At 48.3% G+C, this 144,179-nt stretch overlaps 1 protein-coding gene across 1 annotated transcript; it reads right to left on the minus strand.

Annotated features, from left to right (window-relative positions):
• Positions 1-32,269: 32,269 nt before the first annotated feature.
• Positions 32,270-117,260, minus strand: LPCAT1 (lysophosphatidylcholine acyltransferase 1). Its single transcript, XM_066579206.1, has 14 exons — positions 116,900-117,260; positions 79,592-79,734; positions 70,112-70,326; positions 68,129-68,241; positions 65,900-65,960; positions 59,109-59,167; positions 53,550-53,584; positions 53,241-53,295; positions 51,682-51,764; positions 45,570-45,695; positions 39,609-39,762; positions 38,295-38,393; positions 35,365-35,506; positions 32,270-33,919 (listed from the first exon to the last, which is right to left on the minus strand). Exons 1-14 carry the CDS (start codon positions 117,008-117,010, stop codon positions 33,738-33,740), a joined length of 1,578 nt encoding a protein of 525 aa, XP_066435303.1. The 5' UTR covers positions 117,011-117,260; the 3' UTR covers positions 32,270-33,737.
• Positions 117,261-144,179: the final 26,919 nt, after the last annotated feature.

Below are 144,179 nucleotides of genomic sequence, written 5' to 3' on the forward strand. Positions count from 1 at the left end.
ACCTCTGCCATAATTTTGGTAAAAATTCTGGGTGCTGAGGAGATCCCGAAAGGCAGGCATCTGAATTGGTGGTGCTCTATTCCTTTGCCCATATCCACTGCGAACCTTAGGTATCTTTGGGACCCCTCGTGGACCGGTACGTGGAAATAAGCGTCCTTCAGATCGATGGATGCCATGTAGGCCCCTTTGGGAATCAACTTTATCGTTGAAGAGATGGACTCCATTTTGAATTTTCTGTACTTGACACAGGTGTTAAAAGGCTTCAGATTCACTATCATCCGCTGTTTCCCGCAGGGTTTTCTTACTAGGAAGAGCCTGGAATAATGGCCCTGAGTTTCCTCGTTTTGTGGTACGGGGGATATTGCGTTTAGATGTTGCAGGTCGCAAACGCTCTGCCTTAGTAAGTGTAACTGTTGCCCTGAGCCTCCTGTGATAATGAATTTCCTTCTGGGGAGGGACACCAGTTCTATCCGGTATCCCTGCTGTAGGATCTTTGGGATCCATGGGCCTTCGCAAATTGCGGTCCATTGGTCCACAAAGTTCCCCAGCCTTGCCCCTACGGAGCTGGCGTCAGGGTCTCTGCTTGGGCTCCCCCTGGTGGGGATTAAAGAGGGTATTTCTCCCTCTGCCCCCCTTGGGGTAACTCCAGCGGCCTGTCTTGCCCTTGCCTCGGTAGGCCTCGGGCTGTTGCCCTGGGGTTCGAAAGAAGGTCTTCCCTCTCTGCGGCTTTTCTTCCGGGAATCCCTTTTTTTTGTCGGCCGCCTTCTCCAGGATTTTGTCTAGGTCTGGTCCGAACAAAAACTGACCGTAGAACGGGAGGGTGCATAGTTTATTTTTTGAGGCTAGGTCGCCTGACCACGATTTCAGCCATAGTACTCTTCTGGCTGAGTTAGATCGGGCTGTAGCTTTTGCCGAGAGTTTAACCGTTTCGGCCGCGGCATCCGCTAGGAAATTTGTTGCCATACACAGGATAGGTAGGGAATTTAGGATCTGTTCCCTTGGCTTTTTATTGGTTAAGTGTAGCTCCAGCTGTTCTAGCCTTACCCCCCAGAGTGCGCGCCACGCAAGTGGCTGCGATCCCTGGCCTAAGTATGTTTGCCGCTGCCGCCCATGATTTTTTTAGAAGGCCTTCAGCTTTGCGATCCATAGGATCTTTTAATTGTGCGGCGTCCTTAAAGGGCAGGCTCGTCCTCGTAGCTACTTTGGCCACTGGGACGTCTACCTTGGGTATGTCTTCCCAGCTTGCGCAAACTTCCTCCTCGGATGGGTACCTTCTTTTTACCCCTCTAGCGGAGAAGGAACCTGCGTCTGGTTTCTTCCACTCCTTTTGGATAATTTTAATGATATTTTTGTGGACAGGGAAGGTATGTTTACGCCTCTCCCCTAGTCCCCCAAATATCTCATCTTGCAGGGTGCGTGGTTCTCTGGGCTCTTCCATTTTTAATGTAGCCCTGACTGACTTAATCAATTCTGTTAAGTCGTCCTGATGGAAAAGGTATCTTTGGTGGTCCTCATCGTCTGAGGACTCCTCGGCCGCCTGTTCCTCTTGCTCCGATCCGATAGAACTCTCAGAGTCGGAAGGCTCGTCGGGAACATACGCCTTTTTCTGGCGTTTCGCTGGCGGCGCTAACTGTGACGTTAGGGCTGATCGAACCTCCTCTTTCACCAGCTTCCTAACGTCATCCATGAATCCCCCCGATTCCTCTTTGACTAGCCTAGCTTCGCATGCCTTGCATAGAGGCCTCTGGTACGTAGCTGGCAGTCTCGTCCCACACTCCACGCATTTTTTGGGTTTTGTTCTGGGGGGGATGTCTTTTTTATCCCCCTGACGAAAAAAAAAGGGGGAAAGTATTTTTTGCGGGTAAATATGCAATTTTTCCATATACAATACATTGGATTTTGCATTTTGTATTTTTTGCCGCACTGGCTACTTACGGCCGCTGAGGCTGAGGTTTCAGCTGTCTCTGGGGCTGGAGCACTCATTACTATACCGATGCTGCAGACACCCTGTGACCTGTAGTGCTGGTCCACCTTCTGGCTTCTCTCAGGTTCCTTATTTTGAATTTTCGCGCTCCTGCGCTAAGCCCCGCCCCCTCCGTGCGGCTCCTGATGCGAGCGTCATGACGTCACCACGCTGGACACGTGACGCGACGCCCCGCCCCCCGCTGTCAAAGGGCTTCCTGGAGCACCGCACTGCGACTATACGAGGAGGAGGAGGAGGACTGAGGCTCCCGCTTTGAACCCCCCATGGGCCGCCGCGGGAGGAACCTGGCCCGGGGGTTACCACCCCATGTGGCGTCCCGGGAGTCGTCTGGCTGGGAAGGGAGGACAGGCTGACCCACTGCCCTCCGATCCGCCCGTGAGTATGCTTTGGCTGGCTTCTCCACCAGCCCCTCTCAGAGATCCTGCCTCCTGGCAGGACAGGAAGACACTGAGGAAAGTGTGGAAGGGGGGGAGCTTTTAACCTCTCAGTATGTTCCTGTCCTATCAGGAGGAGGCAATCTCAATTGGTGCTGTCGAGGAGACGACTAGGTGAAATTCCTGATTGGTGGAGGGGGAGGAGTTGAGGCAAGCCCGGAAAAATCAGCAGGGCGAGGCAGGAAGTGAGTCAGAAAAGGAGAGAAAAGTATAGGAAAGACTACAGTAAGTGAAGGAGGATTCAGGGAGGTGGTGGTATGGATGTGATCGGTAGAGGAGGTAGTCTGCAGAGCTGCAGAAGACCCTTACCTTAACGGAGGTTAAAAGCAGGAGGAAAACACCAGGAGCAAGACACAGTAAGCGGAAACAGAGACTAAACAAAGTCTTCCCAACTGTGAGTGTAACTTACCCCTTACATTAGCAAGAGGAAGTTCAGTTTCAGTCGGCCTGCTTTAGTTGCCCCATACTTCTACAAATAACTCCCTGAAAGAAACCCTCAGATAACTGACACTGGCACGCTCATGACTGCTAACAGTGAGAGGGAGAGTAAAAGGAAGTTTGTGTGATATTCTTACCCCCAGAATTACTGTGAAAATTAATGCCTAAATGTGCAATGTGTGAACTGTGTATTGTACTTCCGTTACAAGTGTTGAGTAAACTGTGTATCTTCGGTTTACCACAAGAGCTACGTGGACTTGTCTCAATATTTCAGTCTCTGACAACACGAGTTTCCCTTCAATGGTAGTGGCATCACGTAACATTCCACCCGCATACCCCAGCAATGTAATCTAAGGTGGCGTAATCCTTGCGCCACCAGAAACACTGGTACTATAATTTCCTACACAACTCAGCAGTCCTGACAGAACACAATGACCTACCACAGAGATCCGGCGGGCTGAAGGACCTGCGGTGGTGTCACTGTTGTCGGAGGAGCCAAGCTGTTTGTCTTTTGTGGTAATCAAGCTACTGTGAGTGTGATGCGCCACCAGAAACACTGGGACTATAGTGTACTAATAGTTATTATTTAGTGCATCCTTATTACTTGTCCTAATATATATGGGAGCAGACATGACTACACAGAGCCCCCTTAGGACTTGTCTTAATATATAGGGCACCTAGACATGGCTGCACTATGCGCCCTTAGTACTTGTCATAGTATATATGGCACCCACACATGGCTACAGTGCATCCTTAGCACTTGTTCTGATATATAGGATACCAGACATGACTACATAGGACACCCTTAGTACATGTCCTAATACATAGGAGACCCAAATATTACTACACAGTGCACCCTTAGTACATATCCTAAAATATTGGGGGCACAGATATGACTACACAGAGTACCCTTAGTACTTGTCCTAATATATAGCGGACCCAGACATGGCTACACAGTGCACCCTTAGTACTTGTCTTAATATATAGGGGACCCAGACATGACTACACAGGGCACCCTTAGTACTTGTCCTAATATATAGGAGAACCAGACATGACTACACAGGGCACCCTTAGTATTTATTCTAATATATTGTTGACCCAACATGGCTACATAGTGCACCCTTAGTACGTGTTCTAATATATAGGAGACCAGACACAGCTACACAGTGCACCCTTAGTACTTGTACTAATATATAGGGACCCAGACATGACTACACAGTCCACCCTTACTACTTGTCCTATTATATAGGGACCAGACATGACTACACAGTCCACTCTTACTACTTGTCCTATTATATAGGGACCCAGACATGGCTACACAGTGCACCCTTAGCACTTGACCTAATATATAGGGGACCAGACATGGCTACACAGTGCACCCTTAGTACTTGTACTACTATATAGGGACCCAGACATGGCTACACAGTGCACTCTTGATACTTGTCTTAATATATAGGGACCCAGACAGGGCAACAGGGCACCCTTAGTACTTGTCCTAATATATAGGGGGCCCAGACATGACTACACAGAGCGCCCTTAGTACTTGTCCTAATATATTGGGGACCAGATATGACTACACAGGGCACCCTTAGCACTTGACCTAATATATAGGAGACCAGACACAGCTACACAGTGCACGCTTAGCACTTGTACTAATATATAGGGACCCAGACATGGCTACACAGTGCACTCTTGATACTTGTCTTAATATATAGGGACCCAGACAGGGCAACAGGGCACCCTTAGTACTTGTCCTAATATATAGGGGGCCCAGACATGACTACACAGAGCGCCCTTAGTACTTGTCCTAATATATTGGGGACCAGATATGACTACACAGGGCACCCTTAGCACTTGACCTAATATATAGGAGACCAGACACAGCTACACAGTGCACGCTTAGCACTTGTACTAATATATAGGGACCCAGACATGACTACACAGTCCACCATTACTACTTGTCCTATTATATAGGGACCAGACATGACTACACAGGACACCCTTAATACTTGTCCTAATTAGAGATGAGCGAGCACCAAAATGCTCGGGTGCTCGTTACTCGGGACGAAATTATTGCGATGCTCGAGGGTTCTTTTCAAGTAACGAACCCCATTGAAGTCAATGGGCGACCCGAGCATTTTTGTATATCGCCGATGCTCGCTAAGGTTTTCATTTGTGAAAATCTGGGCAATTCAAGAAAGTGATGGGAACGACACAGCAACAGATAGGGCAGGTGAGGGGCTACATGTTAGGCTGCATCTCAAGTTTCCAGGTCCCACTATTAAGCCACAATATCGGCAAGAGTGCCCCCCCCCCCCCTCCCAACAACTTTTACTTCTGAAAAGCCCTCATTAGCAATGCATACTTTAGCTAAGCACCACACTACCTCCAACAAAGCACAATCACTGCCTGCATGACACTCCGCTGCCACTTCTCCTGGGTTACATGCTGCCCAACCCCCCCCCCCCCCCCGTTCGACGCAGTGTCCACAGCGCACACCAAAGTGTCCCTGCGCAGCCTTTAGCTGCACTCATGCCACACCACCCTCATGTCTATTTATGAGTGCGTCTGCCATGAGGAGGAACTGCAGGCACACACTGCAGAGGGTTGGCACGGCTAGGCAGCGACCCTCTTTAAAAGGGGCGGGGCGATAGCCCACAATGCTGTACAGAAGCAATGGGAAATAAAATCCTGTGCCACCGCCATCAGGAGCTGCACACGTGGGCATAGCAATGGGAAACCTATGTGCCACACACTATTCATTCTGTCAAGGTGTCTGCATGCCCCAGTCAGACCGCGTTTTTTTATAAATAGTCACAGGCAGGTACAACTCCGCAATGGGAATTCCGTGTGCACCCACAGCATGGGTGGCTCCCTGGAACCCACCGGCTGTACATTAATGTATCCCACTGCAGTGCCCATCACAGCTGAGATAACGTCCGATTAAATGCAGGTGGGCTTCGGCCCACACTGCATGCCCCAACCTGACCGGGGTTTTTAATTCATAGACAAAGGCAGGTACAACTCCCTATTGTGAAGTCCGTGGGGACCCACAGCATGGGTGGGTGCCAGGAAGCCACCGGCAGTACATAAATATATCCCATTGCATTGCCCATCACAGCTGAGGTAATGTCATGTTTAATGCAGGTGGGCTTCGGCCCACACTGCATGCCCCAGTCAGACTGGGGTTCTTTAGAAGTGGACACATGCAGTTACAACTCCCTGTGGACCCACAGCATGGGTGGCTCCCTGGAACCCACCGGCTGTACATAAATGTATCCCATTGCAGTGCCCATCACAGCTGAGGTAACGTCTGACTAAATGCAGGTGGGCTTCGGCCCACACTGCATGCCCCAGTCAGACTGGGGTTCTTTAGAAGTAGACACATGCAGTTACAACTCCCTGTGGACCCACAGCATGGGTGGGTGCCAGGAAGCCACCGGCGGTACATAAATATATCCCATTGCAGTGACCAGCACAGCTGATGTAACGTCAGCTTTAATGCAGGTGGGCAAAAATTTAATTTGATTACACTGTAGGCGAGGGCCCCAAAAAATTGGTGTACCAACAGTACTAATGTACCTCAGAAAAATTGCCCATGCCCAACCAAGAGGGCAGGTGAAACCCATTAATCGCTTTGGTTAATGTGGCTTAATTTGTAACTAGGCCTGGAGGCAGCCCAGTTAAAATAAAAATTGGTTCAGGTGGAAGTTTCAACGCTTTAATGAGCATTGAAACGTATAAAAATGGTTTACAAAAATTATATGACTGAGCCTTGTGGGCCTAAGAAAAATTGCCCGTTCGGCGTGATTACGTCAGGTTTCAGGAGGAGGAGCAGGAGGAGGAGGAGGAATATTATACACAGATTGATGAAGCTAAAAGGTCCACGTTTTTGATGGTGATAGAGAACAATGCTTCCATCCGCGGGTGCAGCCTACGTATTGCTTAGGTATCGCTGCTGTCCACTGGTGGAGAAGAGAAGTCTGGGGAAATCCAGGCTTTGTTCATCTTGATGAGTGTAAGCCTGTCGGCACTGTCGGTTGACAGGTGGGTAGGCTTATCTGTGATGATTCCCCCAGCCGCACTAAACACCCTCTCTGACAAGGAGCTAGCCGCAGGACAAGCAAGCACCTCCAGGGCATACAGCGCAAGTTCAGGCCACGTGTCCAGCTTCGACACCCAGTAGTTGTAGGGGGCAGAGGCGTCACGGAGGACGGTCGTGCGATCGGCTACGTACTCCCTCACCATCCTTTTACAGTGCTCCCGCCGACTCAGCCTTGACTGGGGAGCGGTGACACAGTCTTGCTGGGGAGCCAGAAAGCTGTCAAAGGCCTTAGAGAGTGTTCCCCTGCCTGTGCTGTACATGCTGCCTGATCTCTGCGCCTCCCCTGCTACCTGGCCCTCGGAACTGCGCCTTCGGCCACTAGCGCTGTCGAATTGGAATTTTACCATCAGTTTGTCCACCAGGGTCCTGTGGTATAGCATCACTCTCGAACCCCTTTCCTCTTCGGGTATGAGAGTGGAAAGGTTCTCCTTATACCATGGGTCGAGCAGTGTGTACACCCAGTAATCCGTAGTGGCCAGAATGCGTGTAACGCGAGGGTCACGAGAAAGGCATCCTAACATGAAGTCAGCCATGTGTGCCAGCGTACCTGTACGCAACACATGGCTGTCCTCACTAGGAAGATCACTATCAGGATCCTCCTCCTCCTCCTTCTCAGGCCATACACGCTGAAAGGATGACAGGCAAGCAGCATGGGTACCCTCAGCAGTGGGCCAAGCTGTCTCTTCCCCCTCCTCCTCCCCCTCCTCCTCCTCCTCCTCCTCCTCCTCCACACGCTGAGATATAGACAGGAGGGTGCTCTGACTATCCAGCGACATACTGTCTTCCCCCGCCTCCGTTTCCGAGCGCAAAGCGTCTGCTTTTATGCTTTGCAGGGAACTTCTCAAGAGGCATAGCAGAGGAATGGTGACGCTAATGATTGCAGCATCCCCGCTCACCATCTGGGTAGACTCCTCAAAGTTTCCAAGGACCTGGCAGATGTCTGCCAACCAGGCCTACTCTTCTGTAAAGAATTGAGGAGGCTGACTCCCACTGCGCCGCCCATGTTGGAGTTGGTATTCCACTATAGCTCTACGCTGCTCATAGAGCCTGGCCCACATGTGGAGCGTAGAGTTCCACCGTGTGGGCATGTCGCACAGCAGTCGGTGCACTGGCAGATGAAACCGATGTTGCAGGGTGGCAGTGTCCGTGTGGGACTTGCGGAAATGTGCGCAGAGCCGGCGCACCTTTCCGAGCAGGTCTGACAAGCGTGGGTAGCTTATCAGAAAGCGCTGAACCACCAAATTAAAGACGTGGGCCAGGCATGGCACGTGCGTGAGGCTGCCGAGCTGCAGAGCCGCCATCAGGTTACGGCCGTTGTCACACACGACCATGCCGGTTGGAGGCTCAGCGGCGCAAGCCAGCGGTCGGCCGGCTCTGTCAGACCCTGCAGCAGTTCGTGGGCCGTGTGCCTCTCTCCTAAGCTGAGTAGTTTCAGCACGGCCTGCTGGCGCTTGCCCACCGCTGTGCTGCCACGCCGCGCGACACCGACTGCTGGCGACATGCTGCTGCTGACACATCTTGATTGCGAGACAGAGGTTGCGTAGGAGGAGGAGGAGTGAGGGTGGTTTAGTGGAGGAAGCATACACCGCCACAGATACCACCACCGAGCTGGGGCCCGCAATTCTGGGGGTGGGTAGGACGTGAGCGGTCCCAGGCTCTGACTCTGTCCCAGCCTCCACTAAATTCACCCAATGTGCCGTCAGGGAGATATAGTGGCCCTGCCCGCCTGTGCTTGTCCACGTGTCCGTTGTTAAGTGGACCTTGGCAGTAACCGCGTTGGTGAGGGCGCGTACAATGTTGCGGGAGACGTGGTCGTGCAGGGCTGGGACGGCACATCGGGAAAAGTAGTGGCGACTGGGAACTGAGTAGCGCGGGGCGGCCCCCAGCATCAAACCTTTGAAAGCCTCCATTTTCACAACCCTATACGGCAGCATCTCCAGGCTGATCAATTTGGCTATGTGCACGTTTAACGCTTGAGCGTGCGGGTGCGTGGCGGCGTACTTCCGCTTGCGCTCCAACACTTGCGCTAGCGACGGCTGGACGGTGCGCTGAGAGACATTGGTGGATGGGGCCGAGCACAGCGGAGGTGAGGGTGTGGGTGCAGGCCAGGAGATGGTTGTGCCTGTGTCCTGAGAGGGGGGTTGGATCTCAGTGGCAGGTTGGGGCACAGGGGGAGAGGCAGCGGTGCAAACCGGAGGCGGTGAACGGCCTTCGTCCCACCTTGTGGGGTGCTTGGCCATCATATGTCTGCGCATGCTGGTGGTGGTGAGGCTGGTGGTGGTGGCTCCCCGGCTGATCTTGGTGCGACAAAGGTTGCACACCACTGTTCGTCGGTCGTCTGCACTCTCAGTGAAAAACTGCCAGACCTTTGAGCACCTCGGCCTCTGCAGGGTGGCATAGCGCGAGGGGGCGCTTTGGGAAACAGTTGGTGGATTATTGGGTCTGGCCCTGCCTCTACCCCTGGCCACCGCACTGACTCTTCCAACCTGCCCTGCTGCTGCACTTGCCTCCCCCTCTGAAGACCTGTCCTCAGTAGGCGTAGCAAACCAGGTAGGGTCAGTCACCCCATCGTCCTGCTGCTCTTCCTCCGAATCCTCTGTGCGCTCCTCCCTCGTACTTACTCCAATTACTACTACCTGAGTGATAGACAACTGTGTCTCATCGTCATCGTCCTCCTCACCCACTGAAAGCTCTTGAGACAGTTGCCGGAAGTCCCCAGCCTCATCCCCCGGACCCCGGGAACTTTCCAAAGGTTGGGCATCGATCACGACAAACTCCTCCAGTGGGAAAGGATTCGGAACCATTGCTGCCCATTCTGGGCAGGGGCCCGAGAACAGTTCCTGGGAGTCTGCCTGCTCCTCAGAATGTGTCATTGTAATGGAGTGAGGAGGCTGGGAGGAAGGAGGAGCAGCAGCCAGAGGATTCAGAGTTGCAGCAGTGGACGGTGTAGAACTCTGGGTGGTCGATAGATTGCTGGATGCACTTTCTGCCATCCACGACAGGACCTGCTCACACTGCTCATTTTCTAATAAAGGTCTACCGCGTGGACCCATTAATTGTGAGATGAATGTGGGGATGCCAGAAACGTGCCTCTCTCCTAATCCCGCAGCAGTCGGCTGCGATACACCTGGATCAGGAGCTCGGCCTTTGCCCACACCCTGACTTTGGCCTCCGCGTCCTCGCCCGCGTCCACGTCCTCTAGGCCTACCCCTACCCCTCAGCATGCTGTATTACCAGTAGTGCAGAAGCAGAACGCTGTAATTAAATGTGCCGCTTATTGGCCTGTGGTTGGAGGCTGACTTCCCTTACGGAACGCACAGCAGAGCCAGGAAACAATTTTGCGCACGCCTGTAGTGAGACGTAGGTGCGTATGACTGAGCTAGTGGAATTAACAGCGCAAAAGCAGTCAAGTGGCCAAAGGCCAGTAGTGGGCCTTAAGTATTTTGCTTCTATTTTTTTTAAATGCTGAGCTGATACAGCAGACAGATACTGTAGGCAGCGTATAATATTATGTATACTGTTTCCCTCTGGCGGGATGACGGCGAACATGTAACAAGGACAGCAGATCCAGGAAACAATTTTGCTCAAGCCTGCTGTAACGCTTAGCTGCGTATTAATTAGGACTACTACCCCCAGCAGATAGATACTGTAGGCAGCGTATAATATTATGTATACTCTTTCCCTCTGGCGGGATGACGGCGATCATGTAACAGAGACAGCAGATCCAGGAAACAATTTTGCGCAAGCCTGCTGTAACGCTTAGCTGCGTATTAATTAGGACTACTACCCCGAGCAGAGATGCAGTAAACTGAAGACGGTCACAGGCAGCCCAAATATGGTATTTTTCCCCAATTTTTTGGAAAAAGCCCACTGCCTATATAGCCTGAATATCTCTTTCCCTGCCTCACCAGTACTGGCCCTATACTCTGTACAATGACTGCAGACTGCGGATGCAATGCTCTGCACGGCTGATATACAAAAAAAAAAAATTGTGCAACACTGCTAAAAGCAGCCTCAACAGTACTGCACACGGTCAGATGTGGCCCTAAGAAGGACCGTTGGGGTTCTTGAAGCTTAAAATAACTCCTAACACTCTCCCTATAGCAGCTCCGGCACCAGCAGCACTTTCCCTGATCTCTGTCAGAATGCATCTGTGGCGAGCCGCGGGAGGGGCTGATTTATATACTCGGGTGACACCTGATCTCCCCAGCCACTCACTGCAGGGGGGTGGTATAGGGCTTGAACGTCGCAGGGGGAAGTTGTAATGCCTTCCCTGTCTTTCTATTGGACAGAAAAGCGCGCTAACGTCTCAGAGATGAAAGTGAAAGTAACTCGAACATCGCGTGGTGCTCGCCTCTAGTAACGAGCATCTCGAACACGCTAATACTCGAACGAGTATCAAGCTCGGACGAGTACGTTCGCTCATCTCTAGTCCTAATATATAGGGACCAGACATGACTACACAGTGCACCCTTAGTACTTGTCCTAATATATAGGGGGCCCAGACATTACTACGCAGTGCACTCTTAGTACTTGTCCTAATATATAGGGGACCCAGACATGACGACACAGTGCACCCTTAGTACTTGTCCTAATATATAGTGGACCAGACATGGCTACACAGGGCACCCATAGTACTTGTCCTTATATATAGCGGACCCAGACATGACTGCACAGTGCACTCTTAGTACTTTTCCTAATATACAGGGACCCAGACAGGGCTACAGGGCACCCTTAGTACTTGTCCTAAAATATAGGGGGCTAAGATATGACTACACAAGGCACCCTTAGTACTTGTCCTAATATATAGGGGGACCCAGACATGACTACACAGGACACCCTTAGCACTTTTCCTAAGATATAGGGGGCTAAGATATGGCTACACAGTGCACCCTTAGTACTTGTACAAATATATAGGGGACCAGACATGGCTACACAGTGCACCCTTAGTACTTGTACAAATATATAGGGGACCAGACATGACTACACAGAGCGCCCTTCGTACTTGTCCTAATATATAGGGGGTCCAGACGTGGCTACACAGGGCACCCTTATTACTTGTCCTAATATATAGGGGGCCCAGACATGGCTACACAGTGCACCCTAGTACTTGTCCTAATATATAGGGGACCCAGATATGACTACACAGTGCTCTTAGTACTTGTCCTAATATATAGGGGGCCCAGACATGACTACACAGGGCACACTTAGTACTTGTCCTAATATATTGGGCACCAGATATGACTACACAGGGCACACTTAGTACTTGTCCTAATATATAGGGGACCCAGACATGGCTACACAGTGCACACTTAGTACTTGTCCTAATATATTGGGCACCAGATATGACTACACAGGGCACACTTAGTACTTGTCCTAATATATAGGGGACCCAGACATGGCTACACAGTGCACACTTAGTACTTGTCCTAATATATAGGGGGCCCAGACTTGACTACACAGTGCACTGTTAGTACTTGTACTAATATGTAGGGGGCCCAGACATGGCTACACAGGACACCCTTAGTGCTTGTCCTAATATGTAGGGGGCCCAGACATGGCTACACAGTGCACCCTTAGTGCTTGTCCTAATATATAGGGGGCCCAGACATTACTACATAGTGCACTCTCAGTACGTGTCCTAATCTATAGGGGGCCAAGACATGACTACACAGGACACCCTTAGTTGTTGTCCTAATATATATATATCTACCTAATATATATATATACCTAATATCTATGCCTGTAAGCGCTGCGGAATAAGTTGGCGCTATACAAATAAAGATTATTATTATTATTAATATATAGGAGACCAGACATGTCTACACAGTGCACACTTAGTACTTGTCCTAATATATAGGGGACCCAGACATGACTACACAGGGCACACTTAGTACTTGTCCTAATATATAGGGGACCCAGACATGACAGCACAGTGCACCCTTAGTACTTGTCCTAATGTATAGGGACCCAGACATGGCTACACAGTGCACCCTTAGTACTTGTCCTAATACATAGGGGACCCAGACATGACTACACAGTGCACCCTTAGTACTTGTCCTAATATATAGGGGACCAGACATGACTACACAGTACACCCTTAGTACTTGTTCTAATATATAGGAGACCAGACATGACTACACAGTGCACCCTTAGTACTTGTCCTAATGTATAGGGACCCAGACATGGCTACACAGTGCACCCTTAGTACTTGTCCTAATATATAGGGGACCCAGACATGACTACACAGGGCACACTTAGTACTTGTCCTAATACATAGGGGGCCCAGACATGACTACACAGTTCACCCTTAGTACTTGTCTTAATATATAGGAGACCCAGACATGACTACACAGTGCATCCTTAGTACTTTTACTAATATATAGGGGACCCAGACATTACTACACAGTGCACCCTTAGTACTTGTCATAATATATAGGAGACCCAGACATGACTACACAGTGCATCCTTAGTACTTGTCCTAAAATATAGGGGGCTAAGATATGGCTACACAGTGCACCCATAGTACTTGTCCTAATATATAGAGGACCAGACATGGCTACACAGTGCACCCTTAGTACTTGTCCTAATACATAGGGGACCCAGACATGACTACACAGTGCACCCTTAGTACTTGTCCTAATATATAGGGGACCAGACATGACTACACAGTACACCCTTAGTACTTGTTCTAATATATAGGAGACCAGACATGACTACACAGTGCACCCTTAGTACTTGTCCTAATGTATAGGGACCCAGACATGGCTACACAGTGCACCCTTAGTACTTGTCCTAATATATAGGGGACCCAGACATGACTACACAGGGCACACTTAGTACTTGTCCTAATACATAGGGGGCCCAGACATGACTACACAGTTCACCCTTAGTACTTGTCTTAATATATAGGAGACCCAGACATGACTACACAGTGCATCCTTAGTACTTTTACTAATATATAGGGGACCCAGACATTACTACACAGTGCACCCTTAGTACTTGTCATAATATATAGGAGACCCAGACATGACTACACAGTGCATCCTTAGTACTTGTCCTAAAATATAGGGGGCTAAGATATGGCTACACAGTGCACCCATAGTACTTGTCCTAATATATAGAGGACCAGACATGGCTACACAGTGCACCCTTAGTACTTGTCCTAATGTATAGGGACCCAGACATGGCTACATAGTGAACCCATAGTACTTGTCCTCATATATAGGGGACCCAGATGTGGTTACACAGGGCACCCTTAGTACTTGTCCTAATATATAGGAGACCAGACATGTCTACACAGTGCACCCTTAGTACTTGTACAAATATATAGGGGACCAGACATGACTACACAGAGCGCCCTTCGTACTTGTCCTAATATATAGGAGACCAGACGGCGACACAGTGCACCCTTAGTACTTGTCGACCCTAGTACTTCTAATATATAGAGGACCCAGACATGACTACACAGGACACCCTTAATACTTGTCCTAATATATAGGGATCCAGACAAAACTAAACAGGGCACACTTACTACTTGTTCGACTATATGGAGTTGACCCAAACATGGCTGCGTAGTGCATGACTATACAGTGCACCCTTATTTGCTGTCCTTATATATAGGGGGCCCAGACATGACTACACAGGGCACCCTTAGTACTTGACCTAATATATAGGGACCCAGATATGACTACACAGTGCACCCTTAGTACTTGTCCTTATATATGGGGACCCAGACATGGCTACACAGTGCACCCTTAGTACTTGTCCTAATATAGGGGACCCAGACATGACTACACAGGGCACCCTTAGTACTTGTCCTAATATAGGGGACCCAGACATGACTACACAGTGCACCCTTAGTACTTGTCCTAATACATAGGGGACCCAGACATGACTGCACAGGACACCCTTAGTACTTGTCCTAATATATAGGGGACCAGACATGACTACACAGGACACCCTTAGTACTTGTCCTAATACATAGGGACCAGACATGACTACACAGTGCAACCTTAGTACTTGTCCTAATATATAGGGGGCCCAGACATGACTACACAGGGCACCCTTAGTACTTGTCTTAATATATAGGGGGCCAAGATATGACTACACAGTGCACCCTTAGTACGCGTCCTAATATATAGGGGACCAGAGATGACTACACAGGACACCCATAGTACTTGTTGTAATATATAGTAGACCAAGACATGACTACACAGGGCACCCTTAATACTTGTCCTAATATATAGTAGATCCAGACATGGCTACACAGTGCACCCTTAGTACTTGTCCTAATATATAGGGGACCCAGACATGGCTACACAGTGCACCCTTAGTACTTGTCCTAATATGTAGGGGACACAGACATGACTACACAGTGCACCCTTAGTACTTGTCCTAATATATAGGGGACCCAGACATGACTACACAGGACACCCTTAGTACTTGTCCTAATATACAGGGGACCCAGACATGGCTACACAGAACACCCTTAGTACTTGTCCTATTATATAGGGACCCAGACATGACTACACAGTGCCCCCTTAGTACTTGTCCTAATATACAGGGGACCCAGACATGGCTACACAGGACACCCTTAGTACTTGTCCTATTATATAGGGACCCAGACATGACTACACAGTGCCCCCTTAGTACTTGTCCTAATATGTAGGGTACCCAGACATAACTACACAGTGCACCCTTAGTACTTGTCTGTTCCTGCTGTCGTGGTCTGTGCTATTCTTCTTTACTCTGACATGGAAACTACATATGAGCAGCCATGCACAGATGATTGGGGGCCACACAGTATGGCATAGTGGGCCACATGTTCTGCACCTCTTGCAAACAATGTTATCTAATTACTGTACAAAATATAGGGGTCAGAGATCGTGTTAAATACATGTACAGATGAAAAAAGATGATAGCTCTACAATAAGTGTACCTAGCATTATATATATATATATATATACAGCAGCAGATCCAGCTGGACCAACTCTGGGTAATAGTAATAATCCGAAGTGCTGCAGCACATTGACCTGTCAATTACTAATGAGTAGGTAAAACCTTTCCAAACTCAGAGACGAATAGATTCGTGTGGAAATGATAGATTTTGGTGCGGATCCACGGCAGAAATCATTTCCTTAATCGAAGGGTAAAATCTGCTGCGGATCCGCATCGAAACCGCGTCAAAATCTGCACCAAGTGGCCCGGATTGCGACACTCTTTTGGGTCAAGATGCCCTTAAAAGGGTTTCCCAAGATAAATTAAAGGGAACCTGTTTCTTCCCGAAGGACCTTAAACTCAGTTAAGGTGCTGTTAGAAGACATGTCAGAAAGCCGAGTGATGTATTATAATACACAGCGGCTCCCACAATCTAGGGAAGTCCATGCGGCACACAAAAATCTGACTCTTCAAGTTCTGGTGCGCACGTTCTACCATAGACTTGTATGGGAGCGCATGGGACTCTGAAGAGAGTTAGAGGTTTGTGTGCCGCATGGACTTCACCAGGTCGCAGCGCTGGATCACTCGACTCCCTGCCATCCCCCTAACAGCGCCATAACTTAGTTTATGTGGGATGTGACAGGTTCTCTTTAATTTTTTATTACCATGGTCAGTTTTTATTAAACGAGCCGCCTATCCCCGTCCCAACCCCCAGCGCTCCGCACCGCATCTCCCTGACAGTTCACAAGCTGCAGTCAGTCTGTATGCAGAACATCACAGTTCTCAGCGCTGCTCCACTTGTAAATAGACTCAGCGGGGGGATACAAGAGATGCGGCGCTGGCGCTATGGGCGTCCGCTGCGTGCAAGTGCCGGCTCTTGTATTATATTGTAGCATGGCCAGCAGTTAAACAAAAACTGAGCTTATCTTGGAAATCCCATGTTGACGTTCAGGACAGAAACATGTCAATGTCTGCCCTTAGAAGTCTGAGGACGATGTAACTGCAAGTCTGGAAGCACATCAAAGTTTTCCTACTGCGTTCACTTTGACAAGACGGGTACATCTGTATCACCCGGCGATGACGTTATCACATGACTCAGGCAATAACTTGTCACCACATACAGAGACATCGGCATTCATCTAGCAACACTTCAAAAGCATAGATCTTAAAAGGAATCTGTCACCATGTTTTTCCAGCCCGCACTGAGCGCTCCATAATGTAGCGCTTGTCACACTGATCACAGCGATATGTCTGCTGTGCGGATCTGTGCAGGACTTTGGGAGAAACTTCCCTTTTATCAGTAGCAACACATACATAAGAGGACTATTTAAAGTAGTCCTGCATATTCATAGACTGCAGCCTAGCCCCACCCACTGGACCCCCAGCCAATGATTGGCAGCTCTCTCACTATACATAGTAATAAACAGTCAGCAGTCAATCATTGGTTGGAGGACGGGGTAGGTGGAGCTAGCCTGCATCTCATGACTATCCAGGACTACTTTAAGTAGTCCTTTATGTATGTACTGATAAAAGGGAAGTTTCTCCAAAAGTCCTGCAGAGATCTACACTGCAGACATATCACTGTGGAACGGGCACTACCTTGTGCTGCTCTCATAGAGGGGTACAGAAAGATGGTGACCGGGTCTCTTTAAATAAAAGCTTTTTTTATTAGAATAGATTGGATGTTGTATGAGAAGAAAACATTTTAGTGTCTCACAGTTTTAATGGTTGGCTAATATAATTCCTGTTCTTTCCCACTAGAGGGCGTTCTTGGCATGTAGATAAAACGTATAACCTTCCAGCAGCAGACACGTAGATGTGTTCACAAGCTCTGGAGTAATGGTGTCGTAGTGGAGCAGCACAGAGGGATAACTGGGTCAAAGGAACTTATCCCAAAGTGGGGCAGTACCTGTTACACTGGTCTAAGGCTAACTTCACGTGGGCGAGCGTGAATCACCGCCCGATTTTGCGCTCACCAACATGCGATTTTTGCCGTAGACGTGTTTTATTTTTTTTCCAAAACCGACTCACATCACTTCGGGAAGAAGCGATCCTCCACCGCGGTTGACAGCCGTGGCGGGGGATCGTGGAATTTCTCCCATTGTTTTCAATGGGAAAGCCTCGCATTACACCACATGCAACTAGCTCTTGGTGTGATGCTGCTGCCGGCCCCACTGAAGACAATGGCAGATGCGATGCGAGAGCACGCTGCAGGATAGGACGTGCCACGATTTGTTACCCGCATCGCATCATGATGCTGCACATCGCTCGTGTGTATGACTCGATTCAATAGAGTTCATATTCATTTGAGATTTGAGCGTTTCGCAATGCACAAATCACGCGCGATTTTCTCACTCGTGTTAAGCCAGCCTAAGGCTAGTTCCACATGGGCAATTGCGATTTTGCCGCAAGAAGATCGCGTCATTGTCTCTTACCATCTGGTCCTTCCTAGGAGCGCCATTCCAATATTTATGCGTCATTGTTTGTGCAATTTTTGAGTATGAGCGATGCTTTTTTGTAAGAATAATATTGCATCACTGCCACCCCTGATAAAACCCCAAACGCACAGGATGTAACTGTATGTCCTGTGTCGTTAAGGGGTTAAATCAAATGGTGATCATTCCAGTGATTCTTCTGGATCTCTCTGGGGCACTGAACACCAGAGATCACCAACTCTTCCTCAGTATGCTTCACTCTATTGGTTTTCCTCTCTGACCAGCTGTTGACAAAGGCCACTGTCTGGTCGAAACACCTTCAGCGTTTACCTGTCAGATGGATGCGTTTTAATCAATAAAGTTATTCTTTTTAATGGTTGAAGCCCTCCTCCATATCCACCGTTTAGTGTATCATTTGCGGGCTCTACTTATCCTCTTCCCCTTGCTGTTCGGCTCCTCAGGGTTCGGTCCTCGGCCCCCTTCTCTCCTCTTCCCCTTGCTGTTCGGCTCCGCAGGGTTCGGTCCTCGGCCCCCTCCCCTCCTCTTCCCCATGCTGTTGGGGTCCCTCAGGGTTCAGTCTTTGGCCCCTTTCCCTCCTCTTCCCCTTGCTGTTGCTGTTCCCCAGGGCTCGGTCCTCGGCCCCATCCTCTCCTCTTCCCCTTGCTGTTGGGGTTCCTCAGGGTTCAGTCCTCGGCCCCCTTCTCTCCTCTTCCCCTTGCTGTTAGGGTTCCTCTGCGTTCGGTCCTCGGCCACCTCCTCTCTTCTTTCCCTTGCTGTTGGGGTTCCTCCAGGTTCGGTCCTCGGCCACCTCCCCTCCTCTTTCCCTTGCTGTTGGGGTCCCCCAGGGCTCTGTCCTCGGCCCCCTCCTCTCCTCTTCCACTTGCTGTTGGGGTTCCTCAGGGTTCAGTCCTTGGCCCCTTCCTCTCCTCTCCCCTTGCTGTTGGGGTCCCTCAGGGTTCGGTCCTCGGCACCCTCCTCTCCTCTTCCCCTTGCTGTTGGGGTCCCTCAGGGTTCGGTCCTCGGCCCCCTCCTCTCCTCTTCCCCTTGCTGTTGGGGTCCCTCAGGGTTCGGTCCTCGGCCCCCTCCCCTCCTCTTCTCCTTGCTGTTGGGGTTCCACAGGGTTTGGTCCTCGTTCCCCACCTCTTCTCCATCTACACAGCCTCTACTGGACAAACTATCTGCAGATTTGGTCTCCGGTACCATCTCTACGCCGATGACACCCAGTTATATACTTCTTCCCGTGACATCCCATCTTCGTTACTATAAGCGCCAGTGATTGTCCGCTGTATCCAACACTGTCGTCTCTCTATATAAAATGGAATCTCAAAATACGAACTTCTTGTGTTTCCACCATTTACTAACCAACCTAAACCGGACATCTCCATCTCAGTCTGTGGTCGCACCATAACTCCTCGCCGGTCCGTCCGCTGTCTCAGGGTCATGTTTGAGCCTTTTCTTCATTACTTATATTCAGTCACTTTCTTGCCTCAAAACATCTCCCAAATCCGGCCTTTCTTCACTGTGGAAACATCAAAAGTTCTTACTGTCACCCTTATCTACTCTCAGCTTGATTACGGCAGCTCCACTGATCGGTCTTCCCCTCTCTAATTCATCCTAAATGCCGTAGCCAGGCTCATCTTCTCGTCAAGCCGTTACACTAAAGGCCCATTTACACTGGACAAGTGCTGTTACACGGGAGCAAGTTCTCTCCTCGCTCTCCCCCGTCCCTCTCCATTCACTGTAAGCAGCGGTCGTTCAGTACTACTACACCAATGCCGCTCCTCTGTGCCAGTCACTATACCAATGCCTCCACCCTCTGCCAATCACTATACCAATGCCTCCACCCTGTGTCAGTCACGGCATTGCCTGTCAAATAAGTCCATAAATCCTTCCATAATGCTGGACCACCCTGTATCTCCTCCCTTTTCTCTCTCTACCACCCTACCCATGCCCTCTGCTAATGACCAAATTCCTCACTCCAAATTCTCTGGCATATATGCTAATAATCAGGTCAGTTCTGAATGCCCACAGTTTCAAGCATGCCCTAATGACCTACCCTAATCTAAACTCTTCTCCATCTACCCTGCTTCTACACCCCGCTTGGAAACCTGCCCTCCTTCTTCTCACTGTATCGCCCACATACCACTGCACCTCTTATCTTTTATGTCTGAGGTCACATGATTTTTTTCACTGTGATTTTGCAGCTGATTTCCATTACTGCGAGGGACCTAAGAGTGAGGAGATGGAAGTATGCCCACCATCAGGGATTGAACCCACAACCGCCTGCACTCCAGTCCGCAGGTCTCTCCATCCAGGATTTGGATAGTTCCTTTGCTGAAACCTAGCCTTGTTCTACATTCCTCCTGATCTAGTTCCTTCCTCACTGTCCTGGCCCCATCCTGCCACTAATTGGAACTCTCTATAAAAGCCTGGCCTGCCACTCCCTCCTTGTGTGATTATTCTGCTTCACAGCACTGTTTGGTTAGGCTCTACGTTACCTGCTCCTCCCCTATTTCTGCAAGAACACCCGATAACGACTCCTGGCTTCCATCTGACTACGCTTTCTGCCTCACCCATTTGTACTGCAGCAATGATTAGCCATAAATGACTCCTGGCTTCCATCTGACTGCGCTTTCTGCCTCACCCATTTGTACTGCAACTGTGACTACCTGATAACTCCTGGCTTCCATCTCACTATGCTTTCCACCTCACCCATTGTACTGCAACTGTGACTACCTGCTGATGACCTCCTGCTTCCTCTCGTGTCCCACACGGCTCCTACATCAGTGGCTCCTATCCAGGGCCTATAAGACAGAGGCCATTTTCCTGGAAATATAGTGCCATCTCCATACTGGGGAGCAGCTCCGATACCACCAGTAGTTTAAGAGATGAGAGGGCTCTGATGAACTGAGGGCTGAAGATGTGTCACCAGATGGAGCGACCTGACGATTGGGGTGAAGGACCCTGCAGTGCGTGGGAGGAGAGGAACTCCTGATATTGTGGCAGCGGAATTGAAGATGGTGACGCTGAACAGTTGACATCAGAGTATGAAGCCAGGAACATTCTGGAGTGTGATAATTCTCCCAGGATGCTATTATGCAAATCTCTGGTCAGGGTGTTGGATGTGGACCACAGAAGTAACTCCTTGAAGGAAGCATGTTAACGCCATCATATGCAGTTGAGTGTGGTGCCACGGGTTATTGGGTAAATCCAGGCCTGGCGGAAACGTTATTTTAAGGTTACAATGTTATGTAGTCATGCTGCAATATGCATGTAGTAATGTGTGATTGTTTATGGCAGTTAATAGATTGCAGTAAAGCACATGGTTAGGAGACATGCGAGCCAGATGTGACGCGGGGCTCAATAGTATTATATGATGACCTCTTTAAGATTACATCAATGACAAAATGTACCCTGTGTGCAAGGACGCTGCTCCTATGTAGTGTTTGTGGTCAGGGCCTATGGTTAACAATGATGCATATAGCAGTTATATTGCAGTCAAGAGAAGTCGGATAGTCATGTGCCTTGCTGCTGCCAAGGAGAGATATATACCGGAGATCTATATGTTGGTGAGAGATGACGAGTAACGAACCTGCATATTCTGAGTCTCAGTAGATTTTCAAAGTACTGTCACTTTAAGAGACTTTATGGCCAGTTATTATGCAACATTTGAGTATGAATACCCTCCTATGGAGCACAATCATGTTTTTCCTGCTGGTTTTTCTTCTGCTCACAGAATCCACGTTTCCCACCCGTAAGTGTGAATGAACCCGCAAAAGTCCATGCCTTTCAATGCCCAAGTATCATATGCGCAGACAGCGATTGTGGAATTCGCAATCCAAATCCGTTCATGTGAGACCAGCCTGATATATACTCCTTTACAATGAGGGAGCCTGCCACGTGGTTAGAGCTGCATGAAGCTGATGACAGAGTCCCTTTAAAGCCCTCCCATCTTGGCGTCTGGGGTCGGTGTGATCCGGTGTTCTACCCAACAGCAACGGACTTGTATCTGTTCAGGATTAACTAATGAAAACAAATGTCTGAACTAATCAGGGTTTTTAAATTATTTATTCATGCAAAAAGCAAACCAGCGGGTTACAGTAAATAACACATCGAGGGGAAAGAACAGCAAGAATGGAAGAGCATCCAAGTGGTAACAATAACAGGCACCCAATCAATGGCATTCCACTGGTCCTCGCCTTCGCTGGGGCCGTTCTCATCATTATTGTTATAGAAGTGGTTCAAACAGAAAAAAAGAGGAAGGATGTGGCAGAAAACCACCCGGGGGCGCTACTTTGAATAAGGTCACAGTATACTTTGTCTACATTATATATGGCTGAGGAGATAGGAGATACAACACAGGCTATGGGTGCTCGATGGCTGGGATTCCATGGCAGGCTTACATTAGAGTCAGACCTAGAGAGGTCATGCTTTATATTAAAAAGGGTTGTGTAGCAATTAAATATTAATTTATCTTAATCACATTGGAGGTGCCCTGTGTTATGTGCCCAATAGCATTGCTGAGCCCTGTTAATGATGTTGTAGTATATAGCAGCACTCACAAGTGAGACCCATCAGGACAGCACTGCTGGATTGTCCAGAGGAGCCAAAGTCAATAGTGGCCGTGGCATCTAAGTGGTTAGATGGTGGGAGGGGTTCCCTCTGGCAACTAGCAGTGCTGCAATGAGATAGTGCGGTGCCGATTGTGGTCATTGAAGTCAATGGAAGCCATTGACATTGCGAATGGCCCATGGATGCCGTGGGAAAAGCAGGAGCTTAAAAAAAAATCTGTACTGCGCATGTCCAACAGCGAGCCGTGCGGACCATCGGCAGTACATAGAAGCCAGAAAAAGACAGGTCCACGTGGACACCGGCAAAAAAGACAACAGGTGTGCACGGTCACCCGCTGCGCTCAGGGCTGGATTCCACAGCCGGTATCCGGACCTGCCATGCGCATTTGGCCAAAGGCAATCCTCCGCCCTCAACAGGAGACCTCGCATCGCATGCACCTAGCACATGGTGTGATGCTGCCACTGGCCCCTTTGAAAACAATACGCTACGATGCAAGAGAACACAGCAAGATAGACCATGCCGTGATTTGTTTACCGCATGGCCATGTGATGCCATGCAAGGAAACATCGCTCATGTGTATGACCCCATTCAAAAGAATGGGGGGTCATATTTGTGTAACATCTGTGCATCTCGCACGATTTTAGCGCCTGTGTGAAGCCAGCCTCAGAACTTCCTCACAAGTTAATGGGAGAAAACCGGTGTATGGTGGACTGCCGAGCGAGGCACTATTGGAGCGCATCTTCAGTAGCAATGGAAGGTATACAGAGTCTGGGGGTGCGATCAATATCGGGGTGATTATGGAGGACAATTAGGTGTTGAATGTTTGTTTTGAGATAACCTCTTCAAGTGAGCAGAGCTGAGCTGCAATACCACATATACTCTGTGGACAGGAGTGGCGCTGTTTTTGGAAGAAAGCAGCTTTTTTTCTAACTGTGGCTAACTGCAATAGAAATCCTCCAGCTTGTGGAAGGAAGCAGTGATATAGGTTTTCCTTCTTCTTGCTCCGACTATTTCCAAGGAAGATAATATAAACTGTTACATTCTATTTATTTTGTGCTAGTACTACACGGCGACTGAAGGATCACGAGATGAATGTTCGCAGTGTAGCCCGGTGATCTCATTATAGTCAAGGTGGTAATGTTTCGACTTACAAGTAGCCACAACTGTGACCCGTAGACTGCCAACAATTCCAGCCTCGTGGTGATGGATATGGGTGCTCACGAGTCATAACGTGGCTGCACTGATTTCTGGGAGAGTGCAGGGCTAGACTGCAATGTTTACTTTCACAATTCCTTTTGTGGTCAAAGTCGTCATGTAGTCCAAGTCTTAAAGGGACATCTGGTACCACGTTTTTGCAGCCTTCACTGACTGTGCTCGTGCCACTGATTGTAGTGATATGTCTGCTGTGTGGATCCGTGCAGGAGTTTTGGAGAAACTTGCATTTTATTTGTAGCAGCCAGACCCAGAATTAGTCCTACATATTCATCAGCTGCAGGCTCCACCTACCCTGCGCTCCAGCCAATGATTGGTAGTTCTCTCACTATGCAAATTAATAGGCAGTCCGCTATATGGGGCTGTCTTCAGCTGCCAGAAAGAGTTAAAAAAGACAGACCGAGCAGAAGCGCTCTGAAGGTGAAAGTGCAGGAACTCTTGAACCTTATGGCAGAGGAGAGGGAGCTGAGCTTACTGAATGCCGGGGAGAGAGAGCAGAGACACAGTGTCTGCTCTGCACATGCTCACCCTGAGAACTAAAGACCGGGGCAGAGAACTTACATTACATTAAAGTGAAGGCAGGATGAACTGAGCATGCCCGACCAGAGAAAAGAACTACACGAGGTCATGTCCTATGTGTTTAGTAGGGTGAGAATTTACTACCTTCAATTAGTAAAACGTCATACAAAATGGAAAAATAGGAAAACACATTAAAAGTAAAGGTCCGCTGTTAACATTGACCAGCAGAAGTAACTTCTTTAAAAATAACATTAAAAAGGCAATAAACGTTATTTACTATTTCATTTTACTCTTTGCCCATGTAAATGAAAATGGACAAAAATACTCACAAGAATAAGTCAATGATGTTAATCTTTCTTGTTCATGTGCAATAATTTCACTTACCTACACTGGTGGAGATGCAGCAGATGTATGGCCCGGGGTTTAACCCCTTTAGTGGCACGCCTGGAAAATCTCCGGGGCTTGCTGCACTGACCATGCAGTTAAACCCCAGAAGATTTCCGTGGACAGCTCTAGTGCTGAAATGTGCAGAGTACTGAGCTGTCATCTGAAATCTTCCGGGGTTTTTACTGCCTACTCAGCGCAGCAAGCCCGGAGATTTCCCTGCCATAATACCAACTGTCAAAGTAGTACAGTGGCACAGTGACTGTGTGTCCTGGCCGCAGGAGAAGTATCTCATAGTTAATAAACCTGCCTGTGAGGCATGACATAGTAATAATAAACCTGCCACTGAAGGTGTTAAGAAGCAAACCAGCAGAAATTCAAGGATTTTATAGGGAGACCCTGAAATAATTGTGGGAGTTTCCATTTATATAACAGAGTCACAAACAGCAGTTAAAGGTGCAAATGTAACAAAATTTGAATTGACTCCACGCGGTAAGATAATTGTCTGCACAACAGTTTATTGGCCTTACAGTAGCTTTACAATTGGTTATTGTTGTGTTAAGATAACTTGTGGCAGAAAGTTATCAGTCAAGCTAAGCTTCGCTACGTCTGTAGACGCTCATGAGGCTGTGTGCTGAGAACAAGTCTGTGGAGGTATGGACTCTCTTTTTCCCCATGTAAAGGGTGACTGCTTTCAATAAAATCTCTTTTTTAAGGTCTATCACTCCTCAGAGAAATCCCAGGCTCCTCACTCATGAATATCCAAAATAATCTATTGGCGCTGATGTGATCAAAAATAACATCAAATTTGTCAAAAACAAATTATCTGCAAGTAGCAACAGGAACGTGTTGGAGGGGGGATTAGCAATGTATCACTTTGTACTTAACCCATTAAGGACCAGGCATAGTAAATTTACAGCACCCGGTCCTAGGCTTAAAGCAACGCTGATAGTAAAATTACGGCAGCGCTTTAAGCCTCCTGGCTCTGCAATCAATTACAGGCAGGACAGGTTATCAGCTGTTATTGGCAGCTGATAACCCAGAGGAGAAGGCAGGAGAGGTTTTTTAACCCTTCCTGCCTTTTCCTTCCCCAAGTACACAGCGCTCAATGAGCACTGTGTACTAGAAAGTGAAAGTAAACTAACTTTCACTACGGGAGTCAGGGGGTCATGTGACTGCTGAGGTTTCCTGCTACAGCAGAGCTGAAGGGACATACTAGACCCTGGTCAGCTCTGCCAGTGACTAATGTCACTACAGGGGTTGCTTTTCCCTGTAACTGGGGCTCCTATGGATGTGGCTCTTATGGATGCCCCAACTACACCGGGAAAGTGTCAAATAAAAAAATTAAAAAATGAATGTCCCCCAGAGGTCTTATACGACATCATGGGGGACATAGATAGTAAATATACCAAATTTAAAAAAAACAAACAAACTATAAATGTTTAAAAAAAATAATTTTTTAGCACTTTACCCCCAATGAAACTAAAAAACGGGGAAAAAGTCAGTAAAAAAGATATTTTTTAAAAAAATCGCCCTATATGTCATGGAAAAAAACACAGTAAAAATAATTATGGTAGCTAAAGGAAACAAAATAGGGCAGTAAAACCACCACATGGGTAAAATCCCTAAAAAGTGTCTGGTCCTTAAGGTACAAAACAGCCTGGTCCTTAAGGGGTTAATTTTGAAACCTTAGCTTTGCAACATACTTGTCCTGGCCCCACTCCGCAGGTCTGCAGTTATCCCTCCACATGCTGATATAACATCCAACATGGTAACTTGTCAAGTGATCACGACAGCCGGCAGTTGTGACGTCACCATGGACGATCCCTGTAGCCAGTGACTGGACACTGCAATCACCTGGTGTATTCCCATGGAGATCATAGCAAAGTACATGGAGAAACAGGAATGGAGGAGGACCAGAGCATGAAGTGGGAAGATACCAGTAAGTACACTGTATAGTTCATGGAGCTCAAAGCTGAAAAGTAATTTAATACATTAATATACAAAAAAACAAAAACAGAAATCCTTGATTGACAACAAAGTAATTTATTACAAATTTTACATTTGCCATTAAGCCAAAAGTTTGGCAACTTTAATTTTTTAAATTCAGACTATTTGGCCAATTTGGGAACAAATCTAAAAATCTTAAAGATTTGGTGGAGTTAAAAATTACTTTTAGGCTCCGACTACATAGGTTGTTTTTTTTTGCAGATTCCGGCATGGAACCCACAAAAAAATTTGTCAGAATCGGCATCATTTCTTACATCCAATTAACTCCAATGACTTCCACCTGCAGATGTGAAATGTGTGCCACAAAACAAATGGATGCCGAATCTGCCGAAGAGGATCTGCATGTGTATCAGCTCTACAGAACAGATTAGATCCGCTTCATGTGACAATCTATGGGAACCGCCTCCGTTTAGGATGTAGACTTTCATAGAAATCCACGTCACATTTCTCACCGAAGTCTCATGAGGTCAAAGCTGCAGCCTTTATTGTATATCCAGTTTGTAAGACGCTCTGAATGTTGTAGTGAAGACGACTTATTTAATCAGCAGCTAATTAGATCTACAATTAGATTGTAAGCGACTCCAGGTAACCGAAGACTTGCGAGCGAGCGTTTTTACACAGAAGGGTAAATAAATCAACTGCGCAGAATTAATTGATGCGGAGCGAGTATTATTTACAATTAAAGTAATTGAATTATGTGCAAGTGATTAAAAAATCAGCAACAAACAGATGAAAGCAGAAATAAATTGTCCCCGTGCTTATTAATCTTGTGGGAGAAGCTTGGGAGTGTTTCCCCAGGACTAGGAGCAAATGAACTGAAAATCTGCAGGATACACCAACCTCACCGCTGCTGCCAAGACAGAGGAGGGAGCAGTACGAGACAATGGGGCTGATCCAATGATCAGTGCTGGGAACCCTGCGATATATAAGGGAGGCAGTAGATGTGATACAGAAAGGATCCCAGCAATGACCATGGATATCAGCTGCTGTATATATGAATTCTAGAGAATTACATGAAAACCACAGCATTCTAAAGGAAGTGAAGGTTTCACTCGTGGTCATTGTAGGACGGCACTCTAGAAGGGAGTTGTTATAGTTCACATTTTTACCGGGTCAGTGAATTAGGAATTGAACATCTTAAATGAAAGCTTCTCTATGGAAGAAGACATATTAAAGGGGTTGTCCGGCCGTGACAAGTAGGTCTGAACTTCTGTATGGCCATTACAATGCACTTTGTAATACACCCCCCATGGAGATTTCACATGGATGGCGAGCGCGATATGGGGACGGGATTCACGGCACCATATAGCGCTCGCCAGTGTGAAGTTAGCCTAAAACAGCTGAAAACAGCACAACCCTCTGGACTTTTTCTGCAATTTCTGGCCATCACAGCCACCACATACAGAAGGGCCTGGGATGGTCAAGCTAAGTGCTAGAGATATGTGTGAGTCCCAGACTGGCATCTATCAGACTTTTTTTGGCAAATCCTGTTGATATGCCATTAAATTAGTAGTGGTATGGTATAGGTATGGTAAAAACAAACAATTCCTTTAACCCTTTCCAATCCACTGTCTGACCTCTGAAGATATTATGATTTAAGGCTGTACAGCTCCAATGTCAGAAGACGTCCGGAGTTCTCTTACTGTATATTGCCAGCTTCTCTGCTGTCGGAGCCTATCCAACGCATCACCTCATGCAGTACTGCCTTTAGCCAACAAATAGCGCCGTTACATAACAGCAGAAAAAGAGTAAGCCCCCTAGGAAAGCCAGGATACAGATTGGATTGCAAAGGGTTAACCCTTTGCAATCTAATTTTGGATTTAGAGTTTCCTAGAGGGGCGTTTTCTTTCTGCCATGATACAATGGCGACATCTGCTGGCTAGAGCCAGTACTGCGGTATGGGACATGCTGGAGAGGCCCCCGACAATAGAGCAGCCAGTAATATACAGTAAGAATACCCTGCCGGACGTCTTTCGACATCGGAACTGTACAGCCTTCAATCAGAATGTCTTTAGACGTCAGACAGTGGGTTGGAAAGGGTTAATAATCGGCTACATCCAAATACTGTTACCGGGCCAGGATGAATCACGGGATGGATCTCTAATGACAAGAATAACTTCAGCAAATGCAAATCCCTTCTGAACTCTGCAAATACCAATCAAATGTGTATAACGGATCCTAATAGTGAGGAAAGTCAAGAAACAAAAGCGAAGAAAATACACAAATCCAATTAAATGATTTAAAAAAAAAAGACAAATTTACTGGAAATCTCACTTTTATTTTCCCATATAAATCGGTACAGTTCATCATTAAACACTAGCATATGTTCAAAAAAAATCCTCAATTCTAAGACACAGCAAGAGATTGGACTAAAAATTGGAATTGTTCTAATAATACCATGTTACAGAAACTATTCAGTTGTGCATCGGTTGAGATTACGAGATAACATACACAACAATCAGTATGTCAATTTGACAGATACAAACATCGGCAGTGTAAAGTAAGACACACGTCCAAAGTGTGATTAGAAAGAGAGCGCAACTTCCTTCCCTTCGAGATTTGGTTTGCGTCATCAAAATGTATATTTATAGTCGCCGCTCATCAAGGTCCTCAGTCCCTCACTCAAAAAAAAACGGATAATCGCTCAGATGAGGTCAAAGGGCATCAATGGACCCCTCACACAGCGGCAAAAAAAAATCACTTCAGAATTTTTTGGAAAAAAAAAAAACAAAAACAAAAAACCCAAAAGTAAATCGATTTACGAGCAATAAGAATAGTTATAAAGACAAGCAAGCGTTTCCCCTGGAATGAATACAGACGTCAGTTTATGTTTTCCTATATCCACATTCGGTGGCGCGGTTATTATCAGAACCATCTTCCTTCCGTTAATTCACAGTAGCTGCTTTTTTTTTTTTTCCCCCATAGCATCAAACATGAGGCGTCGGCTGCCATGTGTTCAAACCCAAAACTGAAGGATTAAAGTATTAGGAGGGATAAATGGAATTAGGAAGAACCATCAAAGCACAGCTTTTGACGGCCCCTTTAATGTCACTTGCAGGCACCTTTTATGTTGCACCCACACAAGATCAACCTGAGAATTAGTTCATTTCTACATTGACATCTTAATGTAAAACATTCCTGAACTGTAGCATCCAGCAAAGAAGATTCAGCACACCAAGAGAGCGAAAAATCAAAAATTAAGGACATTTTTGAACTAAAAAGGTGGAAAAAAAGTGCCTCAATGGAGTAAAAAAAAAAAAAAAAACCTTCAACTTCCTAATATTAGACAGTAAAATCCCTTTAAACCTGCAGGTCCTTCATTGGATTATTAAAGGTGTATCATTTTATTTTTAAAAAAAAATTAAAAATCCCTTGTAATCATGGAGGAACTTTAGGAAGACGACCGATAATAGAATATTACTAAAGACGAGTCGTTGTCCCTTTGGATCGGTAATTAGAGAAATATCCTAAATGGGCTCTTTGCTCGGTCTATTGATTCGTTACACGGAGGTTCTGCCAAATGATCAGACCTTGTTATTAGCTGCAGGATTAAAAGGAAATTCCCCGTACGTCTGCAGGAACTAAAAGGCAAAAATACCTGTCGTATTCTGAGACTCTAATCATATGGCAACAGTTGCCGAAAATGTCAGCAAATGTTAATGTGTAACAGATGATAACGATGCAGCTCCACGGCTGAGGAGACAAGAGTTACAGAAGTATTAGGGAATTGTATTCTAGGCAATTCTCTAATATGTAGCTGCCGCTGCAAGCAGAGGAGAACAAGGAAGCCTTGCGAAATGTCAAATTCCCCATGGTTTCCCAAAGCGGTAAACAAGCTGTACAAGGTTTACAACAAAGCCAACTGTGGGGAGTCAACACTCCCTGCAGCTCTGTCTCTCCGCTGCTTGCGGTAAGAGTGATTGGTTTGATATAGTAGGGAACAGCAGTTCCTTAAAAGAAGATTTCCACTTAAAATGGCCATTTCTTAATAAATCAGAAGTTAAGAGTTTGAGAACTAGGTCTTAAAGGAACACTCCAGAAAATCTTATTCCCAGAGCACATCCTGAAGGGTGGTGCATGACTCGAGCACTGAAGTCTGAAACGCTAGCTCTTCTCCTTACGGAGAGCACCTAGACGGTGAGGAGACTTAAATGGCCATGCACGCTCCTCTGGGTAATATGCAAATAAGGGAGATGGAATAATACCTCCACAGCACCACCTATTGGAAGGCAGCATTCCTTCAAGCCAAAGTCAGACTCTTTATACAAGCCTTGCAACAATGACTGGGAATTAAAAAAGCCAGATTCCATGCACAGACAGCTGTTTCAGGGTATTTGCCCTTCATCAGTGTACAGTAGGAGTCTGGCTTTGCTTTTAATTCCCAGTCATTGTTGCAAGGCTTGTATAAAGAGTCTGCCTTTGGCATGAGGGAATGCTGCCTTCCAATAGGTGACGCTGTGGAGGTATTATTCCATCTCCCTTATTTGAGTACTGAGAGGACACCCAAGTCCTCACACCCTGCACTGGGCATAACACGGTGTACCAGGTTTGCTTACTTAGATATTAGCATTTATTTGTTTTGCTCCAAAAGCCATTTTTAAGAGTGAAAATAGGAACTGCAGCCATATTGGATGACACTTCTGAATAAGCTTCTCAGAAACTGTACTTTCCGCAACATGTTTAAAAGGGTTATCCGGGCAGAAGAAAATGGGCAAATCTGGTAAGCCTGCTGCACAAACATAAGAGAAGCCATACTCGCCTCAGCCGATCCCCGGCGGCTCCTGCTCTGACAGTGCCCGGACCACCACAGCTCTGCTCTTCCTACAGTAGCAGCAATGACATCCAGACAACAGGACCGCTGTAGTTCATCATCAACCAAAGTCAGCCAGGGATTGGCTGTAGTGCATGCTCTGGTGTCGGTGAGGTCACTGCTGCAGCAGGAAATGGGGAGTAGCAGGGAATCGGGCACGGTAGGATCAGAAGCATCGGGGGATTTACTAAGGAGCGGATTTAATGGTGGTGACAAATATGGTTGCACTTCCTGGTTGTCACCTTTTTAAAAATGGCCGTCAACGCCAAATACTAAAAAGGAGTAAACAAAATATAAAAACTACCCAAACTCGGAGCCACCATTCTTACTGATGATTCACTAATGGTTATTTTACCTTCTGGGTGGAAATGTGCCTTAAAAACGATATAATCCTAGACTAATACTGCGCAGACAACAGGAACGCCATTAAATTTCGGATTAACTTTTATCTAAGTTTTTTTGTAAGAACCTACAACAACCTTATTGTAATGGGAGACCTGTAACTCATTAATACTTGTTAACAAGAAAATGACCTGTCAATGACAACTGCTTATAATACTATGTAAATGTGCAACACAGAGAAAACAAACTATGCATGTAACTTCAAAGAAAAGTTTGTTCAGTAAGCAATGAGGTTAACACAGCAAAAAGAGTGACCTAGAGAAGAACTTACCAAAGTGCACAAGACGTCACGTAGGAAACAGTTCATGCACGCTCTGTACAGCATATGGAGGACACATTACATCTCGGATGTGTGGCCAGTCCTTGCAGAGGAGCTCTAATAGTCCAATGCAATCATATTTAAAACAACAGGAAACTTGTTGAGGGCCATAAAAGCCGGACAACTAGAGAGCTCCAAGACAGACACGTTACAACAAATACCAAAAAACGTTACAAAGCTGCATTAGAGGCATATTTGGTGCCTGGGGAAATCAAAGAACTCCCGGCTATGCCGAATTTATAGTGGCGAAGGAAGTCAGGCAATAGCCATGGTTGCTTCTGCTAAGTGATCACAATGGCCAGATCCATTAAATCATGCTTAATATTGTCCAATCACTGATTGTACAAAGGGGAAGTCCCATTATGCAAACAGTGTGTACGTTTGTTGGGTTAGAGACTAGAGATGAGCGAGCATGCTCGATAAGGCAAACTACTCGATCGAGTAGTGCCTTATTAGAGTACCTGCCCGCTCGTCTCTAAAGATTCGGGGGCCGGCGGGGAGCGGTGGGGGAGAGCGGGGAGGAACGGAGGGGAGATCTCTCTCTCCCTCTCGCTCACCGCCGCAACTCACCTGTCACCCGCGCCGGCAGCCGAATCTTTAGAGACGAGCGGGCAGGTACTCGAATAAGGCACTACTTGCTCGAGTAGTTTGCCTTATCGAGTATGCTCGCTCATCTCTATTAAAGACCCATGGAGAGCTCCGACTAATGTCCCGGTGTTGTGGTAGGGCTCATAGCGCCACAGCCCAGGGTTTAGTATAAGGACTGAACATTAACATGGTTATTACACTGCAAGCCTGTTGTAAAAATAAAAAAAAAAAAGGCACATTGCACCGTTTTTTGGTATCTGTTGCGTAGATCACAGCACACACTGCAGGCCAGGTATGAAAACTAGAAGATATTTCAATGAAGTCCAGTATTTGATTGACTACCATGTGCGACCCCACCGGTTCTTCCTTATACACACGGTACCCCCAGCGAAGTTATTCAGACCAAATTCCATCTTTGCTTTCCAAACATTTTGATTGTACTAAAGAACACATAAACCAAGAAAGCAAAAAAAAAAAACGGAAGTTTTCACAAAGGTACAAACAAAAATATAGGTGGGTTTAACTATGTTGAGAGGTACGATACAAATATGCCCCTCACCAGGAGAGGGAGATGTAGTTCCAGCTTCAGTTCAGTTTCTTTTGTTCTTTATGGTATTCTTCCATGTCTTCAGGTGTGAAGTCGGTACAGAAGCCATTCGGCGCAGTAACAGGACAGCTGTCTGCACAGGGCTCAGAGTCCATCATATTTGGATAAAGGAACATTTCAGCAAAATGTGGGTTCAAAGCAGCAAACCTGTCAAAGTCCACTGCAGAGAAAAACAGGAGGAAAACATTAATAATTGACAACAACATTTTCAGATTACAATACAAGCTGTGACAGAACATCTGGAGGTCTGAATTGTACGTGAAATTAGTGAACATTTCCCGCACATTCTTAGGCTGGATGTAGAAATGTATATTTTTGGCAATTTGCCCCGATAACAGCACTGCACTCGCAGATCAGAATCCTCAGAGACTTTCAGCAGTCCAGCCTCAGGGTTTGGCCTTATAAATTTCAGGTTCAAGATCTTTGTGAATCTCCCCCCTCCTCCCTTCTCTATAGACTTCAGTGGGCAGCACAAGTCATCAACCTCCTTCATCTCCTTTGTTCTGTCTAGTTTCCTGCTACTAGAGATGGACTTCACATGACAACAGGCAGTGGACAGCAAACGCCGGGAACCCCTTGTGGGCAGCACTTTAGAGGAATTTTTCAGCAGAAAAACACAATTTTAAATACCCTATATACTCGAGTATTAGCCGACCCGAGTAAAAGCCGAGGAGGTGTGTGTGTGGGGGGGGGGGGGGGGGGGGGAGACTGCTTAGATGGAAGCATATATTGGCCGGCCATGAAAACGCCGGCCGATATACACCCTACCCTACCACTGTAGCTGGGGTATCCATCGGAGCCCCAGTTACAGGGGGAAACATTCCCTGTAGTGACATCAGTCACTGGCAGAGCTGATCAGAGTCTGCTAGGACCCTGTAGCTCCACTGTAACAGGGGCCTCCCACCGGGTCACGTAGTGGAAGAAACACTTTCACTTCTTAGTACATAGCGCTCATAGAGAGCTATATTGCCAGGAAAGAAAAAGGCAGAAGTGGTTCAAAACAGATTCTCCCTCCTCCTCCGGGTTCTCAGCCATTACTAACAGCCGAGGACCCGACTGCTTCTGCTCGATTACCGAAGCAGAGGCTTTATTCCTGCACCGTATTTTTGCTATTGGCTGGGATTAAAGCTTAGGACCAAGTGCCGTAAATTTATAGTGCTTGGTCCTTAAGGGGTTAAAGTCAAGTTGTTGTGTTAAACTTTTTTTTTTTTTTTTTACATTTTCTGTTTCTAAAAAGGTTTCCAAGTGGCTAGGTATATTTTCTACCGGAAGGGGAAAGATGTGAGCTGTGATTATTGTCTATAATTACCGAGTATTGTGAATGGTGGACCCCGTGTTATCTATATATCGCTGCTATATATAATCCTGCCTGCGATGATAATGAGACTGCTGAGAAGTTTTCTTTACTGCACAGGACGGGTCAGTTTATTACTAGACTTTGTCGTCAGAGCGAAAACTGAGAACTACTAGATTCATAGTGATACAGGAAAAATAAAGTATATTCCGAAGACACCATCCCTCTTCGTGTCGTGCAAGGTCCACCCCAATGGACAGACCCCATAAAGTAGACCGGAACATAAAGTCATTGAAGAATAAATGGCTTACCATATGTTATTTTCCCCTTCTCCTCCTCATCTATTGCTCTAAAAAGATCTGTTACATTCAGTTCTGACACTCCTAGTGCCGTCTTCAGAATCACGGCCAGCTCCTCTTCTACTATAGTTTTATCTGTTTCTGACTGGTACATCTACAGGAGAGAAGACAAGGAAGACCGTCAGATAACACCGTAGAGCCGAGCGTCCTCCACAGCGTTTAACACTGCAGTCAGGGTAATTGCCAGAGAACAGGAAGATTCCCATAAAGATCAATGGGGATTTCACTGGAGAAGGGACCTCTATAAAGGTGAAGCTATCCTTTCAAATCACCCATTTCTATTGGACATAACTGATGGAGCATTACAGGTTTACCCCCTCCCCTCCTCCAGTTCCTCTCTCCGGCTGTCATCGCCCACCTCACCACCATCTGCAACTTCTCACTGACCTCTGGCATCTTCCCCTCCTCATTTAAACACGCCATCATATCCCCGCTGTTAAAAAAGAAGAACCCTCAACCAGTCTCAAACCTCCCCTTCATTTTCAAAATTACTGGAACGCCTGGTCTACTCCCGCCTTACATGCTTTCTCTCTGACAACTCGCTCCTCGACCCCCTCCAGTCTGGTTTCCGCTCTCTACACTCGACCGAAACTGCCCTTACAAAAGTATCAAATGACCTGATGGCTGCAAAGTCGAGAGGTGACTACTCCCTACTAATCCTCCTTGACCTGTCTGCTGCATTTGACACTGTTGACCATGACCTCCTCCTCAGTATGCTCCGCTCTACTGGTCTAAAGGACACTGCTCTCTCCTGGTTCTCCTCTTACCTCTCTGACCGCTCTTTCAGTGTCTCCTTCGTTGGCTCTATCTACTCTCCACTTCCTCTCGCTGTTGGTGTACCCCAGGGCTCGGTCCTTGGTCCCCTTCTCTTCTCTATCTACACAGCCCCAATTGGACAAACCATCCACAAATTCAGCCTCCAATACCATCTCTACGCTTACAACACCCAACTATACACCTCCTCTCGTGAGATCTCTGGACCATTCCTGCAAAATATCACCAACTGTCCGCTGTCTCTAATCCCTTTTTCTCAAACTTAACCTTTCTAAAACTGACCTTCTCATCTTTCCGCCTTCCAACCGACCTCCCCTCAACATCTCCATTCCAGTGTCTGGCACCATGCCCACTGCCTTGGGGTCACATTGGACTCTGACCTCTCCTTTACCCCTTGTTGTCGCCCTCATCCACTCCCAACTTGACTACTGCAACTTGCTCTTCATCGGCCGGCACCAGACTCGCTCCACTCCAATCCATACTAAAATAGGCAGCTAGGCTCATTTTTCTATTCAGCCCTTACTCAGACGCCTCTGCACTATGCCAATCGCTGTATTGGCTGCCCATCCACTGCAAAACTAAATTTACACTCCTCACCCACAAAGCTCTCCACCTCCTGTATCATCCCCACCCTGTTTGTTTCAAACTGATTGTATATCACGTTATTGTTGTATTGTCTGTGTTCTCCTGTGCCTGAAAGCGCTGCGGAATAAGTTGGCGCTATACAAATAAAGATTATTATTATCAAAGAAAAGTAAACAAATAAAAAACATTTTTCTCTCTTGGGTGATTTAAAAATATCCTTAGGAGTTTTTTTCCTTCCAAGTATCAACCTTGTAAAGCGGAGCTAGAACAGGGGACCGTGACAAACGTGGCTCTCAGCATCTATAAGCATGTGGCACTTTGCCATAAACAGACATGGTCGCAAAGTCTAGAAAAGGATAAAAGCATCAAAGGGGTTCTTTCAGTAGAAAATAAAAATTCTATACTTCCCTATTCTCCCCAGGCAGACTCCTTACCAGATCTTCACCTCACCGATCTTCTCCTGGCTCCTCCAGTCCCCGGGTCACCTCCCCTCCAGCCGGCCGGATCCTCTTCATCCGGTGATGAAGCGTCCAATCTCTGCATTCTCTTCCCTGCAGGTAAGTGTACCCGGTCACTAGTGACGTAGGATTCACTGCCTAGCAGGGAGTGCTGATCTATTGCAGTGACTGCGCATGCACGGTGTCTCTGCAATAGTATATGAACTCTCGCAGCAAGACGGTGCACATGCAGAGTCTCTGCAGTAGATTAGCATTCCTTCCTAGGCAGTGAATGCTACATCACTAGTGACCGGTACACTGACCTGTAGGAAGAAGGCTGCAGAGAATGAGCGCTCCATAACAAGAAGAGGATCCAGACTGCTTTTGGCAAGGTAAACCGGAGGTCTGGAGAAGATGAGGGAGGAGAAGATGATGAGGGAGGAGAAGATGATGAGGGAGGAAAAGATGATGAGGGAGGAGAAGATGATGAGGGAGGAGAAGATGATGAGGGAGGAGAAGATGATGAGGGAGGAGAAGATGATGAGGGAGGAGAAGATGATGAGGGAGGAGAAGATGATGAGGGAGGAGAAGATGATGAGGGAGGAGAAGATGATGAGGGAGGAGAAGATGATGAGGGAGGAGAAGATGATGAGGGAGGAGAACATGATGAGGGAGGAGAAGATGCGGTAAGAATGCTGACAGGGGAGGGATAAGCAAGTATCGATTGTTTCTTTTAAATGGCAAAACCCCTTTAAAAGGGTTTTTTCCAGGAAAATACTATTGATGACTTCATGCTCAGGATAGGTCATCAATAGTTTATGGCTCGGGTACGCAACTATTGGCCATTGTTTGGAAGCTGCACCTGTAGTTACCAGTGCCGGTCACTAGAGTCAATACCTCTGTGTACTGCGACGCTGATAGTGGGCGCACGATCAGCTGATCAGCCAGGGTCACAAGCGATGGACCCCAGCAGATAAACTTCCTGAGGACCGGTCATCAATAGGTCTTTCCTGGACAACCCCTTTAAGAAATAATATCAATAGCATAAACAGTTTTTCAGTAAAGGAGCAGAAAACGGCTACTTGCCTCGAAAGCCAGCTGTATGGTCTCTAGTGTCTTGGAGGGTCTACATACAACAGACAGAGCAATCACGTACTCCCGGAGATCGATGACACTCTCTTCCTTCTGACATAGTATGGAGATAAAAGCAATTAGGAATTTTAACCCATTATTACCAAAGCCGGTTGGCGGCCTAACGCCCAAATCAGCTTTTTCATCACTACATTCCTTGAGTTATAACTTGTTACATTTTACAACAGACATATGGGGGGGGGAGGGGCTTGTTTTTTGCAAGACAAGGTATATTTTTTAATCGTATCATTTTGGGGTCCATATAATGTATTATACAACTTATTTATTTAGTGCGATTGGGGGGAAAAATTCCCCTTTTGTCATTTCATGATTACAGTATTCGGCATGCAGAACAACTAATGTGATATTTGTATTCTCTGGGTCGGCACGATCCCAGCAACGCCAAGATTACCGTATTTTTTACTTTTTTTTCCCGCCCACCATGCAATATAAATATTATTAAATTAATTCCGTGGGTCAGTATGCTCACATCGATATCAAATTTATATACTGGGGGTTTTTTTGGAACTTTTTAGTTTTTAAATCACTGCATTCAAACACACCTAAAAGTTCTTCACGCGGCTCTGTATGAAGGTTCTGTTTTTTCCGGCGCGATGAGTTGTATTTTTTAGCGCTAAACACTAGAGTATTTAACCTGCGTATTAAGCGCGTATTTTGTGTGAGAGTAATATGCCGTGCTTCAACCCCATTGATTTCCACTGGGCCGCTCAGACCTGCGTTTTTCACGTGCGCATAATAGGTGTGTGAAGAAAATCCACCATGTCCTACTTTTGGAGCATAATGCACACCTTTATCACAGTCATTATCACATAATGTAAACATTTTATATGCAGGGCATAACGAACATAGCGATACCAAAGTTATGGTGTATTTTCTATTTTTTAGATAGCAAGTGGGGAAAGTGTTTTTTTTTAAAATTTTGTTCCAGTAGGAAACTTCTGTGAACAAAACATCATTTCTATAATACACTGCAGTAGTTCGGTATAGCAGTGTATTATATTCTTCAAGCCTCTGGGTGCCATATTAACCCATTGGGACTTTGCCATGACATCGTGGTGGTCCGATGGGTGACAGAGGAAGCCAAATCAGTCTACCTTTTGCAAGTTGAGGTTGCATTGACCGCAGCATGGAATGGGTTGAACCCATTCTGCGACCCTCTGTAATACTAATTCTACCACATGCATCATAGGGATTCGCACGCCACAAAGCATCATAACGTATTTCAATTAGTGCAGCTGAAAACCAAACCTCATCAAATAAGGCAAATAGATCTTCTAATTTCTCCATTACTGGAAGAGATAAATACTCTGCGAATTCCTGTAAGTTTATCTTTTCCCCGTTTCTTTTCTTAGCACTTTCAGAGAACTGCTTCAATTCCTTCTCGAGCTTCTCTGGTTTTAAGCTGTAGAAAAGGAAACAACGACAATTAGTAAAAAATGACTTTATATACTATAATTGGCGCGCTATTTAGCTTATTACCCTTGCTGCAGCTGTCTGTACCTACACAGTGTTTTCCATCTCTGCCGCACTTCTACAGATCTCACCAATAGCTGCAGCCACCACAAGGTTAACCCTAACTGTGGGGTCTCACAGACCCCTCCCCATTCTAGGTTTCCGAGAATCGTGTACATCCTCGCGAGCGAGCGGCTCAGTAGCTTTTGTTTCAGTTGCGTCGTCAATTAAGGCCGGCTTCACACAAATGGATTTTAATAGCGGAATCGATTTAAAAGCGCAGCATGTTCTATTTTTGTGCAGAATCCGCACGGTCGGCTTCCATTGAAGTCAATGGAAGTCGTCCGACCCGCGGCCCGTCTGCAATTGATAATGCGGATAGGCTGCGGCTACCCGCTTCATCGACTAGCGACGTCGCGAGAAAAACGAGCATGTAAAAAAAAAATCTGTACTGCGCATGACCGAAGGAGAGAGTCCGCAGTACAGCAAAAGAAGGTATGTGGGGTTGTCGGCCGGAGACAGAGCCGGAATCCGCTGCGGGAACCCACATGCAGAATATTAAAATGGCTGGCACGACGTTTCGACCTCTAAATGTAGGTCTTTATCAGGCCTGTGCGCAGGCGGCCTAAGGCTGGGTTCACACAGGGCGGAATTGCTGCGGACTTTCCATACGGAGATTCCACCTGCACTCTTAAGCCCGAGACTCAGCATCAAAGTGGATGAGATTTGCAAAAATCCCCTCCACATGCTACGGACAGTCCGCTGCGGCCAAGCCGCGCTTAAACGGACATGCCATGAGAAATTCGAATCTGCGGCATGTCAATTGTATAGCTGTTTCTGCTGCAGGCTCTCTATGGGGAGAGATGGCCGCAGAGGAATACAGGCGGACAAGCCGCCTTGGAGCTGCTTTTCCGCTGCAGAAAGCTTTCAGAATTTCCGTGCGGTCCCGCTGCAGGCATTCCGCGTGATTTCCACCCCGTGTGAACCCAGCCTTAGGCCTCCCTCACACACGGCGTTTTATACAGCGTTTAGCGCTGCCTTTTCAGCCCAGCGCTAAACGCTGTACAACACTCCCATTCATTTCAATGGGGCTGCTCACACAGGGCTGAAAACACAGCGCCTCCCAACGCTGCGCTTTGACAGCGATGCATGTTCTATTTTGGGGCGTTTTCAGCCCTGCGTCGCCCATTGAAATGAATGGGCAGCGGTTTTAGCACTGCTGAAAACGCGGCAACACTTAGTGCCGCGTTTTTGGCAGCGTTAACCGCTCGCCGATTTTCGGGGTGAGGGCTTGTAATAGAAGCCCTACCCCGAAAATCTGCCCCAAGCTAGGTAGAGAGAAAAAAAGAAAGTTAATACTCATGTAGCCGCTGCAGTCCGGGTCGCGGCCGCTGCTCTCTGCCGCTGATCCGGGCTTCCTCTGCACTCAGAAGTCTATTGACTGAGGCCAGGTTTGAGAACCCCGGCTCCGGCAATAGAGTGCTGTGATTGGTTGTCGGCGCCCAATCACAGCCCTTCATTGACTGTCTCAGCCAATCAGCGCCGGCAAGCTCTGATTGGCTGAGACAGTCAATGAAGGGCTGTGATTGGGCATCGAGCAAGCGCCGACAACCAATCACAGCACTCTATTGCTGGCAATAGACTTCTGAGTGCAGAGGGAGCCCGCATCAGCGGCAGAGAGCAGCGGCCGCGACCCGGACTGCAGCGGCTACATGAGTATTTAGTTTTTTTTTCTTTTCAGCATTCTTGGCTGCGTTTTCAGCCGAGCTGAAAACGCAGCCAAAACGCTGGCATAAAGTATGCCAGCGCTGCCGAAACGGGGCGGAATCTGCAGTAAACGCAGCGTTGCAAAACGCTGCGTTTCTGCAAACGCCCTGTGTGAGGGAGGCCTTAGGGCTCCTGCACACGGGCGAATTTGACTTGTGGAATCCGTGGCCGGCGGCTGCTCCCAGATTTCACAGTAAATATTTCCCATAGCTTCTTATGGAGAACCGCTGCTTCCTGCACACGAGCGGAAATCAACTGCGATTTTCGCTCGCGGCAGAAAAATAGCAGCATGCTACATTTCCGTGCGGTTTCTGCCTGGACAGCTTCCATTGAAGTCAATAGAAGCCGTGCGTTCCGCGACCCTTCCAATTATCATGGGATCAGCAACATCCCCTAGCGACAGCGTGGCATAACCTTTACTGCATGTGCGCCAGCCAGCGCTACCGCAGTACAGATAAAGCAGAATCGGGACAGGTAAGCGAGGTCACCGGCCGAGCACAGGGTTGGATCCCGCGTGCCGGATCAGACCCGGTTGTGTGCAGGAGGCCTAAGGCCCAGTGTCCAAGGGCAGATTTGATGAAGCCGTGTGTGGCCTCCCATAGGGAAGCATTGGGCGTTCGCACTTTATTTAACACCTGTGGATTTGTTTTTATTTGATTGGCGGATGCCACACACATAATAAATCGCAGCATGCTCAATTTTACTGCGGATGTGCTCCATTCATCTCTATGGGAGCTTACAATCCGCAGCGCATCCAAATACACTGCGGATTTGAAGGTTAAAATCAATTAGGGAGGTGGGGGACAGGCTAGGTGGTGGGTTTGCGGATTTTTTCCGTGCGGATGATCCGCAGTGCATCCACGTACAACCGCATGGAAAAACCGCAATCCGCAATCAATAAAAAAAAAACAATTTAATGAAGACTCACAGTGCATCTGCTGCAGAAATCCACATGTAAAATCGGAGCGTGCCGCGGACAGGAGGCGTTAGGATGGAAAGCTCCGACAGTTCTTTATTATGTAACATTACTAAAATAGATTTATTTATATAATGACTGTCTGCTAATTCTCTAACTTCCCGATGTCGTACAAACATGACATTTGGCACGACTATTCTTTAGGTCATACATAGGAAAAGTAAAGAGGTCACAACTCGATTATTCAATGCTAAGTGCAAAAGTAAGTGTACCCCTATGTAATGTAACTTCCCAGTGTTGTACAAGCGTGAAATTTGGCACTACATGCTACCTCGCCTCCCTGTGTATATTATCGAGGAGAATCTCCCTCGCCTCCCTGTGTATATGGCGAGGAGAATCTCCCTCGCCTCCCTGTGTATATGGCGAGGAGAATCTCCCTCGCCTCCCTGTGTATATGGCGAGGAGAATCTCCCTCGCCTCCCTGTGTATATGGCGAGGAGAATCTCCCTCGCCTCCCTGTGTATATGGCGAGGAGAATCTCCCTCGCCTCCCTGTGTATATGGCGAGGAGAATCTCCCTCGCCTCCCTGTGTATATGGCGAGGAGAATCTCCCTCGCCTCCCTGTGTATATGGCGAGGAGAATCTCCCTCGCCTCCCTGTGTATATGGCGAGGAGAATCTCCCTCGCCTCCCTGTGTATATGGCGAGGAGAATCTCCCTCGCCTCCCTGTGTATATGGCGAGGAGAATCTCCCTCGCCTCCCTGTGTATATGGCGAGGAGAATCTCCCTCGCCTCCCTGTGTATATGGCGAGGAGAATCTCCCTCGCCTCCCTGTGTATATGGCGAGGAGAATCTCCCTCGCCTCCCTGTGTATATGGCGAGGAGAATCTCCCTCGCCTCCCTGTGTATATGGCGAGGAGAATCTCCCTCGCCACCCTGTGTATATGGCGAGGAGAATCTCCCTCGCCTCCCTGTGTATATGGCGAGGAGAATCTCCCTCGCCTCCCTGTGTATATGCCGAGGAGAATCTCCCTCGCCTCCCTGTGTATATGCCGAGGAGAATCTCCCTCGCCTCCCTGTGTATATGCCGAGGAGAATCTCCCTCGCCTCCCTGTGTATATGCCGAGGAGAATCTCCCTCGCCTCCCTGTGTATATGCCGAGGAGAATCTCCCTCGCCTCCCTGTGTATATGGCGAGGAGAATCTCCCTCGCCTCCCTGTGTATATGGCGAGGAGAATCTCCCTCGCCTCCCTGTGTATATGGCGAGGAGAATCTCCCTCGCCTCCCTGTGTATATGGCGAGGAGAATCTCCCTCGCCTCCCTGTGTATATGGCGAGGAGAATCTCCCTCGCCACCCTGTGTATATGGCGAGGAGAATCTCCCTCGCCTCCCTGTGTATATGGCGAGGAGAATCTCCCTCGCCTCCCTGTGTATATGGCGAGGAGAATCTCCCTCGCCTCCCTGTGTATATGGCGAGGAGAATCTCCCTCGCCTCCCTGTGTATATGGCGAGGAGAATCTCCCTCGCCTCCCTGTGTATATGCCGAGGAGAATCTCCCTCGCCTCCCTGTGTATATGCCGAGGAGAATCTCCCTCGCCTCCCTGTGTATATGCCGAGGAGAATCTCCCTCGCCTCCCTGTGTATATGCCGAGGAGAATCTCCCTCGCCTCCCTGTGTATATGCCGAGGAGAATCTCCCTCGCCTCCCTGTGTATATGCCGAGGAGAATCTCCCTCGCCTCCCTGTGTATATGCCGAGGAGAATCTCCCTCGCCTCCCTGTGTATATGCCGAGGAGAATCTCCCTCGCCTCCCTGTGTATATGCCGAGGAGAATCTCCCTCGCCTCCCTGTGTATATGCCGAGGAGAATCTCCCTCGCCTCCCTGTGTATATGCCGAGGAGAATCTCCCTCGCCTCCCTGTGTATATGCCGAGGAGAATCTCCCTCGCCTCCCTGTGTATATGCCGAGGAGAATCTCCCTCGCCTCCCTGTGTATATGCCGAGGAGAATCTCCCTCGCCTCCCTGTGTATATGCCGAGGAGAATCTCCCTCGCCTCCCTGTGTATATGCCGAGGAGAATCTCCCTCGCCTCCCTGTGTATATGCCGAGGAGAATCTCCCTCGCCTCCCTGTGTATATGCCGAGGAGAATCTCCCTCGCCTCCCTGTGTATATGCCGAGGAGAATCTCCCTCGCCTCCCTGTGTATATGCCGAGGAGAATCTCCCTCGCCTCCCTGTGTATATGCCGAGGAGAATCTCCCTCGCCTCCCTGTGTATATGCCGAGGAGAATCTCCCTCGCCTCCCTGTGTATATACCGAGGAGAATCTCCCTCGCCTCTCTGTGTATATACCGAGGAGAATCTCCCTCGCCTCTATGTGTATATACTGAGGTGAATCTACCTCACGTCTATGTGTATATAATGAGGAGAATATACTGAAAGGCTGTAGAGTATACAAGGAAGCTGCCATGGACTGCAGGGATGGAGCCTTTGAGGCAAAAAAGGGGCTGCAACCTCCAATCTGGGGGAAATTTGAATAAAAAGGGGCGTTACCTTTTTGGGTAAAAAGTGAGAAGAGTGGAAGGGGTGGCACATTCTGCAGATGCAAATGGGAAAAAAGCAGGCTTATATGGGATCCCAGTGGGCTTATATTCTCCAAGACGCCTCTCCAGAAATCTGGATATCAGATGAGGAAAAAGAAGATTCACAGACCAGGAAACTGGGTGCCGGTGGATTCCCAGCCACCACATGGGAAATTCCACCGTGCATCAGTTGAGTGTAAATCCACTTTGATCTACATATATATGATACAAGGCGCTACCATATGTCAATACTTTGACATTCTGCACAGGGACATCAGTACATGCAGCCTGAGGAGAATCTAACGCTCCTCTATGTGTATACATATTGTATTCCTCGGTTCCTCTGAAGTAACCATGACTTCATAAAATATTCTGTGCGAACAACCGGTAAACACCTGTACCAAGTTAACACGGGTGAAGCCGGGTACATCAGCTAGTATATAAAAAAAAAGTTACACCTGCAGGACAGCTAGGACCATTAGGTAACGTGACCCACCCCAGACTTCTGACAAGTCTTGCAAACTCCAGAAGAGATGTATCCGATGGGAGCCGGAGCTGTCCTTCAGCTAAAGCCAACTGGCAGTCCTCAAATGTATAGTCTGTGACCGACACACCCAAAGCTCTGTAGGAGGGGAAACAGTCAGCAAGCAAAGCCATAGAACTTACAATTACTTATTTATGATAATTTATTAAAAAAAAGGTACATTTACAATGGATGAAAATGTAATCGGCCATTATCAGATCTAAGACCCGGCAGCCGTTACAGAGAGAACAGATGATTTGGGGATTCAGTCGTGATATTGATTGAAAGTAACTAGTAACTAGAGATGACCGAGCGTACTCGCTAAGGGCAATTACTCGATCGAGCATTGCCCTTAGCGAGTACCTGCCCGCTCGGGAGCAAAGATTCGGGTGCCGGCGGCGGGCAGGGAGCTGCGGGGGAGAGTGGGGAGGAATGGAGGGGAGATCTCTCTCTCCCTCTCTCCCCGCCGCTGACTGCCGCAACTCACCTGTCACCTGCGCCAGCAGCCGAACCTTTTCTCCTGAGCGGGGAGATACTCGCTAAGGACAATGCTCAATTGAGCAATTGTCCTTAGCGAGTATGCTTGCTCATCTTTACTAGTAACACATTACAGGGTATCCGAACATGGAAATGTCAGTAATCTGTGAGATGAATGAAGGCTGGTTCACATTCCCCCTCCCACATCCATCTATGCAGCACCATGGACAGCGATAGCCAGAAACACCCTTGCTGGCCGACTAAATGTGGTATTACTATGCAGGAACAGGGGTGCTGAACTTGATCCAAATGCAACATTTCCGCTATTGCAAATGATGTAAAATGACATTTAAATCACATGACAATACATTACAGAGTGCGATAAAACAGATCAGCAGCCCTCCATAGCAACTTCTTCTATGTAGTGGTAGCTCCCAAACCACAGATTTCTATAGAATTCCTGAAAAGGTCTGAATGCAATAAATCCCATTTACACGGCTGTTCTAGACATGCACAGTGCTGTGCAAAAGCGGTAGGCAGGATGGAGACAATGCTGCAAAGTAAGAGTACTGTCACAGATACAAGTGTTAATAGCTTATTTGTGTCAATTAATGAAATGCAGAGTGAATGATCAAAAGAGAAATCTAAATCCCATCAGTACTTGCTGCGACGCCCTTTACCTTCACAACAGCATCAGTTCTTGTAGGGACACTTGCACACAGTTTTTGAAGGGAGGTTGTTCCAGACATCTTGGAGCACTAAGCACAGATCTTCTGTGGATGTCGGCTCGCTCCAATCCTTCTGTCTCTTCATGTAATCCCAGACAGGCTGGATGATGTGAGATCAGGACTCTGTGGGGCTGAATTATCAATTCCAGGACTCCTTGTTCTTCTTTACACTGAAGAGAGTTCTAAATGACATTGGCTGGATGTTTGCGGTCGTTGTCCTCCTGCAGAATACATTTGGAGCCAATCAGACGCCTTCTTGATGGTACTGCATGATGGATACCATCAAACTGTGATTCTCAGCATTGGTCAGTGTTAATGCTACACTCAATCTCCCGACTCCATTTGCTCAAATGCATTCCCAGACTTGCAAGGAACCTCCCCCTCATACTTCACTGTTACCTGCAGACACTCATCGTACCGCTCTCCACCATGCTTCACTGTTACCTGCAGACACTCATCGTACCGCTCTCCATCATGCTTCACTGTTGCCTGCAGACACTCATCGTACCGCTCTCCACCATGCTTCACTGTTGCCTGCAGACACTCCTTATTGTACTGCTCTCCACCATTCTTCACTGTTGCCTGCAGACACTCATTATTGTACCGCTCTCCACCATGCTTCACTGTTGCCTGCAGACACTCATTATTGTACCGCTCTACACCATTCTTCACTGTTGCCTGCAGACACTCATCGTACCGCTCTCCACCATGCTTCACTGTTGCCTGCAGACACTCATTATTGTACTACTCTCCACCATGCTTCATTGCTGCCTGCAGAAACTCATTATTGTACCGCTCTACACCATTCTTCACTGTTGCCTGCAGACACTCAATCTACCGCTCTCCACCATGCTTCACTGTTGACTGCAGACACTCCTTATTGTACCGCTCTCCACCATTCTTAACTGTTGCCTGCAGACACTCATTATTGTACCGCTCTACACCATTCTTCACTGTTGCCTGCAGACACTTATCGTACCGCTCTCCACCATGCTTCACTGTTGCCTGCAGACACTCATTATTGTACTACTCTCCACCATGCTTCATTGCTGCCTGCAGACACTCCTTATTGTACCGCTCTCCACCATTCTTCACTGTTGCCTGCAGACACTCCTTATTGTACCGTTCTCCACCATTCTTCACTGTTGCCTGCAGACACTCATTATTGTACCGCTCTACACCATTCTTCACTGCTGCCTGCAGGCACTCATTATTGTACTACTCTCCACCATGCTTCATTGCTGCCTGCAGAAACTCATTGTACCACTCTCCACCATGCTTCACTGCTGCCTGCAGAAACTCATTGTACCACTCTCCACCATGCTTCACTGCTGCCTGCAGACACTTATTACTGTGCCGCTCTCCACCATGCTTCACTGCTGCCTGCAGACACTTATTATTGTACTGCTGACCACCATGCTTCACTGCTGCCTGCAGACACTTACTATTGTACGGCTCTCCACCATGCTTTACTGCTGCCTGCCTGCAGACACTCATTATTGTACCGCTCTCCACCATGCTTCACTGCTGCCTGCAGACACTCATTATTGTACCGCTCTCCACCATGCTTCACTGCTGCCTGCAGACACTCATTATTGTACCGTTCTCCACCATGCTTCACTGCTGCCTGCAGACACTCATAATTGTGACACTCTCCAGCCCTTCGGTGAACAAACTGTTCTGTTACAGACTAATTCTAATCAGTCCAGAGTCCCTGCTGCCATTTTTCTGCACCCCTGTACCTTTGTTTCAATGCATAGTTGAGTCAATTGGCCTTGTTTCTATGTCAGACTTATGACTTTTGGCTGCAATTCTTCCATGAAGACCACTTCTGGCCAGACTTCTCCAAACAGTGGATGAGTCTACCTGGATTTCATTGGTTTCTGCCAGTTCTGGGCTGATGACAATGCTGGACAGCTTCCGATTGTGAAGAGAAGTAAGCATGATGAGTCCTTCATCTGCTGCACTATGTTTCCTTGGCAGACCACCTCAATGTTGCCAGTTTTGTGTGCTTCTTCAAAACAGCCTGAACAGCACATCCTGAAACCGCAGTCTGTTCTGAAATCTTTGCCTGGAGAGTCTAACTACCTTGTATCTTGTTGCTGTGCTCAGTCTTGCCATGGTGTATTACTTAAAGCTATCTTCGAAAACCTCACCTTTGTAGCTGAGTTTGTCTGTTCTTCACTCACTTGTAAGCCTCCTACACAGCCGTTTCAGTTAATGACTATATCTCACCCTACATATGAAAATGATAATTATCACCTGTCCGGTATAATTGGTTGATCATACCCCTGACTATAATCCTAAAAAAAAGTCTGACTTTGTGCAAGCGTCCCTAGAAGAACTGATGCTGTTGTGAAGACAAAGGGTGGCCACACCAAAAAATGGTTGGATTTAGATTTCTCTTTTCTTCAATTCCCTTTGTATTTTATTAGCTGACAAAAATAAACTATTATCACATCTATTTCTGAAAGCATTCTTACTTCACAGCATTTTTTCCACACCTGCCTAAAACTTTTGCACAGTACTGTATATGAAGGGGTTGGAACAGTGTTCCCCAACTCCAGTCCTCAGGGACGGCCAACAGGTCCTGTTTTCAGGATTTCCTCAGTGTTGCACAGGTGATGTAATTATTGTCGGTGCCTCAGACATTGCCACGGGTGTTCTTTCTATAGGATATCCTGAAACCATGACCTGTTGGTGGTCCCTGAGGACTGGAGTTGGGGACCCCTGGGTTAGAAGACTCATGTTAAATGGCACTCTAACAGTACTCTGAATTGATAGATGAAGCTGCAGCATACAAGGCCCTCATCTGGTGGCAAGTGTGCAAAGTGGCTAAAGAGAATGTATGTCACTAGAAGACCCATTACATGGACTGACCACTGATTTCAATATGAAATTGGAAATACATAAATTTCCCCGTGGCGGGACGGCGTGGGAAATAAACACTTGTTACTGAATTCTGACCACAAATTACAAGGACTCTTGGGAGGTCCCAGGAGAGCGGGGCACTCAGTGACCAGCCTATTGTCGGGGAAGCATTGGCCAGTGTGAGCGCCCTCTTCTATACTTGCAGAACCAATTTCCTTTTTATCAAGCATTGTATAAGGCAGTCTAGACGCTATATAACATTAAGGGCTGCTTACTATAGTACGGTGCATAAATGGGTATAATAGAAGTAAGAGGTGAAGCCTGATCAATCTATACCACTTATTCCGGTCAGATGAATACTGGCAGCCCGGCCGTTTAGATGCTCTAACCAAGACTACAACTTAGATGGAATAAGAACTGCATCTACTTTCTGACAAACTGGGAATTATTTACTTTTAAAGAATACTTAGTACATAAATCGGTAACAGCAGTTTCTGTAACCCCAAATATGGGGTGCATCCATTTATACTCAAGTATGCTTATCTCCATGGCAAGAAAACAAGCCTGTACAGGGTGGTCCAAAGGATTAATTAAAGACGGTGGTTGGGAATACTATCCTGTGTGTGGCATGTTGCTAAGTGGAAGGTGGAAAATCTGTGAAAGGCGGTGTGCAATATACTGGCCACTTCGAAAGCTGCCATCCAATTTCTCTAGCAGATACATATGTTACATGAACCCCTTCCCATTAGGAAATATTGACTTGGATCCAAGATGGCAGCTTTCAAAATGACCCCCATTTTGGACACTGCCCGTCTCAGATTTGTCCCCTTCCCCTTAGCAACATGCCACGCACCATTTGCTGTTCCCAACCACCGTTTTCCATGTACTCAGTTGTCTTCATACCTTGGGATCACCCTGTACTTACATACTAGAAGTATAATCTATAGACCGCTGGATATGGATGCATATTGTGAAGTCTTTCAGTATAAGGCCAGAAGGGAGTATACAAGACTAGGGAGAAAGCATGAAGCTTGAGCAGTAATCACCACCAATGGTCACTCAAGTCCCATTTGGGAACCTATAGTACAACGCTGCTTTATAGGAAGGAATAGGAAAAGCCCAAAACGGTTCCACTGACTTGGATAGGAGTGGAGCCATCTTCCCCTTTGAGATCTAGAAATGTTTTATAGAAGTAAACTGCCTTATCCAAGTCTTCAATTTAACAAAAAGCAACAATTTTAGTCAGTTCCAAACCAAAAATAACGTCCGTAGGGCGCACCAAGCAGGGTATAAAGTATATCACCATGGCAACGCATTTATATAGGCTATGGGAGGAGGGGGAGGGGAGCGGTAGGGAGGTTTGAAGCCAGTTTCCTAAGCAGGTAGTTTATAAAAATGGAAGGCGGGAGATGATGGGCTGGTGATATGCTGCACACCCGAGTTGGGTGCCCTATGGACGTTTGAAGACCTCAACATAGTAGTTTGCTTCTATAAGGCGTTCCTGTATCTCAAAGGGGAAAGCGGATGGCTCCACTCTTCTCCCCCTCCAGGTGCAATTGTATTTTCCCTCCTTCATAACACTTAGTATTTATTGGCCTCTCCCGTTTCCTGTTCCTTCCTTTGTCTTTTTCAGGGACGCCCCCTGGGGGTCTGTGTGAAGGTCAGCGCTCTCCATCTAGGGGATACAACTGGAGTGGGAGCTTGACAGAATACATGTCGGATACATTGTTGTCCTGGAAGACTGGTGGACTTGGGGTTACCCTCCAATTATGTTGGGGTCCCCTAGTGTCGGCGAGTTACATTTAACCTTGTTTTAGTTACAAATTAGAGGCCACTTGGAGCACCGATTCTGTTCTTACAAAAGTTTTAGCAAAGTTTTCTTCTTGGGAGAAGCAGACTTTGCATCCATGAAGCCCAAAGCAGGGATTGCTTTATAGTCAGTGGAATATTAAGGTTTACAGAGTAAACATGAAACACAATAAACGGGATAAAACCTTCGTGGTACATACTTGGCCATTACATGTCTTACGTTGCTTGCATACAGAGCAGGGTTCCTCTTCTCTTCTTCAGATGGAGTATAAATAGGAAGAAACTACAAAATACAACAAGTCAAATAGAGATGAGGACGATGAATACAACAAGCAAGGAAAGAGAATGCTACTGCTAGGCCAAACCATCCCCCGCTGTGTGTGAATGGGATCTATAGTTCTAGTACTTCACCGTTCAGGTATTACGGTGTCCAACGCCACCAACCAACCAGATATAATGGAGAGGACAACTGAATGTAAGGGCATTTATCACATGAAATACACTTATAATTACAATTGTTTAAAAGATTTCTTTTAAACAATTGAAACTGTGGATGCTCAGCACTAAATAACTACAGTCACACCTCGACTTTCATCACCTTCTTCTTTCGCCAGTTTCCAGTTTCGCAGATTCATCAGTGCAGAATCTTGCCTCTACTTTCCTCGCTTGTTTCTAGTTTCACTGGTGGTCTCCGGCCCGTGTGACCTTGCTGTCCAATCATAGCCATTCATGTATTAATGGCTATGATTGGAGCATCTAGCACTGACTGATTGGCTTAGTGGCTGTCACTCAGCCGACTCAGCCAATCAGGGCAACCTCTTGCTGGAGGCAGGGGATTTCAATCCCCCGTCATTAGCAAGATGCTCTGCTGGCTTGACAAGTGCCCAGCAGCCTGCATGGAGCTCCGGAGAGCAGCCCCCGGGACACCGACGGCACCTGCACGGTGAGTATATTGATTTTTTTTTCTCTCTCAGTGTAGCGAAGGCGTTTAGCGCTGCCACAAACACGGTATCAAGTTGTGCTGCGTTTTCAACAGTGCTGAAACCCCGTGCCCACCCCTGCACCGAGGCCTCCACCCCGTGCCCGCCCCTGCACCGAGGCCTCCACCCCGTGCCCGCCCCTGCACCGAGGCCTCCACCCCGTGCCCGCCCCTGCACCGAGGCCTCCACCCCGTGCCCGCCCCTGCACCGAGGCCTCCACCCCGTGCCCGCCCCTGCACCGAGGCCTCCACCCCGTGCCCGCCCCTGCACCGAGGCCTCCACCCCGTGCCCGCCCCTGCACCGAGGCCTCCACCCCGTGCCCGCCCCTGCACCGAGGCCTCCACCCCGTGCCCGCCCCTGCACCGAGGCCTCCACCCCATGCCCATCACTACACTGATTGCCTGTCCCATATAGAATACATTTGGATTTGCTAGTACAGGGACTGAGTGATTCTGAACAATTCTTGCTTGAAGCCAACAATGCCTCTACCCGTCTATACAGGCTGCACAAGAGCGGGCGAGGTGGCGGTGACATCACCCGCTCATTCAAATGAGAATCGGCTCATCTAACAGGACCCCAAGACAACAGTACTAAAACCCCCTTAAGTGTTAGCCCCCACAGATATGGCTGGACCGTCCCAACGCCGTCTCCCCAGATCCCACACAGCAAGAATATGTATGTGCTTTATGAGTCCTAGGACGACGCAACCGAACGGACTGCTGTAACATCTCTTATGGCATCTATACCAGTTACAGCCATTTCAGAACTATGCCGCTTACCTCAATTTCTATATAGTTGTGGAACTGACATAAAGTAAGCCATAAGATTTCCATCCTAAAAAAAAAAAGAAATAAATTAAAAGTTGTGCATAAGCAGCAATTCCCTTCTATACATTCCCATTATCAGAAATTCTCCCATTACAAGGGGTAGTAAATGAGATAATGGAGCGATGTTAGAGGAATAATACATGAACCCTGACAGGGATTTAGTGAAACAATCTCACTGGATTCTCACTATATCAAAATTAAAAAAGGGGAATGGGGTGGGTACGGGGGAAGGGGGGGGGGGGGGGGCGGACGACGACTTACGCTCCAGGTCCTTGCCAAGTCCAAGTTATTGTGTCCTGGAGAAAAAATGGAAACAACGACATAATTACATAAATTCATAAACAGCCAGATACGTTGACCATATAGAGAAACTAAAATGTCCAGGGCAAAAGTGTGGACACACCGGTTGTATTCCAGTGTGTGGTAGTAATAATTGCAAGGGAAGCTGCTTTTTTTTGGTGGAGGAGACTTTTTTTTTAGCAGCCATGTTGAACTCCGCCATATTGAATTCAGGTCAGGTTTTTCAAACGGGAAGGGGTCATGTGATACATCAGTCTTGGCTAGAATTTACTCAGAAACACACTGGAAGTGTTCGTTTTGCCCTATCTTTATTCTTTTAGGATTAAAGTTAGGCCAAAGTTTCAGAAAGTGCTTTACATGACATGTTTGACGTGTCCACCATTCTGGCGATGCACATAGTTAAACGTTTCATCCAGCCTTGGTGAACATGCTGAAGAACTGCAGGTGATACTTTTCCACAGCACTGTTGGATTCACCGTTTCAGTTGAACCATAGTGCATATTTTTTCCGCATACACAAGGGACTTTAAATGGCTCCAGGAGAGAAAAGTCCAAAGGCGTCAGGTCAGCTGACTTGGCAGCCATTCTGAAAAAGGACCTCTACGCCCAATGCAGTGCCCAGGGAGTTGCCCATCCGACCATCTGAGGACAGCCATAGCAATATATGCAGCTTCCCTCCCAATTAATGCTTTTTACACATTGGTAGTCAATTTTCTCATTACTACACCAATTAAACGGGTGTGTCCATACTTTTGCCTCGCCCTGTATTGTTTGCGTGTTTCTAATCTTTGCTACAATATAAATATGCACATATTTACTGAAACAGTTAACACCTACTGTAGTTACATATAGATCGTGCTGCAGAGCAGGACTGATTGCCACGTATAGTACAGTACATCCCCGGGAACTATTCTGCATCCCCTAATTAAACTAGAAACTTGTCCAAAGCCTTCAACCTGCAAAACACATCTAAACTTATTCAATGGCAGAAAAACAGGCTCTTTAAAACCTTTGATGGACTAGATGGCAATTAAGTTTTCTCGCTAGTCTAAAACATGATCAGACTGTTACAACGTATAGCAAAGAATGCAAATGGTATCAAAGTAATCCGCACCCCACACGGCAAGATTCATGAAGGCTTATTGGCAACTACACTGTACCGCCACCTTCACACAAATATATAAGAAGGGCAGCATAGAGACATAACATAGCTGGTTGTAGCTTAGAAGGGACACTGAGGGGGTGCTCTAATATTTGGGACCGCAAAGGGGCTCTTATTGCTAGGTACGGACACTTAGAGGGTCCTTTTACTAAGTGCAGCCACATAGGAGGTCTTATTGCTAATGGCCCTTTCACATGGCATGAAACTGAAAGGGAGGAGACAGATTAGATATTAGACAGTGAGGGGGATCAATAAGTGGAACAGGTTGCCACGGGAGGTGGTGAGTTTTCCTTCAATGGAGGTCTTCAGAGGTCTGTCTGGAATGATTTAGTGATCCTGCACTGAGCAAGGGGGCCCAATGACCCCGCAGGTCCCTTCCAACTCTACCATTGTACTATCTGAGGCCAGCCCTGCAAACTAATGAGTAGACTGAAGGCGACCTGTATCCTGGTAGGGCACTACACATATAGGCTGATGGGAAACTGACAAGTCTGTAGGGGAAAGTATAGCAAAATACAGGCAAATTCAATGTAAAACCCAAAGAAAGTGACCAGTAGGCAATATGAAATGTTACATTATAACTATCTATCTATATAATACCAGTGAAGTCACATGGTATTTATAGCATGAGCTAATCTTGCATGTACACCAGGGGGAGCCCCAACAGGACAACATTCCCTGTCCGTCTCTGTAGCTTCTGTAGCTTGATAATGCAACAAATCCGTCTGCAAGAGTCCTATGAAAGATTGCAGGGTCTCTATTTTGGAGATGAGTTACACCTGGAAACATCAGTAGGCATAAAGAAAGCCTACACCCAGGAGCACCCTGGTCTGGCTGCAAAGTCATATCAGGGTGCTGATCCTGGCATGTCCCTATGCCCAGACTGTATGGCGAGTCAGATGCAGGGGACTGGGGTAGATTAATACGGCCCAACACTCCATCCCTGCTTGTCTCAACAGGGATGGAGTGCGAACAGAGGCGTTAGATGTGAAGAAGGTATCGGTAAGTGGAAAGAGTAAAATGAAGGGTCATGGCCAATCAGTATGAGCCGATGCTGTTGGTCGCCTCCCAGTGGGAAGAGGGCGAATCAGCACCAGGTCCCACCTCTGGCGGCTTGGCTCTGGCTTATGTCCCGAAATGCCTGTCAGGTGTAGGGGGGGGGGGGGGGGGGGCGCAGTGGATGAGGGCCAAGTTTGAAGATTCTCCCCCTCATCCTGTGCATGGAACTGAGTCTGGAAGTCCTGCTGCTGATAGAGGCTGAGGGACTAATGATCCCAAAGCAACTCAGGTGGAACCACAGCGACCAATATTAATATTGTAAAGACTGCTGAGGAACTGGGGCCCCGGGAATAGCAAGGTTTGTAATAATAAAGCAGGTCCTGGTCCAGTGAATGGCGACAGATGTGGAAGACGTCAAGGTTGGTGTTCGTACCTCTGCGGCCCCTGTTGCTGTAGGAGGTCTTGGAACTCCAGATAACTCTGATCCCCCTAAAAGCATACCATCTGTTGTACAAGCAGGTATGAGTTCAGGAGGAAGTTGGGGGCAGAGGGGTGGGCAAGGTTCAATAACCCCTCTAGCAGCAACAACATTTGGCAGAAGTAATGCCAGCGTCACCACTGGAGAGAGGGAGGAAGCGTCCTCCTCGTCTTCGGGGTCTGTGGATGGCACTTTACAACAGTGCTTTCTGGAAGTCCTGAGGAGGGGGAAAGAGCACAATAAATAGAGAAGCTAGTGTGAGGGACCTGACTCTCTCTGGGTAGCAAGACATGGACTTTGTGCCTTCCGAGAGCAAAGGGGGAGACCGTATGATCCCTACTGACAGCCAGGAAGGACGTCTGTCGTAGGAATGTGGTCCATCTCTGGTGAAGAGGTGATCATACGTGCCCCTCAGGAGGCAAGGTGGTGGAGCTTCCGTTGAAGATTGATTTCGGGGCGAAAGACATTGTGCCCTGATCCATCCCTGCAGCACGTCTGAGTTCAACTTCAGCTTTGTTCGCATGGAGGACCTTAAGCTCTTTTGGGGGAACTATGATCTAGTGAAGGACAAACCTGGCTGGTGAGATGTCCTTGCACAAATGGTAATCTGCCAGACTGGAGTCAAGGGAGTGACCATTCTGACCCACAATCAGTCACTTGCTTGCTATGACATCATGACTTGGCTCAGCCGGTACAGTGAGGTGGTGGACATACCCAAAAAGAACCATGATGAATATGGTATCTGGTCCAGAGATTGGACATTTATGGTTAAACTTAAACATTCAGGGAACTCAGCCCACATACCATCTGTGGCAATCCTCAGTAGGGATCTCATCTTGGCCTTTCACCAAGGACAGCCGAAGCTCTATCACAAATGCACCAATCCCAAACATTTGAGTACCTCCTGCAAAGTCATCAAATGCGCTCTGTGTGGTGAGGTAGGTCAACTCATAGCATCTTGTGCAAAAAAATCAGGTGTCACCTATGTGGTGACCTCAGTCACCCATTCAGCTGCTGTCCGCACTCTTGCGGTCATGGCCGCAGCTGTGGCGAGCAGTGAGGTAGCCTCTGCGGGAAAGGGACCAGCGGAGGTTGTGAAGACCAAGAGCCAGGGTAGAACGAATATGATGGGGCTGCCAGGCTGAGGCACCTAGAGAAGCGCAGAAGGAGCAGGGAGCTGGCAGAGGCAGCAAAAATAAATAAACTGTATCATGTCATTCATGCTGTATGATTAAGGTCCAATGTCCACAGGAATATTTGACTTGCGGAAGCTGCATGGGGAACCTGCGCAGGAGATCCGCAAATCAAGCTGCCCATAGAGAAGCATGGGCATCTGCAAATGGATGAAAGCATGTAGATCTGTTTTGCGGACCTTTTGGTCCCGAAAACAAATCTCAGCATGCTCCATTTTTGTGCAGTTCTGACAGACAGCTAACATCGAAGTCGATGGAAGCCGTCCGATCCGTGGCACAGCCACAGCTGACGCACCGTAGATCCCGCAGACTTTAAAAAAAACCACTTTGCTGCGCATGTCCGAGGCGAGCCGTGAGGACCATGCGCAGTACAGCAAAGCCGGAAGTGGAGGGATCTGCGCAGATGCCGCCGCCGGAATAATAAGGTACGCAGGACTCACCGGAAAACAAAAAAAACACAATGGCAGAATTTATGGTTTTTTCTCCCTGCCCTTTTGAAAAATGGAGATGAAACCCCCCCCCAAAATTGTTGTATCAGTAAGGGATTAACAGTACAGTGATCGGAAACTAAAAAAGTGACACATCTGGTAAGAAACGCTCGCCTAGCATGTCAGCTCTTGTGCCAAGTGCTGAAAACACACAGGAGGATTGTGTGTGAGACAATAGATCACATCTTGGAAGAGGAGTAAAAACCGTCCATTTGTGAAAACCCCCGGCGACCGTTCCGTAATATCCAGTATATGACCAATAAACAGAAGGGTTGCATATTACGGCCGGCTCGCTTGCAGAGGACGACACCCAATCCCATCCCATACAATGAGCAAGAATGGAAAGAGTTAAATCCCAGCTAACACGCCGGTGGTAATAAGAGCGCTGCTCCGGGGACCGGCTCCTGCTCGCTCTTTGTAACCATTTGCTTCGTAAACAAGATGCATTACAGTCCGGGGATTTCACGGTCCCAGAAGATAAATGACTTGTCTATTTTTTATTGCTCGAGTCAAATACAGACTCGGGGACCACAGGGATTTCTGCCGATTGCCATCCCCACCCAGATGGCACAAAGGTAATGAGATCTAGCAGGAGTAGTGTCCATATCACGTGGTGCGGTCTACTATCATCACACCGAAGTAGTAGTCACATCCAAGAACCCTGAGAACACGCATGTAGCAGGAGACTGTGGGGGTAATGCACGTATAATACCATGCCAACCCAATGTGGTTACAACAGCGCCATCTGCTGCATCGTCGGCTCAGCGGTCTACCAGATTTAGGGTCCATCTGCATCAGAGTTCTCATCTGGAGCCTCCATCGCAGATTCCTTAATTACTGGAATATTTGGTACAGCCGGTAAAATGATAGCCGATGGGGTCTGCGGTTGATGTTGGGCACATGCTGGATGGGGCACCACAGTCACCGGTGAGGGCATGCAATGCTGATTGAGCCCATAGTGGCACTCTATAATGCTACGGGTACATATGGTGACGACGGCTTCATGTGTAAGGAATGTGAGGAAGGGAGCTGGGATTTTTATCTAGTTTCTCTGTATTTTGGGAAACAAATATGTATGTCACGCTCCTCGCGCCTCGCTCCTCCATATTTATGGGCTTGTTATTTGCGCCATGATTTAGATTTCTGACAGCCCTGTAGAGAAGCAAGAATACATTACTTTAGAGGAAGGACGATGACCTACCATTTTGTTGGGATACCTCAAAACTACTGGCTGTACCGGGACGCCGGGAATAAATGCGCCTGAAAGAAGAAAAAGAGAGAAAAATAGACATATGAGTAAAATATAAAAATATGCAAAGTCCAATAACACAAGTGAAATACAAGGAAATACCCATTCACTATTCTCGTTCTCTGATTGGCCAGATCTGCACTGGCCAATGATGAAGCAGTGTACAGTGTGCATTAGGTAGTTTGAAAATTGCTGCAGCCATCTTGGCCAGCTGACAATGGGGCCCAAAACTGGTGGACAGGAGGAGCGGCAGACCACAACAATGGCAGATAATATGCCCACCCTGTCCCGGAACAGAATTTCTGGAGAAAGATGGCTGTTGGTCATATCCTGGCCAGGTGGGCGGTTCATGACCGATAGCGATATTGTAGGGAGCGGAGCACCTGCGTGTCCATCGCACAATCAGTGCAGCTTATGTCCTGGAGGTAAGCAATGAAGGTTCCTATAAAGCAGTGAGATAAATCGATACTGAAATTATGATGGAAAATACTAGAAAACTAGAAGTTGGAAACCTTTAGATGTTATGAGTCGGATTTTCCTTTACGTGTTTCTACATATTTGCTACTGATGATAAAACGCAACGTTCACCTGCTTCCAACTGCAGCACCTCATTATGTAGCAGCGTCATCACATTACAGGCTCGTTTCATCACAATCTGTTGGGCACTTTGGTCACGTTATAACAATATGTGCCAATAAGGGGCCAGATCTGTATTTGTAACGACAACCTGTTGCTCCTCCATATTGGAGCCAAGTGATTTCTATTACTTTAGTTTTATTATATGATAACTCTTATTTTATGTAAATCGATCTTTATGCTCATGCGTACAAAACCCAATTTTCCAAAATTTGCAATGTAGCTATTTTCCAGAAATTCACTGGAGTACAAATAGGACGCCGTCTAAGAGAGAAGCTGTGATAGCGCATTATGAGGAATGATAGCGGCTGGGATTGGTTGTTGGGGGCTACAAGAGGAAGTTTCATAAATCTGCCACATGAATTACCTTTTATTTGCTTTCTTTTGCTTGCGATTGCTTTTCCATATGTTACAGCTGTTCAGGGTCTGCAAGGACTGTGCCAGGGGCTGTGCTGTGCCAGGGGCTCCTGGTGATCACCGGGTCGCATAGTGGAAATAATACTTTCCCTTTTTAGTAAATAGCACTCATTGAGCGCTATGTAGCCAGGAAGGAGAAGGCAGAAGCAGCTAAAAACAGCTTCTCCCTTCTCCTCCAGGTTCTCAGCTGTGACTGACAGCCGAGGACCCAACCTGCTCCTGCTTGACTGCAGCAGCAGAGGCTTTAATTCTATGCTGTACATCTGCTATTGGTAGGGATTAAAGCCCAGGACCAAGCGCCGTATATTTACCACGCTTGGTCCTTAAGTGGTTAAAGTGCAGCGACAAGTGTTAAGGCCTCCTGCCCACAGGCGGGAATTTGCTGCGGAATCCACTGTTGGTATGCAAATCCGCAACAAATACCGCCCCTTACTTCCTATGGAGATCCGCTGCTTCCTCTACACGAGTGGAAGTCAATTGCAATTTCCACTCGCGGAGGAAAAATCGTGCCATGCTCCATTTTCATGTGGCTTCCGCACTGACTGCTTCCACTGAAACCGCCCTTAAATCTCTACTGCGCATGTGCGACAGCGGGCCGCTGGGTCTATCCGCAGTACAGAAAAGATGGCGACAGAGCAGGTACGTGCGGACACCGCTGCTGTCAGAGTCGGATTCCGCATGCGGCCTAAGGATGGCCGACGTGGATTTGTGCACCCTGTGTTTTTAGCAAGGTCAACTTAATGTGGCGAGCTCAGAGGTACTCTAAAAGGAGTACCGAGATGGGTGTAACAAATGAGCGCCGCGCCTCCTCGTGTATTTGGCGCAGTGTGTACCACTGGAGATATAATTAAGACCGGCATTTCAAATGCTGAATACATTCCCCCCTATGTGTTCTACACACAGCACCGTTCTTGCGGTCAGCTAAGCCAATCCCAAGTATCGCCCTGGAGCAAGATATTTGATTCTCTAAAGAAGATGAATGCCATCATGGCGCAGGTCTCGCCACTACTTGTCAAGCCTCAGCTTATCTACTCAGCATGTCCAGGACTGGCATACAAATGGGTAACACTGGTCCACTGCTAGTAGTCATCCGCCTCATCCGGCACACGAAGGGTGCTTCACACACACTGGAATAGTCACAAAGCAGAAAAATCAGCAGCAAAATCCACTAATTTGAAGATCGCTTAATTCTACTAACAATTCTGCATCAGAATCCACATTCAGACAGCAGAATATTCCAGTATGTATGAAAGTACCCCAACAAGAGGCGCCAGATTGAAGGGGCCAAAACTTTTCAGAAAACTTTTGCTCATCATTCCTGTTGTATGCTTGCATTAAAAATGCTGTTACTTTCCATTGTAAATCACATTTGAAGTGGCTTCTCTGCAATGCACTTCCAGTCGTTAGGTACAGAGCTTCCTTAGCAACAAGGACACATGGCCATTTCCACAGCAACAGGAGAGGCGCCATCTTCACAGGCTGAAGGCTGACAGATCTGCAGACACTGTGATAACCTCCAGTCTCAGCCTCTCCTGCTGTTACAGAGTGTGGGTGACTGTGTGTGCACACATCACATACACATTCTAGTGGTTTCATTAATAATTCGGCCAGAATCTCTCTAAGACTGGTTTCACATCTGCACTGTAACCTCCGGAGATTCCATCGGAGATTCAACACAACATACCGGAAGAAAAAGCATTGGAAAAGCCGGACAACTGAGCGGAAACCAAACGGACCTCGTTATAGTCAATGGGGTTAGTTCCATTCTGAGACAGAGATGTTCAGCCGCGGGGATTTCCCTTTCTTGCTTCCAGAAAGGAGCCGGAAAGCAGAAACCTGGGCGCAGGTGTGAAACCACCCTAAATGCCTGATTATCCTGGGAATTCAGAGGGGCGGCATTCAGATACCGCCTCCCTGCTGATTTGACCAGAAACAGCGCAATGCAGCATGGGAAGTAAGGGCAAGGAAGAGCAGGACAGTGAACTACTGGTAGAAGAGAAGGCTTGCTACACATCTCTTCCCTGAAAATAGATTGCAAACAGCAAAGCAACAGAAAAACGGGGAGAACCACCTGAAACCACAACTTATTCTCCAGGAGACAAGCAGCACCATGTGTAGTTACTCATCCCCTCTCCCTATGGCACAAGCAAGCCGGCTCCAATTTACAAAGTATGGAAAGTGAAGGTCAAAACCCTAGGCAGATCTTTGTTGTATGCTAGGAGGAAAATGCAATCTGGAATAAAAGAGTCCTGCTAACTATAGAGGGGCTAAACCTACAAATGACTTATTGACAACCTGGTACCATGTGGGTAATTAGGGTATATGGATCTGCTCTGATCCCAACCCCCTCTATTAAGATTTATTTGATCACTAGCGGGTCTGCAATTAAAACATTGCCTCAACCCAAGGGGGAGGGGGAGAGGGGAAAGGGTGGGGGGGGGGGAGAGAGGGGAAAGGGTGGGGGGGGGAGAGGGAGACAATTCTATGGGGAGTATTTACTGCGGAATTGGGAGGGAGACGAACGCCCGCTTCGGTTCCCGCAGTGCAAATACGGCTGTGTGCATTGGGTCTAAGTTAGACAGAACAGGATAAAGATAGAGACTTTAACAGCTCGTCTGACTCAATAGTAGTTGGTTTAAAATTAGGCATTATTTAGAGGATAAAGTACATGGATGGCGTACAGAATCCGCAGGCGGAGGAGCGATGACCGGGGTGCTGAGATGGTCAGACTTTCAGAACGTGGAACGAACAGTACAAATCCCTGCAGTCTATAGACATCACTAGATTAACGGGGCTTCAGATTACCAGTAAGGAGGTTTGGTATTAATTCTGTATATATATTATAGCGCCAGTGCCGTAGCAGTCATGGTAGATTGTAATCCACTGTGTCCTCCTGAACCGATACATGCCGACTTGTATCCGTGCTCGTCATTTGTCCGGCGGTCGCTGCTCCAGCTTTTAGGATGCAGGTCATGCATTTTGGTTTTATTGTTTCCTTTTATAACATTTCTGTCCCTTTAAAAGGCTTCAAGAGTCAAAAAAGGGCCCGGTCATGTGACTCATGTAATTACTTTCATGTTTAGTGAAACAGATCAAACAAATCACAGGCTTCATCAGAAACCAATCCCGCAGATTAAATGGTGGATTATTTACTGACTTCATTCAACAGTTTGGGGTTTTTTTCTCCTCATCATATTATTTTAGTGCCGGGAATGAGAGGCAGTAAAAGTGCCAACAGGGTACAACGATTGTGTATCCTGCTGATCGCTGCATCACATCACCCGGGGGAACTTCACATGCAGAGCCGCGTAACAGGAAACCCCTCCGATCATCACCATTACACCAAATCCCAGCCCTTCTAAGACCCCTCCACGAAGCGATGGCTGTGATTCATTCTTCGAGCGCTGCACTGATTGGCTGTGTCACGGCACTCAATAAAAAAACAATCACAGCCATCAATATAATGGCTACATTTTATGGAAACCTTTTAAAGGTATGTTATCCGGTAAGGCCCAATCCACATGGCCATATTCGCAGTGCGGAATCCGAGGCTGGCGTCCGGATTCCACAGCAAATATCTGCGATAGCATGCTATGCAAGAATCGCTTTTCCCTGCCCACTAGCGAAAAAAAATTGCGATTTGCAGCTCGCAGGAAAAAAAAAATAAAAAAATCGCAGCATGCTCTACTCTAGCGCGGGCCTCGCACGGACGCCTTCCATTGAAGTCAATGGAAGTTGTCCGCCCCGTGGCACTTCCGCAGTAAGAACTGCAGAAGGGTTGCAGGATCTGCGGCAGCGACGGCATGGGTAACTCTGTACTGACCATGTGCGACGGTTGGCACATCCACAGCACAGAAGAGGAGAAAAAAATGACAGGTACGCAGGGTTCGCCGCCATGGCACAGGGTCGGGTTTGGATCTGGAATCTGACCCGGCCGTGCGCATGCGGCCTTACTGGACAACTCCTTTAGCCTGGGTTCACACAGGGCGGATTCCCGTTGGAAATCTCGCGGTTTGGCCGCAGCAAAATTTTTCCGCCGCTTGCTTTTCCGTTGCGGCCGGCGCTCCCATAGAGGAGAGCGCGGCCGCGACGAAAATAAAACAAAAAAAAAAAGTAAATAGACATGCTGCATCTTCTGAAACCACGGCTGCGGCCGCCGCGTTTTCAGCCGGACTTACCGCAGCGGATTGGCCGTCCCGTGTGGATGAGGTTTCTGAGAAATCTCGTCCACATGGCTGGCTAATCCCGAGATTAGCGGCCGCGGGCGGATTTGCCGCGCGGCAAGGCCGCGGCAAATCCGCCCCGTGTGAACCCAGCCTTAACGTTAATTTCCAGCTATTCCTTAAAGCACTAACATTTTCCATAAACCCCCTTCTGTAATCCAATGAACTGGTGAGGGTACTTTAAGGGGTTGTTCACTCAGGCTGTGCCCTTCATGGAGACTCGTTGGCTTCCGAATTATTCAGAACATGACAATTTACTAAATAATAATGTTTACTACGGGCTGAAGGGCCAAACATTTCCACTAACATAGCATTCATGAATGTGTACTTCGATATTCTTCATACCAGCTCGCCCCACCGCTAGAACCTACAGGAGTTCCTGCAGATACCTGCATACCAGACACGGAGGATATGACCGGAGATTTATCAGAGAGGCTCATGCTGGATGAGAAATCTGCTACAATCCAAGTTTACGCCGGCTATACATTGGCGTAGTTTATACCAGCTTTTACACAAAACATCTTGGTGCACGTTTGGCGCACAAGGTCACATGTAGCCGGCCATGCCACCCTTCTCATGAAGACTCGTCTCTTTCTCTACATAATGTAGCAAAAGTGACCATCAGATTACAAATACAGCTTTCCACAACTGCTACTTTATTTATTGTAGTTTCTGTACAATTTACGTCGTTTTGTGCAGCCGACATTTCTGAAGGCCATTTATTTGACAGCCGCCTCATCAGATCCGAACTCACAACATCTTTCAGGAGTCATTAAGTAGTTAATGTTTTCCCAAACTCTTCTGCACAACAAGCTTTCCCGTTCTCCTCTATCAGCTTTCACTGTGTACACAGAAGAAAGGGCCTCAGAAGTGTCCGACGGTGGAGACATATAGAGGGAAACGTCACAAGTGGATATTAAGAGACGCACAAGAGCAAACGGGTAGCCGGACGATTCATCCAATGAGGAGAGTAAATATCACTGATACGTAAGGTGTGTGGGAATGGCCATCTAGAATCCCCATCGAATCGTCACTAAGAGTAAACATTTATATCAGACTCAGGCTATTGGCAACACTGCCGTAACCACGAGGCGCCAGGGCGCAACACGCATCAGACATGGAACGACAGTCACCCCTGTAATTATCCCTCCAGGGCTTACCTACAGGAGTGCCGATCACTCGGTGAATGGAGGTGGGGGGTCCAGAGATCTCCTGCCTCCATTAACAGTAAACAGGCAGTCCTTCATAGATCGATGACTGCCTGTTCGCACCGGCTGAACATCACTTCACTTTTATGGCTGCTGAAACTCAACAACAAACCACAAGTGAGCAGATTGTCGTTGAGTCGCTGGCAGCGCTTACACTAAACAATTATTGGTTAGATTTGACCGACTTAGCGAGAAACTGAAGGGTAATCATGTACCAGGGGCCTTCAGAGGACGAGATCCAGACAAAGTAACATCCTACCAGGTTTGAAGGTGATCAGGCAGGATCTGTTGGTGCACGTTCCTTCTGGGAAGATCATTACCTGTAAACCAAGGAAAATGGGAAAAAACGTGTGTTAAACTTATAATGTCAGAAGAGAAAGAAAGTGAAATATCTACAATGAGCCGTCTCACTGCAGTCTATTGGTCCTACGGCGAGGAGACGAACACTGGACATTACTAATCTCTACAGCTTCTACATTACAAGGCAGATGGCAAGCAGAATGACCAATAATCACTATTAAAGAGCGAAACAAAGTGTGGAGGAAGTATACATTGTGTCAATATTGGGATCCCGTCAGGCTCAAACCTAGGAGCTGGATTATGGAGGTGTGAAGAAGATTCACGGGCATGCATGGATTCCGCATGGGGAATCCCGCAAGGAATCCACTCGCAGCCGGCAACCCTGCGTACCTGTCTGCGTCTTCTTTCTTATGTACTGCGGATGCATTCGGATATGGCGACCGTCGTACCAGCGCACATGCACAGTAAAGATTTCCCAGCATCACTAGGCGATGACTCAGGTCCCGCGACCTTTCTGGAATGGTCATTCCGGATGGGCTGCGGATCAGACGGCTTCCATTGACTATGTGGAAATGCTCCGAAATAAAGCATGCTGTGATTTTACCTCCATGAGCGGAAATCGCAGTCTAGTTCCGCTCGTGTGCGTAGAACAATCACTTTTGCATTACATCCTATGGACGGACACTGCTGCAGAACCCACAGGCAGGTGGCCGCCGCGGATTCCGCAGCAAAAATCCGCCTGTGTGCATTCGGCCTAACTAGAACTGGTGTAGAAAACCTATTTTCAAACATCCTATAAATAAAAAAAAAAAAAAAAAAAAGTTCCCAATTCCGGACCCGTTACCCAGAACATAGTGCACTACACAGCCTTTCTTCCAGCGCCGTAGATGTCTGTGCGGGTCATGGAAGGACTACTGATGGGCACTAATCTGTGGGGTCTCTGCGGGGAGATTAAGCAATTGTTGTAGGTTTCTCCAGGGTTGATGACAGGAGTGGGAGCAGCAGGACACTGATCGGCCTACTACAAAGGGAATTGTCCATGTGGAACCCCATGATAACAGGAGTGGGAGCAGAAGGACATTGATCGGCCTACTACAAAGGGAATTGTCCATGTGGAACCCCGAGGTGACAGGAGTGGGAGCAGCAGGACACTGATCGGCCTACTACAAAGGGAATTGTCCATGTGGAACCCCGAGGTGACAGGAGTGGGAGCGGCAGGACACTGATCGGCCTACTACAAAGCGAATTGTCCATGTGGAACCCCATGATGACAGGAGTGGGAGCAGCAGGACACTGATCGGCCTACTACAAAGCGAATTGTCCATGTGGAACCCCATGATGACAGGAGTGGGAGCAGCAGGACATTGATCGGCCTACTACAGAGGGAATTGTCCATGTGGAACCCCATGATGACAGGAGTGGGAGCAGCAGGACATTGATCGGCCTACTACAGAGGGAATTGTCCATGTGGAACCCCATGATGACAGGAGTGGGAGCAGCAGGACATTGATCGGCCTACTACAGAGGGAATTGTCCATGTGGAACCCCATGATGACAGGAGTGGGAGCAGCAGGACACTGATCGGCCTACTACAAAGCGAATTGTCCATGTGGAACCCCATGATGACAGGAGTGGGAGCAGCAGGACATTGATCGGCCTACTACAGAGGGAATTGTCCATGTGGAACCCCATGATGACAGGAGTGGGAGCAGCAGGACATTGATCGGCCTACTACAAAGCGAATTGTCCATGTGGAACCCCATGATGACAGGAGTGGGAGCAGCAGGACATTGATCGGCCTACTACAGAGGGAATTGTCCATGTGGAACCCCATGATGACAGGAGTGGGAGCAGCAGGACACTGATCGGCCTACTACAAAGCGAATTGTCCATGTGGAACCCCATGATGACAGGAGTGGGAGCAGCAGGACACTGATCGGCCTACTACAAAGGGAATTGTCCATGTGAAACCCCATGATGACAGGAGTGGGAGCAGCAGGACACTGATCGGCCTACCACAAAGGGAATTGTCTATGTGGAACCCCGAGGTGACAAGAGTGGGAGCAGCAGGACACTGATCGGCGTACTACAAAGGGAATTTTCCATGTGGAACCCCATGATGACAGGAGTGGGAGCAGCAGGACACTGATCGGCCTTCTAAAAAGGCAATTGATGACATCCTGCATACCTGTGGCCACATGCCATTGGAGTGGGCTCGTCTTCGGATCTCCTCAACTGTTTTTTTCCTTGAATCTTGATCAGAGCGGGAAACAAACACTGGGCGAATGTAGTTAATTAATGCTGTGGACAAAAAGAAAAAAAAAAAAATCAATTAATCAGTTTTCTGATTAGTCCTAGAGCAGTCCCTATTACTAAGTAGCATGTATTAACCCCCGGCTCTCAATGCTGTACTGGTAATAGTCACCGACAAGCCTAAACTAACAGAGGGAAGAGGCAGAAAACAAACTTCTTCTACTATGTTGAAATGCTGATAAAAGCTGTAATTATTCAGCGTACCTTTTGTTAGCTTTGTTTAATCTAATGAGAATGTTTTTGGTTTATTAAGTTCCTTTCCTGTTGACTTGCAAGACTTTCATTTGGAATTTCTCCAAGTTTCTGCATGATCTGCTGAACCTTTAAAGGAGCCACATCTTGCTGTAGCGGTCAGAGAGATAGGACTAAGATAAGACCATACGGCTATTAATATGTGGGTCGCGATCCCTTCTCAGCCATGTCTGATGTTTGGCATTGCACCATAATTGGGGACACGTAGTGACAGTGCTGCCACCATAGGGGCGGTCATGGGTCCTACCAGCAGATGGCGGTGTGTGTAACCTCTGATGTGTAATTCGTGCCTCCGTTTCTGCGTACGGAGTCACTGGATTTACGTATGTCCCGTGTGTTATGGGCCGCGGATCAGCTGCATTTCAAAACTTCTGTCACCGTTTTTAAAACACTACAACTTTTGAGAACTTTACAGAACCTGAAATACCACGATGAGGAAAATCTCTGAAGTTTGACATTTGCTAATCTCCAAATGCCCTTTAGCGTGATTATACCGGGTGATGTTTGTAAGGCCTCGGTCACACTAATGCCAACTGCAATGTCTTTTTTCGCTGTTCAGCGCTGCCCTATGAGCAGAACAATAGCAGAAGTGCCAGATTCATCCCCCAATGACTAACGGGTTCTGCTGGGTGCAGTTATACCCTACGGCAGATGAAACAGCATTGCATGCAGTGCTATTCCACTTGAGATTTCCGTGGTCTTCAGCGATACCAAACGGGCCCCCCGACACCGCGGTGAACGTAACCTCACTGTTATGGCACAAGTCATAGTTTTTGCATCCCTAGCCGTAGGACATTTTTTAAGCCCCACTCCGAGTCACCCAGGAACACCACAACCCTCCTTGCTTTGGGTGTTCTTTGGATAAGGCATCACCATCTCCCCCCGCCCGCCTTTGATGAGTACGTTATTGACAAATTCCATATTTCTACTACTCGATTCCAGTTATGGCCTACAGCATCAGCACCCTTCTTATATCTTACCCTTCTCACATGTATTTCTGCAAGGTGGGCAAGTCGCATACATTTCTGTGCTACATGTGAATGCTCCCTTATAAAAAGTAACAAAGCTCAGATGTGCTCACACTTGTATGATACTATGTTTACATACAATGGTCCTTCTGGGATCGGGTAGTACTGCAGTGTAGTACTGCAGGCAAGGACAGGCCTACTACTGCCTGTACACCTCTTTCCCTTCGTGTTTTATACTCCTACTGAAATTAATAGGTGCAGAACCACTTAAAGGGGTTTTCCAGGCAGAACCGACCATCAGTGCCAGATAAACTGGGGCCAGAGTGGAAGCTACTGCTCCGACTCCACGTAGTGGCAGTCATTCTTAATTGCGGGCGCAGCTCTCATTGAAATCAATAGACCCCAGCCTGCAATCACACATGAAGCTCCCATTGATTGCAATGAGAGCAACACCTACAACTTCAAGCGCTGGCCACTACACAGGGGGCTGAGGATCGCTTCACCTCCGACCCCGGTGTATCCCAGCACTGACAGCCGGCGCAGCCTGGAAACCCCTTTGAATACCAAACACCCCAGAAACCCACACATCTGAACTTTAGGACACAGTGAAGGTACAATACCACAATAACACAACTTACTTCCCCAAACAGGAATGTCTTTGCTTTCTGCCTTCATGACAATGGAAGCCATAGTCATAGTTACTGGAATGGCATCGAAATAGGAAGAGTGCGGAGCAAGAGTGAGAATAGAAGCTTCTGCAGGCAGCGCCTGCCGGCCCTTTACCGTCACCCAATGAAAGCCTCCGGCAAACCACATTGTCCGCATTATAACTTTCAACGTAATGTCGAAAAACCTACAAAAAAAAATAAAAAATAGTAAGAGAAACATTAACGAGGGATATTTGGGACTTTACATAAATTATTTTAGTGTACAGGCAGGTGTGGTCGTCCGTGACTCCATCCAGGGCCGCCTAGGACAGACACCACACCTCATGCACTTATGCTCTGTACATAAATTACACCCAGCAGTCAGATATATGCTTGGAAGACTATTAATGCTACATCTGATCCCATTGTGTCACCCGCACTCAGGTGTAGCGTTGGCGGAGCTCATCGATACATAATGGCAGCTCCTCAGGTCAAGCCAGAAGCACCCCTCCCCAGAGTCGGAATGAGGTTATAGTAGTGCTTGATTCTTAATTAACACCTTAATGATGGCTAATCCACCTAATTACTGACTCACTAATGGGCTTAAAACATGCACATATATGGTGTTAGGATACTGACAGCCAGGCTCCTGCTCTAACCACCAGGTGAGGTAACTCCAGGTAACTCAGCCTACTAGCCCTGGCAGAGTCTAATACACTGCTGTCGTAGTGATGCAGTGTACTATCCCAGCAATGGAAAGATCACATCTTCAAGTCCCCCTTAAAAGGACTAAATAAGTGTTAAAAAATAATGAAACATTATTGAACTTTTTAATTTTTTTTTTATAAAAGCAACACCTAATAGGTATTAGCGCGGATCCCCTGCGCCTCACCTGCCACAACGCAGTGCCTTGAGCCTCACCTTCGGTCACAGTGCCGGACACGAGGTTTTAGAATTGCCCCAACTTGTCTCCCAAGTCTACGGCTGGGTCACACGGGGCGGAATTGCCAAGAAATTTCCGTGCAGACTTTCTCCATGGACATTCCGTCTGTGACTTTAATCCCGGGATTAGCCAGCAAAGTGGGCAAGATTCACAAAACTCCCGTCCACACGCTGCGGCCAAGCCGCACTGAAATCGACATGCCGCCCGGAATTCAAAGACGCGGCTTGTCACCATTTTTCCCCGTTTCCACAGCGGGCGCTCTCCTCTATATGGGAGATGGCCGCAGGGGAATGCAGGCGGCGAAGACTGATCCAAAATTTGCAGCGAAAGTCCGCGGGTTTTGAGGCTGCATTCCTCCCATGGAAATCTCGCAGTATTTCCGTGCGGTCATGCCTCAGGATTTCCGCGGGACTTTAGTCCAGTGTGATCCTTCTTGACCAGACTGCCCCCCAGCAGGGGCAGCAATAACTGCGGAGAGTCATGTAGCATGCTCACAGAGTAGATCTCCCACTCTTTAACCCTTTAAGGACCTAGTGCAGTAAATTTATGGCACTGGGCTTTAATCCTGACTGAGAGCCCTATATGTCACAGGGGGGAAAAGAACACGCAGCAAAAATAATTTTGGTAGTGGAGGGAAAAAAAGGTAGTATAACTACCACATGGGTAAAATCCCTAAAGTGCCTGGTGCTTTAGGACAAAAACACCCTGGTCCTTAAGGCGTTAACCAGGATTTGAAAAAAAAAAAAAAAGAGGGGGGGGGGGGTTACCTTCTCCCTAAAGCACTATGGCCCGTAGGCGGGTATTACAGTTTACCCCAGTCACTTGAAGGCAGATGAGCTGCAATACCACAAAGAGCCCGCGGACAAGGGTGCCGCTGTTAGAGATACTAGGGGTTTGGGGGGTTTATCCCTATAATAGGGGCAGACAGCGCACTTCATGAACAGAGAGCGATAACGGACGGACATCTATATAAGTCATTCCAGGCTGTAGCCGTGAGCTGTAATACGGTCCTCATCGGCTGCCGAGTCCACGACTACCAGAACAGTTACATCATATAATGAGCCAGAGACCCGGTGAGAATGAGGAGCCGCCGCTCCCCCGGCTGTTAACCCCTTCAGGGCCGCCGCTCCCCCGGCTGCTAACCCCTTCAGAGCCGCGCAAGAGGCCGCGGCTCCCGCGGCTGTTAACCCCTTCAGAGCCGCGCAAGAGGCCGCGGCTCCCGCGGCTGTTAACCCCTTCAGAGCCGCGCAAGAGGCCGCGGCTCCTCCGGCTGTTAACCCCTTCAGAGCCGCGCAAGAGGCCGCGGCTCCTCCGGCTGTTAACCCCTTCAGAGCCGCGCAAGAGGCCGCGGCTCCTCCAGCTGTTAACCCCTTCAGAGCCGCGCAAGAGGCCGCGGCTCCTCCGGCTGTTAACCCCTTCAGAGGCGCAAGAGGCCACAGCTCCTCCGGCTGTTAACCCCTTCAGAGGCGCAAGAGGCCGCAGCTCCTCCGGCTGTTAACCCCTTCAGAGGCGCAAGAGGCCGCAGCTCCTCCGGCTGTTAACCCCTTCAGAGGCGCAAGAGGCCGCAGCTCCTCCGGCTGTTAACCCCTTCAGAGGCGCAAGAGGCCACAGCTCCTCCGGCTGTTAACCCCTTCAGAGGCGCAAGAGGCCGCAGCTCCTCCGGCTGTTAACCCCTTCAGAGGCGCAAGAGGCCGCAGCTCCTCCGGCTGTTAACCCCTTCAGAGGCGCAAGAGGCCGCAGCTCCTCCGGCTGTTAACCCCTTCAGAGGCGCAAGAGGCCGCAGCTCCTCCGGCTGTTAACCCCTTCAGAGGCGCAAGAGGCCGCAGCTCCTCCGGCTGTTAACCCCTTCAGAGGCGCAAGAGGCCGCAGCTCCTCCGGCTGTTAACCCCTTCAGAGGCGCAAGAGACCGCGACTCCCGCGGCTGTTAACCCCTTCAGGGCCGCAGCTCCTCCGGCTGTTAACCCCTTCAGAGACGCAAGAGGCCGCGGCTCCCCCGGGTGTTAACTGCTTCAGAGGCGCAAGAGGCCGCGCTCCTCCGGCTGTTAACCCCTTCAGAGCCGCAAGAGGCTGCAGCTCCTCCGGCTGTTAACCCCTTTAGAGCCGCAAGAGGCCGCAGCTCCTTTGACTGTTAACGCCTTCAGAGCTGCAAGAGGCCGCAGCTCCCCGGCTGTTAACCCCTTCAGGGCTGCAAGGTATTGGTAGGTTCTCCCACTGAAATGCAAGGAAGTACGTAGCATGTTCTATAGACTCATCTGCAGCAGCAGCGCTCCCGTCAGATTACTGGACAGGACTATATATACCGGCTCTGGGATACGGCAGCTGGCCTGACAGCAACATCCTGCCTGACAGTAATCCTCTCTGGCTTCTTGCAATTAGTAGGAGATTACAGGAACAGCGCCGGCCAAGAAGCTGAAGCACTCTAAGTAAACGCAGCCGCCCCTCCACCCCGGGATCACCTTCTGGGGCTCCGATTGTCATTTTATTATGATGATGAGAAAACGTGTAATAAGAGGGACGTTCTATGCCTCCCTTAACCCCTTAGTGACCGGCCGCCGTGTGTCCTAGGGACTGAGCGCTTTGGGCACATTGCAGAAGCCGTAACATGTTGCCAGACCCGTAGGAGGGCTCCCTCTATGTGGGACGAGTTGTACATTTTATGTGACCCGCTCTGGCATACAAATAATGTGCAAGATAAATAAAATATTTTCATTATTTGTGACATTAGAGATCGGTAATACTTATGTGTAGCTTTTTTTAAGCGTTTTTTGGTCTTTTAACCATTTGAAGAGGATTTTTTGAAGGGAGAAATTTGTATTTTTTTCTTAGACTGGATTTGTTTTTCTTAAAAATTAAAAACTTTATCGGATTTTTTAAAACTAATTTTTTAGTCCCTCAAGGGGACTTGACAATGTGACGATTCAGTCGCTGGGATAGTACACCGCATTACTTAGGTAGTGCATTCTACTAAGCCAACGACACAGCCTGTGACACTCTGCAATAGTCTGAGTTACATGGCAGACATGAAAGCCTTTGTCAGGCTTGTGGTTGCCATAGGAACCCATTGTTACATGACAGGGTGACAAAAGGAGAGCCGCGTTACCAGCATCCTCCACCACCAGGTTTGTGCTTGAAGAAGGAGCAGACTTGCTCCGAAACGCGTTGCACTCCACCTGCTTTTTCCCCTCTATTGTTGCCTGTGTCTACATAGGTTTCCAATAAACCAGTTGAAATGTGAAACCTCCCAGGACTCCCTCTGGCTCCCCAAGGACGCTCCTGGATTTAGAGGAGTCCTAGATGTACGTAGAAGTTACTCTTATCACTAGACTGTATCGCTTCCATTATCCTGAAGGCAGAGGAGCGCGGGGTCCTTTTCTACTTTGTCTATTAAAAGAAGACCCCCGTCATCTGCTTACAGGCTGCAGTTGCTTTTGATTGTGGCATGTAAGGAGTTAAACTGCCAGGATCTGAGGGTTCTCCTGTCCTGGCTGTTAGAGCAGGAGCCTGGCTGTCAGTAGTCAGCCAAGTCACCACCATAACAAGATGTCTGTGCAGGTTTAAGGCCCATTAGTGAGTCAGTAAAAAGGCGTATTGGCCGTCACTAATGGGTTAAGGCCTGATGAGATAGGTGACCCATGTAGGAAATATCGCTTCATGCACATGACAACTGTAGAGGCGGCAAAAGACCCCCATGGATCTCCCGAACAGTGGAGACCAGCTAACTGTAATTTGGGAAGGGGGGGGACTTAATAAAGTTTTGCACATTCAGTTTTTTGGTTTCTCTTCTTCCAGGAAATGTCCCTAAGTCCTGGCATCATAGGTGAAATGATCTGGTTAGTGATGCGATGTATTAATTAAGTTGCTTTGGGTTATTGGCATGCAGCGGTTGGTGATAGATACACTCAGAACTCATTGACTCGCAGACAATCTTGTACCTAGAGGGTCCCGTCCCACCTGGCTGCGCTGCGCCCAGCGACTCCACTGGTTATACTGGTCCGAGCGGCTGACAGGTTGTCAATGACTTCACAGTTGGCCTAAAATCGTGAGTCCATTAACAACATGCCATTCATTAGCGAGCCACAAGGAGCGGCATCGCCGGTGGCTCCGTCAGCTGCATCCCTTCTGCATCCCAGCTGTGCAGCGACTGCTACACAGCTGCGGACCCAGAAGACCCAGCCTTGCGGGCCATGGCATGGACTGTTACAGATCTGTGGTGTACCGGTCCGTAATTCAGCAGAAATAGACTTAAGGTGACCTGCCGAACCAAGATAGCCGCACCGCTGGCCAATCGGAGGCGTGTCTCAGACTACCAAGTGCCATCACTATGGCCTGTCTGGAGGGTGGTTCTGAAGATAAATACGGCACTTTTACATCAATCTATATGCAAACTGTGAGACAAGACAATTTTCTTAAATTATTTCCAGGAAAGCAGTGCGGCAAAAAAGAGTTTTTAAGAAAAAAAAGTCCTTCTGCAAACTTATAGAGAGCAGCCAATAAAGCCCAGATGGGCGGATGTAGCATGGCGGACAGCCGCGATGAATAATAGAAGGCTCTCGTCGTCGTGCGGCACTAGATGTAAGCCCCGGTTCCCCGGCTTAGTGCGGATAGACCGTTCTCTGTAAGCATCCCCATATTGGCTGCAAAACATTGCAGGAGCCTGTAATTAATCCACAGACTCCGAGGCCATCAAATGTAGGACACCGAAGGGCTTACAAACTAAACTCACATTAGCAAACCCAAAATTAATGATTAAGCAAGAATTAACCCGTTCACGTCCAGAAACGGTTTATAATGACAACAAAATTACAAATTAATCCAGCATTTAGGAACCTGGGAGGTGATGACCGAGAGGTGGTGGATCAGCTGGGAGAAGAACGCTTTATAGCGCCTCCTGTCTGACACATGATGAAGAGGCGGGATCGTGAATAGATGGGGTCACCGTTAATGCCCAACTTACACCTGCCGATTTCTCGTTTGGAACGAGCCAATGACGTCATCGTCCTCTCTGCAGCCAGTTTACACCGCGGATACATCGTTCAGACAAGACCTTGTTCGGTCGGTCACATTCGCTGCACAAATGACCAAGAAGGACTGAGCGATCGGTATTTAAACCGAACGATTAGTGAACGAGCCAACGATGATCTTTGTGCCTCCGTAACATGAGCGATAAAGGTACGATTCATCATTAGACCGTTGGCTGCGATTACACTGAATGACTATTGTTCATTTTCGCTCATTTAAACAATTTTGTTGATCGTTTCGTGTAAAAGGGCCTTTATTCTTGATGCCCAATAACAAAAAGCGGGTACTGAAACCTCCGTCCTTCTAACCACCTCTCTTCAGGAAGCGGAGCCCCCTATAATAATCCCCAGGAGGCCAGGAGTGCCATCTACTGCATTCTGTGGTGGGCTTACTGGCTGACAACATATGGCACTGGGAGGGGTCGAGACCCTCGTTTTGGGGTATCATCTAGAATTTAGTTGCTGCACTTTTATTTTGTGGCTGAAATGAACCGGTGCCCTTAAGATTAGCGCGCGGGCGGTTGTTGCGGACTGAAATCGATGGCTTCGAGGGATTCATTTTTTACGTTCAGGGATTACCAATAATGAGGTCGGAACGTACAAATCGCAGCATGTAAACTCAGCCTAAGGGCTTGCTCACACGGGCGGACTACGCGGTGCCAAAGGTCCATTCATTTCTATTGGGCCACTCACATCTGCCTTTCTTCCGCACACATAGTGAAGTAAGCAGATGGCATAGAAGAGCCTGGCTAATCGGAGGCACAGAGCAGTGCAAATGGGCATATTAAGGGCAGGTTCCCAGGAGTCCGGGGAGGTCCCTATTCTCACCCTGAAAGTTGGCGCATGAACCGCAAGCTGCAGACTGTGCGCTCCCAGTGATCTCTATGGAAGTGCGTGAACACAGCAGGCAGCTTTGAATCCGATCAACAGTCCGGGCAGCGAATTTCAGGGGTGACTTTCGGGGAGTTGGGAAAGTATTAAAAAAAAAAGCACCTCCCCGGACTCTTAATGCGCTCATCAGGCAGGTCGCCAACTTAGTTTATGGCACGCATAGCTGCTGACACATTCCCTTTAAATGTTGTCTGTGGTTCCGTTCTATAGGATGATATAACATATACAAGGGCAGGTACAAACACAAACTCCCAGCAGCATGCGGAAAGGCAAAATGCAATATGGGGGCAGCTGCACGGGCGCAAAAAAGGTTAACTCCTTCCCGCTCCTGGACGTACCTGGTACGTCCTGGAGATAGCACGGGATCACATGTGATCCCGCGCTATCCCGCAGCGGGAGCCGGCTGTCAGTCACAGCCGGCATCCCGCTCCAACAGCGGGGGGACATCGGAGATGCGCCCGCCGCTGTTAACCCCTTCCCTGCCGCGATCTAAGTAGATCGCGGCAGGGAAAGAGTTCACAGAGGGATCGCGATCCCTGTGTGTCTCCGGCCGGAACTCGCGATGTTATCGCGAGAGCCCGGCCTGTCACCATGGCAACAGGACGCCAGACACTGGCGTCCTGTATTGCCTGTGCCTATAATCGCTGTACAAGCGATAAGGCATGGCAGAGCAGTAGCTCTGCCATGCCTTATCACAGCGATCATAGGCACAGTGCTGCAAGTCCCTCAGAGGGACTCAAATAGTATAAAAAAAAAGAAAAGAAAAATGTAAAAAAAAAAATGTAAAAAACCCCTTTTTTATGCATAAAAAAAGGGAAAAAAAACTAAAACCCCACATATTGGGTATTGACGCGTCCGTAACGACGTGTACAAAAAGTTGAACACGCTTTTTATTTTGTACGACAAAAAGCGTAAAAAAAACGCTAAAAAACAGAGGCAAAATGCTAATTTTTAGCATTTTGCCTCACAAAAAATGAAATAAAAGTGATCAAAAAAGCCGTACATTTCCCAAAATGGTACCAATAAAAACTACAGCTCGTCTCGCAAAAAATAAGCCCTTAAAGAGCTCCGTACATAGAAAAATAAAAAAGTTACAGGACTTTGAATGCAGCTATAGAGAAAAAAAAAGATTTCCAAAAAAAGGGGGTTTTATTGCAAAAAAGTGTAAAAACCTAAAAAAAATATAACAATTTTGGTATCGTTGTTACCGTACCGACCCGCAGAAAAATTTTAGTGTGTCATTTATGCTGCATGATTAACGCTGTAAAAAAAAAAAAAAAATCTATGGCAGAATTGATGCGTTTTCTCTCCCTGTTATCATTAAAAAAAAAAATATAAAAAATTTACCATATTGTCTATATACCCAAAAGTGGCACCGATAAAAACTACAGATCGCCACGCAAAAAACAAGCCCTTACACGGCCGCGTCCACGGAAAAATAAAAAAGTTATGGCTTTTGAAAAATGGAGATGGAAAAATACCAAAAAATCGCTTGGTCCTCAACGCCAAAATAGGCCGTGTCATTAAGGGGTTAAACAGCCACTCATACATGCAACATTCACCGCAGAGGATGCTACCCGGTATTAGACCTGCACACAGATGAGGCTTCTATAGTCCCACAGATACGTGTAGTGCACAATGCATATACCCAGACTATTAGATCGGGGGGGGGGGGGTGCCCCACAAAGCGCTCACACCCTAGGGTCCACCAGCTAAGTCCACCGCCTTAAAGAAATGTATGCGCAGGTTTATAGCCCGTTAGTGAGATCGGGCGTATGGGTGGTCACTAAGGGGTTAATGGGACATATGGACAACATGTTTAAGAGAGATGCTGTGCCAAGTCATGGAGACACCCCAGAACACTCCTGAAGCCCGTAAACCGTAGCGCACCCAAACCATCTCATCGCCCAAGATCCCTCGCACTTGGAAGGTGACTAATAATCCGAAAAACGTCTCAGATCGTCGGCGTTTGATTTCAAATCTTGTGTTGTATCTTAACGGACATCCCTGAGTAATGCGTTATACAGCACCCCTCCCCCACAGGAAATGCATAGGAGTTCCTGCACAAGTCTGCGAGGCCGCATTCACACCAGCTTAAAGGGATATGGTCATCAGAAGTTTGACTGAGCCCTGAGTCACAGGGGCGGGCCATACCAGCCTGTGCCCGCCCACAACATGCAGAGTGGCAGCTCTCAGCCTATAGAGAAGGTAGAGAGCCGTTACTCTGCTTGCTGTGGGCGGAGCGAGGGCGGAGCAGTGCCGCCTCCCTGACTCCGAGCTCAGCTTTAAGGCAAATTTCAAAGTGGGTTTATTCTGAAAACGGAAGTGTTTCAGAGTAACATCTAGGGGGCAGTAGGCTACCTGTCCCGGGTTCATGTTGCCCATGGTTCGGGCCGCACGGATCTGATGGCAGAATCCCTTTAAGGCCCTGTATAATTTCTGTTGTTCGGCTCTGTAATAGGAAGCGGACAATGAAAGTACCAGAAGCGCCTTCTTCCCCATCGCATGCTTCACAGATATGGCCTTCACCAGCGTCGGCGCCACCAATAACACCCATCCGTCTAGTTTTTCACATCACATTTCTTACATTTGCTGATTGTCTACAGTAAGAGAACTTACTTCCTCCACCAGGACATGGGCTGCTCCAGCTCCTTCCCCGTACGGCCCATAGCGGCGACGAAAGCAAACGGCCAGGCCAGGAGCATCATGAATGCGGCAAAGAATAGCCGGATGGGAAAGAGAGTCAACGTCATGAAGGCGATCTGCAAGACATAAAACGGAGACACGTCAGCGGAGGTTACTTATAGAAAGGGGGTCATTTATATGAAACAGTCCAAAGAGGAAAACCGTTGCCCATCGCAACCAATCAAATTAGGAAAATGAAAGCTGTGCGGCAATTGGTTGCTACAGGCAACAAAGACACTGTTTTAGGATGCGCTTATTCACACGTCGCTGATTCGCTGCAGATTTCGCTGCTTTAACCCCTTGAGTGGCGGGTTTCCTACCACCCTGTCGTGCCCACCAGGGCAGGTTTTTTAAAATGGTCTAATCATTGAATTTCAACTAGTTTTGCAGTTGCGTCTCAAGAGCCATAACTTTTTCATTTTTCCATTGACACGGCCATATAAGGGCTTGTTTTTTGCGGGACAAGTTGTGATTTTTTAAACAGGGGGGAGGAAAAAAAGAAATGGGGAAAAAAGAAAAAAGGGGCCATGTCATTAAGGGGTTAAATAATGTATTAACTTCCTTCTCTGGGTCATTACGACGCATGGATACCACATGTGTGATTGTATTTTTTGATTTTTTTTTTACAAAGTAAAGGGAGACAAGTGTTTTTGTAATAATTTTTTTACTTTTTTTTTTTTTAATTTTTTTTAAATTTTTTTTTTTTGTCCCTTTAGGGGACTTCCACAGGGACCCATCAGGACCCCTGATCACATTCCAAGGGTCCGATGGTGACAGCCCTTTACATGCTGCAGTGACAGCCCTTTACATGCTACAGTCACATAGACTGCAGCATGTAAAGGGTTAACACAGCAGAGATCGGAGGTTTTCTCTGATCTCTGCGGTAAGAGCTAGTACCTAGCTGTCCTCTGACAGCTAACAACCAGCTCTCCCTGCCACAGAGACCATCGGCTTGCTTCTGACAAGCCGATGGTCTCTATGGCAACCTGTAAACAAAGCAGGACATTGCCGACATGTCGGCAATATCTTCTGCTGGTTTTTCAAAGCCCTTGCACTGCTCTCTGTGGGTCTGTGCAGGCAGAGCACACTGACACAGCTTGTGGCATTGTGCTCTGCAGCTCCCATAGTGATACATAGCCCGGAAATCTTCCGGGCTATGTTGCTATGAGCAGTGGAGCTCGTCACGGAACTTTTCCGGGCGTGCCACTCAAGGGGTTAATTTTAATTCATTTGAAAGGCTGAACTCTGCTGCAGATTTACACCAAAATCTGCAGCGAATCAGCGACATGTGAACGCACCCTCAGACTGTTTCCCCCCTATATTTTACTACTGCAGAAAGTTATGCATTGGGAAATAAAGGGGCTGTAGGATACTTAAACCAAAGAAGGTTTGTGTTCTTCCAGAAACAGCGCCCCTCTTGTCCGTGGCCGTGCCTAGTATTACCACTCAACCTCATAACTGGTGTGGAACGGCTGCATCCTATTGATCAGACAGATGGCATTTGGGGAGGTAAGCGCTTACGTTTTTTTATATCATGCAGGCCTCTTTTAGGAGTTTTTCATCTTATTTAGCAGTTCCCAGTGAGGCTGCAGCTGAAGAACAAGACAGGAAGCGATGGCATCACATCCAGTGTGAGACAACCGGACGCTCTTCCTTATGTCACCCTCTACTGCCACGCGGTTCCAAAGTACTTCTAGGTCAGCATTACGTAAGCTGATCAGAACTAATGAGGCGCAGTCTGGGCTCTGCAGCAAAAGTCGCATCATCCGCTGCCGACCTTGGGGAGGAATTCACCCCCTCCTTTGAGGAGATGGAATATAGCCGGTGCACAAAAAAACCTTTGTATTTGCACTAGCAAAAAATTGCGCAAGAGTGCCCATTGATTTGTGACGCAAATACCCGGTGATTACGCAGGTTTCCTGCAGATTCGCGCTGGCCCGCTCACTTCAATGGCCGACTGCGGTGCGTAAAACGCACTGAAATATTACATGCCATAGATATTTTCACACGTGCCCACTGAAATCCATAGGTGCTATTCACTGCATATTACGCGGGCAAAAATTGTGCACGTAACACATGGCGCAAATACGCCGGTGTGAACGAGCCATAAGGATAGGTTCACATGGTGAAATCCAATGCGGATTATTTTACGGGTGATCCTGCCACGGCAGAAATCCACAGTAGCGCTGCGACATTCTGCCGTGTCTGTGCAAATGAATGGCCGCAGATCCGGACTTGGATTCAACCCTTTTCAATGCGCAAATCCACATACGGAATTCTCAACACAGATTCCGGCACAGAAACCGCGAGCAGCGGGCATCAATAAGTAAGAGGCCACTTTTTCCCCACAACATGGATTTCAAATCCAAAATGGAAAAAAAATCCAGATTTAAATGAATGAAACGCGTATTTGGCGCAGAATCCTCACCGAAATTCACCCTGTGGACCCAACCTAAAGGGAATGCATCACCCACAGAATATTATGTTCCTAAATCACACCAAATAGTTAAAGACTTTCCTTTTGTTCTATTCTTGTGTTTTATTTTAGGATTGTAGAGTTTTTATTCTTGTGTCTATACGCGACCGTGGGGCGGCCATCTTGTCTGAGCTGCGGTTAGCATGTAGAGATGCTTTACAGCGGAACTCATGCGCCATTCATACAACAGACAGAACAAGACTTATTTCTATGGGAGGGGGAGGAGGTGAGCTGTGACCATCTCCTAATGTGCACGCTAGATCCTCTCATCTCTATAGATACAGGTTACCTTTCATTGTAATGAGATGGTGACCGACAAGTTCTCTCTACAGAATAGAAGTGTCGATTTATTATAAGGCTTAGTGGTCAGGGTGAGAATTGCAGGATTTTAGTTTCATTTTCCATGTTGCGATATAGATTTATAAATAAAAAAAAAAACACTAAAAATTCTAAAAGGGAACCAGGTTTGTGCTGATCCAACCACAGACAGCATAAACCCGGGACAGGTTTGCATTGTGCCCCCATGTGTTAGTCTGAAACCCTGCAGTGTTTCCAAATGAACACACCTCTGGAGGCCACGCCCACATCATGCTGATTGACAGCAAGCTCCCCCTCCACGGGCTCATCCCCTGCAGACTCACTCCTGATCAGTCTTCCTCACTTGAAGGTGTAACACCTTCTTGTGCCTTTAATTAGAGCCGAGTGGCATTTACCATTTCTGGAGCAGATGTCTTGGAGGTCTATTAGAGAGCTGTGCCTACTGGTTCCATCAGAGCGGAGCAGTATGGAGAGTTCTGGATATACCGGCTCATATGTGTCCTTCATATCACAGGATATATGTTTGGATAGAATATGATGGGATACAGTCATCAGAGCGGTATATTAAATAAAACTCGGTTTATTTCTTGATAATCTTTGGTCAGTTAAGGGATGATTGATGTATACTTATAAGGAGATATTTCATGTGCCCCGTGTATAGTAGCCATTTAAAGGGCGATCAGGATGAGGTTTCTGCATGGGGACACCCTTTTCAGGGCGGCCACCCTGTCTCTGTATAGGAGCGAGTAGCAGGGCCTTATAGGGACATCATAGGTGACACCAGACCTAAATTATGTTCACAAGCTGTTGATTACATTTTCTTGCATCTCTTCACCACTTGTGGTTTTTATTTTATATATATATATAGGGGAAATGAAAGTCCTGATCCGTGTATTTGTAAGTGCATGCATTCTACTTCAGCAACTGAAATTTGTTTTTAAAGATTAAAAATAATGGTTACGTTACGAATTCCATCTGTATTCAGCGATCGTGGTCTTTGATAGAGGATCGATGTCCAGCCCCCCATGGTTACCCAGCTCTGTACATCATGTAGTGCCTGTGCTGGCCACTGAAGCACATTGCTGGTCAGTCCTGCTCAGACGAGATGCGCTAACTGTCACATCTACTATAAAATCTACGGCGCTGTGCCCGGCCCCTTCAAACTAACTCACTGGTGGGGTGCTAGCAGCTGGACCCCAACCAATCGGATATTGGTGGCCTATGCGAAGGCTCGGTCATTAGCATTAAAATCCTCGAAAACCCCTTTAATGTAATGTGAAAAATAGATGACGCTATTTATGCCAAGAGCAACAATGAAGCAGTGACTGCCGGACCCGAAAAACTATATACACCCAATGAAAAGTCACCGAAATAGGTTTTTACTGCATCCTTGTTAAACGCTACTTCTTGAATGTATGATCCTGATTGCACCAGATTTCTGGCATCAAAAAGTCAGAGTTTTGGTTCAAGCAGTTTACTGAGCCTAAAGGTACTTACTCTTGGAAGGTGTAGGCTAGCTCCACCAAGAGGAAGCGAGGCTCAGCAGAGGACGTGTGCCCCCTACAGCCCAACACATTTACTAAGTGGAAACTGGAGTCATTAAAAGTGCAAACCTGCTCGGCCCCCCGCTGGCGTAGTTCTGTCTGGTGCATGGGCAGGTGAGAGGTGTGCCCAACTTATTAAGAGGTGGGCGCCTGCTAAATTAGGCACATTTCACGGCATAGCAGATATCAGGACAGGTATAGGATATATTTGCCTCACGGTGCTCAGCCTAACCATTCTAGGCTAGAATACACAAGCCTTTACAGTCTGCACTGTAAGCTGTAGGTACATCTTTAGTGAACCTACCTAATATATTACGAGCTGTCTCAATGGAAAGGCCTTAATATTTCCATCATTTTGGCCACATTGATAAGCCAGAGTGACATAACGCACAGAAGTTAGGGGGAATTCAATAGGCCATGTCAACTTCAGGAGCCAGGATACAGGCTGCCATAAGACAGACTTACAGGGGAACTCCTGTAGGTGGCTGTAGAGGAAGTGGAGAAACATTGCCTTTAAAGGGGTTGTCTCGTGAAACCAAGTGGGGTTCAGCACTTCTGTATGGCCATATTAATGCACTTTGTAATGTACATCGTGCCCCCTTCACAGATATAGATTAAAATTAAAATGAATAACTTTTATTAATAACTAGTTAAAATTGGGGCCACATAAATCATATAACAAACAAAGACAGACGTGGACTAACAACATGGATCATATAACAAGACCCAGTGATCAAATGATATGAGGGTATCGATTCCCTTCTAACAGCCAGTCAGGTTAACCCCTATTGACAATATTAGGGGACTGGGTCACTGGTTTGTAGCGGTACGTCACGAAGCAAAAAGTTGGTCAGAATGTATCAGGTTTCCGGTTAGGGAGAGCAGGGTACCTCCATTTATGATTAGAGGCTGGAAACCAGCTGACCTTATTTTTTGTCGCCGCTTTCAATATATCTGAATACAGTAGGGATTCATGTATTTAATCAGATGTATGTGTTACACAGTATGAAGTCCATAGTCACTCAGGGTTTGGGTATTACGGCGTTAGTACTGGAAGAATTGGTTTATATGGTAAACACCCACTCAGATACTATTATGCGTAATCCACCGTTGACAAATAGAGTAAATTGCTAAGCAGTCGCTCATGTATGTTACGTCTATTGACGTTTAGAGATAAAGTAATTGCTCCAAACGTGGGCGACTGCTTAAAGTGTCTTAACGTATAATGACTTTTTACTGTGTTTCAACTTTTAAAGAATAGGATATTTTGCTTGCTCAATAGGGTAATTGCTTGCTCAACGCGTTTCTCCGCCTCTGTCTGGGGCGGTTCCTCAGGAGCAGGGCCAAGGGTTGCCCTAGGATTTACGTGATTATCCCTATTAGTCCTATCGTAGTAGATAAGACCCTTGTTGATAGTCCTTTCGATTAAGAGGGAATAAGACTATATCCCTGATAGAAATGGAGTTCTCCTATTACTACTTCCCTCTCTCTCTTGGCTCAGAGACTTAGTTTAGGGAGTCGCTTTGCTATAAAGGTTCGCAAAGAGACCAGTGATAGCCTATAAGTATTAGTCTGAGACCATTTTTCAATGCATCGAGACCGGTTAACATATATGAGTCTCGAGGCGAGAAAGTGAGAGTTGGATGTACCAATTCCCTAACCCCCGGAGGAACCTAGGAAACCGATTCTCTCCTATGGCGCAGTATGTATCATGCCCAGAGATACTACAGGGCTAGTGGGATAGATCTGTTGGTTCACACCCACAAATACTGGACCAATGTCCTATTACAGCCTGCCGCCTGTAAAGGACTGTCTGTTACTTGGTCCCTAAAACAGGGATGGATCAATAAACCAATGCGCCTAATTGGGTTGGCAGCAATGCCCCAAATGCCGGACAGAGCTGCACAGCCCTGGTAGTAAGGGGGGGGGGGGGGGAGGGGGGTATATAGCGGATGGAGAAGAGGAGAAAAAGTATAGCGCCTGCGGCTCTGATGGTGAGCGGCTGGCAATCGTAATTGTAATGTACATCGTGCATTAAATATGAGCCATACAGAAGTTATTCCACTTACCTGCTCCGTTGCTGGCGTCCCCGTCGCCATGGTTCCGTCTAACTTCGGTGTCTTCTGGCGTTTTTAGACGCGCTTGCGCTGTGCTGTCTTCTCCCTTCTGAATGGGGCCGCTCGTGCCGGAGAGCTGCTCCTCGTAGCTCCGCCCCGTCACGTGTGCCGATTCCAGCCAATCAGGAGGCTGGAATCGGCAATGGAACGCACAGAGCCCACGGTGCACCATGAGAGAAGACCCGCGGTGCATCGTGGGTGAAGATCCCGGCGGCCATCTTCGCAAGGTAAGTAAGAAGTCACCGGAGCGCTAGGTTTCGGGTAAGTACTATCCGTTTTTTTTTTTTTACCCCTGCATCGGGTTTGTCTCGCGCCGAACAGGGGGGCTATTGAAAAAAAAAAAAAACGTTTCGGCGCGGGACAACCCCTTTAAGGCTCTCTACCAGCTAGATCTCCAGCGGGCAATAAACAGCACCAACATTCTGCTTACCGATTCTCATGGCACAACAAGCAAATCACAGAATTTGATGATATTCTTGAAAAATGCGGGCGAGTATATCGGGTAATGGGGTTTATGATACTTTCTAACATGAAGGTTCAGCATAAGGACAAAGAAATTCATGTTTTTTTAAGACCTTTTTGTTTGTGAATTCACTAAGTGCCTTAGGACTATCGACGGGTACATGTACAGGGATTGGACTTCTGTCCGATTTCCAGCCCGATGATTGGAGGGATGAGTTACTCTACACATCTGTATGCAGAGAAGTGTCGTAGTTACACATACCCCGCCGTGTCAGACAGTCTAACGCTCTACCGCAGCCTCATTAATGACACTGCTTAGCATTACACACCTAAATAAGCACCAATAATTAACGCCATTAACTTGTTTTTCACTTTTCAAAGTGTAAATAACAACATACATTAAGGATTCAAGATTTAAAAAACACTAAAGGCCCATTTATACCCAACAATTCTCGCTCAAAATTCGCTCAAAGCCGTCTTCTGGGCGATAGCAGTTGCGTCTAAATACAGGACATCGCTCCAGTTTTCTAGAATTGAGTGATGAACTCTTATCAGCGGTGCAGGCTGTTATCACAGTCGGCAGCGCTGATCAGATTCTTTCAGCTCGTGTCCCGCTGGTAGTTCACATGCGACCTGTAATCGGAGAACAATACAGCTGTTTGCTCATGCAGAACAGCTGTATTGTTCGCCTAGCAATAGCGGCGGTGTCCCGCTCCGCCTGCATAGCTCTTAAGTAGCTACTATAGACTATGCAAAGATGATCGTTCAGAACGGTCACTCAAACTGTCATTTCAGCGACTTTTCGAGCGATCTGTCAGCGTAAATGGGGTGTAACAAATCAAATCACAAGTGGTTTCTATTTGGAGAACACCGACACAATGGAGCATCAGACGTATTAAAGGATTCAACTGGAAATACAAACCATCAAATGCTTGGGGGGGGAAAAAGAAAACTAAGAAATGGGAGCGGTGTCATTATATTGATTTCTTTTTAAAAATTAAAAAAAAAAAACAAACTGTAGATTTTTAGTGAAATCTTTTTTTTTTTGCCAGTATAACAACAAAAAAGGTAAATCAAACATATGAATAAAAATCATAGGTATCTGTACTTGAAAAGCCACAAAGTAAGACAATATGTTGCGGTGCCACGACTTACCGACCTACAAATCCCCCCCAAAATCCATTTTAATTCCAGGTTGTAAAGCAACAAAGCAGGAGGAACACCGAGGAGGGCGAAGAACTGCGCAAGCCACTAGGAAGGAAAATGAGCCGTTACAGGGACAAATCCTTCAGCGAGGGACGGGAGTGAAGAGAACAGTTCCCACAATGCAAGCGTGCAGACGGCTGAGAGGGAGAGGAAGACAAAAAAAAACAAAAAACTTTTTTTCTCTTTTTTTAAGCATTTCTAACAAAAAAGTTACTCCTGTGTTAAGTAATCACCAGAATGGCCCCCAGGCCACATGTTCTGCGCCCCTGCCTGGTCACAGATCTGCCATGAGGGTCACTAACAGCGTGCACATCTTATTATTAGGTCATTTATCTTGTTACGGTGCAGGAAGTTGAAGTGACAACATACATGTTCAGCAACAAGTACAGATGGAAACCATAGACTATAAACTACGGTAAGCAGAAGGGCCGAGGGGAGTGCACTAGGAAGAACTTTCATCTGGTGCTTCAGCAACCTCTGGATTTCCTTCTGCGCCTCCTCCCACTTTGTAATAAACTATCTTAAACAATATTTGGCGCAACATATAACATAGGATTGCTAAAGTATGCTAGTGCATGACCTGTGGGGAAGAAAGGGTTACAGTGTATCTCAGGAAGCGCTCACATCTTACATGCCAAGTTATAGGGGACCTGTCAGATCCTCTAGACCGCCCGTGCTGTGACAGACGAGCTGATAGAGAGATAGATACACATATATACACACACACACAAACAGTCCTAAGTGACAAGTGAGGTTCAAATGCAACAGGCTGTATCAGCAATAACTCTGATCCGGGACATTAACCCCTTCAATGCTGTCATTGTGTGACAGCTCAGCTCTATGGAAGCATTGTCTGCCTGTAGATGTAGCAAGAGGAGGATGTAAGTGGTCATCTGCAATGCAATAGCTGAAGGACCAACAGGCTGCCATGGCAACTAGAGGGTCAACAGTGAACTGGAACCAGCTATGGCTAGTTCATAAAAGAATCGAGATGATACAATGCAATACAAAAGTATTGCACTGTATTACATGAGCATTGTAGGTTTAATTCCTCTACCATAAAAATTACAAAATTAAAAAAAAAAAAGACAAAAACCATTTTCCCTTTATTTAAAACATTCTAAGGGACAGATGAGTAGGGTACAGAATACGGGGATATTGGGTGCACAATAACAGGCAAAAGTAACCCAGAACAGAATCCCATCTGCCGAACAAGAACAATAGAGAGGATATCAAATACAGAAACCTTGTGAGCGCAGAATGTGACCCAACGCAAAGGATGCTGGGAGAACGCGTTATGCACAGAATTTCTTGAAAGTTTAACCACACGGGCCAAATAGGTTTGGCATATCTCATAATTACTTTCTTGTAAACCCCTATAGAATTAATTATTTTATTTCCTTGAAGCCATTCTAACGATGTGGGCGGATCCGTGGTGCCGAGCGATGAGGGGTTTGGCTGCATCGAGTAGAGATGGAATTATAGAAGGGTTCTTCAATGTATGAGATCGGTGGACATTCAGCATAATGACTGCGGAGGAGAGCCGTGAATCACAGTTTAAAAACACTAATAATGAGTTGTTTGCGAATTTAAAATGGCCGCCGTTTGGGGCGTGTCAGTCGGAGCGGCCCGTCGCTCATGCCAATGGCTTTACTGCTTTTACTAATCTAACTTTTGAAACTTTGCGGGGCTGGACTGCAGAGAGTCCAAGAAGCTCATGAATCTTCATATCCGCACTAATCGCTTCAATTCGCTGTTTCCCGCGATTATTCCAGCCGTGTACGGCTGGGCTCACATGGGACCGCACAGAAATTCGGTGGGATTTACGCAGCTGAAAGGTTGCTTCAAAACCCGCGCCAATTTGGCATGGGTTTTGAAGCGGCTTCACAGCCTGTATTCCGCTGCAGGAATCTCTCTCCATAGAGAGAAGAGAGTCCGCAGCGCCAAAGTTGACCTGCTGCGGATTTGAATTCCGCGCCACATATCAGTATCCGCTCGTCTGTAGCGGGACACATTTTTGCAAATCTCATCCACTTTGCTCGTTAGTCTCAGTTTTAAAAATGCCTGCGGAATTTCCGTGCGGAGGGTCCGAATGAAAATTCTGCAGCCTTTCCGCCCGGTGTGAACCCAGCCTAAAGGTATGTTGGGAGACCCGGCACATTCCCTTTAATGAGGCCGTCAGTGTGGCGCGGTTCAGACTTCTATAATCTAGCGGTTTAGACAGAGTTATCTGATGATATTTTCCGCAATAGCACAAACCTGGCAGAAATAAGATAATAGAAGAGAGTAGAAGCCCCTCTCTAATATAAGGGCCATTTACATCCCGCTCCTGCTACATCCACGGGCAGACAATGCTTCCATAGTGCTGCGCTGTCACACGGCCAAGTTATTGCCGAGGCGCACGATATTATGGATGCACCTCAATGGGGCCCTTTGTGTGCGCCGATACAATTGGGCTGCCGCTGATGGACATGAGCAGAATAACAACAGTAAGTATAGTAGGAATTCTCTTCACATTGGCAAGTAATTGTCTGAGAAGGCCGTATATGTAGGCCGTGCGCAACTGTAACCAGCAAGTGCTGCTCCTCCGTAGCACCTATAACCCACCTTCCTTCCTGCACAGCTGAATGGACCGACATTGGCCTAGCCGGACTACAGAATTAGTTACATTTAAAGAAGGTTTCCGTCTTTTTAACACTCCTGTCCTATCCTTCAGGTGTGCAATCAACATCCCCTCCATGGGAGTCGAAATCTTGGGTCACCCGCTGATCAGAAAGAAAGTGAGAGGAGCTGCAGTACCAGGAACAGCCACAATCTACGTACAGCGCTGTATAATAAATGTGGGCTCTGGAGCAACTCGCACTGGCTTGGCCACTAATATTCCAATATTTAAAGAATCGATTAACCCCTTCCCACCCCATGGCTTACTTTTCCATAGTGGGAGCCAGGCAGTTTTGACCTAATAGTATGGGGGGGGGGGAAACCAGGAGTTGTGCCTGAAAGATCACTCCAGGACCGCAGCTCTAAGTGACAAGTGAGGTCCTACTACAACGGGTGGTATCAGCAATAACTCAGATCCTGGCCATTAACCCCTTGGTCCATGTTGACCGTGGCATGTAAGTAGTCAATAGCAGGAAGGAAGGAACTCCCTCTGTCATGTCGATGCAATCACTGAAAGACCAGAGGCCTAACAGTGAGCAGCAACCTGCTATGGTTTATTTATTTTTATTTGTATTTATATATATATATATATATATATATATATATATATATATATATATATATACACACACACATACATACATGCACACACATATATCTATATCTATATAGAGAGATATATATAGGTCCTTGTCAGCTCTGTCATTGTAAAAATAAAACTGTAGGTTTTTGTATGCAGCAATGCAAAAAAAAAATTTTAAGAAAAAAAAGGGGGTAAGGGGGGGGGGGGAGGCTTTATTGTGTACCAAGCATCTGAAAAGACACTCATCACGTTGAGTACACCACATGGTGAACACCCTCAAAACACCCCACAAAAGAATGGCAGAACTTGTTTTTTCCCTTTGCCCCCCCCCCCCCACCTAAAAAAATAAATAAAAGTTATACAACACATTATATGTACCCTAAACTGGTACACCTTTCCATGCTGCACACTTCTAGAGGTGTTCCACCACGCGATCGTAGGAGGGGGCGCAAAATACGCTTATATGAACAAATCAATTGACATCTATGGCTCCTATTCACTGCATATTGCGCACAAAATGCTGAGCGAATACGTTGGCGTGGCGGAGGCCTGAGTGCTCAAGGTGGGCGCCATTAACAGCCAGACTTCTGATTTTTGCGAAGTACTGCGAACAGTGGTGCTCGAAAGTCAACAGCACAGATGACCACAACTGAGGAGTGTGTAGGTCGTTTGGGGCTCCGTGCGTTATTAAATTGGCGCCATCCTCTTAAGCCGCATTTAGACGGAGCGATTATCGTTCAGAAAATCTTTAAACCTATCGAAACGGAAGGATAATCGCTCAGTCTAAAAGCGAGTCACGGTCGGAATGACGAACAAGAATCGTGCACACAGGCTGGCCGAGCGCGAACAAGCTGGGCATGAAGTTGCTCGCTGGGGATGAAGTTGCTCGCTGGGGATGAAGTTGCTCGCTGGAGATGAAGTTGCTCGCTGGAGATGAAGTTGCTCGCTCGGGCAAAGGAGAATAGCGAGATATTCGTTCTGTCTAAAAGGGCCATTATTGATCCCCTAGGGCCACAATTGGTGACGGCCAGGGCTCACCCCGCCGGTAACACCAGGATACAGAAGGGTCTGACATCTCACTCCTTCGGTATTGCAGCACAACAGCTGCTCTACGATTTCGCAAAAGGATTTACATAAAAATCTCCTTAACCTGTTCTTCCAGTCAGGAGGCCTCCAGGCAAAAATACAATGTATCCCCTGCCGGTAAACAGGTACTCCATGCCGGTAACACGGTGTCCACTGCCGGTAACATGGTATCCACTGCTGGTAACACTCTACCTCCTGCCGGTAACATGGTATCCACAGCCGGTAACCCTCTACCCCCTGCCGATAACACGGTATCTATTGCTGGTATCCCTCTACCCCCTGCCGATAACACGGTATCTATTGCTGGTATCCCTCTACCCCCTGCCGATAACACAGTACCCACTGCCGGTAACCCTCTACCCCCTGCCGGTAAGACGTTATCCACTGCTGGTAACCCTTTTCCCCCTTGCTGGTAACCCTCTACCCCCTGCCGCTAATCCTCTACCCCCTGCCGATAACGCGGTATCCACTGCCAGTAAAACTCTACCTCTACCTTCTCTCCATCGCTGCTCTTCTCCATTATCCAAAATAGTTACAACAGAAAGAATAAATCCAACTGCTGTCAATGAAGTTTCCTAACATGTCAGGAATAAAAGGGCACCATGTTTGTGCACCCCCTCTAAGAGCACAATAATGTAGTGCTGGTCACACTGATTACAGTGATATGTCTGCTGTGTGGATCTGTGCAGGAGTTTTGGAGAAACTTGCATTTTATCAGTAGCAGCCAGACACAGAAGTAGTGCTGCATATTCATGAGCTGCAGCTAGCCACACCCACTCCGCCCTCCAGCCAATGATTGGCAGCTCTCTCTCTCTATACACAGTAATCAGCAGAGAACTGCCACTTATTGGCTGGAGAGTGGGATGGGTGTGGCTATCCTGCAGCTCATGAATATCCAGGACCACTTCTTGTAATCCTCTATGCCTGTGCTGCTACTGATGAAGTGCAAGTTTCTCCAAAACTCCTGCACAGATCCACACAGCAGACATATCACTGTGATCAGTGGAACAGGCACTATCTTATGCTGATCTCCTAGAGGGGTGCAGAAAGATGGTGACCGGGTCTGTTTAACCTGTGCTTTAAACCTAAACGGGAATCTTATTAGTGACTTTATGCCCTAAAAATTAAATAAATTACTAAAAAAAAATTAAGAAATTAAACAAACTGAAAACACGTGAGAATGCGTCTGCAAAACTACTGCTGGGAATAAACCCCAAGGTGCGACAGTGAATAATTCAGGAGCGTGGAAGGAAGGCTCTTACCGAGTGCAGCACCGAGCCAAGAGTACAAATCCTGTCACCGCGACGCCGGGGTCTACGGCAGTCAGCGACGCCGGGGCTTACATTTTGTGAATGATTGATCTACCCAGCTTGCTGGGGGGGTACTAAATAAATTACCTGAAAGCCTGGAGGCGCCATCTGCTGGCTTAAAGACCTTCAGGGATCGGCTGCACCTGATATTTTGGGGTCAGATATTACAGGACACCTTCTGAGGCCCCATGGAACCCATTCCTCAATGGTGTAGAAGTGTTATGGTGGAACGGGCCGACACTATTGGGCAGGTGGTTTTAATATTCCGGCTGGCGGGTGTATCTGCTAACACCCCACACTTCACAATAAGACTCAGTACAAATTCCTTCGGAATACCTCGCATTACTCAATGTTCTCGTTTTCCTAAACAAGAGCTGAAAAGCAGAAACCGTTCTCAAGTGGGGACTTCTGGCGACGGTTCTGTACTGAATCTAGAAGCTGACGAACAGGAAAAACCGCCTGCAAAGATCAACAAACATCCACATATGTGGCACGGGAACATCAGGAGCGAGCCGGCTGCAGCGCTCCGCAAGGAGATCGCCGGGGATCGCTCGTCTTACACGGGGCAATCAACTAGGAGGCACGTCAGAACTTCAGACATACACTGTCTTCATGTGCAACACTTATAGAAAATATGGGTAGAAGAAATTACCATAATATTCATTATATATACACACACACACACACACACACACACACACACACACACACACACACATAATATATATACATACATATGTACAGAATCCGCAGTATTATAGTACCAGTGTTTCTGGTGGCGCCACACAGCTCTGCTACATTCAGGTTGCGCACACAGCGCTCTGCTACATGTACATCACACACAGAGGACTGCTACATGCACGTCACATAAAGGTCTGCTACGTACATTCTTCATCCCATACAACAGGGATCACAAGCGCATAGCACTCGGGATGAAGGGCCTGTGATGACGTCACCATCATGCTTCACCCTTGATCACATGACTGTGACCATCACAGATCCTTCATCCCTGTGCAGATTATGAGCGGACTACATCCCCTACAAGCCCCGTGACCTAAATTGCGATGGAATACTAATGACCACCTAGCCGGACAGCAACCATGCGCTTATAGGACCTGTGATGACGTCACCATCATGTGATCCGGGGCGGAGCACGTAACTCACTCACAGACGGACAGGTGGTTATTAGTATTTTGATAAGGTTGGTGGTCGCTGTAGTAATTGAATTGCATCGGACAACGCGATTAATGTAACATGCTAATGTCATGTATAACGCAGGCAACATTGCGCACTGCTATTGGTCTGTGATATGGGGGGCGGGGGGGAGGGCGATACTGTATGTGGGCTGGTGGGGTTTGTGTGCCAGGGTCATCCTTTAGTTCCAGTCAGTTATCTTAAGCCGGCCAGTAAGACACAGTAGCTGTAGACTAAACACCATCTCCACGACCTTCCCATGAAGACGCTGGAAGCATCCAAGGTCTGCAGCTGGTGGCTCCAGCGGATCAATCAGGGGGCCGCTGCACACATCACACGGGCCGCATGTTCAATTACAGCAAAGCTTTGCAACAAAGATAACCCCCTTCCTGATCTGATCAGTTTTCAGACAGTTTTTCACCCTTGGCAGCTTGTCAGATATTACAAGACATCTGCAAGGAGCAGAAGGGTTTCCCAGGATGTCCGTATCCTAGAAGATACAAGTCCAGGGGGGCACTAAATAATGGGGGGCTCTAGCTGGAAAGGGAAATTAACAGAACAGGGGCTGCACACAAGTAAATGTTTGCGTCCGCCGATCGTCTCACCTTCACGGTGTAGATAGTGATCAGTCACATGCTGTGCACAGCGGCAGCCAAGAACACGCTCTACGGACGGCCAGGTGACGGCTGCGCTGACAGGTACACCGGCCAAAGAAAAGTGCAGCAGCCAAAACAACTGACAGATTAATCATTACAAGCTCTGCTCAAGAAGAAGAAGAAAGGGTTTCTGGTCAGAATTCGCTGCAGCTTTCATGTTCTCGCACTGCAGGTAATCCGCAATAGATCCGCCGCAAATTCGCAGGAGATTTCACCCGGGAAATACTTTGGATTTCCTGCTGATTTAAATCCCCATCTCAGGTCAGTTTCCCCTTGCATGGAGCGCAGATTCTGCCTGCAGCGTGCGGTCCGGATGCTGAATATCTAATCCACGTTGCGGGTCATTGGGTGTAGATGCTGCCCCCAGCGTGTGGTCCGGATGCTGACCCTCTCATCCACGTTGCAGGTCATTGGGTGTAGATGCTGCCCGCAGCATGTGGTCCGGATGCTGAATATCCCATCCACGTTGCTGGTCATTGGGTGTAGATGCTGCCTGCAGCGTGCGGTCCGGATGCTGAATATCTCATCCACGTTGCGGGTCATTGGGTGTAGATGCTGCCCGCAGCGTGAGGTCCGGATGCTGACCATCTCATCCACGTTGCAGGTCATTGGGTGTAGATGCTGCCTGCAGCGTGCGGTCCGGATGCTGACCCTCTCACCCACGTTGCGGGTCATTGGGTGTAGATGCTGCCTGCAGTGTGCGGTCCGGATGCTGACCCTCTCACCCACGTTGCGGGTCATTGGGTGTAGATGCTGCCTGCAGCGTGCGGTCCGGATGCTGAATATCTCATCCACGTTGCAGGTCATTGGGTGTAGATGCTGCCCGCAGTGTGCGGTCCGGATGCTGAATATCTCATCCACGTTGCAGGTCATTGGGTGTAGATGCTGCCCGCAGCGTGCGGTCCGGATGCTGAATATCCCATCCACGTTGCTGGTCATTGGGTGTAGATGCTGCCCGCAGCGTGCGGTCCGGATGCTGACCATCTCATCCACGTTGCAGGTCATTGGGTGTAGATGCTGCCCGCAGCATGTGGTCCGGATGCCGAATATCCCATCCACGTTGCTGGTCATTGGGTGTAGATGCTGCCTGCAGCGTGCGGTCCGGATGCTGAATATCTCATCCACGTTGCGGGTCATTGGGTGTAGATGCTGCCCGCAGCGTGCGGTCCGGATGCTGACCATCTCATCCACGTTGCAGGTCATTGGGTGCAGATGCTGCCTGCAGCGTGCGGTCCGGATGCTGACCCTCTCACCCACGTTGCGGGTCATTGGGTGTAGATGCTGCCTGCAGTGTGCGGTCCGGATGCTGACCCTCTCACCCACGTTGCGGGTCATTGGGTGTAGATGCTGCCTGCAGCGTGCGGTCCGGATGCTGAATATCTCATCCACGTTGCTGGTCATTGGGTGTAGATGCTGCCTGCAGCGTGCGGTCCGGATGCTGACCCTCTCATCCACGTTGCAGGTCATTGGGTGTAGATGCTGCCCGCAGCGTGCGGTCCGGATGTTGAATATCTCCTAAATATATGCTAAATTCCTGCAACACGTTTCGGGCTACTATTGTGCCTTTTTCAAGCACTAGACAACATTATTATATTATATATATTTATTCTCCAGAGCGCGGCGAATCTTTTTTATTTTCCCGCTTTGGCCGTGGCGTTACTGGGCCGCCTACAACAAGTCTGGCGATGATCTAGGGTGGGTTCGGCCTCCCTCAGATACCTTCACAAAATGACGCGTTCAAAATTCACGGCATTTTACTTCAATTTTTGAAGCAGGTCGCAACGTTTGACAGTTTTTTTTTTAATACACCCCATCATTGTGATGGCTGATGAAGTGCGTTGAAAAAAAGCGCTGCGGAATATGTTGGCGCTATACAAATAAAGATTATTATTATTATTATTATATACAAATGGGAATGGATCAGTGTAAATCAATGTACTTTCTTTGACGCGTGTTCTGCGCGCCTACGTCACACATGTAATACGCTATTAAATTACGCTTGTGTGAGCCCTAAAGAATAGGATGTCAGACTACTATTAGGCTTAGTGGGCAGTGGGTGAAAACTGCAGGAATTCAGGATTTTTATTTTTTCTTTTAACTCTTTCCAATCCACTGTCTGACATCGAAGATATTATGATTTAAGGCTGTACAGCTCCGATGCTGGAAGATCCCCTTCGGGGTTCTCATACTGTGTATTGCCAGCCTCTCTGAGGTCTGAGCCTATCCAACGTGTCAGTACTGGCTTTGGCCAGCAGATAGCGCCGTTGTATAACAGCAGAAAAAGAGTAAGCCCCCAAGGAAAACCAAGGATTTTCGAGTACTTCACTATTCGGGTGAAAAGATTCGGGGGGCGCGGTGGGTGAGCGGAGGGTTGCAGAGGGGAGTGGGGGGGGGGGGGGGGAGAGGCAGGGAGAGAGAGAGAGCTGCCCCCTGTTCCGCGCTACTACCCCCCACTCCGCCACGCCCCCCGGCGACTCCCGAATCTTTTCACCCAAGTAGTGAAGTACTCGAAAATCGCGGTGCTCGATTGCGAAATCGGCCTTACCGAGTACGTTCGCTCATCTCTAGTTAAAACCCAACTTATACTACAGGTCACTTTCTGCTGGCACATTCCCTTCAGCGGGTTATCCGAGGGACGGCCGGGCTTCAGGATGTCTTCTAGAACTGACCATTTGGCTTAGGCAGCGCGCAATAACTATTCTGGTAGAAAAAGGGAAACATTAACGGAAGGCGCGCAAAATGACAGCAATCCGTTTTTTGTCTTTTTTTTTAAACCCAACTGAAATCAATGTGGAAAAAGATGAAAAGACAGAATTGTGATGGAATATCCTGACCGGTGTGAATGCGGCCACAGAGGGGTTCTGTCATCACACCATCACAAGTGGAAAACGCTTTACGGCTGTGGAGCCGGCCTATCACAGCATAGGGCAGCGATTTAGGGCTGCCCTATATCTCACGCACATATCTCACGCACGCTGTCATCCTAGCTTCTTTTTGTGTTTAAATTCCCTGTTCTGTCGCTTCACAACTGCACATATTAACACAGCGCTTATTACACGCCCAGAGAGAACAATGGGCTCTATCTGGCATAACACGTGGCAGAACAGAACATCCGGCGTTCTTTTTTGCCTGCGTATTTTACACAATGAACATTCGCAAGTGTGAATGGATCAACGAAAATCAAGGTACTTTCCTTGACTCCATTCACGTCTAATATTTGGTGAAATATGTGCGAGTCTCGCAGCGTTGTACTCATCGCAGCCCCTACGCTCTGCCAGCAGAGATCGCATGAGGGCTGCGATAGGCACTGTGTATGCCAGGGATTATGGCGTCACAAACATGCATGGTGTATTCCCGCTCTGGCAGAGCATGGCTGCGTATTAAACGCTGTCCATTCACAGACATTGCAAGGGGGCAGTTCAATATGCAGCCCTTCAAGGGCTCTGCATAAAACGGGGAGAAACAGAGCATTCTACAATTTATTTCTCCTGCGTTTTATATGGATGTCCAACGCAGGTGTGACTGGGAGGATGAAAGTCCTTAGACTTTCATTGCCTCCATTCACGACGTGCTACATAGGAAAATACGCGGTAACAATACGCCCATGTAAATAAGCCCTAACTCTGTGCCCCATGTCACATACCCGGAACATATCTTTGCAGCAAGGAGAAGATTTGTGACTGCAGTAAAAACTACTTTTATAGATTGGTGCAGAGTGTGCAAATCAACCCGCATCGAGTCACAGACGATCGGACTGAGCTCAGAGCCCCCTCCCATCAGCGCTGCCCCTTGCCGCTGACATCAGCGCAAGCAGTGGTGAAATCCCACAATCGCAGTGTGTGGCTGAAGCCGACCGTCAGTGCAAACCACATCAAATCCAATATGCGACTCAAGGGGTCCAGCAATTTGTCCGCCCTACCAGGCCACCAGTGCTCCAACATATCTGCTCCCTGGTTCTGCCACCCACAGGATCAGCTTGGAGACACGTCTGCATTATCGTTTATACCTGAAGTGTTCACAGCAAATCGTTTCCCCTCTGAAGAGTAAACACTAAACTGTTGAACTAGAACAGATAATATTTGCCCCAGAAGTCTGCAGCTACAAGCACTTCCTAAAGCAGGAAAGTCAAGAATCTACAAAGGAATTTCCTGTTTGCTCCTTCTTAAGATTAAGGAGAATGTCCCATGTAATCAATATTCGCAGGCGGGCGCCGGTCTTCAGGCCGCTGCTCCCTCCGTTCCCTGCGAGCGCCAGCAAGGAAATTACAGGGAATTACCTAATCTGTGGAGGGAATCACGTGGCTTCACCTTCTAAAGGGTACGAAGGAACCTTTCAGGGTACCCTGACGCGCGCCATTTCCCCATGCCAGTTTTGTGCATTGCAAGAGCCACAGCAAAGTAGAAACTTGCAATGGGTTTGCATTTATGCAAATGCATTTACAAAGGCGATTTCTCTCTTGCAGCAATGTAAGAAGATGCAATGCAAAAAAAAAAAAATTTTACTTTTTTTGGGTGATATCGCCCACGGACCTGCAAAAAAAAAAAATGTTGTGGCATGTGAACATCGTAGGCTGCAGCAGCGCACCACTTTTTTTTTGCAAAACGCATCGCAGGGGGAATCGCAGGTTTCCGAGCGTAATATCGCTTCAAGTTTCTCTGAGGAATATCGCGCTCACCCACAAGTCATAGTAATTCCAAGAAATGACAGCTAATACAGTCACTATTAGAGCATGGGATTCCCAAACAGCTGCGTTAGACCTCGGGCCATAGTCACGTGTACAACACATGGACTCTATGCATCCGTCCGTGTGAAATATGGGCCATAGGCTATTATGAGGCCACGTGCCATCTGTGGAATACACGGACCGCAGGCGGCCTTAGTACACGGCCATGGAGAAGCTCTTAAGCTCATGCCCACGGCCGGGGAGGATTCCGCCTGCAAAATATCGCAGCCGAATCCGACCTGGCACCCCCAAGAGACTCTATACTCACCTCTCCGGATTCGCCGCGAGCTTCCCACTATGGACGTATCGCGGGACGGACGGCTTCTATTGACTGCGTTGGAATCCGTCCGGGCGATTTTCCGCACAGAATAGAATATGCTGCGATTCTCCCCCGCGAATGGAGGGGGGGGTGGAACGCAGTTGATTTCGGCTTGTAGGCAGGGGAGAATCATATTACACAGCATGTCTATGGACAGACATTGCTACGTAATTCATGGCGGATGTCTGACCGCGAATTCCGCAGTGATAATCCATCCGTGGGCATTCGGCCAAGTTAATCAGCGTTACATCCTCCACTCCAATTAGGAATTGCAGCGCCATACAGAATTCTGGAAAAGCCAAGCGGCAACATGAATGTCGCCATACTGGTTAGTTCTCAGCTTGTACATAGTGCTACATTTATATACTGCCCCCTGGCATCCTAGGGCCCCGATAGACTCTTCTGCCCATCAGTGAAGTGTAGCAGATTGTATCCTCGCTCTCACAATGAAGCAGATCAGATGTAGCACTAAACAGAAGACCAACTAGTGATGCAACCAGGAATGTACCAGAACTCACACAGACATCATATATTACACACATCTACCAACAGACTCCTCATTCACTTTATACTGATGTACATAGTAAGATTGCCATGGCAACCGGATGCTGCGAACAGCCTGCACTTTGTGATCTGGCATGTCAGACGCTGAATCTAGAAGACAGAGATAGTGATTCATACGTGTCAGAGTATTAAGTATCTTGTGTAAGACTTGTTATTCCAGGGGTTAATACTGCACAGTCTGAAGCTTGGGAAAGCAGCCTGTCCTTGTAGTGGTTTGAGCGTTTCCTACAAACTATATATAGTCATCGTATCCGCATGCTATCACTCTTATCAGTGTAAGTAATGTAAGCAAATGTTACATTATGTATGCATTTGTCCTCACTAAAGACTTAGTAAAGATTTAAATCTAGGATGTTATCCACCATGATTGGACATTAAACCTTTCTTTGTTCTATTTTGCACTATTAACAAACATAACACTGGGCTGGTCCCCTCAGGAAGAGCACAGTGGGGACTTCACACAGTTGTCTCTTGTTCTATCTCCAACGATTATTGTTAATTAATTTGGACACATGAGAGAACCCAGACCCTGGTAGCCTTATTGCAGATTTTAAATTTAAAAGGAGTCCTCCAACATTCACAAGGAAAAGCAGCAGACTGCAGAGGCCATGTATTATGGCTCTAAAGGATATTGCGTGCGCAAGAACATAAGGTTATTTGGAAGTGTAAGCATAACAAGGCTTGCGTTAGGCTGGGTTCACATCAACATTAGGTGTCTTTTCTTCATGATATGTCTTGCGGATGGACCTGGAAGTTCGCCGCTAGATATGCGAAGTACAGATTTTTTTTTCCCCCCCACACCGTCGCTAGGCGATGACGCAGTTACCCGCAATGTCAATTGAGGTCAAACGACTTCCATTGACTTCAATGGAAGACGTTCGTGCAGAGCCCGCACAAAAATGGAGCAGTGGTTTTCCATAAGATGTAACGAACGGCATTTGTTGTGGACGCCAACCGTGGATTCCGTAATGCTAATCCGTTCGTGAGCAAATGGCCATAAAAAGTATAATTAACCTACGGTTGGTTTCCATCGTCTCCAGCTGCTCGGGGAGCCCGATTTCTGTAGCCCCCGGGGACTAGAAGTTACTGACGTCACAGGTGGGCACACATTCTCTGTAGCTGGCACTGCAAATTCAAATAAAGAGGTAGCCCTGCACTACTTTACCACACTGATTCCACAGAGCAGGGGACACGATGGGCAGCAGGAAGACCCCTTCAATGATGGTTCTGGGATTAGGCAGCGAGCACGGACTCAATCTACATCAGCTAGTCTGTGCATGCAGTGTACAAGCCATGCGGAGGGGAGAAGATCTCCCACAACTAATCCACAGCATTTTAGAAGAACGATCGCTGCGGATTCCAACCACGTGGCGTGCCGATTTATGCTGTGGATTACAACCCTTAACCCTTTCCAATCCAATTTGTATCCTGGTTTTCCTAGGGGGCTTACTCTTTTTCTGCTGTTATACAACGGCGCTATATGCTGGCTAGAGCCAGTACTGCATGAGGTGACACGTTGGATAGGCTCCGACAGCAGAGAGGCTGGCAATATACAGCAAGAGAATCCCGGCAGACGTCTACCAACATCAGAGCTGCACAGCCTTAAATCCTAATGTCTTCAGACGTCAGACAGTGGATTGGAAAGGGTTAAAATATAAAAGATTAAAGTCTGCCTCAGATCCCAACAAAAACTGCAGAAACAGCAATATAACTTGGGTGTGGATTTCTTCCATGCTTGCTGCAGGATTCCAGTTGTGGGACATCCACTGTCTTAGAAGGCAGCCTTAGGGCCGCTGTCACACGGGCACCAAAAGTCGCGCTACACATGGCATGTATGTGAAGGCCATGGTTTCCAATGGGTTCCTTCACATCAGCGATGTGTTGTAGGCTGCGACATTGCGAGAATACAAAAAATTGTGGTGTGCCCTATACAGCCGCGAATTTGTAACATTTGCGATGTTTTGTAGCCCATGTTTCCCTATGGAGCCTTCCTTTCTGTTTCATCGCACAAAAACACGTTTTTTTGTGCAGTACGATGCAACTTTTACAGTAGGAAGTCCTACTGTTTCCCCTAAAATAAGCCCTAGCTGCATTATAATAAAAAAAGCACAATGCATTACCTAACAGGCGCTGTCCGCTCCGCCGCATGGCTCCTGCCGAAGCTCCGGCACGCTTGTCTGTAGTGTTCAGCCAGCGTTTCCTGGCAATGGGATTTAAAAATCCCGCCTCCAGTCAGCACTGGCTCTGATTGGTTCTTGAGCGCCGCGGCTTAGCCAATCACGGCAGCGTTTGATGATGTTCTAGATCATCCTCATTAAGCATTTCCTACCGATTGGCTGCAGTGCATCTCCTATGCCTGAAGGTAGGTGAAGGGCTTTATACAGCGCCCCAAGACCCGGCTATGTGAAGGTGCCACCGATCGCCCGACGTAGGACCACATCTTTAATGTGGCACAAAAAATCATGGTTGTTGGCAGCAGATCTCGGCGTAGGAACAGGGGGTACGCTGATGGCAGGAGAGCGAAACTCAATGGAGGTGCATATCACATGATCATTCATCCCCTAACAGAGTCGAATTCGGCCTGTGAAGAGCCGGTAGACAAACATTCATGTCAGTGACTACCGGAGCAAACTGCCCCAAGTCTTCAGGGAGGGCAGATCACACAGGTGGCACTAGGAGGCACTCACAGTCTCAGGGGGCCTTCACCCTGGCGATCGCCATATCTGTGCATTTTTTTTACGCAAATGTCAATGGAACTTTCGAATGTTAAAAACACATTGCACAAAAATCGCAAGTTTGTGCTTCGCGATCGCAAGTGTGAACGCGTCCTAAAGGGGCGACCCACATTGGACCTGCAGGAGTATATTGGTCTATGACATGTGCAGTAATGATGATCATCTGCTAGAGAATCCATTGGAGAAATCCAGGGTGGATACTTGGGGTCTGCTAGGATGTGCCACCGATGTACATGAGAATAAATCCCATTCAGGGTTGCTAATCCTCACGGGGGCTCATCCACTCTACAGGTTGGGATCCAAGACGATTAGCTGTTTGCTGTGTATGGAGCCAGAAGCAGAGAGCGCCATCCACTTTGCAGTGGACAGAGTTGGTATTGCAGGCAATGTTCCCTTGAACTCCTTCAGTTTCATAAGACATCTGACATGTACGATACATTCGCTTTAAGTACATGGCTTATAGTTTGGGCCATAAGGATTCTTTTTTCATCTCATCACTCTGAAAGCAATACACTTGTTACTTTTAAAGCTGTACATTTTTACACCATTTTGGGTATTGTACAACTTTTTATCATTTTTTTGGTGAGAAGCAACGATTCTAGCATAATGTTGTGGATATCTTTTTTCCATTGCGCGCCATATGGTATAAATGACGTAATAACGGTAATCTGTGCGCTGCTAGAAGAACGGGGATTAAAGAAAGAAAGTAGTATTACAGAAAATAACACTTATATACCGTCGGCGTTCACAGGGCGGAATTCACCACCGAAACGCGTTGGAATTCCACGCGCTGATTTTGTTGATTGCTGGGCCTATATCTGTGTGCGAATCCGTGTCAGAAAGGCCCTGACTGGTATCACTACAGGTTCTCCCCTTAGTAGTCTTTCTGGGGTTCACACCCCAACTTAACGCTTTTCTTACAGTCTAAGCAGCAATATAAGCATGAAAACACATGCCAGACATGCTGGATCCCTGGTATGAAACGGAACAAACCTCCTTTGCCACTACTGCATAAATGACCCCCCTTCCATCCTCGTCAGCTTATTTGGCGCAGACATTACTTTTATAGGACTTGTATTAACTTATCAGCTCGTTTTCACAAATGGGAAGAGACCAAATTGGCCCCCGGTGTTGTAACACGCAGACCTCTTCCTCCGGCCGACAACATGTATTTCATCTCCAGACACCAAATACACAACATGATACCTTCATACAAACACTAGATGCTTTGCATAATGTAACGCCGGTAGGCAAAGTTCTCCTGCGCCGTTACGGGAGCAGCGGATTTACCAGCGTACACAAAAGCCATTGATTTAGTGAGTAAATATGAGGGTTTCCGGAGGATTTACGCACTCATTAATTGTAATAAGCTATTGCGGCGATACGCCCCAAGACAGGACACGCTGCGGCTGGGAAGAACCCCGCTGCAGAGGACGGATTTACATATTTTATGTGAAAGAGCCCTAAAACGTGCGCCTGATATTTCATTCACGCGAGACCACCGAAGCCGCGGGACATCCAGTAGGGGCTTCTTCACACTGGAGAGAAAGGCGTGCAATTTTCGCGCAATGAGCGAATGAGTAAAAACACAGAATTATCAAACCAATGATTTTCAGTCGTTTCCTTCGCGATGTTTTCACTCATGGGATGTCGCAGGAGAAAAAAAAAAAACGTCCTTTCTTTCTGCGATGCGCTATTTTTTTTACCTCCCAATTTTCCGCTTGGAGCCTCATTTTTATCACATTGCAAAGCACGAACGTGCAATTTTCGTACAATGTGCTTTCAACATTAGAAGGTCCTATTGACTTTCACACTAAAAAAATTGCTGCAAAATTGTGCGAAAAAATTGCGAGCAGCAGAGATGTTTTAGTAAAAAAAAAAAACTGCGCTGACGCTCAAGAAAAAAAAACGCTGGGAAAAAAGTTGTGATTTTGCTGCGATTTTCTCGCAGCGATGTCGCGATCGCCAGTGTGAAGGTGTACTAAAGTTATAGTGCGTCACAACAGGAACAAGAAAAAGTACCCACCTGATGAACCCCCTCGCCCTGTATTACTACGCAGGTATAGCAGTTCTGGGCACTGACAGTGGGGGGCAGCAGCGGTCCGACTACTATTTATTTCCCTTTTTCACAAGCTGCACTATGCTGCGGTTTTGGATTGCGCTGTGTCTGGATACCCCGCAGGCTACGGACACCTTTTCTTTTACTTAACAAGGCATGCATTTTGGGTGGACGATCATTTTTGGAAATGGGAAACATTTAAAGCATTTGCACCATTTGTCTTCTGCAGCTTCTACATATCACTCTATACAGAAACTGCAGACGGACTCAAGATCGGATCGGGCAGTAAAGTTGGACTGATCTTAGATTTCACCCCCTATGGCCTCATGCCCTCAGATATTTCACAGGTGGAATCCTACTTGGCGCCCCCTAGAGACCCGATACTCACCTATCCGGATCCGCCATGAGTGTCCTGTGCGGTGAGCATGCGCAGTGCAGTGCTTGAGGCGCCGGTGCTGGGCGGTGACACAATTTCTCCGCCACGAGTGGAGAATCGCAGTTGACTTCCACTAATGGGCAGGGGAGAATCATGTAACACAGCATGTCTATGGACAGACGTTGCTGCAGAATTCATGGCGGGCGTCTGGCTGCGATTTCCGCAGTGATCATCTGTCCGTGGGCATTGGGCCTATCCGAACCCTTCTCATCCGCCAATATGTAACCACAACAAAGAAACTGTTGAGGGCATAAATGAGTTGATATGAGCGTCCAGAGAAGAACACGGATAACAAAGCCATCTCTGTCCAGGAACGTGGAGCAGTAAAAACTCATGCAGAGCTACAATAGAGCCATTCTGTACATGCATCCCTGTATGAAGAGAAGTGGATTGTCCACAATGCATCAACCGTGACTATACACCTGGGTCATGTGACCAATCTGACCCTCCATGTACAGCCAGTGGTGCTAGCACCTAGACATAGAAGAGGACTATAAAAAATATGTAAGGACATGACATTGAAGGGGGGCCCCATTTCAAAAACTTCAACATTGAATGCATTGTTACTGATGGTATTGGTGGGTGCCCGGCAGCGAGGATCCCCCACTGACCCCCCTTGGCAGCGAGGACCCCCACTGACCCCCCCCCCCCCCCCCCGGCAGCGAGGACCCGGACTGACCCCTACCCCCCAGCAGCGAGGACCCCCGTTGACCCCCCCCAGCAGCAAGGACCCCCACTGACCCCCCCCCCCCCCAGCAGCAAGGACCCCCACTGACCCCCCCCCCCCAGCAGCAAGGACCCCCACTGCCCCCCCAGCAGCAAGGACCCCCACCGACCCCCCACCCCCCCCCGGCAGCAAGGACCACGATGGACCCCCCCCCCCCCCGGCTGCGGGGACCCCCACTGACCCCCCCCCCCCCCGGCTGCGGGGACCCCCACTGACCCCCCCAAGAAAAGCTTGGAAACAGCTGGCCAATTCCTGCAGCATGTTCGCATTGCCTGGCTCTGATAGAAGCCGGACGTCAGGCTGCAGACAGAAATGCAACAAGTGTAACCTGGTGAGGAATCTGCTCCTTGTTGCCTTGAGGGCGACTTCATGTTCTGCTTGAGGCTTTGTACTTTGTGCCCGAGCCGCGTTGGTACAGAAGCCTTACATCATTTTATATAGGGAGCTAGGAAAAAGTATGGGGCAGATCTGAAAACGAAGGCTGGTTTTGCGCAAACAAGAGTGAGTGGAAACGCAGAATTAGGAAACCAATGGTTTTCTTCACATTTGTGATGTTTTTACTCATTTGATGTTGCAAGAAAAAATTAAAAAATTACGACACCCCCCATCTTTCTGCGATTTTTATCTCCTGCGTTTCCCCCCGTGGAGCCTCCTTTTTATCGCATTGCAAGGCACGAACTTGCGATTTTTGTGTGACGTATTTTTAACTTTAGAAAGTCCTATTGACTTTTGCGCAAAAAAAAAAAAAATTGTGAGAAAATTGCAAGCAGCAGCGATGTTTTTACAAGAAAAGGCAATGGAGGAAAAGAGACGCGATTTTTATGCATTTTTTCTCGGCAATACCGCGATTGCCCGTGTGAAACTACCCTTAGGGCGCCTTCACACTTTCGGTCACAATATTGCTCCTTTTTTTTTTATGTGAATCTCAATAGGACTTTTTAATATTAAAAACGCATTGCAGAAAAATCGCAAGTTTGTGATTTACGATTTGCGTGCGATGCGTTTTTAACATTAGAAAGTCCTATTAACACTTGTATTAAAAAAAAAAGCAGCAATATCGCGATCGCACGTGTGAAGGCACCCTTAGGGCCCTTTCACAAGCACTTAGTTTTGACTATTTTATAGATTGCCACGCTGAAACCGCGCCGCTATCTGAGCTTTAAATCACATCGCGCCTGGTGTTAGCAAGCATGCCGCCCCCCCACCCCCTTCCATAGGAGTCTATGGGAGCCGCTGGCGCTGTGCCGTGAAAAGATAGGACATGTCCTATCTTTAGATAGAGAGAAATCTCGGCGGCAAAAAAACACGCCTATTGCGTTTTTTTTTCTTTTGGCGTGCGATTTTTTTCAAAAATTTGTTTATCTGAGAGATTCCATAGGAAACAATGGGTTCTCTTGGATGCGATTTTTTTTTACGCACCTACTGAGTCAAAACGACGCCGTGTGAAAGAAAGCTTTCAAAAATAGAAGTGTTAGTTTATTTTTGTCAGTTTACAAAATGCAGAATGAAAAACCCAAATGTAATCAGTATTTGGCGCGACGCCCTCTGCGAGCATCAGGTCTCCTAGGAACACTTCCATATAGTCAGGGGGTTTTGTAGGATTATAGTCAGATGTACGATTAACCAATTATACCAAGCAGGTGATAGCGATCAGCATTTTCAGGTAGGTTGAAATGAAGTCATTAAAAGGGAAGCGGTCACCAACCCTACCCGCACCTCACAGGGGAGGGTCCTGGCAGGTCAGGGGCTGCAGCAGCTCAGCACCTCACAGGGGAGGGTCCTGGCAGGTCAGGGGCTGCGGCAGCTCAGCACCTCACAGGGGAGGGCCCTGGCAGGTCAGGGGCTGCGGCAGCTCAGCACCTCACAGGGGAGGGCCCTGGCAGGTCAGGGGCTGCGGCAGCTCAGCACCTCACAGGGGAGGGTCCTGGCAGGTCAGGGGCTGCGGCAGCTCAGCACCTCACAGGGGAGGGTCCTAGCAGGTCAGGGGCTGCAGCAGCTCAGCACCTCACAGGGGAGGGCCCTGGTAGGTCAGGGGCTGCGGAAGCTCAGCACCTCACAGGGGAGGGTCCTAGCAGGTCAGGGGCTGCAGCAGCTCAGCATCTCACAGGGGAGGGCCCTGGCAGGTCAGAGGCTGCGGCAGCTCAGCACCTCACAGGGGAGGGTCCTGGCAGGTCAGGGGCTGCAGCAGCTCAGCACCTCACAGGGGAGGGTCCTAGCAGGTCAGGGGCTGCAGCAGCTCAGCATCTCACAGGGGAGGGCCCTGGCAGGTCAGGGGCTGCGGCAGCTCAGCACCTCACAGGGGAGGGTCCTAGCAGGTCAGGGGCTGCAGCAGCTCAGCACCTCACAGGGGAGGGTCCTAGCAGGTCAGGGGCTGCAGCAGCTCAGCACCTCACAGGGGAGGGCCCTGGTAGGTCAGGGGCTGCGGCAGCTCAGCACCTCACAGGGGAGGGTCCTAGCAGGTCAGGGGCTGCAGCAGCTCAGCATCTCACAGGGGAGGGCCCTGGCAGGTCAGGGGCTGCGGCAGCTCAGCACCTCACAGGGGAGGGTCCTAGCAGGTCAGGGGCTGCAGCAGCTCAGCACCTCACAGGGGAGGGCCCTGGTAGGTCAGGGGCTGCGGCAGCTCAGCACCTCACAGGGGAGGGTCCTGGCAGGTCAGGGGCTGCGGCAGCTCAGCACCTCACAGGGGAGGGTCCTAGCAGGTCAGGGGCTGCAGCAGCTCAGCATCTCACAGGGGAGGGTCCTGGCAGGTCAGGGAGTGCAGCTCAGCACATAGAGTTGGAGATTTGCTCAGGATTAGGCTGGGTCCACACAGAGCGGATTTGCCGCGGTTTTGCCGCAGCAGATCCGCCCGCGGCCACTAATCTCGGGATTAACCAGCCATGTGGATGAGATTTCCAAGAAATCTCGTCCACACGGGACGGCTAATCCGCTGCGGTAAATCCGGTTGAAACCGCGGCTGCGGCGGCAGATTGAGCATGTCTATTTACCTTTCCTTTTTTGTTTATTTACGTCGCGGCCGCACTCTCCTCTATGGGAGCGCCGGCCGCAACGGAAAAGCATGCGGCCGAGCCGCTTCAAAGCCGCCGCGGCTTAAACCGCGGCGGTTCTCCCGGCGGAAATCTCGCGGTTTTTGCTGTGGCCAAACTTCCGACGGGAATCCGCCCTGTGTGAACCCAGCCTTAATGGTGTCCCCAGTGCTGAGATATATAGCAGATACTTATAAATAAAATAAATAAATAAATCTTGGTATTTGTATAGCGCCAACTTATTCCGCAGCGCTTTCAGGTAATTATTACTTATAGCTGGGTTCTCATTTTACCGACCTCGGAAGGATGGAAGGCCGAGTCAACCTTGAGCCGGCTACCTGAATCATGCTTATTAAATTTTTTTTTTTTTGAAAACTAGGTGTTTGACTCTGCAACCAGACAACAACCCCCAACATCCATCAAGGTCATTAATAATGGTCTTCACCATAAGGAAGAACAAGGAGTCCTGGAAGTGATGATTTGGCTCCACGGAGTCCTGATCCCATCATCACCCAGTCTGTCTGCAATTACGCGGAGACAGAAGGATTGGAGCGAGCCGACATCCACAGAAGATCTGTGCTTAGTCCTCCAAGATGTTTGGAACAACCTCCCTGGCGAGTTCCTTCAAAAACTGTGTGCAAGTGTCCCTAGAAGAACTGATGCTGTTGTGGAGTTGAAGGGCGTCACACCAGATCCTGATGTTTCTATTCGTGCTTTGCAGCCTAGTTTCCACACCTGCCTAAAACTTTTGCACAGTATTGTATATCAGCTTCTATTTTGGCAAGAATACATAAGACGGCGGGCGGGGGGGGGGGGGGGGGGGGGGGGGGAACCAATTCGGCTGCAGTTTGTATTTATGTCCATGTTATACGTTTATTGTATCGTTGTGGACATTAGGATACCAAATATTTACAGATTATGTTTTGGTGGAGGAATATATTTAATATATTTAATAAAGTTGATTAGAAAATAAATGCACTTTTATGCCTTTTTTTTCTATCATAATTTACTTTTTTCTTATTAATTTTACTCCATTTTTTCCTTATAAAGGGGGATTTTAAATGCTCAGCTACAGCATCCCCCAATAAAAGTTTGGTCAGACAGGCCTGGGCCTCAAACAGGTCACACAGATTCCCCCTTAGGCCCCTGCACAGGGCAGAGCCGGATTCTGTGCGGAGTCCGTCCCTGGCAGCAGCAGTGTCCGTTTCTGTACTGCAGATGGCCCTGGCGGTTCACCGTTGCACATGCGCAGTACAGGCTTTTTTTTCAAGTTTTTTCCCCCCCGCGTCATTGCTAGGCGATGACGCGGAATCCATGACCAGCCCGCAATGTGCACTGCGAACGGGCCACGGGTCAGACAGCTTCCATTGACTTCAAAACACAATCAATGTCATGGGACCTCCCGCCGCTTCTTCCATGTGGCGGCGCCGCTGAGCAACCAGGAGGAGACGTGAATATTCAATGTTGTCATTTTAAGCCCTTTTAACTTTTTTTTAAGTCCCGGAAATCCCATTTAATGTGGCCTCCAAATTCCCCAGATTCCGATCCATTGGGTCCCTGTAGGATGTGCTCGGAAAGCAGGTTTGATTCCTGAAGGCGGCACCTTACAACTTATAGATCTTAAGGCCTCCTTCACAGGGGCGCCACGGCATCATCGCAAGAACATCACAGCGATATCGCATCACTGATCAGTGCACTATCGATGCATCTTCCGCGACTTTGTAACACTACATGTGAGGATTTTCAGGGGGGATGGGAGGCTTGAAATATAAGCCCTATCCTAAAAATAAGCCCTTGCTGCAGGAAGGAAAAAATAAATAAATACTTCACCTAAAAGCGCTGTCCGACGCCGCTGCAGCTTCATCCCCATGTCCTAGAAACACTGGCTGTGATTGGCTGGCGCTTAGCCAATCAGAGCCAGTGCTCGTTGACTGGCTGTGATTGCCTTAGCCAATTGCAGTCAGCGCACCAATCAGAGGCAGTGCTTCCAGGAGGCGGGGATTTTTCAATCCCCAGCCAGAAAAGATGAGGGAGAATAGCGTCGGGGACCCGGGGAGAAGATGCGGCTGGGCTGACAGCGCTTCTCAGGTGATGTACACTGGTTTTTGTTTGTTTTTTTTCCTGCAGCTAGGGCTTAGATTAGGGCTTTTATAATAGGATTCCCTACGGTCAAAGTTGCATCACATTGACAAAAATCGTGTTTTCGTGTGATGCAACAGAGAGGAAGGCTCCATAGGGAAACATGGGCTACAAAACCTCACGAGTCGCGGGCATATCACCGGACCTGCGAGGTTTTTGTGTCGGATTGTTTGCTTGCTACAAAACATCTCATGTGTGAAGGAACCCATAGAGCCTTCCTCTCTGTTGCATTGCACGAAACCACAATTTTCATGCGGTGCGATGCAACTTTGACAGTAGGGAATCCTATTATCAAAGCCTAATCTAAGCCCTAGCTGCAGGAAAAAAAAACTAAAAACAAAAAAACAGATACATCACCTTCAAAGCACTCTCCGCTGCAGCTTCTCTCCGTGTCCCCGCAGTGTTTCTCTTCACCTTTTGGCATGGGGTTGACGCTTAGCCAATCACAGTCATTCATCGAGCACTGTCTGTGATTGGCTAAGCATTAGCCAGTCACAGCCAGCGCTTCCAGAAGGCGGGCATTTTTCAATCCACGGCCAGAAGATGAAGATGATCAGTGCCGGGACCCGGAGAGAAGATGCGGTGGCGCCCCGACAGCACAGGAGAGGTGATGGGTGTATATGTATATATAAAAAATTTTATTTATTTTTTCTTCAGCTGCAGCTTATTTTCAGGGTAGGGCTTATATTTCAAGCCCCCCCCCCCCCGAAAATCCTCGCATGTGATGCTACAAAGTCGCGTGACTTTGTAGCACTACAAAATCGTGGTATTACCATGAGAAGACGCAGCGATGCGATATCACTGAGATTTTGTCGCGGCGATGCCGTGTTGCCCGTGTGAAGGAGGCCTTAGGGCTTCTGAGCACAAGCGTATTACGGACACATGTTGTACGGATACACAATATACCGCCGCCGTCTGCTGTGCATCTTCACGGCCAGGCAATGTGTTATGGCCAGCTGGACTACAGCAGTCCAGTCTCCTAGAACTACAGTCACCGCACTGCTGCTCACAGACCCACAGGGCCCGGCCGTGCCGCTGCTCACACCCCACTAACCCCATTCTCAAACTTTCCTTTTCATTTGTACTTTCTATTTCCATCCATTTAACAGATATTAAAAACACTAAGGCCGGGCTCACACGAGCGGGCTATTCCACATGCGGGACACCCGCAGCCGATCCGGCGGTGAGCCCGGCCGGTGACCCCGTGTTCCTCAAAGCCCGCGTCTTACCGCAGATCGTCCGAGCCGACGGCGATCGTGGAATCTGCAATAGAAATAGAGACGGGCCTAATACAAGCGTAGACCATATGCACACACACCAGGCTGGGCACACACGGCCGTAATGTGTGGCGTGACCCATGTGCCAGCGCACAATGACATGCGTACTTGCTGAGTGCATGGCGATTGGCAGCATGATGCTGGCATGTATCCGCGCTTAATACCCGCCAAAAGAGAACATCATGCTGCAATTTCTTTTTTGCGCACGTCTTTTGTGCGATACGTGTCCGTTATACAAGATGCGCATGATACCGGGATATTAGAGATACTTTGACAATATTGTTTTCACCAAGCTTGCAGTCCCTGAACAGATTATTAATATCGCCGCCATATACGGGCGGCGAACAGATCCTGAATGCAATGAGGTGGACCAGCATATGCTGAAAACGTGAAGCGGGAAGAAAAAAAAACCTAAAAGGGTACAAAAGGTGTCTTGATGTGAAAGGAATTCCTCATTCATGCATAAACAATATGTACACAAATGTCCCTGGGGAAATCCAATGTACATGGAGAGCGCATACCAAATCAGGCTGGCATTGATTGCACTGAGGGCATCGAGCCTCCTGCTGAATAAATGAGCAGATCCTGCCGTCGCTCAAGGGTTAATAGACTTGTGGTAACATTGTGTGCCTTTCCAAAACGTGTATGTATCACATGATATCAAGTCATCAACAAACAGGAAGTCACAAGAAATCAGTGTGAGAAGCTCGAAACCAGTCCAGCCAGCAGCAGCAGCGGCGGTGTTCCCAATGCTATAGGATCCTCTATATGGGCCTATAGGGCACGGGAGGTGTGACTAACACGATGCCATCCTCACACCCACAGCGTCAGGGTACTAAATGGGCCCATTCAATAAAGGAGGCAGCCACTTGTTCTTCTGGATCACTAGTGCTGCAGGGGTCGGTGCACTAGGAACAGAGCTGGCCAATTAGTCAGCATGCTGCTGCGCAGAGACAGTAACAAATGCCGCTCGCTGCCCACCAGCTGGGGCACCAGCCAGCGGGTCCTAATTAGGAGGAGGAAATCATTCCACATCCAGCATACTCACAAGTCACATGGAGAACATCTCAGCACTTCCTTCTACAACCCTGATGTCAGACAATGTAACAAGGAGTGCAGGCAAGCCTTACACCCCACAGAGGCGTAAATATAGATTGGGGAGTCTGAACATGGCTTTGGTCCGGATGGGGGTTGAGTTATCTAGTTTTGGGTCCCTTGTACACAGAGCCATATGGTATGGATATACTCACAGTGGCGTTATCCGGACAGACGGCCCTGGGGGTCCCGTAAGCCGGTCACATGGGCTTATAATGTAGGAGTCCCAGGCAGGTTTATGGGGCATCATCAGTGACAACCCTGCTATTGGCTGCCGCGGTCACATGGCTGCTGCAGCACTAGTAAACAGAAGGCCATGAGCTGCAGCAGCAGAGAGTATCCCACAGGGGGAGGGGGATCTGTGGGGTATGTAAGGGCTCTACCCACCACTACCAACAATTTCCTGGAGAACTCCCTTAACCCTTTCCAATCCGCTGTCTGACCTCCTGAAGACATTAGGATTTAAGGCTGTACAGCTCCGATGTTGGAAGACGTCCGTCGGGGTTCTCTTACTGTATATTGCCAGCCTCTCTGCTGTCAGAGCCTATCCAACGTGTCACCTCATGCAGTACTGAAAGCTGTATACTGTGAAAATTGGACACCGCGCTCCTAGGGATATCCACCCTCCGGACAACCGTCTCTTTCTTTTACTCCGTTTATTCAAACAACGCGTTTCGTCGATTACGACTTCATCAGGTACAAAACCGTCGGGGTTCTCTTACTGTATATTGCCAGCCTCTCTGCTGTCAGAGCCTATCCAACGTGTCACCTCATGCAGTACTGGCTTTAGCCAGCAGATAGCGCCGTTGTATAACAGCAGAAAAAGAGTAAGCCCCCAAGGAAAACCAGAATACAAATTGGATTGGAAAGGGTTAAGGCTATATGCATGCAAGGGATTTAAAAAGTGGCGCCTGAGATTCTCTAGTGTAGCCGGCATTGAAAATCACAGGGGCCCCCCAGCCGCCTACCGTCCGGCGCCCGGGGCCCCCCAGCCGCCTACCGTCCGGCGCCCGGGGCCCCCCAGCCGCCTACCGTCCGGCGCCCGGGGCACCCCAGCCGCCTACCGTCCGGGGCCCGGGGCACCCCAGCCGCCTACCGTCCGGCGCCCGGGGCACCCCAGCCGCCTACCGTCCGGCGCCCGGGGCACCCCAGCCGCCTACCGTCCGGCGCCCGGGGCACCCCAGCCGCCTACCGTCCGGCGCCCGGGGCACCCCAGCCGCCTACCGTCCGGCGCCCGGGGCACCCCAGCCGCCTACCGTCCGGCGCCCGGGACACCCCAGCCGCCTACCGTCCGGCGCCCGGGGCACCCCAGCCGCCTACCGTCCGGCGCCCGGGACACCCCAGCCGCCTACCGTCCGGCGCCCGGGACACCCCAGCCGCCTACCGTCCGGCGCCCGGGACACCCCAGCTGCCTACTGTCCGGCGCATGGGGCAATGCACACGGCCATGTACTATTCTTGAGTGACAAAAACAGGACCTGCTGTAATCTCTTTCACTTGCGCTGTTCCTCTGGCGGCGCTCACAGCCAATCAGATGAACCCATCGATTTCCTTCTAATTTTTAGGGCAAAAAAATTGGTGCAAAAATTAGACAAAAAAAATTGTCAGTGTGTAAAATAAATATATATATCCTGCGTGTACGCAGCCATCCTGCAATGCTTTGCCACCGACATCCACTCCAACGGTTCGGCCGCTCTGACCCGCCAGATGTGTGTGACCCGTAGACGGACGGCATCTCCAGTCGCTCTGCCAGCTCTCACGGGAAGGTAAATATATGGCGTATCCCACGTGTAATAACCAGCGAGCGGCGCAGTCATCACGCCGGCGTCAGTCACAGTAAGTGGCGTAAAAAAAACAAAACACACAAACGGCGGCGTCTCCTATCGCGGCGCGCTGAACTACACTATTTAAATCAGTGGGTGCGCGGAAACAGGCAGGACCCGGCGCCCGCGCTGCCGATTTACACAAATCAAGGGGATTTTGTGGGTTTTTTCTTCCGCGTGCAAAATAACTGCTGACGGGCGAGACGACGAGCCGGCGTACATCAGTCTGCGCATTCACGGACGGCGGCACACCGCGGGAAGGAGCCTTACGGTAGCGCTAGTTACTTGTGTCACCAGCCGGGCGCCATATCGGGCTCAGATCAGGCATTTCGGGTTATAAAGCGCCGCTTCTTACATGACGGTTTTTAACACAAATTAATAAATAAAACAGATGACAAACAGCGAGGCTCACCGGCGGGGCCCGGGGCCATTAACGCGCGACTACCGGGGGACGCGACGTCTGAACACCCCCCAGCAGCAGGTCGGGACCCAACAGGCCCCAGAGGTCAGGATGAGGCGGGCTGCTGACAGGCTGATGCTCCCACCTGGCTGAGGGGCTCCGGAGTCACCTGTCAGCAGCCCCTCCATCAGCAGCTAACTATCCCCTCCATCAGCCTCCGTCCCCCCCGTCAGCCGCCCCTCCATCCCCCCCATCAGCCTCCCCCCAGTCCTCTCCGTCCCCCCCCCCCCCCCCCCCCGTCACCCACCTTGGCTTTCTGCTGCGGGGTGAAGCGCAGGTCGTGCACGAAGGGGTTCCTGCCCGGCCGGGCCACCGGCTCCTGCCGCCCGCCGCCCGGCCGCTTGCTGCTCAGCCTCATGCTGCTGCTGCACGGACGGCCACAATAGGGGATGATGGCGGAGAGCAGACGGGAATCTCGGCGCCGCTGTGGAGGGTAATCCGCGGATGGAGGAGGGAGAGCCGGAGCTGCGCGGCGGGCGGAGGAGGGGGCTGTGCGGCGGCGGCTCCGGGAGCTCAGGACACGTCTCCGGAGGAGGAGCGGCCGGGAGATGTGCGGCGGCCGGGGATGAAAGGGTTTAGCGGGAGGAAGCCGCCAGATGATGCGCGGACTGCTCCCTCCCCCCGGCGGCAGGAAGAAGGAGGAGGGCGGCCGGGCTGGGGAGCCCGTGAGGAGGGCGGCTGGAGGATGGAGGAACCGGGCCGGCCGCTCAGGAGGAAAGGCTTCCCCGGCTGCTCGGGAGGAGACGCCGCAGATCCCAGCAGTCCAACCGATCCCCCCTCGCAGTCTGTCGCCCGTTCCCATCCCCCCCAACCCCTCTGTAGTCCGCCAACCGATCCCCCCTTGCAGTCTGTCGCCCGTTCCCGTCCCCCCCCCAACCCCTCTGCAGTCCGCTACCCGGTCCCCCATCCCCCTACAGTCCCCCCGAACCCTCTGTAGTCCGCCAACCGATCCCCCCTCGCAGTCTGTCACCCGTTTCCCCCCCAACCCTCTGCAGTCTGCTACCCGGTCCCGCATTCCCCTACAGTCCGCCACCCGGTCCCGTACCCCCTCAACCCTCTGCAGTCCGCTACCCAGTCCCCCCCCCCCCATTCTCCCACAGTCCACCCCCCCCCCCCCCATTTTTCCACAGTCCGCCACCCGGTCCCAGATACCCCTTGTAGTCCGCCACCCAGTCCCCTATCCCCCTTGTAGTCTGCCACCTGGTCTCCCCTCACCCCCATGCAGTCTGCCACTCGGTCCCCCCCACCCCCCTGCAGGAGGCCACCCAGTCCCCCCCTGTAGTCCTTCTGGCGGCTCCTGTTGTTCTCCAGACATCTTGGTTTTCCCTTGTAATGAGGAGAAGAGGCGGATAACGACTTGTATGACAGGAGAAGATCCGCATGGCAGCTGGGCGGCCTAATGGGCATTAATAGGGCACAAAACTGGGATTCGAAGGGTTAATTGGGCCACTGAACCTGCGCTGTCAGCACACTGGGTGATGGCGCATCAAGTACCGCTGAGTCTGGTCTGACCCAAGCGGTTCTGGGGATCAATATGGGCATCTTTACTGATTTCAGTAAGTGTGCCCACTCTGATGCCATCTTCCATGGCCAGAACCACTTTGGGCCCGGCTGAACTCGGCCATATTTGATGCGGGCATCACCCTCTGTGTCGGCCGTGTTAGAACAGGCTGAGATCCATTTAACTCTTTGAAAACACCAGTTACTTATTCAAATTAGCAAAAAATGGCTGCCCACTCTGATGCCAGCTTCCATGCCCAGAACCACTTTGGACCAGGCTAAACTCCTCCGCATTTGATGTGCGCCATGTGTGTCGGCCGTGTTTGGGTGGTTTTACATCTGCACTCGGGGGTTCTGGTTTCTTGCTCTGTTTGGGGAACAGGAAAGGGGAATCCCTGCAGCCGACCGGCTCCGTCCGTGTACCCCACTGACTAGAATGGGCTCCGCCCGCTTTACGCTCAGATGCCCGGCTTTTGGACAGACGTGCGGCACTTTTTCTTCCAGTATTTTGAGTGGCATCAGTGACGGCCCGCAGCGTGGGTGTAAGACAACAGATGTAGGACCGCCGCCGCCCGGTGGGCCAAACACCTTCACCCTTTCAAAACATAATTTACTTATTCAAATCAGTAAAAAGTTGCGGTCTGCCCACTATGATGCCAGCTTCCATGCCCAGACCCCCTTTGCGCCAGGCTAGACTCAGTTGTATTTGATGTGAGCATCGCCCTCTGTGTGTTGACCAGTTAGGGTGCCCGTCCACGGGCGTGATTTCGCCAGCGGGAAACTGCCGGCGAATCACGCCAGCCGAAGCTTTTCATAGCATTGCTATGGAAAGCGCCGGCCCCGTGGTTGTCTGCCCATGAGAGGAGAATCACTGTCCTGGCGGGCAATTTGCTGCGAATTGCCCCGATTCTCCGCGGTTAGCCCATCAGATTAGGCTGACCGTCGGAGATTCGTGTGCGGCTCCTGGGCGGTGGAGATCTGCCGTGGGACAGGGGGCCTTACTTATTCAAATCAGTGAAATTTGGCTGTCTGCCCACTCTGATGCCAGCTTCCATGCCCAGAACTACTTTGGACCACTTTCATGTAGGGCATCACCCTCTGTGCTTGCCATATTAAATCAGTGGCCCAAATCCATTTAACCCTTTAAGTGACAGTTTTGTCTGTCTACGTTGATGCCCATTCTTGTGCTTCTCTTCCATGCCACTGTCCCCCCTCGGGCACCACCTTGTAAGAGAATTAATCAAACAACTGTTCTTCCTTAATACATGGCGGAAACACAAAGATGTGTATCGTAAATAAAACAGCTTCAGCTTGTACACGGGGTGAGCTGTGTGGTACGGATGCCCGGCAGTGCCATGCTAGTAAGTAAGGGTGGCGCAGCCGGGGATCGGTCCAGGCAGTCTGTCATAAGTGACTCTGCCTGTTTACACGGGCCGATCTGTTGTTTGGTTTTCCGCATGCAGAAATTCAACGCTGAACGAGAAGTGAGTGGATCCTCGTCCGCCCCGTCACACTGAACGATAAGGATTTATCAACCCATGTAGTAAGGGCCTTAACCCTCTCCAATCCACTGTCTGACGTCTGAAGGCATTATGATTTAAGGCTGTACAGCTCTGATGTTGGAAGACGTCCGTCGGGGCTCTCTTACTGTATATTGCCAGCCTCTCTGCTGTCAGAGGCTATCCAACGTGTCACCTCATGCAGTACTGGCTTTAGCCAGCAGATAGCGCCGTTGTATAATGGCAGAAAAAGAGTAAGCCCCCTAGGAAAACCAGGATACAAATTGGATTGGAAAGGGTTAAGACCCCGACGTCAGCATCGTCAGGTGCGTCGTTCCATAGCCTGACCGAAGGGACCTTCTTAACCCCCTAACAGTTCCACCAAAACTGAACGACCTCCGGGAAACATCACTTTTTTAGTGTAGATTTTGCATTTAGGTCTGGTGTAAACATACTTGGTGCAAAAGTCCATTTTTACCAAATCAGTGGAATAACTAATTTTAGCCTTAAGAACCAGTAAGTCGTTTCCCCTTTTGTGTTCAGACCTTTTTTTATCAGTGCGGCTGTATGAGGCCCCGGGGTGTCGGGGTGGGTGCTGCTATTTGTAGGAAACCATTGGGGGTGCGTGTATTAAATAATTTGTATTCCATTTTTTTGCTGGGGGCTGTGGGAAAAATGTAATTCTGCAGGTCCAAATTTATACAGTTTCTGTTATGTTTCACTACTTTTGCACAATATAAACACTTTTTTTTTTCTTTTTACAAAACAGATTTTATGTTTTTACGTTTTTGTCACCGCTTTCCAAGCCGAAAACCTTTTCTTTTCTCCATACACAGGGCTGCAAAGGGCTGTTTTTCTTCATGGGACAACTTCTATTTTTTAGGTATATGTAATATTTTGATTGCATTTTATCACCATTTTTGCGGAAGTGAGAGGAAGGCCGCTTTCACACAAGCATCAAAATCGCGCAATTTTCTCACGATGCGACAGCGCTACAGATCGCAAGTATGCGAAGCCGATGCTTTCCAATGGGTTCCTGTTTTGTAGCCTGCTACATTACGAGAAAAAGAAATTGTGGCATGTTGTATACAGCCGCGATTTGCGATGTTTTGTAGCCCGTGTTTCCCTATGGAGCCTTCCTTTCTGTTGCATCGCACAAAAGCACGTTTTTTGTGCAATGTGATGCAAGTTTTGGAAGTCCTACTGTTTTTCCCTAAAATAAGCCCTGGCTGCAGTAAAAAAAAAAACATTAGCCAACAGGCGCTCCGCTCTGCGCACTTCTCCTCCCGAAGCATCGGCACACTTCTTTGCAGTCTTCAGCCATCGCATTGAATGGCTGTGATTGGTTCATTGAGCGCTGCAGTGATTGGCTGAGACATGGCGCTCAAGAACCAATCCCAGCTCGTAGGTTAATGTGTTTAGGACTGCACACCATAAATACTTGGCATGTGGCCCTGGGCCCTAATTCCATGCTATGCTCAACGTGCTGTATGGGTTTAAGGATGATTTCACAAACCAGAAGAGGAGCGAGGAGGAAGGAGCAGTTACATCGGTTGAAAAATGACCAAGATCATCAAATTCGACTTTTTTATTAATTCAACTCGTAAGTTCCATTAGTTAATAAATACGGTTAGTATCAACGGCAGGTGTGGACCCACTGTATGACCAACCGATTGGGCTCGGAGCTACTCCTGAAAGGCAATGCCTGGTGTTCCCTTTGATTCACCTTTTAACCCCACCAATTGGGATCTGGTCTTTGTTGCAGCGACCCCTAGGCTGTTACACCAGAAGCAAACCGATCAGGGTAACCAAAGTGCTATATCAGAGGAGCAAGCAGAGATGTTGCCTTGAAACAGTCAAGCTCAGGGCAAGTGGAATTCTGGCGTAATGATGACACAAGCCAAGGGTCAGAGCAGGCAGCAGATATAGCATGGTCTTGAAAAACACCACGGTCAGGAATTGAGAAGACGGGAAAGCTGAGTAAAACAAGCATGGGTCAAACCAGGAGTCAGTCAGAGTCTTTGCATACCCGAAAGAAGTACCAGATTTGCGCAGGCATCCTCTAGTGGTGGTTTGCCTTTAATAGTCAGGGGTCTATAAAAGCGGGGTGCGTGCTAGCCCTTTAAGAGGCAAGCTTCCCACATGCACGTCCTGTGGGCACCATAAAACTGACAGATGATGTGTCTACTAAAGAGGATACATTCGGGGCATGACCAAAGGCAGGTGGAGGTAGTAGATGCCGCTTGCCATGACTAGCCAACATAACAATACTCCTCCTTACGCCCCCTCTTCTCAGTTCCAGACTGCATATGAAAGCATTTAAGAGGAATCGAAGTATTCTATTCTGTGCTAGATCCCAAGATCTCTCTTCAGAATAACCTTATGTAGTCTCCCTCATTCCTTTAACCTCAGGTTCCTCCTCTCTAGTGAGAATCCAGTAAAATGCATCTTTTATTAACCCTTTCCAATCCACTGTCTGACGTCTGAAGACATTCTGATTGAAGGCTGTACAGCTTCAATGTCGACAGACATCCGGCAGGGTATTCTTACTGTATATTACTGGCCACTCTGTTGTCGGGGGTCTCTCCAGCATGTCCAATACCGCAGTACTGACTCTAGCCAGCAGATGGCGTCATTGTATAATGACAGAAAGAGAAAGTCCCCCTAGGAAACCCTGAATCCAAAATTGGATTGCAAAAGGTTAATCATAATGAAAAATAAAAACCTAGGCTGAAAGAAAATATTTAATACCAGAGTCTCCTCAAAACCTGATTGCTTCTAACACACACATAGCAATCACTAATACATATCCATAAGGGGAAAGGTTCCTTTATAGAAGAGTCCTAGGAATAATTAGGGCAACAGAGGATAAGCTTGATAAATAATTGTCAAACCCTAGGAACTCCCAAGGCCAGCTTACCTCCTGTACCCCCACTACATAGAAAGCTGTCTCGTTAGACCCAAATGTCACTGGCGTAACTATAGGGGGTGCAGATGCACCCATGCCTAGGAGCTTTAGGGGGCCCATGAGGCCTCTCTTCTCCATATAGGGAGCACAGTACTATGAATAAAGCATAGTTGGGGGGCCCTGTTATAGGTTTTGCATTGGGGCCCAGGAGCTTCAAGTTACGCCTCTGCCAAATGTCCCTACTCTGTAGAATAGTTTGATTCAAGATTACCCAGAGCCAGCATGGGTTTGTAACAAACAAGTCATGCCAACCTAATCTTTTTTACTTCTATGATAGCATCACTGACTGGGCTGATCAGGGAAATACGGTGGATATAGTATATCTTGACTTTAGTAAAGCATTTGACAAAGTATCTCATACCATACTTATTGAAAAAATGACCAAATCTGGGATTGACAAGGCAACTGTTTGGTGGATTCACAACTGGCTGAGTGATCGTACTCAAAGAGTGGTCATAAATGGCTGCACATCCAAGTGGAAGAATGTAGCAAGTGGGGACCACAAGGCTCTGTCCTAGGCCCAGTGTTGGTCAACATTTTTATAAATGATCTGGAGGAGGGAATTGATGGGAAACTGATTAAATTTGCTGATGACATAAAGCGAGGAAGGGTAGCTAACTAGGGAAGAGAGAGAGGATTCAAAAAGATCTAGAGAAGCTTGAGCAGCGGGCGGTGACTAAAGGCATATCTGCATGCAAAAATGATCACTCAAAATTCGTTCAAAAGATAGGTAGATTGATGCTTTTAGCAATCGTTTTGCATAAGCTGCTAATGGGCACTAATGCCCATTAGTAGCTTATTACCTTCATTTGCATGTAAATGAGCCTCCAGGAGCTTTATGCAGAGAACAGCAGGTAGTCTGTTCTCTGCATACAGCTGCTTTGTTCTGCAATGTAATCAGCAGTCCCATCGAGAACACAGTGTGCGGTCCCTGCTATCAGCTCTCCAGCCGAAACCTAAAAAGCATCGTTCTCCGAAAAGTAAACGATGGTAGCAGTTACAATCAACAATAATTTTGAGCGATAAACGTTGCTTGTAAGTGGGCGACGACTAACAGAATCGTATTTAACAAGGAGAAATGCAAAGTCCTGCATGTGGGCAAGAAAAATGAAAAAGCACATACAGAATGGGAGGAATTGGGCTAAGCAGCAGCACATGTGAAAAAAACTTGGGTATACTAATAGATCATAGACTGAACATGAGTCAACAGTGTGATGCAGCAGCAAAAAGGCAAACACAATTCTGGGATGTATTAAGAGAAGCATAGAGTCTAGATCACATGGGGTAATTATCCCCCTCTACTCTTCCTTAGTCAGACCTCATCTGGAATACTGTGTCCAGTTCTGGGCACCCCAATTTAAAAAAGACATAGAGAAACTGGAGCAAGTTCAGAGAAGAGTTACCAAGATGGTGAGCGGTCTACAAATCATGTCCTATGAGGAACGGTTAAAGGATCTGGGAATGTTTAGCTTGCAGAAGAGAAGGCTGAGAGGAGACGTAATAGCTGTCTACAAATATCTGAAGGTCTGTCACACTGCAGAGGGATCAGCCCTATTCTCATCTGCATAAGGAAAAACTGGAAGCAATGGGATGAAACTGAAGGGCATTATTACTAATAGTAGCAGGAATGGCCTCACTTTTACTGTGTAGAGTGCTCTACAAGCTGCACTTACCGTGTGGTACCCGACTATTATCTTGGGCACTATAGATTGTGTAGAGGTGTGGAAAATAAAGGAGCCAAAGATTTCTATGAGTCAAATTCCGCAGAGACAAGTTGTGGCTGGGAGAAATCATCATGGCAGTCTCTACCCAGGTAGAAAGGGAGAGAGAACTCCACCAATTGAAGACCATGCCACCTGTGATTAGGGGGAATAACTGCACTTTAACCACTATGTACAGCCGGTATCTGACTTAGAGATATATAGTATTACTATACTGCAATCTGTGCGAGGCACTATTACTATGAGCTCACTAACCTGTGCTATTACTATGAGGGGATACAAATGCTGTTGCTTAGCATAAAAGGGCATGGCCTAAAAATTGCAGGGGTGCCATGAGGCTTTCGCATTTGGTATTGTTAGCATCAGGGAGGTGTAATGTCAGAGTGGGTGCTTATTACTGACTGCCTTGTACTATAGGCATCTTTATTTTGGGCCTGCCCTGAAATGAAGGGTTGTCCCCCAGCTGGCCATGGTGACTTAAATTATTATTTTTAATAGCAATTAATGCCAATACAAAAGAAATAACGGCACCAGCCTTTGGACCTAGCTAGTTCTGCAGTTCATTGGCCAGGTGCCAACCCTAAATGTAGAGCTCCCACTGGAATATACAGTATGCTCAGATCAGGAAAGGAATGCCCCACATTACATCAGTTATGACATATGGGCTTCCAGTTATATGATCTTCCTTAAAGGGGTTGCCCGGCCATAAACATTAGGTCTCATTACTTCTGTTTGCCCAATACAATGCACTTTGTAATATACGTTGTGCATTGTAAATTAGGCAAACAGAAGTTATTCACTTACCTTTTGGACTGCCCCCCCCCCCCCCTGTGTTGCTCCTCGGTTGCCATTGGTTCCGACAAGTCACTTCTCCTCTTCTTGTCGGGCCAGCTCCAGGTGTTCTCTGCACGGGGACGCGCTTCTTCTACTCCGCGCATGCGCAGTAGATCTTCTTCTGCCGGTTGCTTCAGGAAGCTCTGGTCTGCCTGCAGGGGACGCGCGGCCGCGGGATCTTCAGCTGACAGGTAAGGGGAGTGGAGGAGGGGGAGTGGAGTGCCGGTCTCTCACGGGGGAGGGGTGCTGCGAGCTGTCAGTAGTCAGGGGTGGGGGTGGGGAGGTGTAGGGGTGACAGACCTGTCAGTCAGTAGTCCCGGGATGGGGGTGAGGGGGAAGGTGGGGGAGCTGCTGGTTGGAGCTGTCAGCCGAGGGGGGGGGGGGATGCTGCTGGTCGGAGCTGTCAGCTAGTTGCTTGCGGGGGAGGGGGGGCACTGGAGGGGGACACTGTGGGGTGCATGTGTGGAGGGGGCGCTGTGTGTGGGCACTGTGAGGGGGGGCATGTGTGTGTCATGTTTGGTGCTACTTTCACTTTCAATAGCTGAGGATCGCGATTCTCTGCTATTGAAAGTGCTGCTACAGATCACGATCTGCTCCTACTGCTCTGACAGCTGTAGCAGTAGATTCCTTCATCTCCTCAGCATGTCCCCTCATTACTGGACACTGTGACAGGGCTGCCCCAGTATCCAGTGATGAGGGGACATGTCAGGGAGATGAAGGAATCCCCTGCTACAGTTGTCAGAGCTCTAGCAGGAGATCGCACTGCTCTCCCTGCCCTCTCATTGCTCTGAATGGGGCCGGACGGCTGCCGGCTCTATTCAAAGCAGTGAAGCGTCCGTCTGCATTCTGACGCCGGTCCTCCAGTCATGTGACCGGTGTCATCGGGAGCGCGCACTATGGAGAGAGAGGCAGCAGTGCATCATGGGAACTACCCAGCGGCGCCATCTTTGAAGAATTCTTCAGGCAAACTTTATAAAGGGAAGAAAAGGAATGAAAATGTGAGCAGAATATCGATTTTTATGGGAAAGGCTGTTGTGTGTGATGCTTCTACTCTACAGAGCATTCATGGGGGGGAAAAAATCAGTTTGGGCGGCGGACAACCCCTTTAACTTCACAGATCAAGTCAGCTGTTGAATTACCACTTCTCTCTTAGGCCAAATTCAAATAGCCGGATGTGAGTTGTACCTATAAACCCTCTGATCTGTGGGAACAGTAGATATTACACGTCCTAGTCTCATAAGGGCGAAAATAGGAAATGCAACATTTTTTTTTTCCCACAGACCATCGGCTGGATGAAACAAATGTGTAATGGAGCTTCTGTTACATGGAACTCACACTGGCCACAGGACATCGGGGTCAGTTTCATAATGAACGTACGCTAGTAAGGCTCTGTTCACATCTCATCGCAGATCCAACACACAATCCTTGATAAAATAGTGCATTTGTCCAGCAAGATCCTGATCAGTATAATGATGGAAACCAGACTGTCCCCATAATAGTCAGTGGGGTCCGTCGGGTGCTGTTTGGGACCATTATGTGGCAGATGTGTTCCTGGCTGGCATTCCGTTTTTCTGTTTCTATGATGATGCAAAAGAAAAAAAGCAATGTCTGAATGCATTTGTGAATGAAGCCTTAGAGCACTCTCAGACACGTAATATAAGTGCATTGCACCTATTGTACGAATGGATGTTCCAGCCTAGACCCAAACTTACAGCAGAATAGATGTGTGACCCATGGCCAGGCCGAGACACTTGCCCATGAACTGGGCACAAAAATGTGCCTGTTATACGCTCGCCTGAAAGTAGTATTAGTGATATTCATTTTCGGTTGCGTGGCAGTGCATAATGTATCACTTCGGATAATCTCTTTAACCCTTTCCAATCCACTGTCTGACCTCTGAAGACATTATGATTTAAGGCTTTACAGCTCCGATGTTAGAAGACATCCGTCGGGGTTCTCTTACTGTATATTGCCAGCCTCTCTGCTGTCGGAGCCTATCCAACGTGTCACCTCATGCAGTACTGGGTTTAGCCAGCAGATAGCGCTGTTGTATAATGGCAGAAAAAGAGTAACCCCCCTAGGAAAATCAGGATACAAATAGGATTGGAAAGAGTTAAAGATGTTCAATGGCAAATTTTAGATGTAAATGTAAGAATTTGCAGCTGGGGAGTATCAGATCTGCAGAATATAATCTGTGAACAGTTTCTTCAATCGATATGTAATGGGTAGGATCATCAACCAAATCCTCCTCACACACAGATTTTGTCTTGGATTTTATGTGCTATGAGCCCAGCCTAAAGTGAAGAAGCAATGGCCATGTTTCCAGCTCTCACTTGTCCAAGGCTTGTTTTGTGGGTTGCATTATTCTCCCTAGTTGAGCTTTGATAGAAGACCTGGAAAGTGTCATAAAGGTAAAGTCCCCTGGTGCAAGCACCGAGTCATGACTGACTCCTAGGGTGACATCACATTGTGACGTTTTCTTGGCACATGGTTTTCATGGGGTGGTTTGCCATTGCCTTTCCCAGTCATCTTTTACCTTCAGCAAGCTGGGTACTCATTTTACCAAGCTCAGAAGGATGGAAGGCTGAGTCAACCTTGAGCCGGCTACCTGAACAAAGTAAGGATTGTACCCGCAACCTGGTCGTGAGCGAGAGCTTAGGACTGCATTCTGCTGCCTTAACAATCCACCACACGAGGCTCTGGGAAAGGTGTCATAATTTACAGTAAATCTGTACAAGATCCGAGCTAAAGTAGTGCTTGACTGTTTCTCAGAAGATCTTCTAAATTCTCTATTTAACGTGAAACATTCCTTCTTATCTCAAGTAGGTGAAATGCAGACATTACGGAATATTTTTATGGAGTCTTCAGAGGTTTTGTAAGACAAATACTCTAGAAGAAATAAAGGACACAACACGTTTTATCGTCTTGAGCCTACAACAGCCTGAGTTGGTAACATATTGTTTCAGCTAGCTATAGGAGTTACTAATGTAAGTATTTTATGTAATGTTAAATACTCTTGTATAAGAGAGACACAAGTATTAACCCTTTCCAATCCAATTTGAATCCTGGTTTTCCTAGGGGGCTTACTCTTTTTCTACCATTATACAACGGCGCTATCTGCTGGCTAAAGCCAGTACTGCATGAGGTGACACGTTGGATAGGCTCCGACAGCAGAGAGGCTGGGAATATACAGTAAGAGAACCCCGACGGATGTCTTCCAACATCGGAGCTGTACAGCCTTAAATCATAATGTCTTTAGAGGTCAGATAGTGGATTGGAAAGGGTTAAAGAGGTGATACTCTTTGCCAAACGGAAATATTATACTCACGACCCTTCATCAGGCTAATAACAAATTTCGAACTGAAAGAAAAGCACAAAATGTAAATGGCATTACATCAAGACGTTGTACATAGGGTGATACATTTTTAACCCCTTCCCTCCCCATGACGTAAGGGTACGTCATGGCAGGGTGCTACTTCCCACAAAATGATGTACCCTTACGTCATGGGGATAGTGCGAGATCATAGCAGATCTCGCGCTATCCCGCAGTGGGAGCCGGCTGTCACTAGTAGCCAGCGTCCCACTGTGACAGCATGGGGCATCGGAGATGCGCCCCCTGCTGTTAACCCCTTCCCTGCCGCGATCTAAGTAGATCACGGCAGGGAAAGGGTTCACAGAGAGAGCGCGCTCTCTCTGTGACTCCAGCCGGCTCTCGCGATAACATCGCAAGAGCCTTGCTGGTTGCTATGGCAACAGGATGCCAGATACCAGCGTCCTGTATTGCCATAGCCTGTGATCGCTATAGTAAGCGATAAGGTATGGCAGGAGAGAAGTCCTGCCATGCCTTATCGTAGCGATCTGCAGTGCTGCAGTAAAAGTCCTTCAGAGGGACACAAATGGTGTAAAAATAAGAGCAAAATAAAGTGCAAAAAATGTTTAAAAACCCTTTTTTTATGCTTTTTCTCATATTAGCATAAAATTTTTTTTTTAAATTTAACGACGTGTACAATAAATTGAATGCGCTTATTATCCTGCACGGCAAAAGCGTTAAAAAAAAATGCTAAAAAACTGAGGCAAAATGCTAATTTTTAGCATTTTGCCTCCCAAAAAAACGCAATAAAAGTGATAAAAAAAAATGTGTACCCCAAAATGTTACCAATAAAAACTACAGCTCATCTCGCAAAAAATAAGCCCTCACAGAGCTCCGTCCATGGAAAAATAAAAAAAGTTACAGGACTTTAAATGCAGTGAGTTTAGAAAAAAATAATAATTTTAAAAAAAAAGGGGGTTTTATTGTGGAAAAACCTAAAAAAAATCTAAGAATTTTGGTATCGCTGTAACCGTACCGACCCGCAGAAAAAAATGTGTTGTATCATTTATGCTGCATAATTAACGCTTTAAAAAAAATAAAAATTCTATGGCAGAATTGATGCGTTTTCTCTCCCTACGATCATAAAAAAAAATAAAAGTTTTACAATATAGTCTATGTAACCAAAAATGGCACCAATAAAAACTACAGTTCACCACGCAAAAAACAAGCCCTTATACGGCCACATCGACGGAAAAATAAAAAAGTTATGGCTTTTTAAAAATGGAGATGAAAAAATACCAAAAATCGTTGCGTCCTCAACGCCAAAATAGGCCGTGTCATTAAGGGGTTAAAGGGATATTCCAGTGATTTTTTTTCATTCATTCTGTAACTAGTCACCCTAGTATATAAGACTGCTAGTATTACCTTGTTTAGTTATGCCTTTCTATCTGAAACTTCCTGCAGTTCTCCTCAGGTGGGTCATGTGATTTTATTCTGACCACCTTAGATTTACTTGGCTTTATGTTCCTCTCAAAAAGTTAGTTTCTCAGTCAGCATAATTCCTGTGTGATAGACCCTAACACAAGATCTTTAGAAGGGGCACCAAAACTCCTATTACAGTTCCTGTAGATGATTAGAGGCTCCTGTCACATAGCTATGATGGATGTATAGGAGGTGGACAAAAATATGGAAACACCGTACGTTTGGCACAGATTTTAATCATTAGCACTGAGCTGCTCTTTTGATCCCTACTTGGCTGAAAGTTTTCCAACCAATTTAATGTTTACTTCACCTCTTGCCCTGCTCTGGGCTGTTTTGGGAGCCAGCTGGTATTTTGTCCTAATACCATATTTTCATGATCTTACAGTTGTAATGGTCTGGAAAAAGCACTACATAGCGCTGTTTAGCTATGGAGACCGGTAACATAACAACTGGCCCTAGGGGGTTAATCTGAGTCATTTTTCACAGATGATGCAGGTAGCCTAGCAACTAGAGATGAGTGAGCACCCAAATGCTCAGGTCCGCGTTATTCGAGTCGAGCTTTTCGTAAAATTCGAGAGCTCTACTCGAGTAACGAACCCCATTGACTACAATGGGAGACTCGAGCATTTTTGTATGTGGAACGCCGGGTCCCGAGTCTCTCCCTCCCTCTCCCTCTCCTCCTTCCCGCCAGACCATGACGCGCGCTGCGTCGCAGCAGGGAGGGGCCAAAAGCTGGGGCGGGGTCGAACACGATTTGATGCTTGTTTGAGTATCGAGTATGCCAGAGTATGTTTGCTCAACTCTACTAGCAACCAAATAGGTTGTGATTGGCTGCAGACAAACTCGCCAGGTGACAGAGGCGGTAAATAGCTGGACATCGGTCGCATGAGGCAGAGTAGTGACAAGAAAGTGAAGCACCAGAAAGAGGACTGACGAGGAGAAAAAGAAAGTGCCAGGCACGAGAGAGAAGAGGCAGAGAGAGCAGAACAGAAGCAAGAAAAAAAGAAGGACAAGAGAAGAAAGAGAGAAATCAGAGAAACAGTGAGTAACGGAGAACGAGAGTTAGCTTTGACAGTGAGGGAGATAAAGAAATAAAGAGATGTAACTACAAAGAGGGATAGAGAGAAGAAACCCAGAGTAAGCCCCAGTATATAAATGTGGTAGACACAAGTGTCTTCATTGTGGCAAATTGTGTAACATTTATTGTTCACTGAGTGTGTGGAAGGAAATGTCATCATCTCCCTGCCTTATTTAATAATACCGTGTTTACAACAAGTTAAGCAAAATATCTGACTCTGTATTATTCAGCACCTCACCACTCACTACTACAAATGGTGCCCAAGGGCACTGGCATCCGAACTAAAACGAAAAGAGAAAACAAATCATAATTAATCCCAAATTGCCCGCCGTGAGCGCAAAATCGCAATGATTCTCCGCTCGTGGACAGGTGCCGACGCTTTTCATAGCAATGCTATGGGAAGCGTCGGCCGGCGTGATTCGCCGACGGTAAACCGACGGTGAATACACTGCCGTGGACAGGGGGCCTACAACTGCCATTGCAAGTAGAGATCGTATCATATAATTATTTATAACGGCCAGCTCAAGTGATCTCATCAGCTAAATTACCTGCAACTGTCATTTCAAATTTAAACGTCAGCCATTTTGCAGGTAATACCTCTGCTTGAAGTCAATAAAAGAAAAATGTCAGAGTCAAGTGACCATGCACAGCAAAGCAGCATGGCAGTAAAGATCCCTACTCCATCCCCCATAATGCCATTTACCGTACCATATTACCTGGGAGCCCCTTGGCTGACTAGATATAATGGAGAACAATATCAGCTCAGTGAGTTCAAGCAAAAGATGAAACCTCTAAATCGTCTGAGCCCTCTCAATAATGAACAAAAGCTGGAGATGTTAGTGGGCCAACTAGAAGGTGCCGCAGCTAGAGAGGTCAAATTATGGCCCAGAAAACATAGGAAGACCGTGGATCAGATTTTTGAGAGGGTGCAGAACATCTTTGAGACCAGCATCGCATCCGGAGTAAAACAATGTTTCTTTAACAGAAGACAGGAATCGAATGAAACGCTCCGAGAATACGCACTGTCACTACAAGAAGACATGAAGGTCATGATATACACACATCCAGTAGTAGCGATAGGAGCAGATCAGATGCTGCGTGAGCAATTGGTGGAAGGTGCAGCCACAGAAGAAGTCAAAAGACAGCTGCGCATGCTATCCGTCCAGAACACGGGTCTCTCTTTCCTAGACTTTAAGGAACTGGCCATACAGGTGCTAGGCAGAGAAGTTTCGACAGAAATTGACGCAACGTTAGAGGCCATTCCCTATGAGAAAAAAGAACATTTATCTACAGAATCCCTGAAGAATGTCCTGGTGTTACAAGCGGGTCTGAGCCAATCTGACGAGAAGGAGATCCTTGATATTGTACAGAAGGACATTGCTGCATTAGCCCATAGTTTGTTCTCCCTCTGCAAAAAAATGGAAGAACTGCAGGCAATATTAGACAGGCAAGAGGACTCAATAGTCCTGCCACAGAAGGGTAATTTCTGTCCAGCTACCACGTCTACCAGAATATCATCAAGAACCTTAATTGTAGATGTAGCAGAGAGAAATGCTCCAGTCATCATTTTGGGCATGAACCACACTTCCTGCAGGAATCAGTTCATCCAGCTCTGAGTCAGTGGAGAAACTGATCGGTATAGGGTGACTTTCCCAAGAACTGATTTCGATAAAAGAACTTTCAGAAGGGCTGGCTTGCGTGAAACTATGCACCTTCTCATCACATTGGTCCATTGAATGAGAAAATAAAAATAGGAAAAAAAGAGATAAATGGAATAGGTTTCACTATCTGGTTTTCCTTAGTGGAACTGGCCATACAGGTGCTAGGCAGAGAAGTTTCGACAGAAATTGACGCAACGTTAGAGGCCATTCCCTATGAGAAAAAAGAACATTTATCTACAGAATCCCTGAAGAATGTCCTGGTGTTACAAGCGGGTCTGAGCCAATCTGACGAGAAGGAGATCCTTGATATTGTACAGAAGGACATTGCTGCATTAGCCCATAGTTTGTTCTCCCTCTGCAAAAAAATGGAAGAACTGCAGGCAATATTAGACAGGCAAGAGGACTCAATAGTCCTGCCACAGAAGGGTAATTTCTGTCCAGCTACCACGTCTACCAGAATATCATCAAGAACCTTAATTGTAGATGTAGCAGAGAGAAATGCTCCAGTCATCATTTTGGGCATGAACCACACTTCCTGCAGGAATCAGTTCATCCAGCTCTGAGTCAGTGGAGAAACTGATCGGTATAGGGTGACTTTCCCAAGAACTGATTTCGATAAAAGAACTTTCAGAAGGGCTGGCTTGCGTGAAACTATGCACCTTCTCATCACATTGGTCCATTGAATGAGAAAATAAAAATAGGAAAAAAAGAGATAAATGGAATAGGTTTCACTATCTGGTTTTCCTTAGTGGAACTGGCCATACAGGTGCTAGGCAGAGAAGTTTCGACAGAAATTGACACAACGTTAGAGGCCGTTCCCTATGAGAAAAAAGAACATTTATCTACAGAATCCCTGAAGAATGTCCTGGTGTTACAAGCGGGTCTGAGCCAATCTGACGAGAAGGAGATCCTTGATATTGTACAGAAGGACGTTGCTGCATTAGCCCATAGTTTGTCCTCTCTCTGCAAAAAAATGGAAGAACTGCAGGCAATATTAGACAGGCAAGAGGACTCAATAGTCCTGCCACAGAAGGGTAATTTCTGTCCAGCTACCACGTCTACCAGAATATGACCGAGTAGACCAGGCCTAGTTATCTGCAGGCATTGCCAGACAAGAGGGCATACTGAAAAAGACTGTTGGCAGTTAAACAGATATCCCCTGAGGCCAAGGACCGTCCCTCAGGGAAATCAAGAGTATGTTCTGAAGTCTCCAGATGGTTCTCAAAGTATGTGGGAACCTGCCCGGAGGTAATCATTCACCTCGATGGTATACCTTTTCCAGTGATACTGGATACAGGATCTTAGGTGAGCACCATATGCAGAGCCATATTTCAAAACTATTGGTCCTTAGAAGATTTAGTACAACCTCTGAAACAGGTTATGAATGTTGTGCTTACAAATGGACAAAATGTTCCCTTAGTAGGCTACTGAGAGGCTACGGTGATGACCAGGAATGCCGAACTGCCTTGTCAAGAACCTTAATTGTAGATGTAGCAGAGAGAAATGCTCCAGCCATCATTTTGGGCATGAACCACACTTCCTGCAGGAATCAGTTCATCCAGCTCTGAGTCAGTGGAAAAACTGATCGGTATAGGGTGACTTTCCCAAGAACTGATTTCGATAAAAGAACTTTCAGAAGGGCTGGCTTGCATGAAACTATGCACCTTCTCATCACATTGGTCCATTGAATGAGAAAATAAAAATAGGAAAAAAAGAGATAAATGGAATAGGTTTCACTATCTGGTTTTCCTTAGTGAAAAGAATACAGATGATACATTTCCTTTAAGGCTTCCCTAAGCCATCAATTTTTTTTTTCTTTATGCCCCCCCAAAATGGATTAAAAAAATGTCAACTTTTTTTAGCAGATGCAAGAGTTTTTCACAGGTGTTTTTTGCGTGGGGACTATTTGTTTACTTATGTTTAGCATGCATTTTTTTCTGCCATTATTCATGGAGAAGTCTAAGCAAAAATATCTAAAAAAAAGCCAAAAAATAGACACTGACCCAAAAAACGCAAGTGAAAAATGTGCTATTTGTATCATGTTTACTGTTTCCATGCTGACTTGTAGCTAAGCTCTCGATCCTCTGCTACGGCTGTCACAGCCGTGGTGGGGATTTCCCAGGTTACCCCAGCATACTCTATATCACTATATAGAGGAGATGTCTAGCTTATACCAGCTCTACATGAATAATTATATACAGGAGATACCTAGGTTACCCCAGCATGCTTTATATCACTATATACAGGTGATATATATCCCCTGTATACTGTGAGGCTGACGTAACCTCGATATGTCCTGTGAAAGATTACATGCAGTACATGGTACATACCTTGTTGTACCGCATTTACTGCTCCTCTGCTCTTATCCTCGGGTCCCGACACTGTCAATGCAGGGCTGGCCGGATATCCATCCTGACCCCCACACATTACACACACAACTCCGCTACATCCATCTTCACCCCCACACACATCGCACACACAACTCCGCTACATCCATCCTGACCCCCACACATCACACACACAGCTCCGCTACATCCATCCTGATCCCTACATATTACACACACAACTCTACTACAGCCATCCTGATCCCCACACATTACACACACAGCTCTGCTACATCCATTCTGATCCCCACACATCACACACACACAGCTCCAATACATCCATCCTAACCCCCAGACATTACACACACCTCTGCTACATCCATCCTGGTCCCCACAGCTCCACTCACTCACTCACTGACTCACTCCATCCATCCATCCATCCATCCATCCTGACCCCCACAGCTTCAACACACACACAGAAAACAGCAGAGTCCTACATTTTCTGAACTCCCCTGTGGTCATGTGATCCCTGATCCCTCCCACACAGGGGATCACATGATGTGATCAGAGATCCTGGAAGCTGCCGGCTCTGCAGGTCTCTGTGCCCCCTCATGACAGGACTGCTGAGGGAGGGTTAACTGGTGCTAGGGGGCAGTGCAGTCTCTGTGAGGCAGTAGAAATAATACAGTCTACACACGATGAAAATTGAATAGCTCAATCACTGGGAACAGACAGCGACTGGAACTTTACTTCTACAGATATAACTTTCACACACCAGTGCAGTAATAACAGTTGAGCAAGGTCAGGGAGGAGAACTCAGGATGATACCGGGCCTATAGTCCTAGTTATCTACATGACACCGCGCCTGGGCAGACACTCTCCGAGACACAGGATGATACCAGGCCTACAGGCTTGGTTAACTGTAAAGCTCCTGTTCAGACACTACGGAGGTGGAAAGAACACTCCGCTGACACTCACTTGTAGGCTAAACTTTGCACGGCATGCTCCTTTCTTCTACTCACTCAAGGTAGGGGTCCTGGAATGAAAACCTCTCCTCAACTTCCATCTATTCACCACATGAGGGTTGAAGGTACCCCCATGTGGCCGGAACTCTCAATCCACTCTCAACCATTGAAGAAGATAGAACATCAGACATCCCTCACTCATATTTATAGCATTCAACCATCAGGTGACTAGACAATTTGTTGCATTTTCCAGACATATCTCAGACATTCACAGACATTAACCTCTTGCATGCTGCAGCTGTGCAATAGACATAACTAGAGACAGAACAATTTGCACAGTGCATCTACACTGAAGACATGACATGTATGACAATTATGGAGTGGCCAGATATATAGACTTCGGGTCACTACACAGGCCCCTGTGCCTGTCAGAACCATTTCCAGGCACTTGACTGAAAACATTTGGTCTCACGGCACCCATTACGTATGCTGCCTTTGACACCCATACACCTTCACCTTCGTTTTCAGTAGTATCATCAATGACAAAACTGGATTGCAATGGAGTGTAACTGGGTTGTCTTCAGCGACTAATCCAGGTTTAATTTGAGCACTGATGATGGATATGTTCAGGATCGGAGCAGAAGCTATAGCTTCCACCCCTGCATATACAGGGGGGGGGGGGGCACTGCCAGGATAACCACTTCAAAGGAATTCTACTCACCCGCCTTTAGCTACGATCCGGTAGTGCAGAGTCTAACAGCTGACTTTTTGCGTTGAGGTGAGAGGGCAGCAGTCAGACTCTGCCACCGTGATTGGAAAGCCTGTAGGAATGCTGCCTGGCCAGAGGCTAACAGGGGGGTTGCTATTGGTCTCTGTCCGGACAGCATCCCTGGAACTATTATGGGGATCACTGTTACTACTGCTTCTACTATGGAGGTCACTATTAGGGCTTGTTCAAAGCTCATTCTGGTTGTAAAAATACACTGTGTATTTGCGCAACCAGCAATAGCCTACCCCTGTCTTTTTTGACCAGTAAACTGTGCTGTGCAAATATGCTAATGTGAACGAGCCCTTGCTACACAACTACAATCGGCCATTTGAAGGCAGCCATAAGACTGATATAAGGTCCTCAGTGAAAATGAGACTCCTGACATAGAGCTTTTAGAACAACATACGCTCCCATCCAGACAACGTCTTTTTAAGGAAAGGCCTTCTATATTTTAGCAAGACAATATTAAACTACATACAGCATCCATCACAACAGCATGGCTTCGGTGAGGAGTCTGGGGGCTGAACTGACCGCCTGCATCTAGACCTTTCACCAACAGAAAAGATTTGGCGCATTATGAAATGAAAAATCTGTCAAAGACGAACCAGAACTGTTCAGTATCTAAAATCCTACCTCAGACAAGAATGGGACAACATCCATCTCCCCAAACTCCAGTAATTGGTCTCCTCACTTCCCAGATGTTGACAGACTGTTGTAAAAAGAAGCGGCGATGCTACTCAGTAGTAGATATGGCCCAAGTTTTGTGAGATGTGTTGCTGCCATCAGTTTCAAATTGTTTACATTTTTTTTAATGAAATGGAAAAATGTCTCACTTTCACCTTCTTATATGTGTTCTATTGTGAATAAAATATGGTTATATGAGGTTTCCAAATCATTGTATTGTTTTTTCTCTTCACATTTATTTACATTTTATTCAGCATACCAACATTTTTGGAAATGGGGTTGTAGAAAAGGGAGTAGTATCTTGCCAAAGAGAAGTTCGGGACTCTTCTTCACTGGCACTGTAAATTACTTACAGGTACATAAAGACTACGTCTCGCTGTGTGGTACAAGCTGCTCTACACTGGCTATTCACAGGCGCAATCCCACTACTGATCAGCATGAGGGTTTTGACCTGCTCCATTTCCGACCTGGGCCGGTTCACCCCTCCTTAGGGCAACCTAGTGGCTCCAAGGTTCCCCAGAGTCACCATATAGATACCCAATCGACATAGTGCAGACCAGACCAGAACTCCTGGACTCAAGTGATCCACCAGCTTCCCAAGTATTTGGGATTGCAGATGTGCCCCACAAAGCCCAGCAATTGCCTGACATTGCCTTCTCTTACTGGAAGCTACAAGTGTCTGACCTCAGTGGCAGCACCATAAATTATCCTCATTATACATGACTTTCTCTAGTGTCCACGTCATCTCTGATGTCAGCTGGCCCAGCATACTCTCAGCTGCCCTATTAATTTTAATATGACTGGAGCTAGCTCCAGCAGTCCCAATGAAATGAATGTACATAAGGGCACTTTTAGATAGAACGATTATCCTTCAAAAAATCGTTCAAATGAGCAAAAGTAAATGCATTGTTTAGACTAAATTCGAGCCGACAACGGCTCAAACAAACAATGAACATTCAATTTTCGTTTGGCATTCATCTTATGCAGGTATAAAGACAATTATCGCGTGCGCTTAGCGTACAGTTTGAACAGCAATCGTTCTTTCCCTCTCATTTGCTTATACAGCGGATGTGAAAGACAGAGGAAATATCGTTTGAATGAGCCAACAATGCATCTGCCTGTCTAAACAGGCTGCACAAGAATGAATGAACTTGTGGTGACGTCACTTGCTCATTCAAATGAGAATCAGCTTGTCTAAAATGACCCTTTGTGGTATGCTCAACCTCTGCTCCATTCATTCTCGGGATCTGTGGGGGGTCTCAGCGGTCGGACCCATCGACCAGATAGTTATTCTCTATCCCGTGGACAGCGGATGACTTCTAATGTTGGCCAAGCCCCTTTAAAGAGGGGTTTTCAAGCTTCTGCTCCTGTACTGATGCTAAAGCTTGTATTACACATAAGGTGTGTGATCAGTGTAGATATTCGGCTTCTGTCTGTGGAAATTCTCCCAATACATATGCTAAATGCATTTATAGAACATGCTGAAAGAGTGTCCATTTGGGATCTCATAGGTTAGAATATGGGCTTAAACAGACGAACGTGATATTGTCATCACGGCCGCAAAACATGACGAAACAAAACCATTCATTTCAATGGTATGCTTTGTGCAGCGTCCAAGGTGCGGGCCCACAGCCTGGGAGGCAGCAAGCTAGAGTTTGAGCCCTATCACTAGGCTCTATCATCTCCCACCCTGAGGGTAGCACGGGATCCATCCATGTCACTGCTGGGGGAAACTTACACATGGGTAAAACAATATGTAGTTTACCTTTAACAGTCTTTTGTCACGGGTGACGCCGCCGTTCCTTCCTCTGCTGTGAATCCGGATGATGAAATAAATGGTCCACACACAGGGAACTTTTAAATAGCAAAACCAGGAACGGTCGGCGGTGCTCGTTTACTTGAGGAACTATTGAAAGTCAAACTGTAGTGGCCCAGAACATCATCCTGGTCCCCTCTATAAATGTCATACAGGACCATGTGGATGCACTGTGCAAAGCTGTCATGTCATTTTCTGTATGTGTGTTGCACAGCTGCAGCGTCTGAAGGGTTAACCGTAATAAAAGAGCCTGTCAGCTCTGCTGCTGAATGTATCTATTCTACTGTGTCATGTGGTACAAGTGAGGTTATATAAGAGAGAGATTGAGAGCGGGAAATTAGTCCATCTTCAGGAGGAGAGAGTGCTTACACAGAGCCACATGGAAGCACCTTCAGCTTCCATGTAGCAAAACAAACATGTAATCAGAGGCAGCATCCATGGCAGTCCATTGCAGATAAAAGGAACTTTATTCCATGTTGGTCCCACAAGCAGCAATATACAGATGCAGCAGTACAGCAGAAATGACACAGCGCCGTTTCGATCTAAACAGATCTTTGTCAAGCCTGTCAAGCAAACCCATCTACACCGCTTTAATATATGCAGAATTAAAATCCAAATACCTTCAAGTGTGGGAAAGCATCTACCAGCGTCTCCAGTGCTAGTTTTGTCTTAAGGACATCATTATTTGGGGGGGAATTTCTGGCCATATGAGGACTTGTTCTTTGCATGGTAAGGTGTAGTTTTTATTGTACCTTTTTTGGGTACATATAATGTATTGTACAACTTCTATAAAAAAAAAATTTGGAGGCCAAAGAGGAAAAAAAACAAACAATTTTGGCTTTTTAAAAGATTTTTTTTTTATAGCCTTAAGGGCTTATTTACATGAGCGTATATCGGCTGGTGTTTTCATGGCTGGCCGATATATATGCTTCCATCTGAGCAGCCCTCCCACTCCGTCTCTCCGTTTCTCGCCTCCCCTCCAAGCAGTCTGCAATGGTAGTGGGGTAGTGGTCCCCGCCCCTTGTTCATAGCCAGCAATGGGAGTGGTCCCTGCCCCTTGTTCATAGCCAGCAATGGGAGTGGTCCCCGCCCCTCGTTCATAGCCAGCAATGGGAGTGGTCCCCGCCCCTCGTTCATAGCCAGCAATGGGAGTGGTCCCCGCCCCTTGTTCATAGCCAGCAATGGGAGTGGTCCCCGCCCCTTGTTCATAGCCAGCAATGGGAGTGGTCCCTGCCCCTTGTTCATAGCCAGCAATGGGAGTGGTCCCCGCCCCTGGTTCATAGCCAGCAATGGGAGTGGTCCCCGCCCCTCGTTCATAGCCAGCAATGGGAGTGGTCCCTGCCCCTTGTTCATAGCCAGCAATGGGAGTGGTCCCTGCCCCTTGTTCATAGCCAGCAATGGGAGTGGTCCCCGCCCCTTGTTCATAGCCAGCAATGGGAGTGGTCCCCGCCCCTCGTTCATAGCCAGCAATAAGGGTGGTCCCCACCCCTCGTTCATAGCCAGCAATGGGAGTGGTCCCTGCCCCTCATTCATAGCCAGCAATGGGAGTGGTCCCCACCCCTTGTTCATAGCCAGCAATGGGAGTGGTCCCCGCCCCTCGTTCATAGCCAGCAATGGGAGTGGTCCCCGCCCCTCGTTCATAGCCAGCAATAGAAGTGGTCCCCGCCCCTCGTTCATAGCCAGCAATGGGAGTGGTCCCCGCCCCTCGTTCATAGCCAGCAATGGGAGTGGTCCCCGCCCCTCGTTCATAGCCAGCAATGGGAGTGGTCCCCGCCCCTCGTTCATAGCCAGCGATGGGAGTGGGCGGGACAGAGCGGAGCTTTGCTTTGTCCCTGTTTCGCCCCCTCCCATTGCAAATACTGGACTAGAGGAGAGAGGCAGAGAGCTCGGGGGGGGGGGGGGGGAACTGCGTAGATGGAAGCGTCTATCAGCTGGGCATAAAAACCCGACGGATATACGCTTGTGTAAATAAGCCCTAATCTTGCGGTTACAACGGTACGAAAATGATTTTTTTACTTTGCATTTCTGCGTCAAGCTGCAGTTTTTGATGGTACCATTTTGGGCTACACATGGCTTTTTCGATCACTTGTTGGCTGGTTTCACAAAATACAAAATAACCTGGTGACTGCAGGGACATAGCATGTTGGAGAGCGCAATATCAGGCCAAATTTCACGGCCCGATATCACACTCGTCGTTTGAAATTAGCCTAATGGTATAAATTCGGCAGGACGTTTGCTTACCAATCTGCTGCGGATTTAAACCTTGTACTGGGACGGTTAAATCCCGCTGCAGAAATTCACATCCTAAAGAGACATAATTTATAATTTTCAGGGTTTAAAAAAAAAAAAAAAAAAAATGCTGCATATTTGTTGTGGAGAAATTGTGTGTTGAAGGTGCACAAATCTCACATGAAAATAAACCCCATTTTTAAAATTTGGGTCATGAGTGATTTTCTTGATTATTAAAAAAATACAATTTATTTAAATATACATATTTATATATTTATGCGCTCTGTGGCAAGTCCTATCCTGGCTGGGGCCATCCAGGCGCGGCTCAGGCGGGCCCCCTGGCGGAGGCCATCCAGGTGCGGCACAGGCAGGCCCTCTGGTGGGGGCCATCCGTCCAGGCGCGGCAGGCGCGGGCCCTCTGGCGGGGGCCATCCATCCGGTCCAGGCACGGCAAGGGCGGGCCCTCTGGCGGGGGCCATCTATCCGGTCCAGGCGCGGCTCGGGCGGGCCCTCTGGCGGGGGTCATCATCCGGTCCGGTGCAGCTCAGGCGGGCCCTCTGGCGGGGGCCATCCATCTGGTCCAGGCGCGGCAAGGGCGGGCCCTCTGGCGGGGGCCATCCATCCGGTCCAGGCGCGGCAAGGGCGGGCCCTCTGGCGGGGGCCATCTATCCGGTCCAGGCGCAGCTCGGGCGGGCCCTATGGCGGGGGCCATCTATCCGGTCCAGGCGCGGCTCGGGCGGGCCCTCTGGCGGGGGTCATCATCCGGACCGGCGCGGCTCAGGCGGGCCCTCTGGCGGGGGCCATCCATCTGGTCCAGGCGCGGCAAGGGCGGGCCCTCTGGCGGGGGCCATCCATCCAGTCCAGGCGCGGCTCAGGCGGGCCCTCTGGCGGGGGCCATCCGTCCAGTCCAGGCGCGGCTCGGGCGGGCCCTCTGGCGGGGGCCATCCATCCGCTCCAGGCGTGGCCCGGGCGGGCCCTCTGTTGGGGGCCATCCATCCGCTCCAGGCGCGGCCCGGGCGGGCCCTCTGTTGGGGGCCATCCATCCGCTCCAGGCGCGGCTCGGGCGGGCCCTCTGGCGGGGGCCATCCATCTGGTCCAGGCGCGGCAATGGCGGGCCCTCTGGCGGGGGCCATCCATCCAGTCCAGGCGTGGCTCGGGCGGGCCCTCTGGCGGGGGCCATCTATCCGGTCCACGCATGGCTCGGGCTGGCCCTCTGGCGGGGGCCATCCATCCAGTCCAGGCGTGGCCCGGGCAGGCCCTCTGTTGGGGGCCATCCATCCGGTCCAGGCGCGGCTCGGGCGGGTCCTCTGGCTGGTGCCATCCATCCGGTCCAGGCGCGGCTCGGGTGGGCCCTCTGGCGGGGGCCATCCATCCGGTCCAGGCTCGGGCGGGCCCTCTGGCGGGGGCCATCCATCCGGTCCAGGCGCGGCTGGGGCTGGCCCTCTGGCGGGGTCCATCCATCCGGTCCAGGCGTGGCTCGGGCGGGCCCTCTGGCGGGGGCCATCCATCCGGTCCAGGCGTGGCTAGGGCGGGCCCTCTGGAGGGGGCCATCCATCCAGTCCAGGCTCGGGCGGGCCCTCTGGCGGGGGCCATCCGTCCGGTCCAGGCGCGGCTGGGGCTGTCCCTCTGGCAGGGGCCATCCATCCGGTCCAGGCGCGGCTCGGGCGGGCCCTCTGGCGGGGGCCATCCATCCGGTCCAGGCATGGCCCGGGCGGGCCCTCTGTTGGGGGCCATCCATCCGGTCCAGGAGTGGCTCGGGCGGGCCCTCTGGCGGGGGCCATCCATCCAGTCCAGGCGCGGCTCGGGCGGGCCCTCTGGCGGGAGCCATCCATCCGGTCCAGGCACGGCTCAGGCAGGCCCTCTGGCGGGGGCCATCCATCCGGTCCAGGCGCGGCTCGGGCTGGCCCTCTGGTGGGGGCCATCCATCCGGTCCAGGCGTGGCCTGGGCGGGCCCTCTGGTGTGGGCCATCCATCCGGTCCAGGCGCGGCTCAGGCGGGCCCTCTGGCTGGGGCCATCCGGTCCAGGCACGGCTCGGGCGGGCCCTCTGGCGGGGGCCATCCATCCGGTCCAGGAGCGGCTCGGGTGGGCCCTCTGGCGGGGGCCATCCATCCGGACCAGGCGCGGCTGGGGCTGGCCCTCTGGTGGGGGCGATACATCCGGTCCAGGCGCGGCTCGGGTGGGCCCTCTGGCGGGGGCCATCCATCCGGTCCAGGCGCGGCTCAGGCGGGCCCTCTGGCGGGGGACATCCATCCGGTCCAGGAGCGGCTCAGGCAGGCCCTCTGGCGGGGACCATCCATCCGGTCCAGGCGCGGCTCGGGCGGGCCCTCTGGCGGGGGCAATCCATCCGGTCCAGGCGCGGCTCGGGTGGGCCCTCTGGTGGGGGCCATCCATCCGGTCCAGGCGCGGCTCAGGCGGGCCCTCTGGCGGGGGCAATCCATCCGGTCCAGGCGCGGCTCAGGCGGGCCCTCTGGCGGGGGCCATCTATCTGATCCAGGCGCGGCAATGGCGGGCCCTCTGGCGGGGGTCATCCGTCCAGTCTAGGCGCGGCTCGGGCGGGCCCTCTGGCGGGGGCCATCCAGTCCAGGCGCTGCTCGGGCGGGCCCTCTGGCGGGGGCCATCCATCCAGTCCAGGCTCGGGCGGGCCCTCTGACGGGGGCCATCCATCCGGTCCAGGCGCGGCTCGGGT

This window comes from Eleutherodactylus coqui, chromosome 9 (assembly GCF_035609145.1).
Source record: "Eleutherodactylus coqui strain aEleCoq1 chromosome 9, aEleCoq1.hap1, whole genome shotgun sequence".
Taxonomy (NCBI): Eukaryota; Metazoa; Chordata; class Amphibia; order Anura; family Eleutherodactylidae; genus Eleutherodactylus; species Eleutherodactylus coqui.

Excerpts from the sequence above, each read along its gene's own strand:
- LPCAT1 (XM_066579206.1), bottom strand. The coding sequence starts at position 117,010 with ATGAGGCTGAGCAGCAAGCGGCCGGGCGGCGGGCGGCAGGAGCCGGTG. Across the intron at positions 51,765-53,240 it reads ACAACTATATAGAAATTGAG|TTTCTTCCTATTTATACTCC; the intron begins GTAAGCGGCATA and ends TGTATTTTGTAG. Across the intron at positions 33,920-35,364 it reads GAAGGGGAAAATAACATATG|TGGACTTTGACAGGTTTGCT; the intron begins GTAAGCCATTTA and ends TTTTCTCTGCAG.